The sequence below is a fragment of the Anopheles gambiae genome, chromosome X (genome assembly GCF_943734735.2).
Source record: "Anopheles gambiae chromosome X, idAnoGambNW_F1_1, whole genome shotgun sequence".
Classification (NCBI taxonomy): domain Eukaryota; kingdom Metazoa; phylum Arthropoda; class Insecta; order Diptera; family Culicidae; genus Anopheles; species Anopheles gambiae.
Window position 1 is genome coordinate 3,184,674 of NC_064600.1, and position 113,381 is coordinate 3,298,054.

A 113,381-nucleotide genomic window follows, 5' to 3' on the forward strand; every position below is an offset into this window, starting at 1 on the left:
TCCGCGCTGCAATATCCGGAGTCGTTCGGAATCGTACGGAGTCGCCCGGAGTCGCCCGGAGTCTGAGTCATCCGGAGTCGTTCGGAGTCGTCCGGAGTCGTTCGGAGTCGTCCAGAGTCGTCCAGAGTCTCCCGGAGTCGGAGTCGTTCGGAGTCGTTCGGAGTCGTCCGGAGTCGTTCTGAGTCGTTCGGAGTCGTCGACTCCGGACTACTCCGAACGACTCCGACTCCGGGCGGATCTAGTGGTTTCATTTTGCCGGAGTCGGCATCGAACTAACAATAGTCGGAGTCGGATCGGAGCCGTGGGTGCGCTCCATACAGCACATCACTAGTCCAGAGTAGTAGTCATCCGGAGTCTAAGTCATCCGGTTTCTGAGTCGTCCGGATTCTTTCGCTGCGGTAGTTGTCCAGAGTTGGAGTTGTCTGGAATCCTCCGGAATTCCGAACGGCTCCCGATAATGCTGGACGGACCTACCTGGAGATGGTTTCGAAACTTTTCGGAGCCGGATCGGAGTCGTCTCCGAAGTTTTATCAACTTTTCTCAATACTAGTGCTATACTTCGTAGTGCTTACGTACGTTTGTATTGCTACAAAGAGGCTTAAAAGGGGGAAATCTTTACAGGGACATTCCTAATCTCCAGAGATTCATGATGTTTTATAGAATTGTGAATCTTCAGGAAAACATAACGCAATTAATTAATGAATCTGAATGAATAATCCAGCTCTACAACTAAAGCAAATAGAAAAAAGGAATGTAAGGGTAAAAAAGAGGAAAAAGCACAAAATGAAATAGACGACAAAATAAATTCTTCGAAAAGAAGAAAAAGAAGAACAAATTTCTATGTGTTATGCTATAAACACACATCATGCACTTAACCGCATTTTGAGGGAAACTAAAACTGACTCTCTTGCTGGTTGAGCAACAGTATAATTGTTTGAGATGGATTCCTTCACACTCGATGCCACTACCCAGTAGCCATAGAAGAGAAAATTTGTCTCAAACCAACGCGCCAATACGCACGGCGGCGCAAGCCTTTTAAAGCTCTTTCTAATCAAGGCTTCAACACCTCGATGCACCGTAATGTGTGGAATGTTTAGATACAACAGCACGTGTGCGTCCGCTGCGTTGTACCGTTCAGGCCAGCGCCGAACCTCCAGCGCCACGGAAACCACGAACGCACAAACACGACGCTCGGTGTGCTAGAGCACAAGCCGCATTATTAATGTTTGTTTGAAATAATTTGGAAAATTATGTTGGCTTCCAGGGCTGCTGCTGTTGCAGCTGCTGAGTCATTTCGGCACATTGTTTCGCGCCTTGGCTGCTCTCCATTCCGCCCGAACACGAGCTGCAGAACGAGCGAGGAAAATTGAGAAGTGATGATCTTTTAATTGTAAGCCACCAAGACCGAGCGACCTTGCGATTACAGATAGATTTTTATATATCCATGTAGTGAAATCTTGACCGATCGAGCGCCTGGGTAATCCGTTTGCCGCCCCGGTCCCAAAGCCAGTGCCATATTTACATTGACCTTTGCGTTTCGTACTGGCCTGCTTCCATTTCGGAAGCTTTCCTGGCCTAGGCGAACACAAACTAAGTTCGGCAAATCCAGTGCTCCGGATGCCAGAGCGAAAAGGAAGGACAACAAACCGAACCCCCCCCCCCCCCCCCTTCGACAAATGCACCCGTCTCGTGCCGCTCGTGAATTGAGGAGAAAAATTAATTAAAAACCAATCAATCGGAGTGGAGTGGAGCGAGCTACGGTGTCTCCGCTGGTACAGAAAGAAAATGAGAAAAACGGCAGCACAGCACACGGGAGACTGGGCGCGAGGTGGCGACGCTTGAACGAATGGATTTGGTGCCCGCGCAGGCCGTAGAAGCATGCGAGTTGTCAGCGGAGTTACCGCGTCGATCGAGTAGCAGGAGGAAACAACGAGATTAATAATCAGGCCCGTGAGGGGTTCCCTCGTGTCGTCACGGCTAGTTTGTTCACTTTGCCGCTAGCTGTGTGTTCGCACGGTCTCCTTTTGACCCTTGATCCAAACCAAATCGAGCTTACAACCCTTGTGCCAGGGAGGAAGGGCAGAGAACACAATCGACACGCTCCAACTGCCGTAGGAGCCAGCTAGCAGTATTCGAAAACAAATTAATAGCGTCCATTTAAACTACGGCTAACATTAGCAAAACTATAAAAAAAATAAGATTGACGTAGAAAATAACAAGTCATTATGTTTTTTTTTTTTTGTTATTTTACAGTTGTATGGCCAGGGACAGTTTTGAAGCAGATGTTTGTTTTTTGTATTTCATTTTTTTCTTCTTAAATTATAGTTTTGCAAGACGTACGCTGAGTGACAATAACATGGCAGCAGTACTAACTTTAATCTGAATGTTGACGTCTTGGAGCTTGACGCAATTTGGACGCAATCATGTATCATATGCCGAGAGAATGTTCCAATCCTTGCCCTAAGCTAGACCGTCCATATTGCCTCGAATAAAGCATGTACAGCTTTGCAAGTTATCTTGAAAATAGCTCGCAAATCCGCTACCGCTGAGTTACTTTAACAGATGCACTAATGCTGATCATGTACGAGATTTTGCCTGATGTTCACGTAATGTTGGTAAGTACTATGAACTCCTTTTTTGTCTAAAGAAATTCTTCCTGGTTTCTTCTTCGTTTGCTACAGGCAGCGTAAATAGCAAAATCGTCCCTGAGACCTCATGCTAAAGTATGTTTATCGTTATAATTCCCCTTTTTTAATGCCAAAGTGGTGTGTCCTTGTTCAACACAATTGATACTAATCAACAGATATGCAAACACGTTCTACCTTACGCTTGAACAAACAAACAAAAAAGATTGTTGCTGATTGTTTGCTGTTATAGAGTCTTTGGGTCGTTTCGCTTCATTTGTTTCCAAAATTATAAAAAAAAAACAGGTATTGAATAAAACATCCTGCCCTGCGGGGAGATATTTATGCCAAAACCATTATGTCTAGACCCCGCATCAGAAGATACCATCTTTCACTATGATAATTCATGCGAAATGCTTCTCAGCCCCAGCTGAACAGTTCATTGGCACCCAAGCACAAGGACAACGCACCAAACGATATTCTGATTAGATTACGTGAAGGTGATTCTGACTAGATTCCGTACGTGAAGGTTACTTTTTAGAACAACCATTGGATGTTAAAAGTGTGCTGACACTTAGATTCAAATAGAAAACTGAATCATAACTCCAGTGTTGGTCGCACACTGTGCATTAGAAAAAGAAGCTTAATTCAAAACAAATATTAACATTGGTGTCTTACAGCTTCAGGCTGTACCGAAACATGCTAAAAACAAATATGCTTAAACGCGGTGTAGCATTTCGGAAGGAAAACAAACAAAACGGAAGCGTCGGTGAACAATCAAGTCGAGCAATGCTCCGTCCTAATTAAGATGTTTTTGAAACAGCAACAGTAACACATCACACGAAACACAAATCATCAGTCGTGGAAAAAAGTATAAATACCTTCATATCCAGTTTATCATTCGGCAGTCTATAAATGGGGATTTCGCTAATAGCTCGCCTGCTTAAAAGTGATACCTTTTTACACGCATTCAAAGTCCCCCCCCCCCCCCACGCCGCCTGAGCGGCAACACACAAACACGGCAAACAATCAATTATTTGTCGATCATCCAACGAGGCGAGAAAAATTATCAACACAATCGGTTCCTCGGATCCCCCACAATATACGCGGACGCATCGGCCCCAGTCAGCAGAGGTGTTTATGGACACGCGCGTTTGACGCTCTTTCTCCGGCCAATTATACATACACCTCTTCCCCCCTGTCCCCCCCCCCCCCCGCACACTGCCCGCGCTGACTGACGGTCGCTGTTCCGCGGGCCGCACACAAATCGTCACCCTTGAAGCCAGCGAAGAAGCGGTACCCACAGCGCTGCGTCGTTTATCTGGAGGTGGAGAGGAGGGCCGGGAGGGGGGGGGGACGCCTTCGAGCTGGCCAGCTGCCCGAATTTTTCCTCGCCTAGAGGTCACCGATCGGGCCCCGGTTTTTGGTGTGGTGTGTGAGTTTTTTTTTTTTTTTGTTATTTCGGTTATGCTCCGGGCCGATCGAAACCAAAATTTTATAAATATGAGGCCCGGTGCGTTCGACGCGCCCAGATCGTCACCATACTTTGCGCCGTCAGCGCGCGCGCGCCTGTTGCCTGGTTTGGTGTGTTTGGTGCTTAAAATTGTAAGCGAAACGAAAAAAAAAAAACAAGAGTGAAACAAAGCTGCACAGTGTGCATTTTCATGCAAAGATAAAAAAGGAACAAAACAAAGGCCAAAAAAGACGTTGCTGAAAAAGGTTGCAGTTTTTGTTGTTGTTGTTGGTCAAATTGACACTACAATACCCGAACACGTGGAACGCGTTTGACCGTTGCGGTTTAAATTTTAGAGCCGTCCAGTGACCATCCTGACAGCAGTATTTAAAACCGTGAAAACATCTAAGCATTTTTTTGGACTTTGAGAATAGTGAAAACGGATTGTTTTTTTATTATTTTGGTTTGTGATTTTGTTGTAAATTTCGGGGACGTATAATCACCTGCGCACTGCAACCCCGCGGCATGGAAAACTCGTTCGCTTCCGATCGGATCGGGACGGTGCGGCGCGGGACGGCCGCGCTGGTGGCCGTCTTTTCCCCGCCAACGTTGGCCATGCTGCTGCTGCTGGCGCTTGTGCTCGTGGTGTTTAAGGCGCGCCGAGCCAAGATGGTGAAGCTGATCGATCAAATACCGGGCCCGGTCTGCATGCCGCTCGTTGGCAACGGGCTGCAAATAAACGTCGGCTGCAAGGACGGTAAGTGCAATGGGAGGCGAGCGTTTTGAAATCGCGCGGGACGTTGTGTTTATCAGCAATCAACCAAGGCGGCCACGTGTCTCGCCAGCAGCAGATGCAGCAATCAATTTAAACACACATCATGAAAGGCGATTTGTAATGTGTGGAAAATTAAAAGAAAGGAAAAAGACAGAATCGACAAATTCTTCCACTCATTTTGAGCGGACGTTTCACTGGCACGGAACGAAGCTTTCTGCGGAGACGCAAGCAAATTAGGTGATTGATTAAAACCGAGAGCGCTTTTCTAATGCCTCCGCCCTGTGCGTTATGTCAGCCAAATTAATGCAACCGCAGTTGTCCGGAAACGTCACTCACTCGTCCAGCGTGTAGTGCGTCGTTGGCACATGGTTTGCAACGAGACCGCGACGATCATTGTTGCCTCATAGTTTTGGGCGCTTTGGCGAAAACGCTAGATTGCTGCCACCCAAAACATCTCCCAAACACACTGATGTGCCTTCGTCACCTTGCCTCCCTGCCTGGGCCTTGCCTATGTTAATTGCTGTCGCGAGAGATTTTGAGTTCGCCTCCAGCAGCAGATCCACGCACCGGTGGCCACTTATCTGCCAAGGTGGCTCGCGTAACGCCCGGGACGGATGAAATCGGTATTTCCTCTCGCCGGCCACAACGGTTGCGGCAGCATGCTCACCCCCCGGGGGGGCGAGAGAGTATGTTGTGACGGTTTCGAATTAATTTTATTCCAAACATTGCATTTCTTGGTGGGCCTATCAACACACACTCACGCACACACACACATCCAGAAATGGTCAAAACCAGATAGATGCGGATGGGAATTAGGAGCTGGAAAAACCTTCCGCATTGGTAGCTCTCTCGCTCTCTCTCTCACTTTGACACACACGCATAGTAGCAGCTTTGAAAAGTGAAACACGCTCTCCGATTACATGTGTCCCACAGCGATAGGGATATTTAAATATATGTTAGATAGTCACACACACGACGCACTCGGGGTAACATTTTACCCAGTGAAGAAGCGATGAGATAACTGACGCATGCAAAATGTGAAACTAGGTTATCAGCTATGAATAAAACAACCGCGTGAAGCTAGGATTGCTTGTCGTGTGTCTCCACTTTCGGACGATTCATCGCGAATGTATCTAGCAACACTATATTGCCCTTTCGTGGAAAACGGTACGGTGTTTCCTAAGCTGCCCCAGCCAGCCTCGGCCGACCTTGACTTTCTTTTTGCGCCAGCGATGGAAGATAATGCTAATTTGCTGATTTAAATTTTAACATCCCTCCGTACGGGGACGCTTTTCAAAATCGCCCGAAACGCGCTGTGCGTTGCACAACGCAGCCGTCACTTTGAAAGGGTGGGCACATTATTTTCGACACGAATTAGAATTAGATAAACCAAACATCCTAAACGACTTCCCAACTGTTTCTTTGCTTGCCCTCGACAGAGCTGTTCGATCGTATTATCGCGTCGAGAAAGATGTTTGGCCGGCGACAGGGCATCAGCCGCGTGTGGAACGGTCCCATACCGTACGTGCTCATTTCCAAAGCTGCTGCGGTCGAGGTAAGTTTGGGGTTTTACTTTATTTTGCTAGCGGTGGCGAGAACACAAAAAGGTAAACTGTTTTGCGTTAAACGTGAGCGGTAGAGCAGACCAGCGAATAAGCATAGCAAGCAGCAATTTCCCGGTATTGAATTTATGCAGCTAAGCAGGTGCTGCAAAAGCTGCTTGCGCGAAACAATCGAACGCAGCTCAGCAACAGGCTGGAATGCAAAATCAGGCATTTATTTACTGTTGATAGCTTAATTTTATGTTTTTGTTTTCGTGAGAAACATTCTGCACTCGCCAGCTCGTGCTCTTGTACGGGTTTTGGCGCTTCGTTAAGAGAGCTGCTTCTGTAGGGTAATTGGTAAGCGCACGTGTAGCCGACAGACATCACAACGCCCTCTTCCGTTCGAATCTTGAGCGCTTTGACTTTGCTTTACCCCCCCATATGCGCCGTTTTAAGCACTTTACAGCCAAATTTCACCATTTTTGCATTTTCATCTCTTAATGGCACACAAAACGGTATATTAAAACAGACATGTGTAATCAAAGAGTTGCAAGTGTGTTGTGCGTCATAACCACGTTTTCTCGTACCCGTGCAGTGCTACAATTAATAACACACCAAACGATCAACAAAAATACCGCGGCCAATCTTTTCTTTTTTTTTTTTTTGGGGTGCGATTTTCTCTGCCGAAGGTGAAATGTGACTTTTCGTGGCCGGAATTGAGTCCCCAATAGTCCATTCTATGCACACACACACACGCGCGCACACACACACACGCGCGCACACACACACACACATTGATCGCAGCACCAGCTCGCACCCATTGCACGCTGCAGACTTTCTGACATTGAACTTTTCCTATCCTTGAATTTGTTACATTTTCGAGACATTTAAACAAGAATAACAGTTGGTCGGCCGCTTTGGGCCTTCGCTGGTGGAAAATAAAAACGAAAACCCCTAGCATGCATCGGACGGCATGAGAGCGTTGGTAACTGCGTAGCATACTTTCTAGCCCGGTGTCGGCAGCGGTATCGAAGCGCTACATTTATGCTGAACTGTCAAAATGCTTGCCATCCGCAGCCCATACTGAGCAATCCGAAGCTGGTGGAGAAGAGCAACGACTACGAGTACATGAAGGCCTGGCTGGGCAATGGTTTGCTCACCTCGCCCGGCTACATCTGGCATCCGCGCCGCAAATCGCTCACGCCCGCGTTCCACTTCAAGATACTGTCCGACTTTGTGACGATCTTCCAGAACCAGGCGGACGTGCTGATCGACAAGCTGGCGGAGCACACGGTACAAGGGGAACCGTTCAACATAGTGCCGTACGTGACGCTCTGTGCGCTGGACATTTTCTGCGGTAAGTACTCAGATGGGTCCATTGCAGAATGGTGACCGAAGAGCTCGAGAGTGCTGATTGCTAATGATGCTGATTTGGACCTTTTTCCCCCCCCCTCAGAAACTGCCATGGGATGTCCGGTGTATGCGCAAAAGAACTCCAACTCCGAATACGTCCGTGCACACAAACAGTTAAGTTTGGCTAACGCCTGTTCCCTACGCACTAACGTCTTGTTTATTCTGAAAAAATGCTCTTCTTCTATTTCGGCACACAGAATCGGCAAGGTGATACGCAACCGGCTGCAGAAGATATGGCTCCATCCGGACTTTGTCTTCAAGCGCACGAAAGAGTTCCAGAAGCACCAGGAATGTCTCAAGGTGCTGCACAACTTCTCCGACCGCGTCGTGCGCGAACGGAAGGAGGAGTTGCGCAAGCGCAAGGAACAGCTTGACCAGAACAACAACAACGGCAATGGAGAGAGCGACTACAGCGTGCTGGAAGATGGCATCTACCGCAAGAAGCAGCTCGCTTTTCTGGACCTGCTGCTCGAGGGTTCCGGCCTGTCGGACCTCGCCATCCGGGAGGAGGTGGATACGTTCATCATCGGCGGCCACGACACGACCGCCGCCGCCATGGCCTGGATACTGTACCTGCTGGGCGCTGCGCCCGACATACAGGAGCGCGTCATCCAGGAGATCGACGCGGTGATGGGCAAGGATCGGGACCGTCGCCCAACGATGGCGGAGCTGAACGAGATGCGCTACCTGGAGTGCTGCATCAAGGAGGGTCTGCGGCTGTACCCCAGCATACCAGTGATTGGCCGGCGGCTGACGGAGGATGTGCGGGTCGACAACTACACCATACCGGCGGGCACGACCGCCATGATCGTGGTGTACGAGCTGCACCGCGACACGTCCGTGTTCTCCAACCCGGACAAGTTCAACCCGGACAACTTCCTGCCGGAGAACTGCCACGGGCGCCACCCGTACGCGTACATCCCGTTCAGTGCCGGGCCGCGGAACTGCATCGGCCAGAAGTTCGCGATACTGGAGGAGAAGTCCGTCATCTCGGCCATCCTGCGCAAGTACCGCATCGAGGCGGTGAACCGGCGCGAGGACGTGCAGCTGCTGTGTGATCTCGTGCTGCGACCAAAGGATGGGCTGATAGTGCGGCTGCACAAGCGCGAGTAGAAGGGAGGGGCGTGTGAGCGATGAACGCTACCAGACAGCATGTCGCAGTAGTAGCAGTAGCTCTCTCTCTCTCTTTCTATTCTTCTCTCGTCGCTCTCGGTACTCAGTATTACTTGTGCTGCCCATCGCACGTAGTGCACACGCTTTGATTTCGGCTCTGGTTGCTGAAACCACCGGAAGAAAGGCAGTACAAAACTCAGATTTTAATGTGTACTTCGCTCGCTTGCTGCTGTTTCTGTCTCCCCTGTGCACTTCCCAGGTTGCTCTGCTGCTTCTACGGGTATTTTACTTTAGACGCTTGTGTTATCCATGCTCTTGCGGGTTGTAAGAAACAATGGTATAAGTCGCTTGTGTACCATGCTTGTCCGCTCGCATGGTTGGCACATTCGTACGTGCTTGCCGCTGGTGGCGTGCGGTGTCTACAGGACCGTTCTATTTCTCTCTAGCCATAGAGACAGCAAGATCGAGACGACCATGCCAGTATTTTACGACGCGATGCGGTGGATACGTGTTCTAGTGAACGTTACTGTCGGGGGCGTTATTGCAGGGTTTGCGAAACTTCGCTGACGGCTCAGGACAATAAGACTTTATAAATGTAGATTTTAATTTTTACTAGTATAAATAAAACTTATGCGGAAAATCGGTATCGGTGTTTTGCATGTACCAAAGCACATGACATAACATATTATTCAGCTGTTTTAGGAATGCCATCCCGTTTAAGACAACGTTTTCATTTGATATCACACGTGCTTGTGTTCAATGATGATGTTTTTATTCACTTGAGAAATTATATCACAAGCATGACAAGTTGCGTTGTAGCATGTAGCTTATTACAACCTGTTTCTTTCAAACGCCATCTATTAGACTGGATCGTTTTAAGACACGTTTGCAGTATCTTCAATGAATATTCTGAGCATGGTTGCAGTTGGGGAGTTGTTGTAACATGTTGAATGGATAATAATAATAATAATAATAATAATAAAAATAGTAATAATAATAATAATAAAAATATTATTAATAATAATAAAAATAATAATAATAACAATAATAATGATAATAATAATTATATTACCAATAATAATAATAATAATAATAATAATAATAATAAAAATAATAATAATAATAATAATAATAATAATAATAATAATAATAATAATAATAATAATAATAATAATAATAATAATAATAATAATAATAATAATAATAATAATAATAATTATAACAATAATAATAATAATAATAATAATAATAATAATAATAATAATAATAATAATAATAATAATAATAATAATAATAATAATAATAATAATAATAATAATAATAATAATAATAATAATAATCATAATAATAATAATAATAATCATAATAATAATAATAATAATAATCATAATAATACTAATAATAATAATAATATAAATATGAACAAGAAATAAGAAAAGGAAAAAAAGGAGACAAATGAGTGAAAGAAAAATATATAAGAACATCAAGAAGGAGAAGACATATTATTATAAATGTATAATTACTGTATAATTATCACTTAAGTATCGGTGGTACCTGTCATGTAAAAGTTCGGATCTCATCTTTATAAATAATATCCAAATATTTGTTTTTACAAACACTTCACACTTACATGTCAAATTTGTCTAAATACAATCATAACTGCAATAAAGTGGAAAACAAGCGATCCCAATAGTAATATTTATATATATACATCCCACTCCTGGTTTAAAATACAAAACAAACCATTAAGATTCGTTTATAAAAGTAAATAAAATGGTGAAAAACAAACAAACCAAAAATCAGCGACACGTTTCAATTGCGAAAACCGCCGACACCGTTTTACAATAAAAACCCACCCACCCGGAACGGTGGAAAACACTAACGAACTATAATCAGCGCCCGCAGAGGCCCGTAGATAAGGAATTTGGATTTTTCCTACATATTGTTCGCGTCAATTTCCACACCGTTGTATCACACCGACACATCAGGCGCTTGCCGCGCTCGATACCTATCGACGCGGACGACTGCGACACCGACCACGGCGTCACCTTCACACCTCACAGCGGCACACGTTTGCCTATCTGCCACGATGGTGTGCTGCAACGCTTGGCGGTGCAGCCCATTAATTGATTACCCGTCCGCCCGGTTGCGATTAGCATTTAGCATGCATGAAGAAAGTGTGAAAAATTGCATCTGTGCTATCGGACTACCAGCCCCGAAAATTGCCTAATTGATGTGACTTTAATTAACGAGGTGAGTCTGATACGCATACGCTTAAGCAGATGTGGAATGGCCATTTCTTGGTGGCAGTTTGCAGAGCTGTGATTTTCCCTCGCCCAGGTGCATGAGATGCTAATGGCCATTATAATTTTTCACTCGAATGAGCTCTGTGGTGTGTGGCGGGACCTCGGGCGGGAGGCGCATAAGTGAAGCTTGTTTGTATATAAGTTCGCAACGGTACCGTCTTCCCGTTTTAGTCGACCCGTAGTAGCAAGTGTGGTGCCACCCCCGTTTGGGACGAAACACTCATTGCGTTTAGGTTGCTGGTACAACGTCATGGCTTACGGTGATTCTGTGCTGCTTGCCTCCAGCATCGGAGCAGGGTCCAACAGCTGGACCAGGCAGCAGTTTATCGAGAGTGTGCCCAAAACTAGCGTGCTGCTGCTGCTGAGCTTCATCTTTATCGTGTGCTGCTTGGCAGCGTACCTGGAGCGCTATCGGCGCTTGGTGCGACACATCAACTGCATCCCCGGCCCGGCCACGCTGCCAATCATCGGCAATGCCCTGCTTATCAACGCTGACCGCGAAGGTACAATCAATTACAATCAAACGGTGCTGCTACGAACATGTGTTAGCTGAGAAAGAACGTAATTTAGCTCAGACGAGGAATCGAAATGTCTGATAGTGAGTCCTTTACAAGTGCTTTGAAGTGTTTCAAAATAGTGACCATTGCAAAATCTGAAAAAAATCTAATAATTTGTATGCCTCTGCGTACTGGGAGCATAAATGCCCTTGTGAAACGCTTCGCCAACTTACATTGCATACCTTTAGGCGCCAAAAGTGAATAAAGCGTTTTACATCAAATTGATTGTGTTATACTGTATAACAGCCGATATTACAGCGATATAGAAGGCAGGAATGATACGTTGTTGATTAAATTTTTAAATGACTAACAGTGCTTTGAACTGATGAATGTTAATTGTGTGGTACAATAGAAGCGTTTGTGCGCTGGAAATACTTCATCCTCTTACCCCTTCCCAGTTTTATAACGATATTTCATGATTTTAGAACTGTTCAATCGCATCATCGCATCCCGAAAGCTGTATGGACGCCGCCAGGGTATAACGCGCATCTGGAACGGGATGACGCCTTACGTGCTGATCTCCCAGGCGCAAGCAGTTGAGGTAGGGCTCGCTCGAATGGGCTGTACGCTCCCAGCCACCAGCTAACCAGCTAAATTGCCATACCTTCCAGAAAATACTGAGCAGCACGAAAAACATTGAAAAGGGCCGTGACTACGAGTTTCTCCAGCCCTGGCTCGGGACCGGGCTGCTGACGAGCCCGGCCAGCAAGTGGCAGCACCGGCGCAAGATCCTGACGCCCACGTTTCACTTCCGCATACTGGCCGACTTTGTGGAGGTGTTCAACAAGCAGGCAACGGTGCTGGTCGAGAAGCTGGCAAAGGAGCTGGACAATGAGGCAGGCTTCGACTGCGTGCGCTACATCACGCTCTGCTCGCTGGACATTATCTGCGGTAGGGATGGAGTGTGCATCACAAAAGCACGCTACTAATGATTGCCGTTTGTCATGTGTGTGTTCTTTTCTCTCGCCCTTTCCTCCAGAAACTGCCATGGGATGTCCCGTGTACGCACAGCGCCAGTCCGACTCAGAGTACGTGCGGGCACACGAGAAGTAAGTTTCCGGCCGAGTCCGAGTTTGTCAGCGCATCATTAACCCGGCACGCGCTTATCGCTTATTTGCAGAATCGGCGAGATAATGCTGAACCGGCTGCAAAAGCTCTGGCTCCATCCGGACATCATCTTCCGCTGTACGCGGCAGTACCGGGAGCAGCAGAAGTGTCTCGACATCCTGCACCGGTTCTCCTACCGCATGATCACGGAGCGGCGTTCCATTATTCAAACTGGCAGCATGGTGAAGCAGGCCACCACAGAGGACGGGCTAGATGCAAACAACAACAACTGCGAGGGCACCGGGCGTAAGCAGCTCGCCTTTCTCGATCTGCTGATCGAGGCGTCCGACGGTGGTCGGATACTGTCCGACACGGACATACGCGAGGAGGTGGACACGTTCATTCTCGGCGGGCACGATACGACCGCGACCTCCATCTCCTGGACCCTGTTCCTGCTCGGCACGGACCCGACCGTCCAGGAGCGGGTAGTACAGGAGATCGAGTGCGTGATGGGCGACGGTGGCGAACGGTGGCCAACGATGCGCGAGCTGAACGAGATGCGTTATCTGGAGGCGTGCATTAAGGAAGGGTTGCGGCTGTACCCGAGCATTCCGATCATTGGCCGACGGCTGACGGAGGACGTGCGGCTGGCCGACCATGTGCTGCCGGCGGGCACGAACGCCGTCATCGTCGTGTACCAGCTGCACCGCGATCCGGCCGTCTTTCCCAATCCGGATCGCTTCAATCCGGACCACTTTATGGTGGATGCGTCGTCGTCCCAAGAGCCGCGCCATCCGTTCGCCTACATTCCGTTCAGTGCGGGACCGAGGAACTGTATCGGGCAGAAGTTCGGGGCGCTCGAGGCGAAGGCAGTGCTGGTGGCCGTGCTGCGGCAGTACCGGGTCGAGGCGGTCGATCGGCGCGAAAATCTTACGCTGTACGGTGAGCTGGTGCTCCGGTCGAAGGATGGACTGCGGATACGCATAACGAAGCGGAAGTAATGTATACGATGTGTGCTGTGTGATGCCTTACGAATAGTAAGGTTTCTATGTCGGACAGCAATGAGAGGGTCAAGAAAGAATAATGAAGGTCTATAGATTACGGAATCTCATAACATGGACATACCTGAGGGTAGTCTGAGCTGTTTCAATGCAAGACAGGCGATCGATATCGTATCTTCATGTAGGTATTAAATTAAGAGCTGACTAAAAACACACAACAAATTTACAAAAATGTTTTGATATAGAATAAAGTTGAATCTCTAATATGAAATATAACCTAGAAAATCCGTTGAAGTATTCTTTCCGTAAGTTGTTGTAATGAACAACCTTGTACGGTTTCCCATCTTCGTTGATTGTTCTATCTAGGATCCCCCCATATTGCCTGTCTGTACCACCAGTCATCAACTCGTGCGACTTAACAACATGCCCGTCATGGGCTCGAGCCCCGATTGGACCGTGCCCCCGTATGTAGGACTTGACTATCTTGCTATGTGTAATCAGTAAGTCACTGAAAGCCAAACCCCAATTGTGGTTCAGGCAGGCCTTGACCTACAACGGTTGTTATGCCCAAAAAAGATCCCCCAATATTATATTGAGGATATACTATGAGGCAAGCCTATAGGTCCTTGTCAAACTTCAGAAGATCTGTTCATGATGTCGATATAATTGTCTTGAAATTAATAACAAATCACTTTTACTATTTCTGCTAAATACTCTCCACGGCTTAATCTCCTCCAAAATATAAAATTGTCGTAATAATAATTTACCAATAATCTAGTCCACTTTGAAATATTTCTCGTACACTTTCTAGGGCCATATGCACATGGTTATGTGGCAAGAATGAGTTAGTATTTGTCTCTAGTGGTTTATAGATTTGGTAGATCTTTATATAACAACTAGAAGATTTTCAAACCTGTTGGGTAAGTATCCAATTGACCTATTTCTTGCTCATCGGCGCTACATTCTACCAATCATACTTAAACTGAATGACTCTGAAATCAGTCTATGATAAGTTTAAATTCCTCCTAAATTGAATATATAGACACTCTCTTCAATACCTAGATCCCGTTCTAGGTTGTATTCTTAAGCTAAGCTTAACTTTTACTAACATGAAGAAACTCCTCATGATTTGAAATGCCTCAGGATGGATAGATGAAATGCCTCAGGGTATCCCTTGGTGGTTGTTAATGAGAGACACGTTAGGCCACACGTATACTCGTTTCATAATGAATATTATTTGTGTTTTTTGTTCAACTCCCTTGAAGCCGATGAATCGCAATGTTAGATCGACTCTGCGTGCCTCTTCCCCTATCATTACAGCTGGGCTTGTTTGTCTTGCTCAATCAATTACTAGTTACGAACATTTTCGCTCGTACCTGCAAATAAGCGCGATCCTTTCGAGGATTCTTTCTACAAGATAACAGCTCAGTGGTCATCAAACTGATTGCGTGGTAAAACGAACCTCAGTGCTGCATAAATATCGCCTCCGGAAACTTCCGCACAGCGTACAGGGATGCACCCTGTGCGTGAGATAAGCGCTCTAAATCATGGCAATCCATGTTTGGAGGCCGCCAACCGTTTGCCAACCACTGCGGCAGGCCAGGCACCAGAACGCATTCTTCCGAACTGATAAACACACATACAGCACTTCGACCTGCCCTAGCATCGAAGCACCGGATTGCTAACCTCGACCGCTTATTAAATCATCGACCGCTAATGACCAACCGATCGCGGGAGAGACATTCGCAGAAGTAAAAGTTTGATTGGGCCGGGCGGCCGCAAAGACCCGCACGGGAAGCGCACGGACCACGGGGGCAGAAGCCTTGATGGCAGAAATCGTGTCGCTGGCAAATACTCGAATGCAGCCGACGCAAAGGGCAAACCCCTTGCGCGTAGAGAGGTGAAGTGATTGTCTTCCCTCTAATTGATCGACATCCGCCATATACACACACACGCGAACACACACACACACAGGTGCTTGCCATATCTGTCAGAGTGGCTCGCTAAGGGAGCGATTTGGGTTCAGCCCCGTGAAAGGGTGGACACACGCTTCAATCACACAGCGCGCTTGCCTTCTCGCGGGTTGACCTGCTGCCGGGACGGGAACCTCGGCGAGAGTTAACTGTTATGGCCGGTTGCGTTCCTTCATTAAACCGTCCACCGCTGCACTGGTGCAAGGTGCAGCCGTTGCGGTTTTCGGGCTGTTCACCCTTTTGCAGAGCTCGCAGCCCTCTCGAACCCTTTTTTTGTACCTTTCGCGAGGGATGGATGGGTCCGCATAATCTTTATGCAGCCCTCCACACACACACACGCGCCGCTCTAAAAGCACCACGATTGATTCTGACAGGTTCAAGGGCACGGTAAAACATTTTCAATTCCGCCATGCCGCCCCGCGGCGAATGCCGGAACATTGGAGTTTGACGACTGCGACTGGCGGCGTGAACTCCACCGTACTGCGATGTGAAAGGTTGCCGCAGTCCGTTCGTGCCAATGAATTGGAAAACTCACATGTTTCTGGCTCTGCAAATACCCACAAGCCGGACAGACGATTGACGGATATGGACAGCAACCGCAAACAAAACCAAACCGAGCGCGGCATTAAATCGTGCAGGATGAAGTTCACCCCGGGGCGTCGGGGGAGATGAGATGCTGCGGCTTCCGCCGGGAGTCTATTATCGTGATTAAGGGCGAAACAAATCAGTTCCCTCCGACCGGCACACTGCCTCGCGCGTACATGGCGGAGATACTGGGAGGAGCGGGGAAAGCATGTAAGTAAGGGTGAGCGCGCGCGACTTTTGCGTTCCTTGCCGGTGGCCTCGGAGGTGCGAAGTACACTCATTATTAATGATCATATTAGCACGCCCGTGTGCAGCCGCTATGTGCACGATGACAGATGTAATAAGCTTTTAAAAGCTTGTCGAAGAAAAATGTGCGTGTTACCACCATCATTCCTCCCCATTCCCTTCAGCCGAGCTGGTGGAATTGGTGGAAGCTGCCTTAAGCGAGAGCGCGCACCTCGTCGTGATCTGCAGCTTGACAAATGCTCCCGCGCCACCCAAACGCCACAAATGCAATCGGCACTCAGCCGAGCGTCCCAAAAACGCCAACGCCCATCGGAAGATTGTACCTTTTCCTGCGAGCTGCGGCTATCGGCCAGCAAGAGTGCCGCGGCAGCTCACTTGCACTTCCGCCATCATCGCGCACTATCGGTCATCTCGTTGGGGGCTGAGCTCTGGACATCCACTTCAAGACTTTGCTGTTCAAAGGCCAATCAGGCTTTGTTGATGAACTTCCACATCGGTTCCGCTTAGAAAAGGATCGTTTGTCTTTACCCTCTTTTCTTCCTTTTTCATTGCTTTCGCGCAAGCGACCGTTGCGACCGTGGCCAGCCAGTGTGTTTGTTGATGGTATAAAAATTTCACGCACGATCCTGGGCTACAAGGGTACTGCAGCCCGCAGAAGAAACGGAAGAAATAAAACTAGCCCCAACCCATTGCCTCCACCTCTTCCTCCTCCGCCGTGGATGCATCGATCATCGGACGGTGCGTAAGCGTAAGCGCGCTGCGATGGTCAAAGGTAACGAAAGCAATTTTCATGCGCGTGCGCGCGCTCGGTCCGTGACGCGGCCGCGCCCTTGTTCGCTGAATGAGGTCTTAATTCCAGGCATATTAAGGGGACTAGTAATCGATTTATGCAATTAGCTTTAATAATAAATACACCGATAGTAATGATAACGCTAATAATAGCTTCCTCATCGAGCCCTGATTGTTGACATTAAAATGACAGTGGCCATTCTGCGGTGGTTTATTTTTTGCTGCAGCAGGAGACGCTTGTTGTTTTTTTTTTGGGTCGTCATAGCTTTTACTTCCAGCAAGGAGTGCACGCATTTTAAAGAGGAGATGTCGTTGTTTACAGAAGAAAGTAAATTAAGGTATTGGAACTTTGACATACAGGTGTAGGACCTTGAAGTCATCTGGAAGAATGATCTGCAGTGACCATGTAACATTAAATTTTGAAGAAAAAGTTAGAAGTTAGGAAAGTTTCAATCCTCGAACGTATTCCAGCAATAAAGTTACAGCCAACTGACCTGGTATTCTGCCCATCGACCGTAGTGTTCTGCTTCATGAATCTTTCGTTGAGATTAAATTATACTATGCTAAAGCAATGAGTGATTGAAACCTAGAATCGAATCTCTAAACATTTACGAATCTTCAAAGATATATTATTCCAACAAAATACATAAATCTCTAAAGATTCATGTATTTCTGAAGATTCGTAAATTTCTGGATATTCAGGAATCTCTGGAAATGCATGAATGTTTAGACATTAATGACTATCAAGGGCTAACCTACGGCCCGTGATACAGTCGTCAACCCACTATAAGTTCAAGGACGTAACGCCAAGAACAGAAAGAAGAAGAAGAGGAAGAACCTCAAGATATATGAATATTTTGACATTCATGAACCTTTTGAGATTTATCAAGCTTTAGAGATTCATCAAGCCTTTAATCCGAGATTCAGATTTATTAAATTATTTAAAAGATTCTATCACATTCATACAGAGAAATATCCTCGAAGATACCCGATCGACAAATACAATGAAGAATAATGTATGTACAATGTATTAGAATCGCTTGATTCCATGTAGCATCATAAAAAGGACCTCGGCTCGAATTGTTTGTCCATGTCGTCGTGTATAGTCTCTCGTGGTATAACAGACTCAGAAATAAGAGACAGTGTGATGATCATTTGGCCACAAGCTGCTCCATAATCATTTGAAACAGAACACAACGTGTGAAATCAGACATGCCGTCTATTCTTCTTTGACACACCTTTAACCCGGTAGAGTTATAATACTTAGTAATTTAATGTGTTGTCGATTAGCTGAAGAATACAATACACACATTTTAGGTCTCAAAACAACTCTACCCCACCAACGAAAACACTTGAATGATTTTTAATGGTAAATTAATCCTTTTTTTTTTGGTTAGCTCTAGATACGTCTTGAACTTCCGATCTTTACCGTGACAGGCGAAGTACGTTGCCACAGCGCTATAGGACTTGTTGCATTCAGCTGTGTTAGAATGCACATATAAAGTAATGATGGTTCACTGTCCGCTTCGTGCAGCCCAGCCAACTTCTTTTGAAACGCAAATAGCTGTAAAAGAACATGCAAAATACATGCGGAAGTACAGCATTGTTTATACCATTTCAAAAACGATTGACACGCTTTATAGAGAAAAAGAACAAATACACAACAAAAATATCGTTATGACCTGTCACATTCTGTCATTTTCCAGAGTATGCCAGTCAATAAATTCTGCCCGGCTGTCACCGCGCATGAGATGGAAGCTAAAAAGGTAACCCCAAAAAAAAAAGCACATCCTTTCCAATCAAAGCAACAAAGAAACCTCCATGCGATCGTGACATTCAGCCAACGGCCGGCGAGTCCTAGAGTGTGTGCCGGCCGGATGACGACTGTACCCGCGCTCCCGCTTGCACTAAGCAATAAATGCACTAAGTACCCTATCAATAAATACCGAGCAAAGGCGGCTTCACGCCCAGCTTCTAGGTTAGAGATGCAGTCGGGCGGCAAGGCCTCACCTTAACATTGTCTGTGCAGGCATCCCCTTTGAAGCCCTTGACAGTTATTGTCAGGTGCGAGTGAAATGACCGAAATAAACAACAACAACGCACCGAAAGTCTGAAACGTCAGCCGGTGAAGCCGATTTTTCGTTCGGGTCACACGCGCGCGCGCGCGCCCGCGTTGCTCTCCGAACGGGCGTTCGGGCGTTGCACGATCTTCTCCGCTAATCCGCGCTCCCGCTTTGCACGCTCGTTCGCAGCATTCGTCATCTCGCCGAAAAGGGAAGGTGAGGTGGAGCTTATAAATATTGGACTATCGGAAATGAGGCAAGTCAGTGTGCGGTGACCACTGCTGGACAGCTGACATCAGGTGTGCGCGCGCGCGTTTCGTGAGACTGACCCTCCACTAGCGCGGCTTCGAAGGGAAAGGAAAGCTACAAAAAAGAACCTTAGGGCGTGCGAATAACTTTGTGTGTGTGTGTTTGTGTGTGTCTGTGTATGTACTGTGACTGTGACACGAGCTCGTCTCGTGGTTTTGTGACAAACTAGTGATTTTGATGCTTCATTGTTCGGAGGTTTTGCAGTGCAGTGGCGGACAGACTTCTCGAGCGTGATCTCGACTGCTCGAAAAATACATCTGCACCATTCTCACTCAACCACCGGTGCGGATTGCTCAGGCGACCGGCCAAACCACCAACCAAAACAAACGCTCCCTAGCACCTATCAAAACGTACGTGCCCGCGCACGTTAAGGACCCACGCCCGCGGCCGCGTGCTTGCAATATTCAAACGGAGCGTTTGCACGACCGCAGCAAAGCATGGAGAGCCTTCTCGGCGGCAGCCTGCTACTGAGCAAGCTGTCCAAGGTGTTCACACTGTTCTCGCCCGTCACGCTGCTGCTGCTGACCACCGTGTCCTGCGCGATCTACGTGTACAACCGGCGGCGGGCCCATATCGTGCGCCACATTGACAAAATTCCCGGCCCGGCCGGTCTGCCCATCCTCGGCAACACGCTGCACATCAACGTGGACCACGATGGTGAGTGATGGATGCATTTCGAGGGCGGAAAAGAGACCCAGCAAGCAACAGTTCATTCTATTCCGAGCACGTCCTTGGCGCACGTCCTACACCACCGTGCCTCGTGTCTAACGAGTCAGGTAGCCAGGCAAGCGAAAAGAACCTTCGCAGACCACACCATCCACTTCTACTTCCTTGTTACCGGAGTCTGGGCAGCCCGCCGCCGCGGTTCACTTCCTGCTTCGCCCGGGCCAAACGGCACCCCAAAATCTCTCTAATCGGCAGCGCAAACAACAGCGCGGAGCGAACGCAACCTTCCGCGAGGAGTTCGTACAAACGCTCGCGCAAAGGTTATCCAAAGGCAATCGCATCCTCCAGTTGCTATCATACGAGGCGTCAGTGACATCTTCCCACCCTTAGTATTGGGGTTCGTCGCTTGACCGACCGGGGCTGATGGTTTATCTACGCTGTAGCATCTTCTTTGTTTTTTTTTTTGCTGCGACGAACCAAAACCGACACACGCAGACACCATTTGCATTTCAAATTGTACCAATCGAACGAGATGAAGAACACGGACTGGCTGGCTTTTTTTTTTTTTTTGTTTGGTTGACCCGTTGTGTATTTCGAAGGGGGTTTCTTTTCGTAAGCTTATGCTGCTACGTGACATAATGCAATTCATGTGTGGAAAAATTGTCTACTAAAACAGAACACAATTTGTACACGTTGTGCCACCAAGAATTTAATGGCCAATAATGACTTCTTTTATTTTTGTTAATTAATTAAACAGTACAAGAAAAAAAAACACACACACAACCTCCCATGCTAATGATCACGGCAATCGCTCGTTAAATCGAAAGATTTCAACAGCGATAAGCGACGAACCTTTACTTTCCCGCGCACTTGATGCGTTTGTTTGTTTTTTTGTTTGCCCCCTCCCCCCCCACCCTCCCCTCCTCCTCTCGGATTTATTGTCGTAATCTTCCGGTTGTGTGAATGGGGCTCACCGCATGCAGTGCAAACGCTGTTCACCGTAACAACCCGGTCCGCGCGTGGTGGTCAAGGTGAGCGCAATTACCAACTGGCGCGCCGACCGCAAGTGAGTGTGTGTACTTGAAGCGATGGTGCACTCGCTTGCACGTGCTCGCAAAACATTTCAAGTTGAATGGTTTTGGGGCTTTTCACTGTCACGGGTAAATCGATCCAAAGCAGGTTTGAGCAAGTGCGCTACTGCTGTACATGCACAAGGGATGGGGTTCAATACCGCCAGTTCACGGTGTTACATAGCAGAGGCACATTTTATTCCGCCCTCGTTCGCATGTGTATGTGCGTGTGTGTGTGTGTTTGCATTTGGAACGGTTAAACGAGCCGTTGGGTCGGGAAAGGACGGTTGTATAATCGGCTTGCATGCTGCTAGTGGGGAAGCTAATCATGTATCTTTCCTAGTCGCAGACTAAACTGGCCCCCCCCTTACACACCCGGTCACAAAACGGGCCGACCATTGAAATTCGTGTTCCACCCAATTTTTGTGTGTTTTTTTTTCTCTTGAGCGACAAGAAAAAGATCTTTCGTAAGCTCTTGCGCGTCCAGCGACCGAACCGATACGCAACCCACACTGTGCAACGCATTCCCTTCCGTCTGTCTGCTCGCCACCGAGTGTGGCAACCGAATAGTTCGAACAAATGAAACAAGCTTGTTTAAGGAAAGATACACGTTTTCAAAGCCGCTCAACTTCATGCTGTATTACGGGTTTGCCTTTCGTGGCGCGTAAAAATCAAATGGGAGAGCGTGGAACGCTACTTTCTGTCAGTCTTCTTCGTCGCTTGATTTTTCGATCAATCATCCGCCGAACGAAACACGCTCTGACCCCATGGGTCTCGGCTCATTTGGCCCCGTTGCATCCCGGCACCCATGTTTTACAGTCACGCTGCCCTCCTAACGCCTTTCGGTGGTCCGCCGAAGACCTTGGGATCGGTGACATAATGCCCCGTACGATGGAGGTTGCTTTTGTTTGACGGTTTGACAAAAAAAAAAATTGGCACCTAAACCGGATAAAACACTCCACTAGATCTGTCCTGTAAAGCGATAAGAATATATGCCAACTACGAGCGAACCAACTACGTGTTGGAGACAAATAGCGTTTGTAAGATTTTCCTTTTGAAAGACCACTTTCACTATTTAAGCTCCCTTTCTACGAGCTTTCTCTCTTGCAATCTCCAATGCCAGAGACAACATGTTTGCTCAAAAGTATCCACCAAAAATGATTTAGAAATAGAAACAGATTATTACATATTAAAGATGTGTTACATCTCAGTAACCATCCTCGCGCACCAATACCAATGGCGTATAAATGTGTTTCAACTAATTCATTCTGCAGGTGCCGCATTTTAAAACATTGCCTCTCTAATCCAACGAACGAAAAGAAACAGTCGCCGTGAGGCTTTGCTTTTTGTAAAATGCTACACGACGAAACGGTGACTGACCACTGCCACTACTGTGACACAGAGCCGGTTGACTCACTGGTCCGCCGTGAAATTGTGAAGCTATTGTGCGTCTCGGCATGCAACCATTTTTCCCAGCATTTTCTTTTCTCATGCTACGTTTGTTCGATGCTTGTTGCACAATCCACAAAGGTTACACTAGCCCAAGAAAGAAGCATAAATGCGATAAAGGATGCATCGCATTCAGCACGAGATTCGTCGCAATGCAACGACAGTGGCTTTACGAGCAACAGTTTTATCGTTGGGCTCATCCCCCCTATAAAGGGTGCTGTCGCGTAGTATAGTGTCGATGCGCATTAACCTTCACGTAGATTTTTTTTATTATACACACTGTTGTAAAATTATACAGATCAGTGGGCTGTAGAATCGTGAGCAATCATGATTTGTGAAGAAAACAAAACGAAACATGGGAAGGATTAAAAAAAAAAACATTAATATCGTATCGTAAACGAAGAACTTGTGCGATGGAAAAGCGACGAACAGAAAATAGAATGAAAAGTATAAAATTAAGCGGAAATGAGGAAACATTTTCCAATCAAGCCGAAACCGTAACAAATTACCTGCATCGAAACGTTCCTGCTTCCCCTTCCTTCCTTTCCCCCTTCCCTCCTTTTTAAGTGTAACATCGTCTCCTAGGGTCTTCTTTTGCGTCATTTGTCAGATGAGTTGGCAGTTTTCGGTTTTCCCGTGGTTTTGCACAAAGCACAAAACTTACCACATTTTTTTTCTGTGTCGGTGTATTTGCAGAAATTTTCAACCGCATCATCGCCATTCGGAAGCTGTACGGGCGCATCCAAGGGTTCAGCAGGGCGTGGAACGGCCCGCTGCCGTACGTGATGATCTCCAAAGCGAGCGCCGTCGAGGTAAGTTGTGGAATGTATGGTGCGCGAAGCATGCCAGAGCGCGTCCGGCACTGCCTTTTCGCCCGAAACGTTATCTCATCGCGGTGATAAAAGTTACAGTGATTAGAGCCGTAAAGGTGGCGGTTGTAAAACGAGGAAGTAAATAAGCGGGAACCTTCAGCGCGGCGCGCATCCTTCCACGGTCCCGATCATGACCTCGGCATTGTCTCTGCGCTGATGCGCGGCTTTGTGTTGATTAAACAGACACGACGGCGCTAACACGCTCGGCCCACCTCGGCTCGGTGTCAATAAAGCGGGGCAGGGGTGGAGGTCACCCCCAAAATCGTAAAAGGCGACCAAAACCACCGGCGGGTTAAATGGGAAAACAATCGACCGCACGATGACAATCAATCGATCGCACTGCCATAAAAAGGATGGATTTTGCTACAATTGCCCACGATCAGGTCACACATAACAAAAAAAAAAGCTTAGTAGCAAGCTTCGCTCCATATTTTCCGCTTGTAAACTATCGCAAGGGCGCCCGTGTGTGTGTGTGTGTGTGTGTTTGTGTGTCGGGCAAACAATAGACGAGCTGTTTAAAATCATAAAAAGCCATTAGAAGCAATGTGCGCGTGCGATCGAGCTAGAGCATCTACCACCGGAAGCGGTCGGCTTTTATGGATCACCCCTTTTATCGTAAGATCAGTCGATTGTGCAAGACATAACAGGAACTTCTTTTTTTTTTTTTTAAAAAAAAGCAACATAGAAAAAGTATGATAGACGCAAGCATTTGTGCATTTTGAAAAGGTAAAAGTGAACGTGAACCTGTTTTTCGTTTTCCTAAGGCATCCGGGAGAGTTTGTTTATGGCGCAAAGCGAAATCGAAACGTCGCAAACGGGGCACACAGCAACGCTTCGATTAGGCTTCTCGAACGTTCTTTATTCCAACGCAGTGGTCGTCGACTGTCGTCAAAGAGTGAAAAGGGAGACAAAGAGCGAGACTAACACAGCTACTAACGCACATGGTGAGACAGACGATTGATGAAAAGAAGAAGAAAAATAAGATAAACACGACGCACATCGACGAGAAAGCAGACGCACCCAGATAACTGTACCGTTTCGCTGTTGGATGGTAGGGACATTTCTTCTAGAACAAAAAGCGAACGCTCGATAACAGTAAGAGACGCAAATCGATCACCGAGAGCATAAACAAGTATAAGATCGGTCCAAAACACCTCCCGGAAGGAGCCCTTCGTAGAATTAATAAAAAAAAAACACACTTTATGCAGTAATAACTAAGCAAATTATCTGCTTACAGAAGATACTAGCAGCGCCTAGCGCAATATGTAATTCAAGTCTTTTTTGATGTTGCTGCCTACTCATATTTTGTAGATTTTTTTTCGCCCAAAATCTTTTCCTTAGTGTGCTATACATTCTTCTTTGCAAAGGCATTTCTTCTATGCAGTTGCCTTATTCTGAGCACCTACGTTAGATTCTAGTTTGAATAACCGGTTTTTAATTCTCATAAGAAAAAAAAAAAACATCATCAAAACACCATTTGATTGGCAAAAAAGATAAATAAGCAAACAAACAAACAATCAAACGTAAACTTTCGATCGACACTGCTTAAGAGCTCCCTGAATTCTTGTACGTTGCAACCGAAGAATTGTCTTTCGCCTGGTCACACCAATCCATACAGCATCTGTGAGTGTGCTCCGGCCAAGCTGAAGCTTCCCACTCCGCTCATTTCTTCAATGCGCAGTTCTAAACCATTTCTTTCAGCGCAAATATTTCGAGAATTAATATTCGAGCACTAGGTTTCTCGCCTACTGAGACGCAGGTCTCCATCCTTTACTGTTGATATGTAGTTGCTTAAAGCGTTTCTTTGCTTATCGACTAAAACTCACTTCTAATGCGAGGTGATGCCAAGGATGCTAAGGTCAACACATTCCGGCTCTTGCCTCTTGCCCTGTTGCCTTGCGGGCATCTGTTTGCTGCGGTCGCTTCTGGCCGGATCGATTCGCTTCCGCCGACGTGGTACTGTGATCTTGTGCAAAGAATTAAAATTTGACTATCGAACATATGCAGCGTTCGATTTGGTTACGCTTAAACCGGTTAGCGCATATTCAACCTCCTTCCTCCCTGCTGCTTCAGGTACGCCAGCAATGGGGCAACTTTATATGAGCGAGAGACACAAAAGTTTCATAAACAAATAGAGGGAGCTAATGCTGTCCACACTGCTATGTTGGTATGTTCCGGTTTTGTTCGGTCTCGGCAGGCAAAGGACTGACCTTCGGACGGCTAGGAATCAAAATTAGGTTGTCTCGAAGTTACAAAACTATTTGTTGATTTAAATGCACCCAGCAGGCGTACATCCCGAGCCCGTCACATTTCCCATGCGTGCCGACACTCGCCAACGGCCAGCACGGCCGTTTGCGATCTGGTAAAACAAAACACGCCTAATGATATTCCATTAGGCAGCATTGCAACAGATCGTTGCTCCGGCAAGTTTGCGCAAAGATAAAGGGTAGAAGCAAATTAAAACAAAACCTTCGCAGCGACGAAGAAACAAAAAAAAACAGCATGTTCGACAAAGATTCGACGTTGATGGGCATTAGACGTCTTTGTCCACCCCGCCGGAAACCGTTTTCGTTAGGCATCGTTGAGTGAACTCATTATACAACATAGTTATCTCGCAGGTTTGTGCTGGTTTCGCCTCACCGAAGCGCTAGCCCAAAAAGTAACATTCATTCATTTCATTTTGTTTAACTTAATCTGTACCAATGGTGGCCGATTAAAGTGATCGTTTCTGATTACGCATTTACGAGTTGCTGATTTTACATCTTCACTTGGCGGTGCTCTGCGCCAAACGATACAGTAAAACCAGCGTGGCAACTGCTGCTTTACACAGATCAGCAACACGCAAGCCCGTTAAAGAAATCAATCTCTTCGCTTTAATCAAAACCGAGTGAAACTAGGCGATGCACTACGTAATCACACATCGTTCGGCAGCGGTGGCTGAAATTTGGAATACAGCAAACCCGAACACTGTGCCAGTGTTTGGTGTTTTGAACCGCAGGCAAACAACCTTCAACAGTCGACACAGAAAATATCGTTGTTAAAAAAAAGGGAAAAATCAAACACGTGTATAGCCTTTCGATTTAGTGGCAGAGGAAGAAACGGCCACAGCAAACGGTGGAGAAACAGACGAAACAGATAACTACGTCCTCGATCTATAGCCCGTGCGCCCGTCTCTTTTTATTGCCAATCTTTCCTCTCCCCCGCCCTCACTCCCGTGTCTTCCACACACCATTGTCCAACGGTTAACAGATAAAGTCCGATAGAGCCACCTGACGCCCTAAAAGCCCAAACAGTACGGTTCTCCCACTTCTCGGATAGGAATGGCCGAAAAATGAGCGTCTTTGCCGATACGCTAGACCTACACAAGGTTCGCTTTTCGGATGAGATCTGCGGATGAGCGGTCGTTTCTGTAGTTTGCTTTGTTTGATGATTAACTACACTCCACAGCAAGCAGGCAGCAACTCCGCAGTCGCAGTCGGAATTTTAAGGATGAGCTTAAAAGCTTTTACTATACATAGGCTGCAGTGTAGAGTTGTTTTGTCCGTCTGCCACAGCAATCCCAACTGACGACCTTGACGATTTCAAGAGCAGGCGTTGGCCTACGGTTGAGCAATACCTGGGGAATGAACCATTTCCCACGATCTACGTACAGTGCATTGCGCTTGCTTCATCGTATTCAAGGTATTTTCGAATATCTTGTACAGTAACGAACGGCGAGATGTTCTTCAGTAGTTGAACAAACATCCAATACCACTCCGGACGACTCCAAAAACCTCTAAACCGGATCTCGATAAGATGTGCAACTAAACTCCAAACACAGGATGACCCTGTTGGCACTCTTCGTCCACGCCTTGCATTCTTGGAGGTTATGATTCTTCGCTGAACGAGCGATGGTCTCTCTTGTGGAGTAGAACTGCTAAGAAATTGAGGTTGAAAACGAACTTCAATCTTTATCTCCAAAACGCCTACCAAAACCGGCTTGTCCTAATATATCCCGCGACAGAATGAACGATGTGAAGAGGTCGTTACTCTCTCTCTCTTTCGGTGTTTTTTTCCAGAATTTGCAGAAGAAACCACAATTGCTCCGCAAACACAGCCGTCCTAACAACCTAATCAAAAAAGTGTTAAATAGATGTACCAAGCTGGGAGCACATTGCGCGATGGCGTAAATTTGCGCGACAACATGTGTGGTGCAACGATCTCCTGGCGCAGTTTTGTTTTGTTCTATAGGCAGCTCTATAGCGCAACCAGAACTCTAAGTGAGCATACATCATGCTCGAGTCCGGCGCATTTTTTTCAGCAGCGAATGCCAATCGAAACGGCAAACAAGCGAAAATCACCACAAACGGAGATGTGTTTGATTCTACGTTTGTTGGAGTAGCGTGTGACGTCCGTGCTGTTAGAGTCTGATGCGCAGTTGTCCAAAATGTTTTTGTTTGATGCGGATTTAATAGTTGCCTTTGCAAGTCGCTGCCCCAAAGTCCAGACACACAAATGTCACGCACTGTATCATCCGAAACCGAAATTAACCTTGGAAATTTTTAATATACGATCCCTTTCACGGCGTCTTGGGCGTGCGTCGACCAAGCCAACAACAGCGCTGCTGATGAAGCTTTTGTTAGGTGATAGGATTGGCATCTTTAGATGCTCCAGTAAGTCCGCACTAAATTGAGTTCATCTCTCTCTCTCTCTCTCTTTGCATCCCCCGACAGCGCATCCTTGGCAGCCAGAAGCACATCGAGAAGAGCCACGACTACGAGTTCCTGAAGCCATGGCTCGGTACCGGCCTGCTGACCAGCGCCGGCAAGAAGTGGCACCCGCGGCGCAAGATCCTCACGCCGGCGTTCCATTTCAAGATCCTGGACGACTTCGTCGACATCTTCCAGGAGCAGAGCGCCGTGCTGGTGAAGCGCCTCGAGGCGGAGCTGGGCAACGAGCAGGGTTTCAACTGTTTCCCGTACGTGACGCTGTGCGCACTGGACGTGGTGTGTGGTAAGTAGGGCCTGCCTGAGCATTGGCAGGGTTCAGCCGGGCGGCATCAGTTATCGTATTTAATTATGTTTTCGCCTCCTTCACGACAGAAACGGCCATGGGCAGGCAGGTGAATGCGCAGTGCAATTCCGACTCCGACTACGTGAAAGCTGTGTACCAGTAAGTGCGACAGGGTCAGGTCCACCTCCTCCGGTGGTGGCTTGATTGTAATCTTTGTGCTTCGTCTCTTCTCCATTGTTTCAATCTCTCTTTCGCTCTATCTCGCTCCAAAAAACCTCACAGAATTGGAAGTATCGTCCAGAACCGGCAGCAAAAGATTTGGCTACAACCAGATTTCATCTTCAAGCTCACGCAGGACTACAAGAACCATCAGAAGTGTCTCGCCATCCTGCACGAATTCTCCAACCGCGTCATCCACGAGCGGAAGGAGGAGATCCGACGCCAGAAGCAGCAGCTGGGCGACAAAAACAACAACAACAACAACAATGGCGGAGGTGGTGCTGCTGGTACGGATCAGGACGGCAACAACAACAAGGACGACTATCTGTCGCACGAGGAGCTGGGGCGCAAGAAGCGGCTCGCCTTTCTCGATCTGCTGATCGAGGCGTCCCAGGACGGTGCCGTCCTGTCGCACGAGGACATCCGCGAGGAGGTGGACACGTTCATGTTCGAGGGGCACGACACGACCTCGGCCGCCATCTCCTGGATACTGCTGCTGCTCGGCACCGAGCCGACCATCCAGGACCGGATCGTGGAGGAGATCGACCAGATCATGGGCGGCGACCGGGAGCGCTTCCCCACGATGCAGGAGCTGAACGAGATGAAGTACCTGGAGGCGTGCATCAAGGAGGGGCTGCGGCTGTACCCGAGCGTGCCGCTCATCGCCCGCCGCCTCACCGAGGACGTCGACATCGACGGGTACGTGCTGCCGGCCGGCACGACCGCCATGATCGTGGTGTACCAGCTGCACCGCAATCCGGAGGTGTTCCCCAACCCGGACAAGTTCAATCCGGACCACTTCCTGCCGGAGAACTGCCGCGGCCGGCACCCGTACGCGTACATCCCGTTCAGTGCCGGGCCGCGCAACTGCATCGGCCAGAAGTTTGCCGTGCTGGAGGAGAAATCGATCATCTCGGCCGTGCTGCGCCGGTACCGGGTGGAGGCGGTCGATCGGCGCGAAAACCTTACGCTGCTCGGCGAGCTCATCCTGCGCCCGAAGAACGGGCTGCGCATACGAATTGCGCGGCGAACGTAGGGGGCCTCTCTTCAGAGCAGCAGATAGCGGCAGGGAGCGTTATGACAATTATAAATACTACCAGGTCGCATGACTCCAGGGCAAGGGAAAGGCGTGTTTTGAGCTGATGTATTTTTCTCCTCCCCCCATCCCCCCCTTTTTTTTGTTGTTGTTTGTTTGCGTGTTTGCTGAACCGAGCTGTCAGCGTTCTGCGTTCAGTTATGAATAGATTGGTTGCGTTTATTCATAATTTGAATCGTTGCGGCCGTACTCTCAGTCTGCTGTCAGCCCGAAAGAGCTTTTCTGTTTTTGATCTTGGGACTTTTTTTTTCTTTCCCTTTCTTTTCTTCGGGTGTAGCTACTAAGTAAGAATGTATTGAACTTTTGTGTTAGATTTTAGTGATGCGTAACATGTAAGAAACGTACGACAAAAATGCTTACTGGAAAATCGGTACAGCTAACGAAAAATCTAGCTGCAAAACAGTTGCACGTGTCACGGTCCCATACGAAAAACGCGAAACAAAAAGCGAAAAAAGAGCCAAAGCATTCAGAAACCAGCGCGGCAGAGTAACAACGCGATCTAAATGATCCTCCCAAAACGATCGCGATGCAAGTGTATAGCGCGTAATGGAAAGCAACGATAGATGGTAATAAGTTGTAATAAAAACTAACACATATCAACACACCCACAAACACACACAACACCGGTCTGGCTAATGCATATATCGATAAATTGTATTATGAAACGTTTACATGCTTGGTACAATTATTATTACGTCTAAAGCACTAGCTTAACAGTAGGCCCCGACAGTTACGCTCCGCCGTGTAATATTTTGTTGTTTTTCTCTCCCTCTCTCTCTCTCTCTCTCTCGCTCTGTCTCCCCCTTTCGGCGTTGCAACGCCCAGTGAATGTGAAGCATGAAATTTGGCCATTTCATTTGTGTATGGAAGCGCCTACCGACGGCCGTGTTTAGCGAACGCATCCTTCTCCTTCCTCCTTCGCCGTTACGTTACGTTTTATTTTGTGTTAATTTATGTTTGCGATGTAATTCCCTTCGCCTATCCCGTCGGACTTGCTTTCCAGCGGGTGAACGTGGGGAAGGATTTGGTGTCTTTCCTTTCCTTTCTTCTACCTCCTCTATTTGGCGTAACCGTCCTACGCGAACATGCCGGCGGGCAGGACTGTACCACCGGACCGCCCCCTCCGTAATTCCTTTCCTTTTTTACCTTCACTTAATCGCTAGCAGTGCCTTAACCTACTTAACACAAAAAAAGAGCTGATTCGGTGAACAAATCCTAAGCAAAGGAACTGCTGTTGCGGGTGCAACCAGCGCAGCCTCCATGGAGAGAGAGATAAAATGCTAAACATAAGATGAATTAAAAATGAAAACAAACACCGCGCGTAAGCGCTCTAAATCGAACTGAAACTCTGCGCGCTAGAAGTTTCAGCGAGCCTTAATGTTGTATTTTCTTGTTCATTTACCCATTTGTGTGTTTAATTCCGATACGTATAGGTTTTCTATTTCTTTGTGTAATTATAATATTACCGGCGCATTATATATATATAAATATGAATCGTACACGGATAGCTGACGTTGATGGTGCTGTTCCCATCAACGTACAAACAATATAAAAGTATGTATATTAAACTAGCGTAATTGAATTAACACGTGTGAGCGATTGCACGCACAACGAGAGGCGTATGAATGGATGTAAATGCGTAATAAAGCAAAAACTACAATCTCAGTTGGAAAAATAAACGGCCAGCCAAACGGGGGAAGGGAATGCAAAGTACAAACCGGGAAACTTCCTTCACCCTACACGTGCGCTTCCGCTGTTTCCCCCTCGCGGCTTAGTCGATGTTACACCATTCCGTCTAATGCAAAGTTGGCATCTAGCAAAGCGTGGCCCGCGACTTACTGCGCCCGCAGCTTGTTCGGATCGTGGTAGTGCGAGGGTGCCACGCTCGGGTGGGGCGGGGGCGGGAAGCATCGCACGTGCTCCACGTTCGAGCCCTCGATGTCGTTGCTCTTCAGATACTTGTTCAGCACGGCAAAGATCTGGGAGTTGAGCACCTGGAAGCGGCGGATGCGATCGACCATGCGCTTCAGATTCTGGTTTGGAGAAAGTAAAATTAGATGATGCGGTACGTTCACTTCCGTTTGCGGCATGGGATACTTACGATTCCCTTTACCGTGTCGTCCTTGCCGTCGACGCGCTGCACGCGCAGAATGTGGTAGCAGAAGTCGAGCGCCTCAAACTTGCGCTGCTGGTTGAGCAGCACGATAATGGTGCAGCCGGCCCAGTGAAGCCCTTCGCCGAACAGCTCTCTGCAAAAAGAGGCAAGGATAAATAAATAAGTATTAAAATGAGTTCGGAACCAGAACTACCCGATTCCGTGTTTGGAATCAATTCCGGAGCCGATTCCGATGCTGGAATCGATTCTGATTCCGGAGTCGATTCCGAAGTCGATTCCGGAGCCGATTCCAGAAGCAATTCCGGAGCCGATTCCGGAGTCGATTCATTAGTGGATTCCGGAGTGAATTCCGGAGCCGATTCAGGATCCGATCCAGAACCAATTTTGAAACCGATTCCGGAATCGATTCCAGACAACTTCGGAGCTAGCCGGAATCGATTCCAGACAAAAACTTCATTTTTCCCATCACTAGAAAGCACAATGGCCGGAACTTTGTAACAAGAAATATACTCACTCAACCATGTATTCCGTGCCCGCCACCGGAATGCAGTAGACGAACTGTAGCGCCGACCAGAGGCGATGAAACTCGGAACACTCGTCAATGTTCATCACGCCATTGATCGGTGGCGGTCCCATCCAGATCGGATCGTCCAGGAATGATTTCACCCGCCCGAGAATGACCTCGAAAATGCTCAACCCGCAGCACAGCCGTTCGCGGGTCAGCAGGTCCCCTTCGCGGGCAATCATCGCTTGCTGCAAATGCAAATGCAAAGGTTAGCTGCGACTACAAAACAACAAAAAAAAAACCCCACTCTCGCTCGCCCATTACCTTTGCCGTGCCGAGCTTTTCCACGTTCGGCACGATCTGCAGCGAGGCGTACTTCGCCTCCAGCCGCTTCTGCTTGCTCTCCGGCTTCTCGCCATCCTTGCAGAACGGCCGGGGCAGAATGTTCTGGAAGGGGGCGGCGTGCAGCAGATCGCACACCTCCTCCTGCGACAGCGCCTGCTCGATCAGCAGACAGAACAGCAGCGAGTTGCCCATCTCGCGGAACGACTGGAACAGCTCCGTCTTCGCGTCCGGGTACTGCACGATGTCGACCAGGTGGGCCTGATAGTAGCTCAGCACGCCGGGCGAACCGTAGTCGCACAGCGGCAGCTTGCAGCACTTCGGCATCGCCGACATGAGCGTCTTGGTGAACTGGAGCAGATTGCCCTGCACCAGCGGCTTCACGATGTCCTTCAGTATGATCTCCATCACCACCGCGATGCCCTGGTAGCCGAGCAGGCGGCAGATCGCGTGGAAGTGGGGCGCCCCGACGAACCCGTTGTACTGGCTGTACTGCGTCGAGTAGGCCGCGTTCAGCGGCTTCGACCCCCACAGGTAGTAGTGCGACATGACCGGGGCCTTTTCGCGCGTGATCGGCCCCGAGAACGCGATCTGCAGCTTGTTGCGCACGAACCGGTTCGTGGCCGCGTTGTAGCAGTAGTTGGCGAGAAAGTCGTAGTTCAGCTCGACAAACACGTGCAGCGTGATGCGCCCGTACGGTGCGAGCACGTTGTGGTTCGCCTCCTTCAGCATCGCGTCGAAGTCGTCCAGCGCGAGCCACTTGGACAGCAGCTTGTGGCACAGCTTGTTCACCGACAGCAGTGCCTCCAGCTCGACCACGCCGGTAATGTCGCTCGCCTCGAACCGGCAGATCGCCAGCTCGAGGCTCTTCTGCATGTCCGCGTTGATGCGCTGCGTGATCAGCTTGTTCAGATCGATCGAGCGGCCGAGCAGCTGGACGTGCCGCTGCTTCAGCAGCGTCTCGTAACGGTTGTTGCGCGGGTAGGACTGGAAGTTGAACCCGAGCACCTCGCACTCGACGCGGAACCGCTTGTCCAGGTAGATGCTGCCCGCCAGCTGCTTGTAGTGCGCAAACACCTGCTCGCTCAGCTTGTACACGAACTGGTCGAAGCAGAGGTTCACCTCCGCCTCCACCTCGTCGTACAGGAACTGCTTGCGGAAGATGGTGAGCGCGTACAGGGCGGAATCGTTGTACAGGTCGAGCGGGTAGAGGACGTACTCCATCATCGACGGCTCCTTCGTGCGCAGTATGTGGTCGGTCAGGATCCAGGGCATCGACATTTCGATCGGGAACTGGATGCGCTTCTCCATCGTGATCAGATCGCTACACTCTTCGTTGTGCTGGTGGCGAACGGTACATTTCTGGAATATGGAGGGGCGGGGAACGAACGGTTCGGTTAGTTTTGGGAAGGTAAATCTTTTCAAATTTAAAATCAAAATTACATTATAATTTTTTTAAACACGTATAAATTTGACCGAATGTGTAGACATATATAGCTCATGATTTAAAGCCCATTTGTTCATTATTTTAAGTGATGCCATCAACATGATTATGTTTCAAATTAGAATTAGTGTTGAAATTCCAATCAATATTCAGATTCATTGAATCATTCCAAAGATTCATTCGGATTCATGAATCTGAATCAGATTTACCAAACACTAATTAGAACTACTGTTGCAACAGGATTCTTAACGATCTCTTGTTGATGGAAAATCATCTACAAGAGTTGGTCTGGAGATTTGAGGTCTACTGCGATTTCGCCTGCTCGTTACGATAGATTCTCTCTACTAGACTTTTAACACAACTTTCAAGAAGCAGCCAAGCTAAATTTTTCGACTCAAAGAGGGTTTCTCGCTATACTTACGTTTACTTTTCTGCCCATCGTCATCTCGAGGTAGAACTCCCGGTACCACAGCTGCGACAGATCGCAACACTTTTGCAGCGTCTCGCTGAAGCTCAGCAGGTACGTCCAGTAGAAGGACGCCTTGTGGAACGCGTCGATCTGCGACAGGCACGACCCGTCGATGTCCTTCCGCAGCGTGCGCTTCCCGCCCGACTTGTCCGCTATCAGCGATTCCAGCATCGTGCGCACCATGTACAGCTGCGTCGAGGACGGGCCCACGTTCAGCCGCGGCACGTTGATCGCAAACCCACTGTCCGGGTCCTTCTTCCCCTTGAGCGCCGGATCCTGCGACGGTTCCGTGCCCTTCTGCCAGTCCGCGCACGTTTCCCGCACCGACATCACGATCGACCGGATCAGGTCCTTCTTGTTCTTGACCGCCTTGCGCAGCGGCTCGCGCAGCACCAGCTGCACAAAGTCCTGCAGCTCGGCGTAGATGCTGCGCCGGATCGCCTCGCACAGCACCGTCTCGATGCGGGCCATCAGCACCTGCAGCCCCTTGATCATCGCGATCACCTCGATCAGCGCAAACTTCTCGTCCTCGGTGTAGTTGTACCGGGTCGCCCGCTCGTACTCTTCCGCCTCGGCCGGGCACTCCTTGTTCTGGTGGTGGTCGGTCGGGTGCAGCAGCTTCCACGAGTACAGCTCGGTCACGACCGAGGTCCACTCGGACAGGAGCTGCAGGCCGCGCAGCGCCAGATCGGCCGTCGACTTGTTCTCCCCGTCGGTCGCATTGTCCTTGTACGTCGTCGTCACCTCGTTGCTGTACCGGGACAGCTCCGAGATGTACTTCACGTGGTCCTCCCGGATCGTCGGCAGGTGCACCATCAGGTCCGCCTGCGGACTGATCGCGGTCGAGCTGGACAGGGGCCACTTGCTCGGATCGAAGTGCTTGCTACGCTTGATGTAGTTGAACGGTGCGATCTGCATGTCGCCGAACAGCGGCACCACCTCCAGATTCTTGAAGATCCGATCGATCCGGTCGAGCCGCAGCTTCTTCTTCTGGTCGAGCTTGTTGATGTTGCAAATCTCCGAATCCATCAGAAACAGCCCGAACCCCATCACCTTCACCAGCATGTGCTTCTCCTCCGGCGTCATGTACATCTTCGAGTCGTACATGTGCACGCAGATGTTCACCACCTCCGACAGCAGATCCTCGTACCCGACGATCTTCTCCAGCGTGTCCTTCACCGTGTCGCGGATTTTGTTCTGCGTCGCGAGAAACATCGACAGATTCTGGGACTCCTGCAGGCTGTGCGAGTCCGTCATCACCTTGAGAAACTGGGCCGCCCGCCGGTACGTGCTGTAGTCGTTCTTCACGCTCGACTTCATGTTCTTCAGCTCGTCCAGCACGGCAAACATGTTGATGAACTTGCCGAGCGTCAGCAGGTACGCCTCGGACACGAAGTCTTTCCGCTTTTCCGCGTGGCACAGCCGCTTCACCTCGCCGGAGAATGCCTCTATCGCTTTCCGCTAAAACAAAAACAAAAAAAACAGAATAGCGCAACAGAGCCAACCGTTTCATTAGCGAGGTAGTTGGTAGCAATTTCTATTGACAGTGGTTTAGAATGTATAATGGCTAACAATCAAGCTTATTCGATTCTTGCAATCGAGATCACTCGACGTCGAGTTGGATATTGTTAAGAAAATCAGGCCCTACTTTGCTACAAAACTATCCGTCGTTGCTTGAGCACGTCTTCATGTTCTTTCGATTCAAGCCTGTCGTTCTCGACATCAAAGCCCTAGCGGGAAATGGATCGATTTCGATGTTTTGGCAGTTTTAAAATAAAACATTTCAGTTTTTTGCTATAAGCAACTGAGTACTGTAATGTGTATAAATAATTAAAGCAAATCATTTATACGCCAGAGCTTTTTTAGACAAAATTTGATGGACCAACATGAGAACAGCCTGAATTATTAAAAAAACTGATATTATAACAAATCAATAAATTATTTATAAGAAAATTCTTCATTTTTTGGCTAACATTCTAATTTTGTAAAATTATTTTAAAGCTTTCTCTGGGAGGTGGTCTGCCTAATTGTTTTCTACTGCGATGTATTTTCCCTATCAGACTTTATAACAACTAGAAAATTTCATAGAGCACTCGAAATCAAATTTCGCGACTCAAATCCACTAAAAGAGTAGAATAGGCTCCAGTGTTTAAATTTCCAATTATGGCCTGCTTTTTTTGGGGGTTTTTTATGTTTAAAATCAATATTTCTATTATAGTTAGTCAATGTTTTTGCCAGTCATAAACCCTGCAGTAGCATCAGTCTATCTACTTCAAAGCAATAAATCATCACGGAATTCATCTACGGTAGTACTTATTTTTAACATTGTTCTTTACAACATCCAACGCCTGACTCATGGTAAGCGATGGTTTACGCGCTGAATGAGGGAAAATAAATTCCAACATCATACGTTTCTCGCCCTAACTGCCAGCCAGTTGCTGCGTGTCTGCGATTCCAACCCTTTTACAAACAGACGTGCATTTGGCCATTTACTCAATTTAATTCCAATTTTTTGAGCTAAACGGCCCGTTTGATTGTTGTAGTGCGTTGATTGTAGCATGCCAAATGGCGGGTAGGGCGGCGCCTCTGCGAATGCTTACTTGAAAGTACATGAAGTTAAGCAGCTTGTTCACTTCCGGGCTGAGCACCTCGACCGTTTTCTCGTAGATTTCCACCCGGTTCGGCTGCTCGTTCGATTTCGGCTGCGGTATGGCGCGCGAGCAGCACCGCCAGGTGTAGAGCATAACCGCATGCTTCTGTCCCTCGTCGAGCAGTTGGTTCTGGAAAGCAGAAGCAAAGGGAGGGGGAGGAGGAGGAAAGCAAACGTTCGTTAGTACGGTGTGTCCACAATCATAAATGCAATCACCCCCCGGAGGAAGGGGGAGACTGCGTGGCATACTGAGCATACCGCGTTTATGCTCTACCATGCACATCCCCGTCTAATGTATGTAGGGCAACGATTGTGTGAGTGTGTATGTGGGGTGGGACATCAATGTTTACATGCAAGCGAGCTGTCTGAGTGTGTGCATGTATGTGTGTTGGGGGGTGTGGATGGGTGCATTACAAACAAGCGCTTTAAAAGCTACTGACCAGATTCGCATGGGTGGTCGCCTCCTCGATGTATTTGGCGATCCCGGTCACGAAACCGTTCCGATCCTCGAAGTTGGTATCGAAGTTGGCCTGGTAGACGACGGAGCAGGGCTGCGCCTCGATGCAGGGCTGCTCGTCCGGCAGCGGCAGCTCGTCCAGCACCTCCACGTTCGACAGCGCGTCCGCGAGCGTGATCTTCTCCTGGGCCATCGCGGTCCGGGGTGTGATGCTGTGCTGGAAGACGCCCACAGTAACGCGGTGCACAACGGAAGCGATTCGTTTACTTTGTTAACTGCCCGCACCGTTATTTACTTGGGAGCAACGCGCCCCGCGATGCGCATCCGGCGGGCGAGTTTAATGCACGTGGCTGGTGCTAGCCAACCTATCGCACTGGCAAACACCGTCCGGGTTGGGCACGGTTCTGTGATGAAATGGATCTTCTCATTCACCGCACTATACTCACCGTTCAGGAAGGTGTAAATATGACTAATGCTTTGGTTGATGTTGCTGTTGCTGCTGCTGTTTGCTTACGACGATGATGCTGAAGTTGATGACGATGATGATGATGCTGATGGCGATAAGTATTGATTGGTGCTAATGCTACGGCAGAAGGCGAGCTGCGTACGAAAATGCACACATCTGCACACTTTGCGCTACGAGCTAGAGCTATCTTCACTCGCTGGATGCACTTTCTGTGACGATACGTGGATTTTTCCTATCGGTTTTACTGGAATGTCCGATAAAACACTCCTTCCTCAGCGGTTTCTTCTTTTTTCTTTTCTGCTCTTCCCCCTTCTGTACACAATCACCCTGCGCGAGAGTGTGTACGTGTGGGTGTGTATGTGTGTGAATGACTGTTTGTACTGTTTTCTTTTCGAGCGTGCCCCTTCAGAAACGGCTCGTCACAGCCCGGCAAACATGTAGTGGTGTGCTCGTCCCAGGACAGACGTCAACGCACCGCAAGCGGCCCTGCCCAATTAGCAGAACGAGACCGACATCGAAAGAAGCTAGGTGTCACTTTTGCGAACAAAAAGTGTCACTTTTGCTTTGTTGTGTGTTTGTTTGCACTCTAACTTCCATTTTATATTTCTACTTTTTTTTAATGCGAAATTATAAACGAATGTTTTTTCAGCTATTACAAAATGCATGTGCTTTCTCGCTCTTTCCGATTTGATGATAGCGAAAAAGTAAAGTTAGTCCCCGAGATACGTGGGTTTCCAATTTTCAAAGATTTTTATTTTTAATTTAATTGTTTTTAACATGCTATTTTACCGAACGTGCTGTGAAAATTTTGCAAGGAGTTTGACAGCAAACGTCGCACGTCAAAATCGTTGCCATCAAATGCAGTACAAACCATTGATGTGCTCTTTGGACCGCACCCACAACTCCGATACGACTCTGGCTATTGTTAGGCAAATCCGACTCCGGCAAAATCCGAAAAACTCGGAGTCATCCGGAGTCGCCCAGAGTTGTTTGGAGTCGGAGTCGTCCGGAGTCGAACGGATTCGGAGTAATTCGGAGTCGTCTAGAGTCGATCGGAGTCAACCGAAAATGGAGCTGGTTGGAGTCAACAGGAGCTGTCCGGTTCAACTTGCTTGAGATCAGGCATTTCATTTCGTTGTGGTTTTTCACTTTGCACGTGCATTTCGTATACTAGCCCATGTGTTGAAGGCCGACTTCGGCTGACTCCGGTTGACTCCGACTCCAACCGATTCCAGACGACTCCTAGCAACTGCGACAACTATGAACAATTCCGAATGACTTCGGACGACTCCGGACAACTCCTACGATACCGAACAATTCCGAACGACTCCAGGAATCTCCGGACGACTTTGGACGACTCCGGACGATTCTGAGCGACTCCCGGTAATGCTGAGCGAATCTACCTTATATATCTAAAGAACTGTTAAATGTCAAAAGCGGAGCGCCGTTTATCCAGCGTCATCGGGGCCAAGGTGTTATAAATGACAAGGTGAAGTTGTTCAGAGCAAAATGACATTTCTCCCCAGATGTCCCCCACAATGTCGCCCAGCAAAAGCGATAAAAATTAACCTTCTAAATACATTATCCTTGATCGGGGCACAACCCGGATAATCGAATAGCACGGATAATGAGTAAAAGAATAAATGTTATCACAAATTCCGACGTTATCTGTCAAATACCATAAAAAATTTGACAGGCCGACCGATAAAATCGCAGGCGAAAAAGCGTTGCCACCAAGGTGTTATAATTGACAAGGTGAAGTTGTTCAGACCAAAATGACATTTCTCGACTTGACATTTCTCTTCCGGGGGCTCCGGTATAAAAATCGGGGAGGGCTGGTGCGGGGTATTGCAATTTGTATGCAGAGAGTGACAGATGTCCCCCACAATGTCGCCCAGCAAAAGCGATAAAAATCAACCTTCTAAATACATTATCCTTGGTTGCCACCAAGGTGGAATGTATAATGAGGTGTAGTTATAGCGGTTTTGGCGATCCTCCCCCTGGGCTCCGATTTTGACAGATGGTTTTCCGCTTGTATATGTATTGATGGATTGTTTACGTTTTGCATGGTCAATATTTGGTGGAGATCAATTTGGGTGAATATTTTAGTTTATTAGAACACTGCCCGTGATTTAAAATGGATATTTTCCTTTGAGAACTTGAAGCGTTCGCCAAACGCGGAAAACTAACTGTCAGTTTTCTTCGTCGATTCTTCTTCCACCTAGCTGTCAAAACGGGCTTATAACTTGACCTGATATCTTTACGGTCCTTGGTTGCCACGGTCCTTAGTTTTAGGTCCCATACAAGGATAATGTATTTAGAAGGTTGATTTTTATCGCTTTTGCTGGGCGACATTGTGGGGGACATCTGTCACTCTCTGCATACAAATTTCATTATCCCGCACCACCCCTTCCCGATTTTTATACCGGAGCCACCGGAAGAGAAATGTCAAGTCGAGAAATGTCATTTTGCTCTGAACAACTTCACCTTGTCATTTATAACACCTTGGTCCCATAGCCCAAACCAATTGTGTGCAGCTGTAAACATACGGCTGTCAAGCGAAAAAGCAACATGGCGCGTGTGCTTTGTTTTGATCCAGTGGTGCACCAACCTTGATGGTTAGCAGAGTTGTGCGCAAACCGTGAACATCGTGCAAGGAGACTAAAACCAAACCTGACAAAACCTTGCTTCAGACTCAATTGAATTCAGTTTAAAATGCAATAAGGCAAAGAGCGGAAAAGTGCAAACTACCCACAATGAGTAATATGTAGCGTGCCGATAGAAGAGAGTGTTGCATCCTACCGAACAGTCCGTTGTCGTTGGTTAAAATGGACACCGGAAGAGTGGAGCCTGAGCCGGTTAGCTGCGATCAATGCCTGCTGTGTCAGTTAAACAGTACCGATCGAAATTTGGTAACCGAGCGACTCGACTCCGGCCAAGGCACCGTGGCGGATGTTATCTGTAAACATTTTTGGCTTTCGGTATGCATTTCCAAAACCTGCAATTTTATGTATTTGCTTCTTGTTTATGGTTTAACATCGTTATTTTAGGCAGCGACATGCACAGGCCGATACATCTGCACCACCTGCTGGGATGTGACGTATTCGTTTCACAAATTCTATCTCGAAGTGGAACGGTTGCATTCACCACTAGATCCGGCCGCGGTTAAGCAAGAGCCACCAGCTGCACCAACCCAAACAAAGCAGCAAGCGGACACAACGAAAGCCGACCAGCTCGTCTGGCTGAACGAGGGCAGCACGCTCATCACGAACGTGAACGAAGTTTTCGTGAAGGAGAGCTTACCAGAAAGCGACGATGAACCGGCCGAAGAGGACGAAGATTCCGACGAGGATGCAAACATTCCTTTGGCAACGCTCAAGCAGGCAGCCAAACCGCCCGCCACGAAAACGCTCGTACCTCTGCAGCAGGATGACGACGGCACGGCAGGAAACGCTCCATTCCCCGGGGTAGGTTTGTCCTTGTGCCGCATTAGCGGCAGTTCGCTGGAGCTGCTTTGCCACGATTGCTACCGGAAGTCGAACAATGCGAACAGCAGCGAGCGAAGCAAGGAGGGAGCGCGCTTTACCTTTGCCGCACTGCTGAAACACTACCGGCAGGTACACGGCAAGCCGGGGTACGCGGTGTGCTGCAATCGAAAGTACACGCGGCGACGGTCGCTCAAGATGCACCTGCAGACGCACGGCCGGAAGTTGGTGTACCGGTGCGTGCCGTGCGGCATCAAGTTCCGCAAGCAGGAGTCGCTGGACGAGCACAACCTGCTGATCCACACGTCGGAGGAGGAGAAGCGGTACCGGTGCGACAAGTGCGACAAAGCGTTCGCCACGGAGCATCTGCTCAACTCGCACGGCCTGTGGCATGAGAATGTGGCCAGAAAGAACATCACCTGCAGCGTGTGCAACATATTGTGAGTATATGCTCAGCTCAATGACCCTTTCTTTTTCGGTTCTGTGAAAAACATTCTCTCTATATATTGTGTATCATGCCGAGATTAAAACCCTTGAAGTACAATCTCTTGTTTCTCCTGTTTTTAGCTTCACCAGCCAACCGTCGCTGAAAAAGCATCGCGCACTGCACCACCCTTCGATGGAGAGCAGCGATGTGAGCGTACCCTCCACCAACGGCAGCACTGCAGAGGCGGTCGACGATGAAAAATTAGTCGCCTCGCAGTATCGCACCCGCATTTCGGCCACGGAAATCGGCGAACAGGAGAAGCTGATCCGGCGCCACTGTCTGCTGCACTGCAGCCGGTGCGCCTTCTTCGGCGAAAGCTTCACCCAGCTCAAGGAGCACGCGGCCGAGGCGCACGGGCTGCGCAGCTGCGACGTCGTGTGCTGCGAGCGCACGTACAGCAAGCGGCAGTCGCTGTACGAGCACTGTCTGGTGCACGAGAATCCCGACTGCTTCCGGTGCGACGTGTGCGGCAAGAGCTACTCCAGCAGCCGGAGCCTGCAAAACCACAAGTGGCGGATACACACGCCCGCGGCCGAGCGCCCGTTTCGCTGCGACGTCTGCGGCGAAACGTTCGTGAAGGATTACCTGCTCAAGCAGCATCTCGTGCATCATTTGGCGAAGCACAAAAAGCTAAACCACTGCGACGTGTGCGAGCGCTCGTTCACGACCGCGACGGTGCTCAAGTGCCACCAGCAGACGTACCATGGTGGCGGCTTCGCCCTGATCTGTGATATCTGCGCGAAGGGTTTCAACAGCCGGGCGTTGTTCGAAAACCATCGCCTGACGCACTCGGTCGAAGGCAAGTCGCAGCTGAAGCATCAGTGCGAACAGTGCAAGAAATGGTACGCATCAACATTGGAAACAGCGGAGGGAGAGCGTGTGTGTGTGTTTTCTACTATTCTAACAACCCCTTTTCAAACCCGATTCCGTTCAGGTTGCGCAACAAGAAATCCTACCAGCAGCATCGCATCCGCTGCCACACGAACGACGGTCCGGTGACGTGCAAGTTCTGCGGCAAGGAGTCGGTGAACGCGAGCGCCCTCAAGTCGCACGTGCATCTGCATCACGCGGCCCGGCCCGAATACCCCTGCACGCTGTGCGACAAACGGTTCAAGACGGCACTGCGGTTGCGGGAGCACGAGGCGACGCACACGGGCACGGCACTGTACCGGTGTCCCTGGTGTCCGCGCACGTTCGCCTGCGGCTCGAACATGTACAAGCACAAAAAGGCGGGCCACCCGCTCGAGTGGGCTGCCTCGGTGAAGCAACGGTTCGGCGAGCGATGAGTGCAGCGGCTCTAAAGGTTGGACTAAGCAAAGGCTGGACAACTCGCGATTGCAATGGGTTGCCGGTGAGCTTTTGGAGCGTTTCTACGAGTCGGACGGGAACAGAGTATTGGTTAGATTGTAATAGGTCTGCAGGAAAAGGAGGGCAATAATGCAATTTTTAGATTACATTAGTTAAATTATTAAATACTGCAATGATTGAATTCCGGTGTTAGTGGTAAGTATCGTCTATTTAGGATTTATAGGAATTTGGTTGGTTAGCAAATCCTAATTGAACAAAAAAACGATCAAAATGTACAAAAAGCGATCAAAATTGCAAATATTTGAAAAAAATCCAAATTTTTCTTACATAAGAAAGAAATATCAAGCCGTATTATTATAGCTACGTTATTTTTAGATTATAAATTTTAATATTTTTATTTGTTTTATGATATTTTGAACTTGGATTATAAGGGATTTCAAACTCGTTCCCAAAGGGGGTTGTTTTTCAAAACTGTTTCATCAAAGCTTTTGCAAAGTTTATACTCAATTGGAAATGTGGAAAATTTTAACATGTTTTTGGCGCTCAACCCTCAAAACTATAAACAAGTTCGTGCGGTTTTCAAGCGAAAATGGAAGTTTTATTGTGACAATTTGGCAATACATTAAATGGTCAAAGGCAATACATGAAATGGTCAAAGTATTTTCCTTCGCGAAAAAAAAACTGTTTTCCTTTCTTTTTGGTAATCTACGATTTTCATCGTGAAACTTAGGCTACTCAGTGAACCCTGGATGGTACAAATCATCCATTTTCAGTGTTTCTTAAAACTCTTTTCGTCGCTTGTGTAAAACGGGGTTCGTCGCTTGCTGCCCAATTCCCATATAAAACGCAGTTCTCTACCTTTTGGACCGTTTTGCTTGTTTTTAATCGATGGGAAATTACTGGCTAATATACTTGAAGTGTGTCAAATAGGGCGCTTCTATATATTTCTCCATAGTTTCAATGGTGAAGCAGTGTTCCCTGTCAAAACACACTTTTTGTTACCAAAGTTACCTTGTGAGGAGCTTACAATAAAGATGTTACATTAACTGTAGCGATATTACTAGCAATGAAAAGGAATGCCTAATGATGACGCTTTAAAATGGCTTAATGAAACAATGACCTACGCTAAATCCGCACGAACGCATCGATTGTCCTGATACTTCTCCTGCTTGATCGTTTGACACCCCCCTCTGCCACCGGTCAGCCTAGCTCCTCGATGTTTACGTGTATAACCAACCTCCTCCCCATACGCTTCGGCAAAATGCGAAGGAAAAGGCTTTCGTGTTGCCATTGTTGGTTTGTTTGACAATTGTGTTTGATTTGTTCAATTCATTCATTGGAGGTAAATTTGCCAACATTAGTCACCGTTACTGTCACTGCACATTCGGTGAGGGGGGAAGGTATAATAATTTCGCAAATCCTCGTAGTCCTCTTAAACAAACTCACCCTCATTTCCATCGTACCGATTGCATAGGATTTCACAATCACATACCTAACAAATCACTTATGTTTTAACACCGCAATATTATTCGATTACCTATTTGCATAGCAGTGGTTCGATGCAAATTTTACCTTTTGGACAGCTTGATGACGTGTGTCCAGTTATTTCATAAATGTCTGCAATTTTCACTGTTTGCATTCATTAAAGATGCATCTTCAATATCACATTTTTCCTTTATAGTGAAGATTTTCAAGTTATTCGTTAAGTTCAATGAAATCCTCTTGGCTGCATTTAATTGCACAGAAAACTTAACAAAAATAAAATCCTAATTGTACGCAAGCAACCATTGCATCAACTCTGTATAAACAAATCAACTATGCAGCTTATGTAATGCATATAATGTGAATTCACTCTAGAGAGGGCAGTAATGCATTAAAATTTGACTAACTCTTCAACATTGGCAATTCAAATTGTTCAATCTGCAAGCGTATTTTACTATCAGTTCATGTTTTTTTTTACACGCGCTGTTTACTGTCACACAAATCGGTGTTGTCCTAGTTTTGTTTTCCTTTTTTTTCCAATGATTTTGTATCATTTATGAACGATACGCCCAACACGTTAACGTGTGTCCTAGTTTCGATCGATGAGATGTAAATTTCTGTTGCTGATTCCCCCTATCTTCGATGCCAGTATACTGGTTGGATGATTTGTGTCGTCGGTGTTGACGGTGTTGAAATTATTATGTTATCATCTTCAAAGCAAATAACACAGTTTTTTTTCTATTTCATTATTAGAAAATGTATAAAAAAAAATGTAAATGTGTAAATGTAAAGTAACGACTCTAGCGAATGCTTGATTCACATCGAACTATGTAAATTGAGCATATTGTTTGTTGAATTTGTTAACTACATGTTTAACTGGACGTTCTGGGATCGTTGTCAGCATGGTCCTAAAGGTTGAAACAAACTCACTATATGTGTACAAAATCATAGCTGAGCATTTGGTGGAACCTAGTACAGCGTTGCATCCTTTGTGAGATCTCCTATTGCAGAGAAGAAGAACTAGAAAAACTATCTTTGAATCTATTGGACTACATTAAGTTCTCTCCGTTTGTTTTTACCATTTCCTTATAAGCTATAAGCGGAAGAGGAGTTTTCTTATTGGAATAAATTGGAAGGAATCAAACGACGGAGAAACACACAAATCAGTCAATCCTGGTCCTCATAATCATGCACATAAAAAAAAAAAAACAAAAGATGCCCCACGGGGACACTGTTGAGTGTTAGTTTGTGCGGTGTGTTATTTGACTATTTATAATATTATTATTCGTCAATCGATTTTCGTTTATTGTTTGAACAATAACCAAGCGCAATGAACCTGTCACACACGCATACCTAAACATTCTCTTTCCCCCTTTTTGTTTTTGGTGACTATTTTTTCCAGGTAAGAAAAACAAACACAGCTCGAAATGCAAATACGTGGCCTAGAGAAAGTATGTAAACATTCCTGGGCGTGTAAAGCGGCAGCTTTTTTTTTTTTGTTAGAGCCCGTCCGCGACCATATTATGTCAAAGCCTGTACGAGGTTCGGTACGGGGAGCAGCATGGGGAATGCAAGGGAAGAGGGGGGGGGGAGGGAGATGCCTTGTTGTCTCCTGCTGGATTTTATAACACTGATTATGCTACATCGTTTTTTTTTCTTCTTTTCTCTTCTTTTACCAATCAAATGACCATCGAGGGGGCTGCATTTAGGCCACACATAACACAACATTGACATCGATCCAGAAGAGATGGAGGAGGGGGGGGGGGGTGGGGGCGCCCAAAATTAAAATATTCATTCCGACCCCTTGGGTGGAGCATTACGAGGGGAGGCAGAAGGGGGAGGAAGGTGTAGTGAATAACCACACGGGACGCGAATGAATGGAATCCGGCGTAAAACAATAAAATTGATCCACCGAAAGCTTCCTCCTTGCTCGGTGGCGTTCGGTGGCTTGGGAAAGCGGCGCGAGCGGCACATAGGGCGGCAGGCGAGGCGAGGTGCAGCAGAAGATGTTACGCGCCACACCACGCGACGCGGCGCTGGCAAATAGAAAGAGAAAAGCTAATCTTTAAATTAACACCCAGCGGGCGGGCGCGCGCGCGCATCCCCCCTTTGCGCCAAAGCAGTGCAGCGGCAGGAAAACTGATAACAACCGAACGCTCCACGTGTGTGCGTACGCAGGTCGAAGCAATTGGCAGTGGTGGCGCAGTAGGAAAAGAATAGACTTCAGCAAATAGTGAAAAATCAACCCCTACTGCCCCTAGAAGAGCACTGGGGGGGGGGGGGGGGGGACCTGGGGATCGGCGGGGTAGGAAAAACATGTTGCGTGCGAAGATGCACACAAAAACGCCAGCTGGGTAGGGAACGGTGTTGCACACCAACAACAGCAACAACAAAACAAAAAGGCTAAAGAGCGAAGAGCGAAACGGAGCGAACAAAAAACACGGCAATGCGAAACGGTATGGAAGTGGCCAGGAGGGGGTGGAGGGGGAGGGGAGGGGTAGGAGGAAGCGGACGACACACAGAGACACCACCGTGAGTGTGCGCGCGCCTCCAAGATGAGACCGATCAGCCAGATCAAAATGGTAAGGCGGGAGGGGGGGGGGGGGTGGGGAGGGTGCGGGCCAAGACCCAAGACTCCCCGCGGACGACGCTCCGGCGCGCGTATATTGAAAGTGAAACGCTAATGGTACCTACTCACCAGCAACAACATCTTCGGCGTGGAGAGAGAGAGAGAGAGAGAAAGAGAGAGGGGACGACGAATGAGATCGTTGTCTCCGCACGGCTCCACGAGCTTCGGGAGCTCAACGTCGTCTCCCGCGTCTTCAAGCTCCAATCAACCCTCTCCATCGCCTTCCCCCACGCCCCCACCACCCTCTCCACACGGTGGGTTTTCGCTGGCGGTACCGGTTTTTCGGAATGCATTCACCACCTCCACCAAGCAGCCCGGGCACCAATAGGGCCTAGAGCGCGCGCGCGCGCCCAAGATCTGGCGGCGGCGGCGGCGGTGGCAGCGGTGGCAGGTGCTGAAGGCAGGCACTACCAGCCCGCCCGTGTGTGTGTGTGTGTGCGTTTTTTTCTCTCTCCTTTCCTTCTTTGCCGTTTGTGCCGATCGACGTTTTGGCTCTGGGCCGCGCGCGCTACCATACCATACCGGTGGACGCGCAACGTTCAGTAAGCCGCCGACTGCGCACAAGAGTAGTTGCCGTCTCCTCTCTATCGAAGCAGCCTCCTCGAAGCGTCTCGAACGGGTGCCGTCCGTACACGTTCGAGCCCCACCCTCCCCCGCGAAGAAACAGTTTTGCGACATTCTCTGCAGCGGGTTGGTTTTTGATTTGTTTGTTTGTTTGCTGCACAGTTTCCTCGCTTGCCTGCCCGCTTAAGTCGCCTGCGCATACGGTAAGCATACGACACGGACGATCCGCCGGGGAAGGGTCGTACACAGTGGGGGAGCCAGCGGGTTGCAAAAAAAAAAGCCATCGGTGACGAGTTAGCTACGGGGGTCCAGCGTATTGAGCAAAAGTCAAAGTCTAGAAACAAAGCTCCCTTTTCACCAGCCTTCCATCTTCATCTCGCCTCCCACCTCACCCTTTCAACACGGTTACAAAACCTCCCGTGCCATGTTTGGTGTCTCAGAAACGAGATCTCTAGTCTCCAGGTCGCCTATTAGTGTCTAGCACCGTCGTCGCCGTTCAAGTGTGATCTCCTCTCCCCGGCCACCCTTCCCCCCTCCCCTCCTCCTCAGCCTCCGCCAACCGAACTGCATGTGCACGTGTCTGTGTATTTGTGCTCGTTAGTATTTGTGTCTGTGTGTGTGTGTGTGTGGTGTGTGTGTGTTCGTATACTAAATTTGAACCCGAACGAAGTTGGCGCTATTAGAGAGCACCCCGCCTTACCCTCCTCCGTGCACGACAACACAGCATCACAATCAACAAGAAGAAGAAAAAGACAAACTACCCGCGAAAAGCGCAAATGGAATTGGAATGCTGCGTAAGACACAGATCGCGAATGCGTGTGTGGGGGACTGGGGCGGAAGGGAGGGAGGCTAACTTTGCCCCGGCCGAAGGGAGCACAGAGAGACGGGGGGACGGGGGGGTCCCTTAAGGCATTCACAGACTGTCATGGCAGTGATGGCGCGAGCGGGTGAGAGAGTGTTTTGGTCTGTTCGCGTAATTGTCTTTGACTTGGTGGCCTAGATAATACTGACCAGCGGTGGGGTGGGGCGGTTTCCACACGCAATCTTTTAAGAAAAACAAAACAGTCACCTCCCCGCGGGCGCCGACGCATTTAGTTTTTTGTTGTTGTTGTTGTGTGTTTTTTGGTCCACCCCCAAATTTGCCCTTTTGCGTAGGTCACTGTCCCCAATTTGGTATCTTTAGGGGAGAGGAGGATGGGGGATGGAATTGCGGAGGGGTAGATTTTTCCAAAAGCAAACCTTTCTTTACCACTAAGGCAAACAAAAATCATTGCGCAAGAATTGCCAAAGGCGGAAGGCTTCCACAGGTTCGTTTCCTAAGTTGGACGCCAAGTCACCCGAGAGACTTCAACGGGAGAGAGTGTCGGGAACCTTATCCCTGACAGTAGTTTTGTTTTTTTTTACACTTCACCATGCGCTATACCTGCAGCACCAGTTATTATCGGGTACCGTATCTCGCGCGCCCCGTCACCCGCCTCGTGTGCCCGTCGCAAGGATAAGTGAATGGCTCGGGACCGTTTTCTTTTCGAAATTCGCTCGCCTTCTAAACTTGCGAAGCGTGATCAGCGTCTCCAGTCCGTGGTGTGTTTCTGTTAACGCTAGTGTGTGTGTGTGTGTGCATGTGTTTGTGTTACTGTATGCTGTCTATCGCGAAGCACAAGGTAAGCCTAGTTAGGGGTTGCGCGGCCCGGAATCTTGCGCCCCGCCTCATAGACAAAACGCCGAAAGCCCCAAAAAGACGGGAAGGCGCTCCTCTTCGGCCGGTTGTGCAGGCCGATTCACCCCGTCCGCGACCAATCTCTCTTCAATCAACTAAACCGACGGGCTGCCGATGTGGCGACAAGGAAGCGACCGATCAAAAAAATGCGCTCTCACTCCGGGGCGGCGGGGCGAGGCAGTCTAAATTCCTGAGTGTGCGGTTCTAGTTCGTCGGTTTGCAACGAGCGTGTGACGCCCGCTACCACTGCGAAGCTTCCTGGTGGTGCGTTCGCAGCACACAGGTGAAGCGAAAACCACGCACCACTAGCAGGTTGGCTAGTCTGATAGCACGGGCCAGTTGTGGTGTAACCTTCACTTTGCCTGGCCTACTGTTGCCACCGCTGCCGCCGTTGCCGCCGCCTGCCGTCGGTCGTGATCATCGATCCGATCCGGTGTCTTGTACATAGATCTATATAAATCGGTGTCCTTCACATTTTGTCGCTATGCCTAGGCATAGTTGCAGCAGCGGCAACACCACCGCCACCAGATTGTATATAAAGCGGCAGTTTTCCCTTTCTTTTCAGGCTGAACTGCACTCTAGCAGTGCCGGTCGCTGCGTAGGGGGGTTTATAGGTAACCGGTAATCGAGGTGGCAACCTCTGCTGCAACTCTACGCCACTCTACGCAGCAGCAACAACAACAACAACAACGACAAAAAACTAGTCTAGAAAGAGAGAAAGGAAACTCCGGTATCCGTTCGACGAGTGCGTTGCGCGAGAGCTGTCCGCGAGAGGAAGCCGTACCCATCCGCGTTCGAGCCTACTAGCAGCAGGCTGCTGCTTCCCTTTTGCAATTGTTGCACCATCTCGTGTCGATTTCGCTCCCCAGGTGTGTGTGTGTGTGTGTGTGTGTTGAGCCGGAATTAAGCCTACCAAATTTTGGTATTTTGTGCTCGGTCAGAGAAGGGCTGTGAAAATGGAAAGTGTGTGCGTGTGTGGCCACAGTTGCTGTAAGCTGACACACGTAATGTGTAATAAGATCACACACCGGATCACACTGGATCCACGGCCAGAGTGTGGCGACGAAATGGGTCGTCTTTCATGCGGAAGAAGCGTTAAGGGTGCGCGCACTCATCCTCTTCGAGATGTCACCCAGCAAGTCGCCCCATAACCAAGGGAGAAAGGGACAAAAAGGGAGAGTGTTTGTGGCATGCACAGCCTCCCTGGCATTCCTGACCGATGGATCGGCGAGCGTCGTCTCCTCAATTATCTCATCTGTCATGTGGTATGGTCAGGTTATATAAGTAATTTATTATGTAATTATCATACTGACCGAAGATGGTTGTGCTTGTGGGGAAGGGACACTCACTGACTCTCTCTCTCTCTCTCTCTGTCTCTGATACCAAGCGTGCGCGTGTTTTCGTGTATGTGTCAACATGAGTCAACTTTGGCTGCGTTGACTAAGTAGTCAACTGGTCTCCCAGGGGGTAGCGCGTGCTTTGGAATGCGGCGCGCTTGTAGTAACACCGTACGGCAGCCGCAGCCGTCCAAACGGTCATCAGCTAACACCTCCGACCATTAGACCACAGCGCACGCTGCCAGCCTCGCGATGAAGCAATCCGCCGTAATGCGAATGCATTTGGCCGTTTGTTTCTAGCAGTTTGGCGCCCGTGTGTGTCTGTGTGTGTGTGCCTTCTTTCCATCAAATTTCCAGCAAAACCCGCGCGGCGATTGCGCACTCTTGCGCATTTCTCCATCTCCTGGGAAAGAAACCAACCGAGCACACTCGCTCCCCCAAGAGATTGGGTGGCAAGTTCCTATTGTCTCGTGTGCTGCTGGGCGGTATTTTGTAGCCTGGCTCTGTGTGTGTGTGTATATTTGGTAGCGCAGGCGCCACCAGGTCACAATGGTCCGCAACTACCCTTCAACTGGGTGAAACAAAACCATCAAAATGACGACACATGCATTGTCCATTATGTTCGGAACTGAGACATTTGAGGTTAGGAGAGGGTTGAGACGAAAGAATGTGTGTGTGTGTGTGTGTGAAGGCGATCGGACGGATCGGAACGATCAATTTTTGCAGCACGCAGTTGTAGGCGTAGCTGGCAGCTGGCACACTGCACACCGGGGTAAGCATTCCAGACGAAACGTCTGTGCCCGACTTGGTAAAGGTTGGGAAATTAGGCCTCACTGCATGTATCAATAACGGCCTAATAGGCATTCTTGGTCCTAGGCACGGCATCGGGATGTTTAGCAACTCCCGAGACCTTTGAGGCTTTGGTCTCAGGAATTCAACAACACCAGTAACTGTTGAAGTTGTACGGTTGTAGCATGAATGTTTGCTTACATTTCCTGAGAATAGTGTAACAATAGCGCTACTAATTGATGGAAGGGAATGGATGAATCATTTCCTACTTTTAGTATCTCTGTAACAAACTCCCTGGTCACAGATCTAGCAACTAGAGCAGGATCTTGAGCAATCCAATGTCTTCCAGACCTGTAAGTCCGGAATTCCTCAACATCCGTAGCCATGCGAGTTTGCAGAGATTGTATGGTAATTGTTAGAATACGTCTCGATCTCCTACATCCTGATACTTCATATACCGGTAGTGAATTGCGATTCAAAACCTGTCCTCCGTGCTCCGGAACCACTCACCAGCTACCCAAGCCAATGAATTAGTCGACCCGAAACTAACAATGGCGTTCGAAGTGGGTTGTAATGGAATGGGAATTGGACGACCCAGGCCGTACCTTGGGTGCCTAAGCTATTCTAAGACCTCTACACAGACAGAAACAGAGCAGCTCGTAGGAACTAGTTCAGGCTTTTCAGCAAATTATTCCTTCCCGATCAGCGCGTTGTTTGGAATTCAAAAACGTCAGCAACCCTAGAAGCTTGCAAGGCATTGTATGAAGATTTGTTAGAAAACAGTTTCCTAGATACTGGCAGCTGTATATACAAACCGGTAGTGAATCGAGAATAGTGATTCAATGCTAGACCTTCAGCACAGACAGGAACAACAGGGGGGGAGGGGGGGGTCAAGGAAATGACAATTCCAACTCGTTGAAAGGAAATGGAAATGGAAGACATATTTCATACAGCTTGAGTGTTGGCTGATTCTAAACCGTGATCTTCCGACCAGAGCAACATATAAATCGTGGCCGGTGCCGTGCCGCCGCGAGAATCGTGCCCCCCGGAATGGTTTCGGTTTTCAGTTTCATCCCAGTTTAGGGGCAAACAATGGGCAATGTGGTGTGGTGGGTTGCGTCTTGCCATTACATCGCCACCGCAATGGAAGTTCACAGGCTCCACTAACTGTGCAATAGGGCAAAAGGTTCTTGTAACAGAAAAAAAAAACAACAAAACTGCAGCTCTTAGCCAGCGTGGCATAAGTGGAGCTCTCCGGGCCATCACAATGTGTCGGTTTTGTATGTAATGCACATTCCCGAGAGTGAACGCTCGTGCTCGTTTGTTCGTGGGTTATTGTTTTCACAACCGGTTCCGGTATGCTGTATGTGTGTGTGTGCGATCTATCGTTATAGTTAGCTAAGCCAAACAAGCCCTTTTTAGCTAGGCGGCTTTCTTAATCCACATTACCGCGTAGTGCGCTCGCCTGCCGTAAATCGAACATGCCGCTAACCATGCTTGTAACCTAGTGGTTCCGGGTGATTTCAAACAGAAGAGCAGGCAAAAAAAACACACCGACACACACACACACACACACACGATGGCAAGCGTTTTATTTTCCCCACGTTTTCTTGCAGCTACTTTCATTGAATTTGCGAACAGGAAACGGCGACTCCGCGAGCTGTCGGCGCAGTAGTAGTAACGGAGGGGGAGACGCAACGCAAACTACAAAAAAAAACGCATTACAAAGTGTGCACTGCCGTCAAACAATCGCGGATTTGTGCACACCCGCGCGATCAGCTTTTCTCTTTGGCGTCCAACCACGGGATTTGCCTGTTCCGAGACGAGCCTGGCCGAGGGTAGAATCGGCAAATCGGTAGTTTTGCGCCTGCGTGTAAACTGCATGCGCTACCGTACGTGCGCACGCACAATATCAGTTGCCGCGGCACAAACCACCGATCGTTTTCGCTTCCGGCGGTAATGCGCCTTCCCTTGTGTTTCGAGTGTTGTTTTTTTTTTTCGCTGAATTATCGATACCTTTTCTCCGGTGTGCAATCCGCCGGTCTCGCTGGTAAAACGCCGTGCACGATCGCGTGTGCCCTGGTGCATTTTGAAACGTCTATGTTAATTGCATCATTTCGCGCTTTCTTCCACCGTCTCGTGGTTTGGTGCCACGTTTTCCTTTTTTAGCAGCAGTGAGAAGGAGAAAGACAGACCGGTATTTAGCTAGTTTTGCGAGCCCGGACCTGAGCCCGGTGCAGGTGCGTTTTCCCGATAGCCCGATATGTTCAGCAAACACAAGCGATTCGATTTGATGGATGTGTAGCGCTGCTCTGCACCTCCGCACGAAACCGCATCTTCTTGTCGGGGAAACGAGTTGGCTGCATGCCATCTAATGAGAACGGTAAGGGCTAAAAACGGCTGTCCAAACCGCACGTACATGTCCCTACGGTGTGTTCTATGGAGCGTAATAAGTAGAGCAAGCGGGGGCCTACTACTGCGGTACTGCGCCACAAGTGGAGCAGCAATGCGAGGAGGTGGAGGAACCCTTGTTCCTCATACCAGTCCTTTCGGACTAGGTCAGTCTCGTAGCTGAAAAGCCTGGGGAAGCTGGCTGGTTGATGTACTACGCCAACACAGCCGATATCTCTAGAAATCTCCAACGGATTTGCAAATATCTCCGCGGCTCTGTAGCTGCTAGTGAACGGATCTGAGATCTGTGTACCCCTGTGTATTGGCTACTAGCTTGCTGTTACTTTCACAACTGCTTTGCTTATTTATGTTATCCCCCTTTAGCCAATGCTTTATATTACAATCGGTCGAAGACACTATCTTAATGCAGGTAGCGTTCGGCGAAACTCTGCAATACGCTCGACGTGGAAAGTTACCTGCCGGGAGGGGAGGTCAGCTAGTGGTCACGGCACTGTCACGCACCTGTCTCTTGCCTTCAATGGACTTTGGAGTTGAGCCTTTTGCTCCAAAAAAACATCAGATCGCCACCTAATTTTAGTTATCTTTGCTATGATTTATCGGATCAACCTTAACCCTCTTCTACCTTGCTTTAACCTTACATCACTGACTCATGTCTTCTTTGTATCTCTTACTCTAAAGATCTTTTCCAACTGTCAAACAGGTTATTAATTCCACACATTTGCTGTAAAAACCCCGTGGACATCTATCCAACTATAAATAATCTTTGCAATGCTTTTGGGATCATCTTTGACCTCTTCTTGGCACGTCCAATTCTCGCAAAAATTGTAAATCAATTTAGCTCCAAGATATCCTAAATCTTCGCCTGATTTCGATACACTTTGCAATGATTGTTGAGACCAACTTAAGCATCCTTTCTCTGGTATATCTGATCCGCATCTTCTTCGTGCCTCCCCGAATTCTCGCACAGCTTGTCAATCACATTCGTTCCAAATTGCCCCAAGTTCTTTGTCCACTTCTTCAGCGATATTCAGTATCAATAAGCAGTGATTTGTTGGGATCATCTAAAACCTCTTTCACCATACCTTGAACTTGCATCTCTGACCCGCTCGTCTTGTTCGCCCTTCCAACCTTCCGCACAGATTGTTAACCACCCACAAAGGATGAAGGTGATGCACCAACCCGCATAGGGACAGGAAATAGTTGACCGAAACGCTACCCCCGTGCCTTGAAGGCATACCCGAAGGCGACCAGTACACGGTACGGACAAATTGTGCACTTCAGACCCACTTCCCCCTTGATGCCGAATACCTACCAACACTGCCTGCAATCCAACAGCTAACTCACCTTTTGTATTCTTCTTTCTTCCAAATCGATCGAGCAGCCTTTTCGGGGAGTTCACCGTAACAGCAACTGCCAGGAGATCGGGAGTTGGTCGAGGGTCATACACGTCGCCACGCAGAGTCAGCAGAGAGCGGCAGGAGGAGACCGAGTCCGCGCACCGAACCCCGAAAGGACGGCCCACACCCCGGGGGAAGGTGTGGTGTGTTTCTTTTTTTACGGCCGTCCCGTGCCGCTAGTGTACGAGGCAAGCAGTGGCTGAAAAAATCGGAGGGTGAACGAGCCACGCCACAATGTTTCCGGTAAGTCGTCAAACCCAAACCTCAACCCCTACCGAACATCACCACCGCCTTGTTGTCATTTACCATCTACATCTACCGCTTTCCTTATTATGCATTGTTTTGTTGGCACTGGTTCGGGAGCACTGCAACTCCTGCTTCTGCCGGGTCCCGTTAGGCAGTGGTAGAGGTGTGTGCGACTCCCATTATTGGTAATGCGCTGCTTGTGCATGCGCGCCAGGCACATCCTAAATGGGTTGTTGCTTTCCGCAGGACGTAGTGTAGCGTTTCGTAGCGTTTATTTTTGGACATTGTTGTCGGTAGGCCACCGTTCTGGCTGTCCGTGACTCATTAATCCGGGATCCGGCCCGGGGGCTCTTGGAAGGTGTAAAAGTCACCAGAAACCCCCCGTAGAACACCCGCTGTTGCAATAGGGCAACCCCCAACTCCGCTAGAACCTCCTGCCACGCGGTGAAGTCACGTTTCTGTGCGTGATCATCATGCCGATCGGTTGCGCCGGAGCTCGCTTGCTGCGCGGAGTCGGGCAAACCACAGGCCAGACCGGGCACCATTTAGATTCCATGCTGTGACCACACACGGCCCAAGTAATGGCCTTTCGCAGCCCAACCAACGCAGCTTGTCCCCCTCTGTGCACCAAATTTCGTCACAGCCATGTTTCCTCCTCCGTGTGTGTGTGTGTGTGTGCTTTAACCTTTTGCAGCTTACCCTTGGATGATTGTTCATGTCAAAAAATATTTATTCGGCAAATGATGCATAGTGTTTGTCTTTGGTTATTCCTCCCGCCATGGATTGCTTCGGCCAACAGAGCGCAAGCGTGCGCTCGCGCGCAGATCAGTTAAATATTTATTCACCCCGCGAGCAGCAAAAGCAAATCGAGAGGCTTAGCAAATGTATGGGATCGTGGGGCAACATGGAAACAGATAGAGCCCCTGGATAGCTACTACATGAATAAATCAAACACAAACACCATACTGAAAACTTGTTCAACTCAGGGGATTATCTTTTTTTTCAGAAGCATCCTTTTTTGGAGTCCGATATTCGATACAACCTTAAAAGATGAGATTTAAGATTACGTTGTTATTATTGAAATGTTGTGCAAATTATGTTTTGCAGTATCTTTAAATGTGCTTGGAATTTTGGGAGCATGTTTTCATCAATTTGTTTAAATTCATGTTGATTGAAGTGATACTCTTTGATGTACTTGTAGTATTTTCACAACTAAAATTGGCGCTTAGGCACCACGGGAGCATTGAAATGTTTTTTTTTTTTTTTTACATTTCAATACCTGTTTGGCGTACAAAATATACCAATACTGTGTGCATTACAATGTTTTAATGTTTATTGTGTGTTTATTCAATGCTAAAGTAAAGCCACACACACTTTTGTTTTACACACACTTTTTGTTCAAAGATTTTAAATTACGATGCCAAGCATGCCCACAGTCGCCCCATGCTTCCCATGCTGCCCCATGTTACTTGCTGTACAGCATCATCTTCATCGAGGGTACGCACGGCGCACTCGCAGCATCGCATAAAAAGCCTCTGCCGCGCTTAATAACGATAATAATAATGTAATTAAAAGCAGCAACATTGGACAAATGTTATCCATCGCCTATTACAGACTGATTTCATCGCGCCTTGGCGGTAGAAGTAAGAAGTGAAAAACAACGCAGTTTCTCACAACGCAGTAATTAGACTACAATCGAATGGCGGCGGTGCTCGTGACGTGTGAAGTTAGCGCCGCGCGCGCACAAGCAGATCTGTGTGTTGTCTTCGGATCAGCCATGCGTGTTACAGCTCTGCTGCAGATAATGAAGCCTCTTTAAAGGCTCGGGTGGCCTCGTAACCCAGTCATTCAAGTCAAGAGTTTCTCATATAGATTGCCATTTTTTTGTGTGGTTGTTGTTGCTTTCTGCTGCTGTTGTTTGGCCCATGTCTTGTTGAGCTTTTCTCGTTACTGCCGCTCACGTGTGTACGCGAAGATACGTTTCCTCTTCCTACCCGAAACGTATTACGTATTATTACAATTGCATGACTGTGCATACAGCAGCCCACCACCACAAGTTGCGGGGTGAGGTTGATCGATTATGGTTAACACTGCGGTGATATGTTAATCGCGCCCGTGTGTGTGTGTCTTGGGTCTGGCATTCCATTTGCAAGCGGAATTGGTTAGGCGGTTACAAAAGAGCGGGTTTGTTTATTTTTATTAGTCATCGGTGGGGTGTGTGAAAGTGAACCGTGTCACGATTATGTATCAATCCGCTGTAACAGGTGTCATTAGCGGGGAGTGATCGGTGAAGACTTCACTGGTTCAAGCCAACGCAGCATGACGGACGTTCGGCGAAACTCCGTTCCGAAATACAGGGCAGTAGGTTTGTCTTAGTTTTCAATGCATCCTGAAAACAATAGTTTTGAGTGCTTAGCTCATGTTGGTGCTCTAACCTAGTCATATGATGATCATGAATATATTCAAAGATGCTCCATTTAGAGATTGCCGTAAGATAGGGAGATATTGCTGGAAGATGTTCAGGATACTTGGACATCCTTTCCCTTGGAGTTACTGCTTGCGTCAGTTGTGACATCAAGATCTTAAGATGATTGAGTGACCAGGATTCAGGTCTTGCCGCTTTTGTCATCGTCTAGAAATAGGAAGATGTTTCTAATGACGGATTGATCGTGTCTTGAGATCACGAAGTCGTCTGGCAAGATATTCAATCCGGTACTAGGATTTCGATATTCGGAATTCCAAGAAGATCTTCGACAAAACAAGAATGTCATCAAAAATATGCCAATATATGACTCACAACGACATCCAAGGAGAAGCAACATTCAAACAAACACTAATTCACTACAAATCTGCCACTCGAATGCTCCAAAGTTTTCTTCCAAAAAGCTGGAAGAACAACTTTGAAAACTGGAGAGAAACAAAAAAAAAGTGTGAAATCAAGCTCTCGCCATGGACGGAATTTCGTCGCCTTATCCGTCCTGCTGCTAAGGAGACCCTGCCATGAACGGCGGTTCACTTTGCACGTATCGGCAGCACTCCGTCGCCCAGTGGTCCGCAACAAGAATTCACCCCACAGCGAGTTGACCTCGACGTTCCAACGCCGCCTTCTTGTGCTTGTTTTTCTGTGCCATTTTGGTGCCAGCATCACGCACAGGTGACAGGTATCGGGTGCCTCGGCGGCCGATACGCTTCACTGCGCACTCGTCGAACACCCTCCCTTGAGACGAGGAGGCCGGTCCACACTAAATACTTGCTTTCAATTAAAAAAGCGTTCGTCGGTCGCCCAAGGTTTCGACTCGTACCGCCGGGCGCTTTTCCAGGCACAAATTAGCGAGCTGGCTTTGGACAAACAAATTCACGCCCGGCCCTGCTACCGTGTACAGTGGCAACACGCTGCCTGGCACGAGAGGGTATCAAACAATTTCACTTTTCTATGTACACATTCCATTTGCATAGGATGGCAATGCGGTAAGAAGTGTCACTTTCGCCAGTTTCGTCGGATAACACCCCGCCCAGGAGCGTGAGGTTGCAAACAGCAGAACTCACCGAATGCTGCTAATTGGTAAAGCTAACACCGAGGGGTCGAAACGGATGATGATTTAATAGCATTATAATCGTAGTGGAAAGTACGGCGAGGTATTCCAACAACAACAAAAACGTGAGAGATATTCCACTGAAGCTGTGTGTGTGTGTCTGACGCGTTAGGGTGCAATCTTGTGAAATTTGGGTGACAAGCGGTGTGATGTCATCTAACCTGACCTGGGGTGACAAACGGTCGCGCAAGGTCTTTTCAAGACAAGGGGGGCCGGATACCACATCCGGTTTCGGTTTCGACTATCGCCAGCGCTGGTCATGCGCGAAGACACAGACACTGTTCGGGGCAATATGTGACATTCTTATCCGATTTTGGGGCTGGTTCTGACGGGTTTTGTTGCTGCCCGGGCGTAGCTTACGTAACAGCTAGCGGGTCCCCCATTTTGGGCGTGGAATCCCCAACAAAGCGAGTGTCCCCAATAGTCCCGCCGATTAAAAAACAAATCACCACCGGGAGGAGACCGAGGGATTATGGCGCATCGCTGTGTGTTTTTTGGTGTCGGTTGAAAGGAAAATCACCACCACACCACCGACTTCGATCGATTTCTTGTTATGGTTTGGGTCCGGGAGGGAGCGGGGTGATGATGGACATTATGTTTGGTGTCCGCATTTTTTGGAAAACATTACGCTATTAGCCAACACGCAAACGCACGCGCGCACAAACACGCAGACACACCAGAAACATCCTGCACATCACAGTAGTTTGGATGGAACAGGTTTTCTTTTTTCGTTTTCGGTCGATGCGGTGCGGTGTGCTTCTTTCTTTTCTTTCCTCTTTCTACCTGCTGTGCGCAGTGGCACTCAAAAACAAATGGGTGGAGGTAGGGGGAGGGGAGCCTCATTACGCAATGCTGTTTGAGCAATATCACCTTTAGCGCGGGGTACCGGTTTCGTTCGGCTTCTAGAGGCGATATGGAGGGCCCACCAACATTAAGCAACCTGATTGCAAGACCGGGCGATGATTAACCTGATACCGACACACACACAGACACATAAAAACTGATAACTCCCTGCCCCCTCCCCCGGTGGCGGCGATTTGCAAAAACCGAGCAGAACAGGTTGCCATTTTGGGAAGGCCATTTTGGAGCTTGGGAGCGCGCGTCGCACTCACTGCTGGTGCGGTTTTCTGCAGGCGTAAGCGTGGTGCACTTTTACTTTACACAATCTTTTCGGGAATGTGGTGCTCTCCATTCGATTATCGATGGGGTTTTTTTGTTTTAAATATTGTATCATCGCCCCAAAATCGTTTCAAGATGGAGAAAACGTGAAGCCGGCACTGATGCCATTTGCCGGGAACAAAGATGGCGGTGGAATGTCGCATTTGTCGCACTACCGCTATACTAAAACGCGCCCGCGTGACGTGTTAATGCCCGCCCGAATATCGAAACGTTACCGTACAGAATTCCCAACTGACCAACCAAAAAAAAAAAAAAAAACGCAACCTGATCGTGCACACGAAAGGAAAAGGAAAGTTTACAACAGCATCATCATCATCATCATCATCATCATCGTCAAGAAAGTAAAAAGCACCACCCAGCCCCAAACCGGCTCCAGCAAACGGTGGGCTAGGCGGTGGTGATAAATTTAACCTCCGTGGCATCTCCTCCCTCCCTTTCCCCCCCCCCCCCCCCCCCCCCGGTTATCCTCTTCCACCTCTTCCCCGAAATGGAATTTCCGGATGACACACCTTAGCACCGACCCACCGGGCAAGATGGGTCGTCGTCCACTCTCGGAAACCAATCAGTTTCACCAGTTGGCCAGCACGAAATTGTGTGTGTGTGTGTGTGAATCGATTTTTGTCCACCATGATCTTTCTCTTCTGGCTCTTCCTCCCCCCATCAGATCCCGCCATACGGTGGCTTTCGGGATTTGGGGGCCTTTGCTCAGCCTTGCCCCTCCTCTCACACACACACACGCTTACCAACCCTATCACCATATCAACCACCCTGGTGGGGGGGATTGGGACGGGCTTGGTGTGTGCGCGCCGTTACGAAGATTCGACTACAACTTTCACTTAGCGGGCTTTGCCGCCTCCCTTGCGCGCTGCAACGGTTTGTTGTTGCTTTCGTAATGGCAATCAAAACAACACACTACCACAGCACACCCGACCACTGCCGCCGCCACCACCGCCGCACAATGGCTTAAGCCGTTTAGTTTCCCACATACGAGGGAGAGGTCGCTGCAGCAATTTGGATCCGGGAAAGGATATTGGAGAAGGGCAGCGATTTTTCTTTCTTCTTGGGTGCTGCTGCTTTTTTTTTTTTTTGGTCGATGGGCTCACCTTTCTTTCTTCTCGCTCGTTTCGTAATATAACCTGTTGCGCGCCGGGTTGTTGTAAGAAATGCCTTTGCTTCTAGCCGAAAGCTTGAGAACGTGCCAGAAGGGAGGAGTGTGGTTCAAAACAGCAAACAAAAAAAAAACGCTACCGGCAACACATCACATGAGCTTTTAATTATTGCGTGTGCAATGAGGGGGAGATTTTACGACCAGGCTGTGTTGAGACTTGATTTCTTTCTGTTTCCTTTACGGCTTTTTTTACATCACCTATAAAAGGCTGATTTTTGTTGTCGTTGCCGTTGTCCGCGTGCTGCTCTTTCAGTTGCTTGCCTGGGGCGCAATATCTTCCGGTTTTGCGAATCTAGCCTACCTCAGATTCTAGTCTAGACTTCCGCATGGGAACAGAAATACCTACTGGAGATATGTGATATAGGATATCCGAATATCTTTCTAGTAGTATCCAATACATTCTTTCAGTTGCTTGCCTGGGGCGCAATATCTTCCGATTTTGCGAATCTAGCCTACCTCAGATTCTAGTCTAGACTTCCGCATGGTAACAGAAATACCTACTGGAGATATGTGATATAGGATATCCGAATATCTTTCTAGTAGTATCCAATACATTGGGAACCAATATGAATCCACTTGGACAATCGTGTCCTTGGATTTTCAATCATTTTCACGCATTATGCCACGTTCTTCGTCGCAATGCGCATTAGGGCACTGCTGAACGCTCACAACTACCGAGAAGAAATTAGTAGGCGACGGGATGATCTCATGTCTCAGGGCAAAACTGGCCCGCGGGCAGTGTGGACTGCCAACGCAATTTGAAAACTATGACGCCTGCGGTTTCTTTTTAGACGGAAATGAAGACTTCACAACATTGTACGAGTGGATTTCAGATGCAGTAAATTACTTTGATTGTGTGTTGATCAATAATGAATTAAGCTCACGTAATTTTATTGAAAAGATCTTAGGCAACGCCATTGCATACTCATCGAGCTTGATGTAATGTTTTAGCAGAGGGGTCAAATTAAACTAAGAATAGGAAAGAAGAATAATAAATTTTCTTTTCAAACAAATAGACTACAAGACATTTTGGTTGATTTTACTTTGGTGAGGTCAATTTGCTAACCAATCTTCACTCGATTAACGCAACAACAACGTTCGGTGTATCTACCTGCTAGTCGCTAATTTGTAACTTATTAGGATAACACAGTTCGTTGAATAGTGCGTATGGGGAACATGCCCTATTTTATCCGGGGATAGCCATTCCTGGCCAACATAAATCATGATATACAGGTGCTAAGTCTGTGCTAACGTCCAAAGGAAGGTGAAAATTATCAATTCGTTTGAAACAGAGGTCTTCAAACTATGGACTGGCCTCTAAATGCGACTTACGGGATCCCGAAGACTTAGACACTCGACTTTGCAGTATTCAAACATTATTTCGTTAATTTGACAAGAACATACATGTTAGATTACAAAGTATTGAATCTTGCTGTTGTTTATATGCAAAGCCATATAAAGCCTAAAAAATACATATACTTGTATACATCCACATCTATCGTTGCCTCAAATCTGGCCAAAAACCCCCGTACAACTACCCTTCTATTGGTGAGCCAATTAGGCATTGAACGCCAAGCCCAGTACATGCCCGACCACGATTGTTGCGCAAAACGCAACAAGAAGATGCCACAAGTTTGTGACTGAAAAGAACAGCAGCACTGTTTTGGAGACGATGTGGGAGATCTTGGCATTATTCTGCTTCACGATTTCCCCTTGAGTTACACATTCAAACCTCAGGATCTTCACCAACCTTCGCTGCTCCGCTGTAGCCATGCTCAAGAACGCAACTTTAGATATTATTTATAGGCTATGGTCTGGAGGGGTTTTTTTTTCTAAATCTTTGAAAGCTTTCGGGCTGTCGTTAGGCCGAACCTATGACGACGGGAGAACCTACACGATAGAAGATATTTAAATTTCCAAATCTTATCAGATCGTATAGGTGGCTGCGTAGACGTGTAGAAGAGTTTTGATACATTAAGCATGACACGATATCGCGCTCGCTTTATCTCAGGAAACATTATTCTTCGCCGTTCTTCGCTTCGCACACGATACAAAACAAGACCATCTGACGTGCGCCCATTTTTATGTTGATCACGTGCCATTAACTGCGAGCCCGACCGCGTCAATCTCTTAGCTCATTCCTCATTCGAAGCAAAAAAGCAAGCCCTTTGTTCTGCCAACGCTCCTCTACCAATATCATACCATGATTCTCCTCTTCACAGCTTCACAAAGGAGCGGAGCTATTCTTAGCAATAGCGATTCTAGCCTTATGGAGCGGCAATGAATCAGCCGCCGCCGACAACAACCAGCGCGTCGTGTGCTACTACACAAACTGGTCCGTCTACCGACCGGGCACGGCCAAGTTTACGCCACAGAACATCAACCCTTACCTCTGCACCCATCTGATCTACTCGTTCGGCGGGTTTACGAAAGAGAACACGCTCAAACCGTACGACAAGTATCAGGACATCGAGCAAGGTAAGTGCTGCGGTTAGGTGCAAGAGCCTCGAATTTTGCGCCACTAACATGCATCTGCTTGTCACATGTCAGGTGGATTTGCTAAATTTACCGGCCTGAAGACGTACAACAAGAATCTGAAAACGCTGCTAGCAATCGGTGGGTGGAACGAGGGTTCGTCCCGCTTCTCGCCGCTGGTGGCGGACGCCGAGCGGCGCAACCAGTTCGTCAAGAACACGATCAAATTCCTGCGCCAGAACCATTTCGACGGGCTCGATCTCGACTGGGAGTATCCGGCGTTCCGCGATGGCTCGAAGCCGAAGGATCGGGAAAACTACGCCCAGCTGGTGCAGGAGCTGCGGGAGGAGTTTGAGCGCGAGTCGTCCAAAACGGGACGACCGCGCCTGCTGCTAACCATGGCAGTGCCGGCCGGTATCGAGTACGTCGAGAAGGGTTACGATGTGCCGAAGCTGAACAAGTACCTGGACTGGTTCAATCTGCTCTCCTACGACTACCACAGCGCGTACGAGCCGGCGGTCAATCACCATTCGCCGCTGTTCTCGCTCGAGGAAGCGTCCGAGTACAACTTCGACTCTGAGCTCAACATTGTAAGTAGCCGTCTGGGGAAGAAGACCCAGCCAGTCGCCTGACCGTGTAGGGGATCAATTTACATTCACATTCTTCCACTTTCAAACTTTGCAGGACTACAGCGTAAAGTTCTACCTGAAGGCGGGTGCCGACCGGGAAAAGCTGGTACTGGGCATACCGACGTACGGCCGGTCCTACACGCTGTACAACCCGGACGCGACCGACATCGGTGCGCCGGCCGACGGCCCCGGTGAGCAGGGCGATGCGACACGCGAAAAGGGCTACCTGGCGTACTACGAGATCTGCTCCAGCCTGAAGGACAGCAACGACTGGACGGTGGTGCAGCCCAACCCGAAAGCGATGGGCCCGTACGCGTACAAGGGCAACCAGTGGGTCGGCTACGACGACGAGGCGATCGCACGGCGCAAGGCCAAGTACGTCGCGGAGAACGGGCTCGGCGGCATCATGTTCTGGTCGATCGATAACGACGACTTCCGGGGCACCTGTCACGGCAAACCGTACCCGATCATCGAAGCAGCCAAGGAGGCACTGCTGGCCAGCACAGAGTGAGTCTTCGATTTTGGCGACGTTCTATCCAACTGGGGAAGCGTGGCACTTGAATTGAAACCTTTGGGTCTCTTTCCTTCGCTTGCAGAGTGGGCATAAACGACGTTGCTTCATCGGGCAGACCGCGCAAGCCGAGCCGTTCGCGCAGCCGGCCAGGTTCGGCCACGCGCAACCGTGTCAACACCGACAACAACAACGAAATTAAGGCATCGTTCAAAACTTCCCAGGGACGCAAGGTGGCACGGCCGGTGCGCGTCACCACGACCAGCACCACCACCACGACCACGACGGAGGACTCGCTGTACATTGGCGGAAGAACTACGACACCGCAGCCACCGACCACTCCCGATCCGGGAGCAGGTAAGTGACGACCGGCACTGTCCTGGTCAGCATCTTGGGAATGTCCCGCTCTCTAATTCTTCTTCTTACATCCACGTCCGGTATTGCAAACACTTTAGACTTTAAATGCGAAGACGAAGGTTTCTTCCCGCATCCGCGCGATTGCAAAAAGTACTTCTGGTGTCTGGACAGCCCGAGCCTCGGCCTGGTAGCGCATCAGTTCACCTGCCCGTCCGGGCTGGTGTTCAACAAGCTGGCCGACTCGTGCGACTACGCCCGCAACGTGATCTGCTCCAAGACGGCACCCTCGACCACCTCCTCGACGACCAGCACGACCACCTCGACGACGACCACGGCAGCAGCGCCGACGACCTCAACGACGGCCCGGCCACGCATTACGGTCGCCACCAACCGGAACAACTTCTTCAACCGGGGCATCTTCACGACCACGACGACCACCACCACGACGGAACCGACGGTCGAGGCGGACTACTCGGACGAGGACAACGCCGAGACGCAGCCGGAAGAGGACCCGAAGGTGATCAAGGAGCTGATCGCGCTGATCAAGAAGGTGGGCGGCATCGAGGAGCTGGAGAAGCAGCTGCAGGCCCAGGAGGACGGTTCGATCCTGCTGAAGGATGCGGAAGCCGATCCAGTGTCGACGACCGCGCCAACCATCAGCAAGTCGCTGTACGAGCGGGTGCTGAGCCGCACCGGCAACGTCGGCCAGAAGTTCCGACCGGCCATCACGTTCACGCAGCAGCAGGACCGGACCGGCTCGCTGCCGGAGAACAAGTACTCGTCGGTGGTGCGCAACTCGTACACGAACAGCCGCGTGGGACCGCAGAACGAGGGCCTGGACCAGCTGCCCGAGTTCGAGGGCGTGTTCCGGGAGAAGCCGAAGTATGTGACGCTGCAGCGCACCCGCCCGACGAAGGCCGCCTCGATCGAGGACCGGTACGACGACGACGAGGACATCGACGAGGAGGAAAACCAACCGTCCACGTTTACGACCGGCCGGCCGACGGCCGTGCCGAAGTACGTCAGCATTAGGCGGCAGCGACCGACGACGGTCGCGGAGCAGCCGCAGCCGGAGGTGGACGGTGAGGAACCAGCGGAGGACGAGCAGGAGGAGGAGGAGGAGGAGGAGGAGCCGCAGACAGTGAATCGTAACTGGTACCGCAAACCGACCGAAGCGTCCCAGCCGACAGAGAGTGAGCCGGAGCGTTCGTCTCCTAATCGGTAGGTTGCAGCATACTGTCTCTCTCTCTCTCTCTCTTTTCTCTCAACCACACATCTTCAGACCTATCGTGTACGTCGAACGACACTCGAACCCTGTTGGACGATCTCGAATCGAACAGAAGTATATATGTTATCGCGCTCGAGTCGTTCGGGTCGATGAAAGGCTTTGCCAAACCTTTTTATTCTTGTTGCTGCGTGCTTGACAGTGGATAGAGTAAATGCGCACAGGAACCAATTCGGTGCTTTTTTAACACCTTAATCGTCGGTCTGTATCCCTGCGAGAGCAGGGACAACCACTTTATCCGGATCTATATGACGGATTTTGTCCACGCCTTGTACCTTTTACTCTGTGACTTACTGTAGAAGGATAACGCAATATCAAACCGTCGGTTAAAGTATTCCAAAAAGTTTGGGGGAGTCTAACTTCCAAACAACTTGGTCTCTAAGTCACCAAGTTTTCCTTTTACAGGGTGTCCTACGATTTATTGGTCAATTCCCATGATTTTTTGGTACGTTCCCACGATTTTTTGGTCGTATCCCATAGATTTTTGGTTCGGTCCCATAATTTATTGGTATTTTCCGATTGGATATCAATACAATTGGACCAAAAAATTCTGGGAACGACCAAAAAATCGTGGGAACGCACCAAAAAAATATGGGAACCCACCAAAAATTGATGGGAACCAACCAATAAATCATGGGAAACCCTGTAATGCACCAATTTTTGAACGTGTAGTTCAACTTGTTCCTCTAAGTCAGGAGTCTCCATACTTTCGAGTTCGCGGGCGCATTGCTTCGCAGATATCGTCGTTGAGGATCACTTTGGCGTTACTCTCAGCTATCTAATGACTGAACGTTTCATTCACTTTTTGACATGGGTGCTACAAATCAAACATTATTGGTAAAAATTGCAGCAATAATTAAAATCATAGACAGCAATTTAAATAATGCGCACGGTTCAAGTTCGCTAGCTAGCTCAAAGTCCCGATTCAACTCTGTCAACTATTTGTTCGATGCAGGTTCCAACTACCAATGACAGATCACGCGAGTTAGCATTGTTGAAATGTATTTCAAGGTATTCAAACATTTGCTTATAGCGTTGAGCTCGCTTGAGAACCCCGAATGAGCTTCGAATCGGTTCGAATCTGCCGACGGGTTTCTTGTCCAACGATGCAAACGCGAACAAAATGAACGTTCGAGTGAATTGTCTCCCTTGCGATCGACGCTATACGATAGGTCGCTTCCCGTTTTGTTTCCGCCATCTCACTCTATCATCCTTTACCGTTCTGCTACTCTCTCACTTCCCCCCTCCCCCCTTTACCACACGGTGCTGCAGCTACAACACGATCGATCGCAGACGGACGACCAGCGTACCGTACACCAGCAGCCGACTGCAGGATACCGAACGCGATGATGTAGGCACAGATTCTTCTCTATTGGTACCATCTACAGACTTCCAAACCATATACACTACAGCTTCCACCACCACCACCACGCTCGAACCATCACCACAATCCTCCGAACCAAACTTGATACCTTACAGCACACGACAGTACAGTAGCGTTGAGCGGGTCAGCGGCAACACGATTAGCGACGATGGCGACGACGACGATCGCAGCGGCAACCCTAGCGAGCGTAGCGGTAGTAGTAGTAGTAGCGATAGTAGTAACGATAGCGATAGTAGCACTAGCGCGGGCCCGAAACCGACCACCGCCGGTTTGGACAGCGATCGGGCGTCGGACGCGGAGGTGACCGACACCACCGTGCCGATCGGGCCGACGCTGCACCGGGCGGACGACACTGGCAGTAGTAGTGACGGTAGTAGCGCGTCCGGCTGGCCGGCCGACACGACGCTCGAGGTAACCACCGCCGTGCCTAACACCGGTGAAAGCGTTACGGGTAGTAGTGTACTGGACGCAGGTTTGGTGGGTGGTAGTGACACGTTTGCTAATCCCGACAGGCGGTTCGGCTCCCCGTACGAGGGGCCCGAGGACGACGAGACGGCGGCACCCAGCGTCACCACTACCGCCAGCAGCAGCAGCAGCCGGGCGACGGCGACGACGACGGCGACGACGACGCCGTCCGTACCGTCGACCACGGTGGCTACTAGTCCCCCCACTAACGATGCTACCTCTAACTCCGTTTTCAAATTCACAAGAACTAGGAAGCCAGCGACTACCACCACCACTGCCACTACCGACACCCCACTAGAACCTGTCACTAACCCTAGCCGGCGAGTCGGTGGCGCTGCACCCGTGCGGGCAGCGCCCCGTCCGTTCGTGGCGGGCGCCCGTCGCACGCGGCCGACGCGCGTGCCCGACGCGGCGACCACCACTGCCGCGGCCGCCGTCCCCGACCCGACGACACTGCGCACGGTCAAGGTGAGTTTTTCCAATGCCCAGAGATTTGATCTTTCAGCGAGCCGGCAGCGCCGGGTCGGCAGTGCCGACAGTGCCGAACAGCAGCCGCCACAGGAGGGTCCGGCGGGTGAGCAGCCGGCAGCGAGGGCACCGGCCGCACGCGGCAACCGTGGCCGGGTGCGGTTCCGGACTGCGCCCGAACCGGCGCCGGCCGCTCGCTCGACGCCCCTATCGTACGACGAGCCCAGTAGGCCGCCGGTACCGTTTGCAGGCAGCAGCAGTAGCACCACCGACATCAGCACCACCACCACCACGCAAACTGTAAGCCGCCGGCGCACGAGACCAACAGCCGCCAGCGAGCAGCTTGCCGCCAATCGGTTCGCGCTCGGTCGCACGACCACGCTCGAGCCGCTCACGACCGTCACCGAGCGGGGCTCGCTGCGGCGCGTCAACTTCAGCCTGTACAGTGGGCGCCGCTCGAGCGAAAGCCCCAGCCCGAGCCCCACCACCTCCACCGAGGAGCCGCGCATCGAGACGGAACCGGTGACGCCGGAGATCCGCTCCTACACGCGCATCGCGGACGATCCGTTGATGACGCAGGAGCGCATACTGCTCACGCTCGGCACGGCCCTGCGGTACGGGTTCAGCAGCCGCAACGAGCTCACGACGGGGGGCACTACGGCCGCCCAAGCGTTCACCACCGTGCAGGACAGCTTCCGCACGGAGGCACCGGCCCCAGCACGCTCCACCTTCCGCGGGCGGCCGTTCGGGCGGTCGGAAAGCGTGGACAGCACGGTGAACAGCCTGCTGGCGGAAAGCCTCAACGACATGTCGACCGAGCTGCCGAGCCAGGCGGAGGACGCCACCGACAGCCGACTGCTGAACGAAATCACCACCCTGTACAATGTGAACGCGGCCGAGGTCGACACGACCACACCGCAGCCGCGCAAGCTCGCCTCGGTGCGGTACAGCCCGCCCAGCACGACCGAAGCCGTCGACACGACGCTCAACGTGGTCGTGTCCGAGGTCAACACGAACAAAACGTTCATACCGGGCCGCACGCGCCCAACCAGACCGGCCCGACTGCGCACGACGGCGGCTGACACGAGCGCCCAAGCGCCCGACAGCACAGACGCGACCACACGGGGCCCCTCGCGCCGACCATTCGCCCCACGCAGACCAACGCAGGACGGTTCGCTCGCGGCCCGACTCACGCCGACGGAGCAACCGCTCGGCAACGATGTGACCGAGCGAGCGACCGGCATTTCCACCACCAAGCGCCAGCGGGCGAACCGACGCCGTACGACCACTGCGACGCCTTCAACGACGACCCCGGCAGCCGCCTCCACGGTGGAAGACAGGTCGCCCTTGCCGAGATCGCGCGCCTCCTTCAACACGGAACAGCGCCGGCAGCGCTTGCCAGGCAATCGGCTGCTGAAGCCGGCCTCCACCACACCGACCACCACGACGGAGTCGTTCACGGCGGAGCCGACCTTCCCGGACAGCAATGTGGCCAACTCGGACTTTACCACCGTCATTACGGACACGTCGAACGAGATTGCGCCGGGCGGGTACGACCTACTGAACAGCGACAACCTGCTCAGCCTGCCGAACCTGCGCACCGGCGAGCAGGCGGACGAGGAAGAGGACAGCGCCACGGAGACACTCTCCACGCTGACCGCGTCCGTGACCGAGCCGAACCCGAGCTCGAATCTCGTCGCGGGCGGACCGGCGAAGCCCGAGCCGCCGCGCCCCAACGACAGCCAACAGATCGAGTCGGAATCGATCCCGGCCCGTGCCTCGACGCGCGGTTTCGGCGCGACGCGCCGCAAGTTTACCGGTAAGTTTGTCACGACCGAGGCGCCGGAACCGACCGAGCCGATCAAGAAGTTTGTGCCGACCCGGCGCAACCGACCCTCGTTCTCGCTCGCCCGCAGTGGCCGCCTGTCGACCACGACGGAGGAGCCCGCGTCGGTCGGTAGCGCCGATGGCGACGGTTCCGCTCCGCCCGCAGGGCCGTCGCCGTTTGTGCCGTCGCGCAAGCGCAAACCGCTGCCCCTGGGCGGCAGAGCGTCGTCCACCACGGAGCGGTCCAGCGGGGAGAGTGGGGCCGGCGACGATACGGTCCCGCCGGCCGCGCGTCCCACGCGGCGCAGGCCGGCGTACTCGCTGAACCGGCCGGCACGGCCGCAAGCGTTCGAAAACTCGTTCGATAAGGCGACGGTCGCGGCGAAGCCGGTCGAGCAGAAGTCGATCAACCGCACCTCGGTGCTGCTGCCCAAGCGGCCGAACCTGTTCGTGCGCACTACCACCACGACCACGACCAGCACGACCGCAGCGCCCCCGACGGCGTACGGTGGCGACGCCACGGACCGCACGACGCTCGCCGACCGGTTCAGCTCGTCGGAGGAGCAGCGGTACAGCGGGGAAGAGAACGAGGGCGACAACGAGATCCAGCGGCAGGGCAAGCGACTGTTCGGGCAGCTCGGCAGTGACGCCAGCAACAGCCTGCTGCTACCGGGCGAGGCGGAAACGGAACGGCCCCGTCCCGAGCCGACGTTCGGTGGGGTGCGCCGACCGGGCGGGCGTGTCGGAGGTATAACGCCTACCCGGCCGCCGCCCAGCTCCGGCAGCAATCGGTTCATCTTCAAGAACAACCAGCCGGCCACGGCGAGCGGCAACGAAGGGTCGGCCGGGTCCTCCACCACGCAGCGCACCTTTACCACACGCACGCGCCGCCCCTTCGGCAACGTGGGCGGCTACAAACCGACCGCCCAGAACGTAACCGGGGTGGCGAGCGGTGATGGGGCGGGCCCGGTGGCGGGTAGCGTCACGACGCCCCGCGCACGCTTCACGCCGACGACGCGCACGCGGCCCACGTTCGGCCGGCTCCGCTCGACGACGGCCGCCCTGGGCAGCCGCCTGAACGTGGAGGACGAGCGGGCCGCCCCGACGCTGAACGAGCTGACCGGGGAGCAGGGCGGTGGGTTCGCAACGCGCCGCTACCAGCCCCGCAAGCCGACCGGTGGGCGGCGCAACTTTACCGCGCCAGCGGCGGGCGGTCGCAACGTGACGCTGCCGGGCGTGCTGCTACTAACCACCAGGGAGCCGGCAGAGGGCGCTGCACAGACGACGCCGGACGCGAACGGCGAAACGACGCCGCCGGCGACGGTCGAGTACGCCACGGACGATACGAAGCAGTCGTCGGCGACCGAGTCGGATGCGCTCGCACCAACGACGACGCCAACCGCTACCGACACTATCACCACCAACTCCATCACCACCACCACTACAACCACCACCACCACCAAGACCACCACCAACAACAACAATGAGGCCGAAAACACTACCTCGTACGAGGATACAACGCCCAACACATTCAGAACCACCACCGAATACTACACCGCGTCCGACGAGACGCACTACACGACACTGAATACGGCCGACACGATCTACACGATTAATGATAATATCGATATTGATGATGTCAATGTATTGCAGGACCGTGGTCGCACGTCGACGACCACGGTGAAGCCGACCACGCTCTACCACGTGTTCTCGATCGACAAGGAGAACGAGTCGGTGCCGTCCTCGACCGAGATCTACCGGACGGAGGAGCAGGAGATCGAGCTGCCGGCGGCGAACCGCACGGACAAGCTGGTCAAGATACACCGCGTGGTCGAGATCTACACGAAGAACGCGAGCAACCCGGACGAGCTGCCGGTGATGCAGAAGCTGGGCGAGATCAACCGGAAGATCATCATCCGGCTGGTCGAGCCGAACCGGGCGAACCGCACGGCCGGCGGGCACGGTAGCACCAGCAGCAGCTACACGACGACGACGCTCGGTGGCACCGCGGGAGGGGCAGCGGCACCGGTGACCGAGCGCGTCGAGGAGGACGAGTCGGAGGATGGGCGCGGCCGGCCGATGGTGCTGTCCTCGAACAGCGTGTTTACGGTGGAAACGTCCACCATACCGCTCGAGGGGCTGTTTGACCCCGAGAAGGGGGCCGGCTTCCCGACGACCGAGCTGCCACAGGGCGCCGGCGAGGAAAGCCAAACCGTCGCACCGTACCCGGAGATCGAGCGCATTGCGAGCGCAGACTTCAGTGCCGATCGGCCGCGCGACCAAGACGACGAACCCTCCGCCGTGACGCAGCAGCAGCAGCAGCAGCCGGCGGTCGAACAGGTAACTAGCTTGCGGCCGGTGGACTTTAGCGACGGGACGGACGGCGACAGCGCCCCACCACACACGACCAACTACTACGGTGCGGTGGAGGTGGAGGAGGAGGAGGAGCAAACGACGCGCGTGACGCTCGAGGCGGACGATACGACGCTGCGCAGCAGCAGCAGCAGCACTGCGCGAACCACGCCGGTCGTGTCGTCCTCGACGCAGCGCGAGATCGTGCACAAGTACACGCTGCCGGCCGAGTTCTCGTTCCAGGAGCCGTCGAGCGAAACGACCACGCTCAAGACGACGACGACAACAACGACCACGACAACGACGATGACGCCCGATACAACCACCACCACCTCCACCACCGCCCCGACCACCACGACGGCCGCGCCGGAGCTACTAACGACGACGGTGGACGACGTGCCGGACCTGCCGACGGTACCCGACCGCGTCCAGTCGTCGCTGGTGCTGCCGAGCCGGGAGAGCAAGAAAAAGTACACCAAGCGCCCGGACGGGCCGGCGGTGCGCGTCCCGTCCGACTTTGCGTACAGCAGGGACAGCTCGGCCGAGGCGGACGGCGAGCGGGCGACCGAGCCTTCGTACCAGACCGAACCGCCGGTCCAGACGACGACCAAGGCCACCCGGCACTACACGAACAATCGCAAGTACGTCTCGTCGCTGTCGCTCCGCCCGAACCTGAACGGACCGGAGCCGGCCCAGGCGGCGCCCTCGTACCGCAAGTCCAAGGACATACCGGTCGTACCGCTGCCGCGCACGGTCAGCTCGAAATCCTCCACCCAGCGGGCCCAGAGCGACACAGCGACTAGCACGACGGCAGCCGCCAGCAGCAGCACTAGCACCACCACCACCACCACCACGACAACAACGACCACGCCCGCACCGATCACCAAGATCGACTTCAACATCAAGTACGTGCTGCCGGTCAGCCTGCCGGACGCGGCCGCCCACGAGCTCAAGATCGAGAGCAAGAACGACAAGTACAGCGTGCCGCTGTCGCCGATCCTGCGGCCCGACTTTGTGACGCGCGAAATTTCGGGCGAGCGGCAGGACCGCCAGTTCTCGCCCGTCTACCGGCCCGAGCTGGACAACGACGAGCTGACGCGCCAGCTGACCAGCGACGCCGATCCGGTCGCGCTCGAGGCGGAACATCTCGACCGGGAGATACTGGGCGGTGGCGAGGACGGTGCCGACGCGGGTCAGCTGTCGGAGGAGCGTGTCGGACCAGTGTCGGAGCGGCTCGTCGGTGGCGGCGTGCTGCCGTCGTCGGCGGCCTACTTCCTGCGCCGCACGGCCGAGGTTAGTTAGAGGAGGAGTTTCGACAGGGGGTCGCCGCACCACAAACACTTGGACATGGAGAGCATGGAGAGAGGCCCCGTTGAATGGAAGTGGGCTAAACAGACAGCGGATAGTCAAAGACGGTCATAAAGCGGTCGCGCGCGAAACGGCGAGCATTACAGTTTGGCAGTGTGTGTGTGTGTGGAGATGAGAAAAAACGGTGGTGCAACAGTCTAAACAAAAAATCCGTTGGGAATATACTTATATATCTCTTTAGCATATATACCTACACAGTTTTCGTTCGGTGTAGCACTGTATCTGTATATGTGGTGTATGTTTTGCGCGTGTGTATGTATGTGTGAATGTTTGTGTGTGTATGTGTGTGTGCGCGAATATCTTGAGCAGTTATCAGTAGCGATAAGTCCAACAAATTAACCTCAACAATCCCAGAAGGTGACACTCCAAATCCAGCATCAGGCTACGGAAAGGGCAAGATGGCGTGCATTTGGGACCTTCGAACCGGATTGTTGTTTTGCGCGCGGCGTTACGTCAGCTCCAACTGAACTCTCACACTCTGTTCTAATCAATTCTGCACCTTACTTCTTTGGATTTTGTTTTTTTTTTTTCTGTGTGTGTGTGTTATGTTTCACTTTTCGTTTTGTTTCAATACTCCTCTACTAATCAATACTCATACTACTCATGCCACCCATGCCCTATTCAATCGATCGCCATTTGCTGCGTGCAGTTAATTAATGAATGATGCCATAGGAATCACCCCACCCTGCTCATCCCCAGCTCATTGATCCATTATTCCAATGTTGGTGTGTGTGTGTGTGTGTGTCATATGGGCGGGCGGCTTATCCGCGCAGTGACTGTTTTAATTTTGTGCGTGTTTGTGTTTGGGTTGTGTTTTCTTTTTACCACTATATTTACTAACCCGCTAGGACTTGTTGCGGCACTCCAACAAGCTAATTCCGGGCGGTCGGTTTGGTTTAACTTGCATATCGTTTTTGACAGCTACCGGCAAAGAAGAATCGTCTGCTCTTACCCAGCATCACTATTGCCAACCACTACTACTAGCAAACTGTCAGTGTCCCCGCCGGATGCGAGCATTACATTCGATAGTAAACTCGGTAACAGCTACCCAGGGAAAATCTGAATGCCTGCGATGCATGTTTGGACATGTTAGGTTCCCTTTTTCTTTTTGTATTTCACGCATGCATCTTCTCGCATGAATGGACCCGACGCGTGAGCAACCAGCAACCAGAAAAAAACACACATGTTACCTGCCTGAGCATTTTTTTTTCTATATATCATAATTGTCTCTAATACTGATATTTTAAGCAACACGAAGGCAATTTTTCTGATGCCAGGATTGCATCACTCCCTTATGTCTGCAATCTGGTTTTAGCTTCTGGTCAAACGAAAGACAAAGAGGGAGAGAGAGAACTATTGCGTTCCCTTTATTATTTATTGCCCACAGTTTCATTGTTTTTTTTTTCTCAACTTCAACTTTTGTGTTGAGCTGATGAGCGGAAGGATCAATCACGCTAGTCTTCATACGCCACCTTCCAGCTTCCCAAAAATACTATTTTGATGGCAACACTGGACTGCCAATTGCTGAAGTTGGCGTACGCCTATGAAGCTAAAGGACATGCATCTTTTTCGCTTTCGTTGCCTGACAGAGGTGGCGTGTCTTTGGGTTGCTTGTTTTTTTCTTCTCCTGTTTATTTAAACTGCTGCTTGTATTTTATGCAAACTCAGAGTGACCACTGAACGGTACAATTAGCTCATCTAAATTAGCTTGCTTTAGTGGCAACACTATTTTAATGTGAATAGTTGTTTTTTTTTTGTTCATTTTTATTTTGTTTTATTTTAACTAGCCGTAACCAGTTTGATACTTTGATTTTTTTTAACTCCAGTTGTAAGTTGCAGAGTAAGTTTTAAGTACAACTTTTAATCGCCGTTCCGTTGCAGTGTGCAAAACCGATTTTAACTAAAACTTTTCTAAGAGGGGTTTCGTAAACGATTTGACGTGTTTGTCAAAGGGGTACCGTTAAGAGTGACGCCAAGAGCAACCAGATGGACTTACACGTGTATGTACTGGGATGCTTGAGAGAGCCTACCGAAAGGCTCCTTTTGATAGTATAAGGCCAAGTTTTATTTTAATACGAGCAGTTTGGGTCCAGTGTGACAGCGACAGTGCGGGAATCGCAGAATGGTGGATCGGACAAGTAACGCACACGTGGTAGGCGCACACTAAGCTCTGTGAGGTTAACAGCTAGGGATTTTAAAGGTTCCACCACTATCACCACCACCACCACCATCATCAGAAGACAAAATACACAAAGTGCTAGAGAAAACCCCCATAGTCAGCAAAGCCACCTTAGCGTAACGAAGGAATAGTCGAGAAGGAAGCAATCCGAAAACAGAGAAAAACCAAACACAAACAGTACAGTGTAAAACTAGCAGTTATAAACGTGTTACTCCAATAGGAATAGTGCAGACGCAAATTACTACAGAAATCAAAAAGGATGACGCACCTTTATACCTTCTACTAATGGACAGCCATTTTAGTTCACACATTTCACTTCAAAAACCAAACGTTACACTCTGTTACAACGCAGGGACCGAGGTACACATCAGGCTACTGAACACTCAGCCGGGTGTTGTTGCAAAACAGCACCGGCAACAACAACAACCACAACAACCACGGCAAAACCCCCCGCGTAATGAGTAGTAACTGTCATTATAAATTCTACCAACACGATTAAGCAGTTTTGATTGACACTTCAGCTGTGAAGAGAGAGGAAGGGTAGAGTGTAGGTGGGGTGGTGGGGGGGGGGGGGTGGCTAAAGGCCAAGCTCTCGCAGCAGGACAGGAATGTGGCGCAGCGGACAGGAATGCGCACCCATTTGATATTACACACATTATAATCTTGCGCATGTGTAAATGCCGACAAGACATCGGCCGGTCGGTGGTGCGCGCAGTGGCAGCGGAAAGTGAATGTAAAATAGTTTATTTTAGGTAGTAGTACTTAGCAGTAGGCAGACACTAACGTTAGTGTGACCATTGTGCATTTAGTGCGCCGTCACGACCTAGAAGTATTATTCCTCCCCTTCCTCCACCCTCCTCAACCCCTATCACCATCCCCACGACCCACAGTCTCCAACACTAAGACTCGAACTAATCACGAAAGTTAGCGAAACAAAAATATATATACATTACCTTTGTACACTTACCATTCTTGCCTCTTGCTTTGGTTTGAGACACAACAACAACACCATACAACGACTAAGAGGAATTATTAAGTGGAGTTACTACTAAGAGTGAAGAGAAGAGTACATTACATTTATTTACCCGTACACCAACAAAGAAATAGGGCGGTAGAACCCGGTATCATAACGCACGAGTTCGACGGCACATTTGAAACAAACACTCCTACAATGCAGCGCTAGCGCATGTTTCGTTTCTTTCAGTCTATAGTCTTCCCCGAATTGATTACTAAGTTAGGTTAGGTTGTTTTTTGTTTGCGCACCAGATGGCGCAACAGTGTGGGGGTTGCTTTATTGTTTAAATTTCTTTTGATCCCGTGTCCCACTTTTGGCGCACGTTACAAATATTCAACAACAGCAGCAAACAAAAAAAAAAACTAGCTCACTCCTCCCATTATGCTTTGTTTGGTCCACAATTTATGGGACACACCGTGTGGACGACCGTGTGTGCCGTAACGTTTGGGCACCTTTGCCGTGATGTAAGCGCGATGGAAGAGGAGGGTTTTTGTTTTGCGTCCGAAAACTCTCGCGATGCTACTCACTGCTCGAACGGGTCGAAAGCCATTCATTCGTGGCGCGAAGAATCATTCTACTATGACGCCGGCTAATTAATCGGCAGCGAAGCATGGTCAAACCGTTTTGCGCAACTCGTGGACGGCAAACGGCGCACCGAAAACAATCAATAGTTTGCAACTGTTTTGTTTGTTTTATTTTTCCGTCACTCAGTAACGCGGCGCATTCGTTTTGCTTGGGGCTTGTGCTTGTGCGATCGATCCGCCATACCAAATGCAAATGCAATTATGAATTCAGGGCCAGGAGGGGACGCCATTAAAACACCTTGGATTTGGTACAATGCGCCAAACGAATACACACGTTTTGTTTATTACGAGGGAGCACATTTACATCATCAGCCATCGCCATTTTGAGTGGCGTCCACGCGGTAGGAATGGTATCAGCGGGACAGTGCGATCCATCGAGCAGGTACTTGTGTTGTGATATCGATAACGCGTTAAGATAGAAATGAGCTTCGAGCGACGATTTCGAGTACGGTGATGAACCGGTTTTTGTTTTTTTTTTTTAAATCTATTTTCGGACACGCCATATTTAAACCTACCACTAGCTGTCATTCCGCTGTTGCGTGCGTTGCGTGTGCGTTTACAATACAAGCGTTGCGTGTGTCTTTATTTAGGTGACCACTACTGCCGCCGGACGGTTCGAACTAGTTTTTAAATATTACGCAAACACTACCGCCTGTCGGAATTGCGACGCGGCGTGTTGAGCGTCATTTTTTTTTTTTTTTTTTTTTGTTGGTCCCAAAACGGCGTTGCCTTTCGCGCGCAAATTATGTACGTGGCCTTTTTGAAAGCAGGAAATTAAGTTCCTGCCTTTTTTTTTTCGCTGCATCGCTCGTACCCAGCACAGCATCACATCACTCGCGAGAGGAAGATAATTGCCGCAAGCCCTTTTTTTCAGCATCTTGGCCCTTTCTTTCGCGTCGAAAAGCCTTTTCCGATTCCAACTTTCGAAAGGCACCTTCCAAAGATGATAATGAAAGGAAACCATCGCGTAACAGGAAGAAACGAAATTTAGCACCTTCTGTTTTCATCCCCTCTACCCCCCGCACTTTCATCTCAAATCGCCTCCCATGCAGAGAGGTATAGAGAGAGAGACAGGGTTCGCCTTTCACCTTAGCTCTGCTGACCAATCTCTGCTTGCGGGCGAAAGGGATGGCCGCGTACACACGCGGTTACGTAAACAAACGCGATGACAATAATATCTGTGGCCTGGTGAGATGCACAAGCAATGGCAGAGATTTCAACCACAACAACACAAAAGGCAAATCACAATTCGACCGTTAGTAAGCGTTAGGAGAAAGGAATGTTTAGCCAGCCCGACAGGGAGACGTAGGGGGTACCAACATTCCCAACAATAATGCCCCTGCGCCAACGTCGTCACCGTCACTCGTGGCACTGTTTGTCAATGTAAATGAGTGCCACGACAACACGACGATCTAATCGCGCCAAATGATCAGCCGAGGGCAGGCATGATTGGTTTGCGCGGAGAAAACTTTCAATTTCAAGCGGAATGATCTCGCCATAGGGAGGGTGCCCGCCGCGTACCTCGTCGTCAACATTGAGTGTAGTAAAGATCCGAGAGCAAACAAGAGAGATAGAGAGAAAGAGAGAGAGAGAGAGAGAGAGAGAGAGAGAGAGAGAGAGGCAAAAAATAAAACCAATTTACGTGAACACATCCACGATACAGCACACGTAACTTTCTCCCGTTCGGAGTCTCTAAGGGTGGTCGTGCGCACCCTTTTTTTTTGCTGAACAAAAGTAAAATTGGAAATAGCAGCTCCTTACCACCGTCCCACCCGTTCGATTGCCAACTTTCACCCGTTGAGGGGAGCCAAGGAATGCTGGAAACCGGTTTGATTGTAAAATCAATCAATCCCGGATGACAACAACGCAGATCAGGAAAAAAAAAGGTGTCGGCGAGTGTGTGACGTTATGTAAGGATTTGTTGAGTATCGTGTTCAACGAACAAACAGGAAAACGTTGGACACCTGTATGGAAGCAGGATATGACGATATCTGTGTCGGTGTGCCATTTCTTCAGGTATCTGTAGGCTACTGCCGTATGGATCCGGTTACTGAGGTCCACAGGCGGTGATGATGTGCGACTTCCTGAGATTTGGACTTGGAGTGAAGAGTTTGATTGAAGAGCTGTAGAGTCGAGTGTCGAGTCGACCTGCCAAGGCCTTCAAATGCTCCGAACCAAGTGCACACTCTGGTTATTAAAAGCTGATTGCTGATGCAATATACCACACTACAGTTGCTAGAACCAACCCCCCTCCTGCGTGCTCCGTGCGCAGGATACAACTCTTCGGGGGAGGCGTTGCGTTGACTCATGGAAATGAAACATGAAATGAATCATAGAAAACCTTGGCAGTAGAAGCAACCCCCCGTGCCGTAGCCGCTCATTTGCAATGAACAGAAGGTCATACGCCATTAGCGTTGGCCTCCTCCTGCTGCCCCTGTTAACGCGGTCTCGCAATCAATAATGTTAAAACATTAGCCCCCCCCCTCACACACGGTTTGCCCACATGGTACAGCGGGTCTTTTAGCTGCGAAAACGAGCAAACTATACCCCAGTCTTGTTTGTGGAGACAGCAACAGTATAATCGTGTCTGTGTCTGTCGGCAATTAACTAAAACCACGTGTGGGTGTGACAAATTCAAACTCACTCTTCCTTCAAGTGTAGGCTGTTTTGCAAGACGCGCCAACGCACTACTGCACGGTTCTACTGCCGCTACTGGTTTGAGTGGATGTGGACAAACCCCCTTCACCTGATTAGCCGCAACCTGATTAGCTATTCTGAAATCTAGCACATGTGCAGCACCGCAGTGATCCTAACACGCAACACGCGCCACTGGACTCTCCGGAGCACATGGCGGAATGTTGTTTCTACAATGGTAACCACTATCAAGCACTCTCGTTTGTTGTTGTTTTTTTTCTTTCGTTATTTCTTTCGCCAACCCTTCGTGAGTAGTTAGTAGAGTTGGAGGATAGGAGTGTGGTGCGATTCCTACCATCTGTCTTGATATCTGCTGTTTATGGCTATTCGCGTACCAATTCGTGTTGTCCTCTAGAAGCCTACCCAAGTGGAGCCTAGAGCAAAATAGGACGCCGCGGGGTTTTGTCGCAATACTGAAACACAACTGCAAAAGAGCAACACACTCTCAGCACACAATACACACACTCATACTTCCAAACAGCAGGAATTGGAACACCGTCGCAACTACCTAAATAAACTACCAATTCAAACAGCCCCAAAGCAGAACCACACTTTGCACACCTGAACGGACCCTGCACAAAACGGCCTGCTCTGCTTCGGCGGGCAGAACAGGCACTACTCTTGTTTGTCAACCTTACATCTCACTAAATGATACCTATACCTATACAATGTAGTACAATACCTCTGTTGCGTCGTCTTGACTAATCGCCCTCCTCGTTACCTCTCTTTCTCTCTTTCGCTTTGTCTGTTTACCTATCTCGTGTGCCTGATTTTTGGGAACAACCGACCCCATCCAGGTGAGGCCCCAATACCGTCCGAGCCTGCGACGCCCGTCCGGCAGCGGGAAGCCAAGCGGGCTGCTGCAAGCGTCCAGAGAGCAGCTAGACACCACGACCGAACGCACTAAGAGCACGCGACGCTCTGAAGTGCCCTCAGCGAGCGGCGAGCAGGCGACCTCCGATCCGGCGACGACGACAACGGCGACGACGCCACCGTCGCTGCTCACACGGCGCCGCCGTCCCACCACCGCCTCGAACTACCTGGCCAAAATTGCGAACCGACAGCGGCCGGCTGCTGCTACTGCTGTGATGTCATCGACGGAGGAAACCACCACCACCACCAGCAGGCCGGACGGGTCGCCAAGCCGAGGCAGCCGTCCGAACCTCACCAGCAATGGCAGGCGCAAATATGGACCCGCTAATAGAACCGGTTATACGGGCAGCAGCCCAACGGCCGGGAGCGAGAGCAGCACCACGGCATCGATCCCCAGCGCTAGCAGCGAAACGAGCCCAGGTAAGAGATGAGGCAACCGGGCCTTTGTGTGTGCGCGCGCGCGCGTATGTGTTGTGTCGTCGGTGCGGAGCAGATGAAAGCGAAACGCGTGCTGTCACACGGACGGTGCTGGCTCTCTGGAGGGGGTTCTCGCTCGCACTACTGCTACTGCGCTGCCGCAGCATCCAATAGATGCGATCTCCTTCCAGAGCAGTGACGGCGGCGGTTGCGAAGGTCGAGTGGGACGCTCGCACACTCGCCCGATAGATGATCACTGTTTGGCCCGGCCGGACTTATACAACTCAGCCACTCATCGCCATGCAAAGCTCATCGTTCCAAAGGGGGCACACACGGTTCCCCTCCCAGCGCTTTCCTAAGCAGCCAGCCAAATTTTGGTTGTTTTTTCTCACTTCGTCGGGAATGATGCCCGAACTCCCCGAGATTAAATCTCGCCCCAGCAAAAGCGTGCGTGCCTTTTTGGAGCCGGGTGGGGCGAGCAGCGAGATGGCTCCGATTCGTTCGGTCGTGATGGAAAGTTTAGGTGTTCTTTTAGCATGTCCGTCTCAAATTACGATCCCGGACGACGTTTACGACGCGAACGTAAAATCGTTGACATGCCGTTTAGAGTGTTTCGAGTCAGCGGTTCCCAACCCTCTCTGTTCAGCACTCAGTTTTGGGGTCATTTTGTGTTTATACAGATCATGTTTTGTTTTAATCTTTTTTTTTCATGCTAAAGCTTTCCCGCAATGACAAAAACATTGGAATGGATATTATACCAAATCATGCATTTGGATGTGTGTGTGTACGTGTTGGCGCAGTAAATAAGTGAAACTAAAGCTAGCACTTCCAAAACGACCTACTTGGATTATTGATTAGGTCACATAGTTTGCCAGAAGACAGTGGGCAGCAGTATTTGTTTTGATTAACCTGATTTTGACCTTTTTTATTATTATTTTTATTTATATTAATGTAGCAAAGTCTTTTCCAATCAGCACAGATTTAATGGTATGTAAAAACCTATTCCATGCCGTCAATGAAGATATTTTGATTTAAAGATGATGAATTTTAGTTTTCTTTAGGATTGATATTGTTAAGTAGAATGTCTCTAAAACGCATTCGTTATCATTTGGCCTTATTCAAAACATCTAATAACGGCAAAAGACATTAAATAATAGCCATAAATTGAGCTTAACTTTCCACAAGTGCGTACCTTCATGCCGAATAATTTTGGGAACTACTGTCCAGGAGAATTGGAGGAGAGAGATTTGTCTATATTGTCTCTATTGTGAGATTGTCTATTTAAAATTTGGACTGATCGAAAGTCCTATACACTTTAGACAGCAAGCAGACATGATTGCGACGGTGATGTTAATCTTGAATCTATTGCTAAACACAGTACCGAAACAAATCAACCGACAAAGCCCAACAAACGCTCCTACACTTAAAAGGACCCATTAGTCAGGTTTTGTTGTACAAAACCACTGCCGAACACATTCCACAACAGTGGTCATGTTATGTGGCCTGGCGACGCATTTCGACAAAAGCATTTACTCCCACCACCCACCCACCCACCATACGAGCCGGATTTCCAAACGTGATTTTCAAGGTGATCGAGACGACAATTTCGATTTTTTTTTCAAACGTGCTGTTAGAGCCTGCATACTTGCATAGTATTTGAGTTTTAAGCATCCCCCCCCCCCTCTTCTCAACGGACGGTGGTAAGACGTTGGCCGTTGGGTTTGCATGATTAACGCTGCAGCAAACAGGGGTTTGCCGCTTCCCTCTCCAAAGACATCTTCGGCAGAGTGTGTTTACGAAAAGAGGCGGATCTCGTGCAAACGGTGGTGGAGCGCGCATCTGCAGCTGGAATGTGACTAACTGCGTAGGGGCCACGGTTGCCGATAATTTGTTCACATGATGAAATTCGATGTTGCCCCGCCAGTGCCGAACAAACCAGATATGTAAATCCCCACGGGCGGGATCTCACCTTTGAAAGCCTTTTGGGGAATTCAGGCAGAGCGTTGCCAGGTCGGAAAATGTCTGGAATGAGGTCGTGCGATGAGAGCTTACAGACCGCGAACTTCAAACGCGTCTGTCTGCATATACTTCTCGATGTTTCAAGAAATGTAGATTTGGCAACTTCCAATGACTTGCAGCGGATCGATTATTCTTTATAGCTAAAAGAGTTGTTTTCCCTTCCGCTTCTTGCCTCCCTTTGTATCTTCCAATGTACCACCAATGATGATGCAGAGGTATCCACTCGACCGGTAAACTCATTGTTCAAGCGCCGAAACAATGGGTCCCCACTGACGCGCACCACGACGCCGACGCCACTGGAATCGATCCCCTCGTCCAGCGCGGCCCCGGTGAGCAGCAAATTTTTCAAGAAGAACAAGTACCGCACCGGTGCGCTCAGTACCGGACCGGGCGCAGAACGTAACGAGCAGCCGGTGCCGCCAGCCAGCCAGTCACTCGATGCCGGACCGGGTGTCGATCAGAACATTGAGCCGAGCATACGGCAGAACAGCAAGCTGTACAATGCGAAGAACCGCTACCAGCAGATAGGCGAACCGGAGGAGGACGGTGCCGAGCCGATCGAGCAGGAGTTGCTGGACGCGCTCACTACGCTGTCCCGGGCGCCGCTGCCAGTCGTCAGCACCACCACCGTGCGCAACAATGGGTACGAGTCGGTCGTGGACAAGGAGTGGGTCCGGCAGCAGCAAAAGCAGCCACCACAGCAGCAGTATGCGGCCGAGGTGAACGGACGTGCGACCACGCACAGGTACAACGTAACGCACGACTATCCTAATGCGGTCGGGTACGGCAGCGTTCCCGCGCAGGCGACGTCGACGCACCGATTGCGTAAGTAGTTGACAACTCTGTGACCTAACACGTGTCGGATCGGCTCTCGGGACCTCTTAGGTTGTGACGAACGGGGAACATCGTACTTAAATTTCACTTTCAATGTTTGCTAGATCTGAGCTTTACGGATCTTTTGAGAGCAGGAACCTTCTATGAAGATTGATGCGAATGTTGAATCTTTAATCATTGGTAGCTTGTATGGTTGATGAATCTGAATGTTTTTTTCTCATAAATACCAAAACATATCTTGGAAAATAACAGCTTTTAGTACATCTATCTCAGAAAGTTGAATCTTGATGATGTACTTGGATATTCTGAGTTCTCGATGGTACCAAAATTCCAGGAGTTTTCATATGTTCTGATAAAGTTGGCATACTTTCTGAACTCTGTGGGATGTTAAGTGATACGTTCGTGACTTGTATGTGATTTTGACATAACGTGTCATAAAATCCCCATAAAGTGTAAAAGTAGTGGAATCACTAGAAAAGCATGCAATCATATTCCGATGTTTTCTTTCTTTTTTCAAATTCATCAGAAACTAGACTAGTTTCAGATTGAGCTGATGATTCCTCAGTATCATTACCGGACATCTAACGTACTTTGATCAGTCAGGTTAAGAATAGTTGTTGATGTGGTTGTATGTCTTATAGAAGTTATGAATCCATAGTGGGTCTCTTTCGCCACTTGTAGGTGAAGAATTGAATTTTAAATAAGGTATGACATCTCAGTGACCTGTTTCAGAAGAGAATCGTAGCTACTAGCGTGATTAGGATCTTAAAAAATAATCCGTATTCTTATACTAAGAAGTCTAAGAAGACCTAAGAGCACATACTGGCAACTCCTCGCTAATCGATGGCTTATTCCAGCGCCACCGGTTCAGCGGCCCCGCATCGCTACCCACTCCGAGTACTATTACCAGCAAACGACGCCCGGCCTCATCTACACCTCACCCATCGCCACGGCAACGATCAGCCCACGGCAGGACACGACCGTGCTGTCGCAGCAGTTCCCCCGCAACCATCAACCGGCGCACTACGAACGGCAGAGCGCTAGCAGTGGCAGACGAAAGCAGAAGGACGACGTGACCGGGCGCACCTACCGGCCGTCGCCGCTCGATTACGACTACTACGACGATGGAGACACGCGCAAAGTGGGCAAATCCAGCTCGCAGGTATGTAACATATCGCGAACACGACCAGCCAATGCATTACATCTTCCCATACTCTTCCCATATACCCTCCCGCCCCCCGAAACAGGTTAAGGTGATCATGCACGGGCCGGGCATCATCGAGTGTCTCGACCAGGGCAACTTCCCGCACCCGCTGTCCTGCAAAAAGTTCATCTCGTGTGCCAAAATGGAGATCGGAGGCGTCATCGGCTGGGAGTACACGTGCCCGAAGGGTCTCAGCTACGATCCGGTCGGGGGCATCTGCAACTGGTCCGCCGGGCTGGGCTGCAATGAGTGACGACCCTCTCACGTCGTCTTGGAACGTCTTGGTGTGTAAGCGCTCCCAATTCCCTGCCCTGCCCGTCCCAAGGATCCGGGGAGGGTCCTAGAATACGTCCTACTGTTTCGATAGTTAGCTGAAGGGATATCAACCGCCTATGATCAAGACTGGTGTCTGCTCTCTTTACATTTTTTTGGGGCTAGCATTTTTGTTTGTTTGTTTGTTTTGTCACTGAAATCGTAATCGTACCCTTCCGGGGGTAGCTTCATTCCTTCTCCGTCCGCTAGCGAGAGCGGGCAGCGAGCGCCCGGCGGAGGAGACGGCTCGAGTGATCGGATGTGTGACCAAAGCCAGACGATCATACGTTTAGAAGTTAGTCAATATTCCAATCAGCGGGACGGCACAAACCGCCCGTCTTAGCATTAAGCTTTTTTTTTTCTTCTCTTGTAAGTTTACAAACTTTTGCTCTCTTTCCAGTTGTCCAGTTGAGAAACGCTAGACTGTTTCTATTTGCTACTTTCTATACAACAATCACGATATCCTTGTTTTGAGGTAAAGTTTGCAAAGATTTCTCCAAAAAAGGAACTTATAAAAAAAAGAGACCAGTGGCCTTGGGCAATGATTCTTTCGAACTAGAAAAAGAACATGCAATCCCCATTATTAATGCATAATGCAAACATTACAAATAATCGGCCCACTCTTCTGATACATGCTTTGAGTGATATGTGTTCTGTTTGAACGATTCGTGTAGCGTCGCACACCTTTCAAATTATAATTTAATTTTTAACGTAAAGTATTTCATTCTATCGCCTTTCTCCCCTGTCTCTTTTAAACATGAGACATCTTCACAGGCTGGCTCTATCTTACGCCATTTGTTTGCTTCGATAGGAACTGATGAGAATGCAAGTGTGGGGTGTTGTATGCCGACAAACTCATTACTTCATGCATGAGGATCATTGAAATTACGTGCAAATGCAGACGACGTTTTGCAAGCGAACTAGCAATACGAACCACGACATTGTTAATGTTAACATACTCAGTTTTGTAATAAAATAGACATACGACGATAAAACCATCTTAAAACACAACCACATGCCTTTTTGATTCTTTTGCCAGCCGAAACATTGCACATGCGATCAATTTTCTACTCAATTTTTAAATCTAACTACTTTCTACGGCACTGTTAGTCGGTGAGATAGGAAAACATATCTGAATTGCTACACGGTTTAATGATAGTGATATGTAATTTATTACAAAATAGAATTAGCTACTTAAAACGAGCATTTTTTTTCGATCAGTACACGTTGACTAGAAGGGAAAGAGAAACCAAACGCCTAGTCTACTTTAATTTGGAAAAATATACTCCATAACACGCGAACGCACACAGCACTTTTAGTTTGAGCATAAATTGCGCTTACGATACACCATCGAACGGTTAAATCTTTAATTTGCTATCCTTAGCTTGATGTTGTTTTACAAAAATTGTAGCCTAGATTTGAAAAAAAAAGAATCGAGAAAACGTCACTGTCAATAATCGATTTTCACTAACCACGAGCAGCGCTGCATTTCGCTTCAAGGCACTTTGAAACACGTGTCCAATGCGTCACCTAAAACGGTACATACGTAGCGGTAGAGTGTATGCGAGGCGTAGACACAGCGAACGAGCGAAGGCAGACAACGTGTGTGCAGCGACGTTCGAGTCCTACCAGAGCAAGCCTGTGCCATAGCAAAGAGCGAAAGAAAAACGCCTCCGCTGGTAAAGATTTTAAAATCCGATTTGAGCACCGTGACCACGCGGGGCACACACACACACACCGAGCAACCGCCGTCTTCCTAGCTTAAGCGCACCGCATACTTGCTATTCCAGTCGCGCTCGAACACGGACTGCAGCTCCTGGATGATCGTGCCGTTGGTGTCGAACGACGAGATGACCAGGCCGATGCCGGCCGTATCGATGAAATAATCGCCCGACCAGTTGGAGGTGCCGATGTACGCCGTGTTGTCCGTCACCATGTACTTGTTGTGGTTGACCCGCCCGAACGGTATCTTCTTCTGGTCGTCCGACGCCGGCACGATGAACCGGCGGATCTGGATGTCCACCCCGGTCAGCGCGTTCGACAGCGCCTCGAGCGAGTGCAGAAAGTATTCCTCCGACGGTCGGGAGTGGTCCCAGAGCGAGATGAGCAGCCGGAGCGATACCTTGCGCTCGATCGCCGCCTTGCGCAGTGCGTCGTCGATGTACGGCCAGTACCTGAGAGCCAGAGAGAGAGAGAGAGAGTGAAGGAGATCGGTGAAAGAACCGAACTGCCGTATAGCACATATCTGCCACACATTCTTCAGTACTTACTGCGTTATGCGCGTGTAAAGCGTTAGCGGAAAGTAATCCATCACGGAAATGTGCACGAAGCGGTTTGCCTTGCTGATAACGTCTAGGATTGCGAACAGGTCGTCCGTGCGCCACGCCGGCGACATCATCGGCGGAGAGCTCTGCAATATACCAACCAATGCACAACAAGTTAATGCTTGAAGCGTGTTTTGAATGACTAATGGGTTGCTTGATTCCCTCTTTGAAACATTTACATTTAACCCATTCGTTTGCGCAGGTGATCACCAAAAACAACAAATAGAAGGAAGAGTAATAGATAATACTCTCATGTGCCTCTCGATGCCCCTTCAGCATCAGCTGATCGTGAAAGTCTTGGAGCAGGAGGAACTACCAGAGGAGTGGAAGCTGGGTGTTATTCCCAGCTAGAACCCTACGCATCACCTGTTCATCGACTTCAAGGCGGCCTACGACATCATAGACCGGAATGAGCTATGGAACATCATGCAGAGGTAACACTTCCCTGGGAAGTTGATCCGGCTGTTAGAGGCCTCCATGAATAGGGTGCAGTGTAAGGTGCGAGTATCGAACTTGACGTCGGAATCGTTCGAATCGCACAGGGGTCTGAGGCAAGGACTCTCCTGTCTGCTCTTCAACATCGCTCTGGAAGGTGTTATTCGAAGCGCGTGGCTAGACAACGAGGATCCGCTCCACGATCCTCAACTGGTCTCTCCAATTTCTTGGCTTCGCGGATGACATCGACTTCATCGAAAATGAAGCGAAGATGTGTAAGGCGTACACCCGACGCAAGCGCGAAGCAGCAAGAATTGGATTTAGAATCAATGCGACGCAGACTAAGTACCTGCTTGCCGGAGACTCAGACCATCTGGGAAGCAGTGTATTAGTTGACGGCGACAAGCTCGAGGTAGTAAAGGAGTTCTGCCATCTCGGGACGGTCGTTACTTCGGACAACATCAGCAGCGAAATCCGGAGAGCAAGAAGATGTTCGATAGCGATCCCCAGTTTGACATAAGGCGCAGGGGAGCACAGCAAACTCGATGGCTGTGCCAGGTGGAGCGAAACCTGATTGAAGATCGGGTGTCTGCATGGATGGGAGGTTGCAGCCACGAACCGATCATCCTGGAGAATGGTTTTTGACATCATGTCACATCGACGGGCTCTATCGTGAACAGACCAACAAGAGAGAGAGAGAGAGAGACTAAGAGACTCTGAAGTGCATATTGTTCGTTGCATGATCTTATACGTCCTTCTACTCTTTTTTATTTTAACAGTTTTACAGTACACCAATGGTTGTCCGTCAGGCATCAGTCTCTTTTACAGCGTGTCACAATTGTTGTCTCTAAGGCATTAATGATTACCTGTTTGTCAAACGATTTGTTTGCAAATTTTGAAATAGTTCGTTCCAAAATTAGTTAGCTTTAGACACATTAATAAATGAATGAATTCATTTCCCAAATCCTTTCATATACATTGTGATTTTTTCATGATTTTCACAAGAGTAAAAAGTGTTGACAAACAGACAAAAATTGTTGTGTAAAGCAACATTTGGTGCACACTGTCAAGAGACATTTGGCAGCAACTACTGTATTTTAAAAAGAGTATTAAAAATCACAATAAAACATTTAAATTTTCTGCGCTATTCACGTTGAAACGAAGCCACGTGTGATAGTTTTAGTAATGAAGTAGATAGTGTTAAAAAAAAAAACAAGTCGATGACTAGCATTACGCACCAGATCGGAAACACTGATTTAACCCTGACTAATGAAATTGCTTCGAAAATTGCTTTTTGTGGTTTGCAACTTAATGAGCTACGGCAATAATTTGTATCACTATCGCCGCACAGTCATGTCCCTTCACAATTCAATTTCAGTTGCAAACTGTTCACGATACCATTTTCGAGCCGAGCTGTTTGTGTAGCTATTTTAAATGCAAGCTGAATCCAACGGTCGTGACAAAGCACGCGAAAAAGTACGTGTAGCGCAAAAAAAAGCAAAATGACAAGGAACGACCGATAGAGATTTGCTTGTATGTAAAACGTAGACCCCTCTGGGGACAACTCACTGGCAATGTAAGTTCCAATGGATATACAAAATTTGGTGAGATTGCCTTAAACATAACAACTAAAAAGCCGAATACCAGACACAAAGAAACAGGCTCTTAATGTTTAAAACAAAAATCGCAATCAACTCTTGTCAAATTGCGCTTGATGATAACCCTGAACTGTTTCATTCCTGTTAGCCAGCTTATCACTGCTGCTCTTGCACGAAGAATGTACCGTTTGGGCAAAGCCGAAACGAATGGAATCGTGCACGACAGCCTACAAAATGCAAACAAAGGGCGCACAAGGCAAACGAGCAAAAGGAGAAACCAAACTCACCGAAAAGTACGCATCCATCGCGTTCCTCCCGTTAAACTCTACGTGGGCCGGTGCGGAGTAGTTGAAGCTGGCGGCGTACGCTTTCGGCCACTTGGGCGGTATGCGGGCGTCCGGTGCGCCCATATCCCAGTACACGTCGAATATCTTCGCCAGATCCTGCACCAGGCAGGAGCAGTTCGTGCCGAGCACGCCCAGCTCCTTCACCTGCGTCAGCGACCGCCAGTCCATGTTGGCGCTGCCCAGATAGAAGTGGTTCCGGTCGATCAGCCACACCTTCGTGTGCAGCACGCCGCCCCCGACCAGCCGCGGAAAGTCGACCGACCGGACCAGGGCGGCCCCCTGCTTCGCCAGCAGATCCGTGTCCAGGTTGGGCGACGCCGACGTCGGTGCGCTCTGGGCAATTTTCACCTGCAGCTTGCGCACCGTGCCCGCCTCGTACAGCTTGCGAAAGATCGTCTCACCCTCCCGGGCGGACGAGTGGTTGTACACGTCCGCACCCTTGAGCGTCCAGTAGAACGAGCCAATCTCGACCGTCGCCTGGGCCAGCTCGAGCAGCGCCGACCACGCCTGGAAGGTGGTGCGGAAGGTGGGGCTGCCGTCCGGGTACGCCATACCCTCCGGGATGCTTTCGACCAGCTCGAGCGAGCACGTCTCCGGGCAGGCGATCGGGTGCCCCAGCCGGCCCACACCGGCCCGGGCCGGCTCGCCGGTCTCGCCCGCCCGCTCACTGTGGTCCATCAGTGGCAGCAGCACCACCAGCACTATCAGCACCAGTATGATCGTGATCGGAATGCACGAGCTCCAGCCGTTCTGGCTCCAGCGATTGTCCCGGTACTCCGACCGCAGCGCCTTGCTCTGGTCCCACAGCTCGAAGTCGTCCTCCGGCCCGCTCACGGACGCGGCCTCGTACGCGCCGCCGGCCCCTTTCGCCACCTCCGAATCCTTGTCCATCGCCGGACTCTGACTGCGGCCCATGGTCAGCTGCAGTTTCATGCTGCCCCCGGTGTTGCCAAACCAAGCGCCAGCACCACAACGAATAAGCCCGCTGGTGCTACTGGTGCGACGTCAACCGGAGTCGGGATCTGCCACGAACCTGGAGGGACATACACACACACACAAGCCATGCACGGTAGGCAGGCAGGCAGAAGAAAAGAGAAGGCAATAATAATTTAGAAAAAAAAGGTTAAAGAACAGTGTAATGGTTGATTGGCTGAATGTTGACATGCTGGACGGACTTTGCACAGCTGGCAGGGGTTTTAACTTATTCAGCATAAAGCAAAGGACTCACGCGTTCACACAAACGCACACACACACACACATACAGGTAGAGAACCGCACTGAAACGCTAATGCGAGACCTTGACGAAAACGAAATCCTTCCTCACCTACACGTACACATACATGAACATACACTATTGCTGCATTAGATTGCCGTTTGTTTGCAAGTAAAGCGTGTACCTTTTCAACATATGGCGCACTTGCTGGTGGTAATGTTGCGTGTATTTATATGCTTTGGATGTAAAGACAACAGCCCCGATAGTGAGTGGAGATAAAACCGCAAAATTTAGCCTACTTTTTTTCTTTCCACGGGCCGCTTTGTTTTGGGCCGACGAGCCCGACGTGAGCAAAGGAGCAAACTGTCAACGTGCGGCCCGCGCTTGCCGTCACTGCGTTCGCCCAGGGAGGTACGTCAAAGCAGGCATTGACGGAAGCCATATTTGAACCACCGAGCACAGCGCGCTCACACACATCCAAAATGTAAACGTTTTGCAAAACAAAAAAAAAAATAAATAAATAAGCATTCGTTTTTGTGTGGATGTACGGTAATACGATCAATTCACAGAGTTACGCACCCCGAGGGTTGTAAAAAATGTGAGTTCTTCATGTAGCAGGGTACAAAGTAGTGATGGGTCATACGAATCGGAATCGTGGGTGCAACGAGTTCAGCTAAACAAAGAGCTCCGTGTGGTGATATACCTACGGATTGGAGAATTACATAGAGTAATGGACTCTACGAATCGCACGCACGTCGTTACCGAATCCGCTTGGAACCATCGGAGCCGTTGAAGTCAATCTGAGTAGTAATGGGTAGATTAATAAAACAGGGATTGACTCCGCCAAAATCGCAAGTGGCTCTGGTGCAACACTGCATGATCGGAGCCATCAGATAGTCGGACTAGTTGAAAGTAGTGATGTGCTCTCTGGAGCGCACCTATGACTCTGATCCGACTCCGGCTATTAATAGTCCGATTCCGACTCCGGCGAAATGGGAACCACTAATTTCTCCCGGAATTGAAGTCGTCCGGAATGGTCCGGAGTCACCTGGAGTCGGTGTCGACCGGAATCGGAGTCTATCGGAGTCAACCGGAGCCGTCCGGTGCAATGTGCTTGTGACCTGTTTGTTTCGAAAGCCGACTCCAGCCTACTCTGGACGACTCCGGACGACTTCGAACGATTCCTGGTGACTGCGAGCGATTCCGAACGACTTCGACTCCACGCGATTCCGAACGACACCTTGACGGATGCTTGGCGGAGTCGGATCGGAGTCGACGCCGGTTTTTTTCCAACTAAACCCATCACAATCAGGACGCTTAGGGACAGCTCCGGACGGAACCATCGGTTTGATTTAGCCGTAGTAGGAATCGGCGTAGCAATGCTCGGAAGCAGCTCGGAGCCGTAATGCCAATGCGGAATTGGAATATTGTTGCTACCGTTCGAAACACTCACTCTCAAAGTATACCGAAGTAGATTCGGAGTCGTATGCACCTGTTTTGTATATCAATCGACCCGTGATTACTAACCGTCTTTCTATCCTGGTCAATCTTTAGTCACTAAGCCATGAAACTCCAATAGCATGGAATTGACGATTCGATGGGTTCGATGGATTAGTTGGTCATCGTTTGCAGGTTCGGAAGGTGGTTCGAAAGAGTGAATTCATATTCGACACAGCATTTAAGAGCAGAGTATCCTAAGCCTAAGGTTGGCTATTTGTGACTAATGATACCCACTGCTGGAGGCACAGTTTCAAACGAGACCTAAAGATGGAAAGGCATGCATTTAGGGGCGATTCTAGAGAGCTAAATTCCAATAATTTGTATACTAGAAAATAATCTAGCTTCACTTACAGCACACGGAATGTGTTGGCTACTATTTTTCTATGTTCCTGAGGCTTCCTCTTCAAATTTTAATTCCACAGCATCATAGCTACTTCAGGTTAGAAAGCTTAACAGATTACCATGATGCTGATCCTCAATAATCCTGCGACGGCTATTAGATGTTGGAAACGCTGTAATAAAGCTGGTGAGCTCATGATCGATGATGGATGTATTCTTCAGCATCTTGAAACTGCTGCATTTAGCGGAGCTTCAAGCCTATGCGCACGAACACAGAACTCCCTTCGTTGGTGTTTGTTTTTTGTACATTGGTTGTTTTTTTCCACGATTTATTTTTCATTTTCCCAAACCCTCGCTCCTACCTTCCCCCCTTCCCTTCTCCCACTGTGTTCTTCTCGTATACTTCAGTTCAGTACCGGCGCTCCCCAAGCGCTTAACGGTCAAAGGCACAGCCCCTAGCTTAACACTGGCAGATTCCAGACCACGTTCCCGAGCAGACACCCGGTCACGAGCAGCGGAAACCGGGGACTGAACTGGCTGCTGATGACCACGTGCGGATAGCACGGCTTGTACCTGAGCTCCCGCAGCGGTGCCGGTTCGCTGCCGCTCGCCAGGCACTGGCGCGCGTACCGCATCTCGTTGCACTGCTCGTTGAACGCCAGCAACCGCACGCCGTAGTCATCGTGCGGCGAACAGATGACCCGCCCGTCCGGCGAGAAGCACGCCTCCCGCATGTAGCCCTCCACCTTGTTCGACTCCTGGATGTAGTAGAGCAGCCGGGTGCCGGTCCCGTCCGTACTGTGCCCGGCGGTCCGCTTGCTCGCTACCGGTTCCGACCACGCGGACCCGGCCCGACCTCCCTTGGCGGGCGGCGACAGTCTTATGGTGGGTTGCAACGGGACTTCAGCAAGTCTGGGGCACGGAGCACCGGAGTGACTGGGAAAGGCACTAGGGTTTGGAGAAAAGAAAGACACTCTCTGTTAGCATTTGCTGCAGGTGTAAGCGCAAACACGGTATCATACTGACTTGTTGATCACATTCCGCTCGGTAGCTCCGTTGCACCATGTCGCTTCCGTTAGTACCGTTTCGCTTGGTTCTCGCTTAGGATCTCGCCCGAAACCCTCCATCGATCGGGTGCAGTTGCTTCGCTCCTGTTGGGGCACATCTTCCTGCTCGGGCTCTTGGCTATCCTCCGTGTTCAGTTCATCCGGTTCCTGCTTCTCCGTGTCCGATTCATCCTCATTCTCGCTCCAGCTTTGTATATCGTGCACTACAGACCACTGCAAAGAGATAGGAGCATCGAAGCATTGTGCATAGCTTTGTTAGAATGTGTCCGCTGTATCGTCCATTTGCCGAAAAGCAAACAAAAACTAAAACGTCCCCTACAAATGTGTGGCCACCGTAGCGTGGGAATGGGCCGAAATTATTGACAGGCTGCGTTTCCATGCACGATTGCGTTCCATTCACTTTGCCACTGTGTTGTGGTTTGCGAATGTTTTGCTTTGTTATGGCAACAGTAACATTCCAAACCCAATCGTATTATGCTGGAGAGGGTTTATTATTTTATCAGGTTTGAATTTTGTTTTTTTTTTTTGGGTTTCGGCATTTATTCGCTTTATGCGATTGTGGTCCTGAGACGTTCCAACTTACCTCTGTCTTCTCGTCGTATGAAATATTTCTACTAAGAGCACACCAACCTTGAGGATGTAGCTAAAAGTGGGCATATCAGAAAAACGAATCATTAAAAACAAATAAAAAATAATGCAATTTGCTATGCAGTGTGGTCTAACTGATGCATCCAAGCACATAACATGCAGGAGATTGTAGCCTAGTAGTTGCGTCGTCGACATCACTTTGTGCTGGCGAGTGTGAAACTTTGAGCATTTGTTGCAGTATTTATAAGTCGTTGACGGGGAAATATACCAATAAGGATGTAATAATGCTTGTGCGTATGTGTATATAAGAAAAAAAACACTAAAAGGTGCAGTCAGCATTACATTCTGGCATCCACAACGGGGAGAGACAAGGTTTCTATTTCTTCTATTCTACATTTATATTGACCCGTCTTTCTATATTACGAGTGAAGGTATTCATCACATTTCAATGTTTTTTTTTAAATACTCATGCAGACAAATCAAGCGTAACTGATAAAAGAAGCAGCATTGACCGTATGGGATGAAGTAATCAGGAGTAACTATTACGCACTTGCTACCGTGAATTGTTTTGCTGTGTGAAGACCCGTTGCAGTCCCGTTGGGACTGAGTCCCCCATATACAGGACTGACGTATCTGCAATAGGTAAATCAATTAGGTCCTTGCTTAGATCTACTGTTGCTATTGCGACAACTAAGAAGTAGAAGAGAACTATACTAGATAGTTTTAGCTACACAATCTGTTGATATTCACCCTCTTAAGACCTCCTGAAATCAATCAGAGAGAAATCCTGAAAAATCTAGCCAAACCATTTAGATAATTATTTGGAAACGGTTTCCGTAGCAACACTAATGACTAAAAGCTATCACTGATCAATTTCAGCACCATGCTGACCAACTTTGCCAAGTTACGTAGCGATTTTGAAACGAAATCTGGGAATTTTCTGGACTTCAATGAATCGCATATACTATGCGCCTTTCTTTTTCATCTATTATAATCTATTCTATTATAATATCCAAAACGATGCATGACGTCAGTTTTTTTCATAAGGAACTATCAAGGCAGTCGCAAAGTCAGAGGAAATAAGAGGTTGAGTTGAAAATAAGAGGAGGCCGGAAAATATCATCACAATTAAAAAGTGTGGTTTTATAATGAGCCCAGATTCTTGGCTTCCAAAAGTAAGTTATGATGCAATTGTAGTAACTACAACGATTAGTTTGATAATAATTTTCTCCCGAAAAGGCAACAGTTCTCCGAATTATTAGCAATCATACGTAATACGGTGCATAAACCTTGTTTGTTGCGCAACGCACTGCGGTCATTAAGTAACGATTCCGCTCGAAACTCCCGATGTTGCTGGTGCTGAAGTTGTTTTCTCGTTTTCTCTGCACTGTACAACAACCCGAAAGAAACCCCATCTCCCCATGGTACATACCGTCAAGCCGCTAATCATTTCCGCATCGTCGCCGGGTGGAAAGTCGCTCACAAACTCGATACGATTTCTCTTTCTTCTGTGGGAGACCGCGGGAGTCTTGCGTGCGCCCAGCGGGACCCGTTGCTTGCGCATCAGGTTCAGTCGTTGTATGTTTGGCTGGGGAATTTGGGGGGAAACAAAGGGCCGAAATAAGTGGGTGGGTTGTGGGGCGATTGGTTTTTAGCAACATTTTTGTTACACTTACGCGAAAGTCGACGAGATCACCGGCCAGGCTGGCCAGGTCGAGGTCGTGCACCAGCATCAGGTAGCCGGTGCCGGTGCAGAGCACTAGCCGCGACTCGTCCGGCGCGAGCCGGCACCGCATCAGCCCGGGCATGTACAGCAGCCGCTGGTAAGTGCAGCCCTGCTCGGTGCTGTTGTTCAGCTCCCAGGCGTACACCAGCCCGTCCAGCCCGGAGGAGAGCAGCACGCCGGCACCCTTCGCGTACTCGATGTTCTTCACCCAGCCGCTGTGGCCGTGCAGCGTGCGCAGCTTGGTCGAGAGGTTGCGCGCGTCCCACAGCGCAACCGTGGTGTCGTCCGAGCAGGACGCAAAGGTACGGCTGTCGACGAATCTGCAACATAGGCAGATTGGTGAAAGATTGGTGATTGCACTGTTGGAGGTTGGGGGTTTCGAAACCCAAAGACCGCCGAACAATTCGAACTTACTTGATGCAGTTGACGCTGCCATCGTGGGCATTGCTGACGGCGCTCACCTGCTTTTCCGCGAGCGGATCGAACAGCACGATCGATTTATATTCACAGGCAGCGGCCAGCAGCGTCCTACGCGAATGAAGCGAATGATAGAGTGAACGGGAGAGAGAGAGAAAGAGCGAGAGAAAATGGTTAATTGGAAAGAGCAAAAAAAAAAACACCGAGAAAATATAATAAAAATAGCATAAATGCAATAAAAGTCCAAGCAACAGATCTACGCGCGCAGCATACAGATATTGCGCAAATCGACGCCACACCACACTTTGTGCGCCAATAAATCAGCCACTTTCGTGACGGATAGGGGGGGGGGGGGGGGGTGAGACGAGTTAAAGGTGGGTGCGGAAAACTCGGAAGTGCAGCGCCGGAGTGCAGTCCGCAGCAGCTGCAAGCGCCGCTCGTCTGGAGGTCCGCGCGCAGCCGCCGGCGCCGCGTGTGGGTTATGGTCACGGTCAAAGTGATGCATGAAGAAGCACACCTTGAAGCTGGGGGTCTCTGCCGGCCATGCCACACAAAGCGGTTTGCCGACGCAGCGGCAGCGGCCGATTCTTCACGCGTGATGGCTTCAGACGGCCGATAGACGGACGGCGCGCGCATTGCAATGCCAGAGATCGGCTCCTGCACTATCATTTACATGTTCGTCCCGGGAGACCCTGGCGCGCTCAACAGCATGCACCTGATCGATTGCCGTGCTGTGATAGTAGACGGAAGAAGGTTAGATCGTTTGAATTTGAATGTTAGATTGGCCGCCAATGCGATATGGCATAACCGTTTAGCCCCAGCAGTTCGGCCGTTTCAAGCAGGCAACGAACTGGACTGGGAAGGTTCCTTTGCCTTTCCATGTGTGTCACGTTATCTTCCTCAACGTACACCACACGCGGGAGGCAGCAATCGACCAAGGTGGATTACTTGACACCTTTTTTTCTCTTGTTTCTTTTATTTATTCTCTGAAATAAAAACCAAACTTGTTTGGCTGTTCCCCCGGCTCCAAGGCCAACGCAATGCTACAACGCGCTCTCTGCCCAGGGTCGGGGGCAGTAATAAATCCCAGGAAATTCACCAACCCGGCCTAAGGTCGCACCAGATGGGAGCCAGACGACAGTCGAAATCAACTTTTTCAGGCGGACAGAACAACGCTGACAGCGCACCGGTTTTAGTAGTTCCGGAGCAGCGAGCCTCGCAAAGGTGGAAGGCACCTAAAGGAAGGCTCAAAAGTAGAGATGGGACTTTTTTGCAAACACTGTAGGTTGTTTTGTTCGTTTAAGAGTTCGTGCCGAAGCTTGATTCCTAACATTGGTAATACATCTTTGGCTTTACCTGTTTGCAGATACATTACCCCGAGCATACTTGGTTAGGTACTCTCGCGAATTATTCACATCTGTTAGCTGCCGCAGACAAAACTCACTAGTCACAAGTAACTGATCAACAATGTTATAAAATGTTTAAACCCAACATGTGTTTTAAAGTCCTCGTGACGAAGAGTTAAAAACATCCCGTCTGGTCTCTGTCTGTCCGTAGCAGAACCAGGTAGGATTTGTTGGATTGCAGAGCCTTTCAGCGTGTGGGGCTTCAATCCATCGCTTTGTAGCAGTTAGAAAGTACGGTTCAGCACACAAAGAAGGCTCAGCAGATACGGGGCTTGAACACGTGGCGGCAAAGACATCCTTTTAAAGTCGTACAGCTTGACGCGTACCACCACAGTGAGCGTCGTCCAGTTAACCAGTTACTTTTGCATGGATTTGCTTCGTTATTGGCCCATCTCTAGGCAGGCATGAAATAAATGTGTTTATTATTATTATTTTTTGTTTTGTTTAATATCTCAAAAGCGCGTGTTCGGGAAGTGTTTTGTGGTGTTTGGTTTACAACCTTTCATTTTCAGTTTTATTAGATTGGCAAGATCACATTTGCGCTTTTTTTTTCGTCTTCCACCAAGAGCAGGCTGAGTTCCTGCCTACAAACCGGTTACGAAATGGGGGGAAACATTGGGGTTTTGGATTTCAAATTAACCGCTTTAACCTCATTTAGAGTTAAAAAAATGTTCTTTTTTGGTGTCGACCACCAGCGGTTTGATTCGTTGGGAGAACATTTTTATTTCACTTCCGTTAGCTTTGGATGCTTAACATCTCCGACCTCCTTTCACCAAGAACACGCGTTGGGAACACATTGGTTGACCGTTGTTAGGCAACGGCTCATTGAGGCAACCGTACAACCAGTTCGATTCCTAGATTTGTAGCTTATTCGGTAAGTGGAACCTGGCTGACACTATTACATCCCCTCGCCATTGTTCATTTTACATGTTATTGTGAAATCATTTCGACAATACGTTGTATTGGACCAAGTCTGCTGCACTCACTGGAGGACCTAGCTTGCTTGTTCGTAACAAAACAGATCTGAGCACTTTGAACCCTATAAAAAAGATATTCAGAGCATTTGGACTGCAGGATCCGTGGTTGTAGCGGTTAACCCGAACAGATGAAGGTCGACTGACTGACTGGAATTTGTCTGTCGGCTAGGAATAACGCTCTCGGAGAAACAAAGATACAATAAACATGCGAGGAACTACTTTCACAAATTTGTTTTGTTTTTGGTTTTCTTCTTTTAAACGCGAAACGATTTTACTTCTGGTGGCACGACACATTTTGCTCGCATAAACCATGGCTTGTTGGCTAACAACTATACTTTAAAAGCACTTTAAGCTGTTTTATGTTGGTAAAATAAGCTCCAACAGCTTTATCCAAAGCAATAGTAAAGCAAAACAAGTTCGAATGTTTGCCGGGTCAGCAGGTGCGCCACCGGACAAGATTATCTCGCTCGGGCGGTGGTTTATGGGCCCGCATTTAAGCGGCTTCTGGAATGGTTCCTTCTCGCACAGGTAGGTCAAAAACGCTTCCGCCAGCAAAGTAAGGCACGCGGCAGAGAGCAAGCGACGAACCCTCCACCAGCGCGGTTACGACTCCGGAACTAGAGGGCGACACATCTTCTGATTTGGTTCCGTTTCGGCAAGTCGATTACCGTCGATTGGAGGTAAATCGTAGGCAATCAGCAGGCTGATTTACAGCACTAGTTGGTAACTGTGCGCTTTATTGCTGGCCGCCGCAGTGAGCAGGAAGAGAACGAAAACAACAAAAAAAAAAAACGGAACCGAAACACTCCCTCGTAAAAGAACGTGCGACACACACAGACACACACACACACATTAACAAATGATCTCCCCCAAACCCCCGTACTCCACGCCACCCGTGCTAATGTGTTTCCCTTTCCCGTTCCTAATAGTTTCAATTCTGCGATTTTTTGCTTTTTTTTTGTTGTTGTTTCAAATGTTTGGTTAGTTTTGCCGTTTTATTTGCTTGAGCGCGCCTATGCGGATACGGCAGACCGAGCGAGATTATTGTCTCTCGGCAGCTAATAATTCGCCACAATTCGCCAACCACCAACCCACCCCACCCGTGTCGCACGATCGCGCTCACCGCGATATCACAACCGGCAGTGGTGGTGGTAGCAGTGGAGAAAACGCGGAAGCCGGATATTATGGTTGGATCTGCCACCGGAACGGAACAACGGTCGACTAACCTCGGCTTCCTAGCTCCCCACCCACAAAACCCACCCGCAAAAAGAACGGCCGTAAACGGCGCTTCCTCGAACCCTTCTTCCACCCACGGCAAACACGACGACAAACGCTTAAAGAGATTATGGCAAACGCAGGCTAAGCGCGAATGACAACTACGAGAGCAGCAGAGCACTACCTGATCCGGGGCCGACGTCACCGTCACCGTAGCATAAACGGCTACACTAATGCAGCCAATCAATCAGCACCCAGCGCCAGCTAGGAAGTGGTGTGTACCCTTCCCTCCGGTGCGAAGAAAATCGGACCCAAAACAACTGAATATTTCACACCACATTCCCGCCGAGGCCCTTCCGTACGTACAGCAAACAAAAAAAAAACGCAGCACCCCCAGAGGTGTGTCGGCTTAAGCACTGGAGCTTCGAGAAACTTTGGAGGACGTCAGTTGGGAGAGTTCAATACGCTTTTTTCGATGCTCTATTTTTTTGTTTTGCTTTTGCTTTTGAATCATTGTCCATTAGAGTCGTTTGTTTGTACCAGGAGTTAGAATTTAGAAGTATCTTATGACGACCAAAACCAGAAGTAATTCTTTGGAGGACACACACTGGAAGAGTTCAATACGCTTTTTCTACGGTCTGTTTTTTTGCATTGCGTTTGAAGGGTTACTGTACCATTACAAGCACTTGAGGACATTAGTCTGTATGAGGCGTTAGAACTTAGGAGTATGTATATTGCGATCGACCAGATCAAACCAGAAGTAATTGAAGGACACATGTTGGAGGAGTTAAATAAGCTTTTTTTGACGTCTTTCTTTTTTTCTTCATCTGAACGAAGCTTTGGAAGCTTTGGAGATATTTGGAGACAATTGTTCGCCTAGGCGTTAGAGCATAGAAATAACCTGTGTCCACTAAACCACACCGAAGGTGATTCTTTGGAGGATATAGATTGGGAGAGTTCCAAAAGCTTGTTGGGACGTCCTGTGTTACCTTTGAAGGATTATTGGGATTGAGGATGGGGAGTTGGAGACAATATTTTACATCTAAAATAAACTTCAGGGTCATTGGAGAAGTTTGGAGATAATGGCTTGGTTTGGCGTTAGAGCTTAGACACATCTTATGGTCACCAAAACACATCCGATATGATTCTTCAGAACGTCTTGCTTTTTTTCAATCTATGAAGGATTATTGGGATCCGAGATGGAGATTTGGAGACATCTGTTTGACTCGGAGTTGTAATTTCAAAACAAAATGTTCCTTTGATCACTAGCTCCGAACCAGACATAACCCTTTGGAGGGCAAAAGATGTAAAAACCTGATGTTTTGCTATTGAAGGATTCAATCTTGGAGTATTTTGGAATTTTATGGTGCGTGTATATTGCTGTTGTCTCTTAATGATTGTTGGGACTACATTCAAATCGCTTGATAGCCCTAGACCATAGGACCAATGCGCCCTATGTTGGGAGTTTGTACAGTAGACAGCCCCACCACCACACAGAGCCCTTACTTACCCATCGGGCGAAAACTCCAGATTGCAGATGGCCCCACTGTCCTGCCCGCACCGGTACGGGTGCGACAGCTCGGCCGACAGTGCCCTCGGCTGCAGCGACCGGAAGATGGTGCGGTAGATCATATCGGTGTCGCCGATGCGTGCCGGCAGTCCCCGCTCCCGCCTGCGATACCATTCGTGCAGAGACATCCTTCTTTTTCTAAATCGTCGTCGTAGTCGTCTACCGGGAAAGGAGGAATCGTCGCTCACACGTAAGTGTGGCACCGCATTTGGCGTTTTGCGCGGCACAACGCAAAGTGACTGAGATATCCAAGGATTTCACAAAATACACACAAAACTAGATTGATTGGTGGCAGGGTGTTCGTTTCGTCCTGACGTTAATGATGCAGCCGGTGTGAGGCAAAAGCAAGGGACAATTGGCCGTGAACCAATGTATGCTAATGTGTTGGGAGATGGAGTTGGGTGGAAAAAGAAGGTAATATTGTAAATTAGAGCATCCTCGAAGGTGCGCCTCGCCGTTGTCGTTGATTGATGGCTGGATTGATGGACGTGAACGTGTTGACCCGAGGTTCCCTTTTTTCGGGGTCAAACACATACACACACACACAGACATACACACTGTAAAGAGTAGTTGGTGCTCCGATTTTGGGGCCAGCAAGCCCTTAGCCCCCCCCCCTCTTCTTTCCCCGTACAGCTAACCCCGGATACCTGATCGACCAACTCACCATGAACTTGAAATAACCTGATCGTCGCAAGGTGGTAGGCGTAATTAATCACCAACACATGCTGCTGCTGCTGCTACCTAGATCTGACAACGGAGAGTGTGCACAGCAAGGGAGAGGAGAAACAAATTCATTTGACCCAAATTCCTTCGAAACGTGATCGGCAAGGGCAAATCGCACTATATCACAGCAGAACACACAGTCACACACACATAGGCAAACATACGCACACAGGTTCAAACTTACGCAAAACACACGCACGTCTGGACGTTGGAGATCTCTTGACTAAGATTTGAAATAATAAAAAAACACACAAAAACAAACAAAGCACACATTCAGAAACGGAAAACTACACATACAGAAAGACACGTCCACAGAACCACTTATTAGATCGCACTTAATCCACCGAAGGCTAGAACACCCTTCGCGTCCCCACCATTACACATCTCCACCAAAAAAAAAAGGGGGCACAAACGCAGCAGTTGATGGACCACGCGGCAACTACCAACCCGGCATGCCCAAACGAAACAGTGCGCCCCCGGGGAAGGGGGGGGGGGGGAGGGAGGGGGAGGTGAGGGTTTTACCACCATTCACTTTACAACAAACTTTACATACGTTAAGGGGCGCGCAGAGCCCGCGCGGTTTGCTTCTTAAAACAACCACTACTGGGCAAGGGAGCAAGAGCAAGACAACCGACGCGGCCCGACAATTGCACCCGTGGGCCACCTTTTTTTTTCGGTGGTACGCGGAACTACCTTCGACCTTTACCGGAACTAACATCCACCGCCGTCCAAAAACCGCTGGAGGTACGTCACCGCTGCGCGCGAGCGTCCGGCAGTTTGGCTGGCTGCGGAACGCGCGGCTGCTGCTCACGCAGGAAAGATGGACCGCGCCGCGCACGGTACACCCACAGCAAGCAACAAAAAAAAATGAAAACAGAAACAAACAACAACAACAAAAACCCGCAAAAAGATGACGCAGATCCGAAAACACCGGAACACCTGTTGCGTTGCTTCCCTTGCGCACCGCGCAAAGCTAATCAGTGTCACGCGCGCAGACAAAAGCTCTCAAAAGCGCCCGCAAAGATTGGGGTTCGCGCAAAACACGTCCGGCCAGTAGCGCCGCTCACTAAGCTATGGCCGAGCAGGCAGACGGGCAGCCGCAGCGAGACTGGTACAAGCAGGCAAACACACACACACACACACACACACAGCCATACACGGCAGGGCTTTTGGTCGGAGGCGTTACGCACCGTCGGGTTTCGCCGTTGCGCACAGCACGCCACTGATACGCGCAAAGGGAAGAAGGGCGGCGTGTGGGGCTTTGGATCGAATGGTGGGTAAAACCCGCCGAAGAGTCTCTTGAGAGTCTTGCGGCAAAGCTGTCTTGCAGAGAGAGAGAGAGCGAGAGAAACACGCTAAACCGGTGCGCCGCTTGAACCAACACACCGGTGGCACACTTGCGGTCACTTGCGGGAGGGGGGTGGTTGAAAATGGGTGGGGTTCGTGCGCAGCAGACGATGCCGGAGAGGAGCGAGCACAGCGTGCTGAACGTTTGCGAGCCACTATTTATTTTATGTTTTTTTAAGGGATGGAGTTTGTTCCGTGTACTAGGAATTTACCCTTACATGGGGCGGCATAGTCGCATAGACATCAAGCGGACAGAATGGTTGAGTAGGCATCCGGGACCTAGCCCTATACCCTTAGCAGTGACCGCGTACAGGTTGGGTCGTCCTAATCCCATCAAACGGGCACTATCAGCTCGTCGGAGCCTTACCGAAGTAGGTCAACGCCATTACTGGGGTTTTCAGGGGGTTTCATAGCTGTGGGACACTTTCTTGACTCTTTCCTATGGGAAGTAAACTTCATATGTTGGAAATTAGACTTTTTGGACAGGCTCATTGGAAATTCCTATTACATTTGTCCAACAAGGGTGCCATAGAGTCAAATTCCCATTACATAAAGTTCATTTCCCGTAAGAAGGAGTTAATAAAGTGCCCCACAGCTATGAGAACTCCTGAAAACCCCTTAAGTGTTGGAATTCATGAATCTTCAGTGATCTTAAATGATTGATGAATTTCGAAAGAATCATATATCTCCAAGAATTAATGAATCATTAGAGATGTATGATTTTCAAAATATTGAATTTGCCCAATGCCACCTAAAACATGCCCGATGTGGGTTCAAGCCTCGCATGGACCGTCTTCCCATGCCAAACCAAACCATCCAGTTGCGTGATACTTTCCAATAGGTCTCGAAAGCTCTTTGAAGATGCATGAATCTTTACCGTTGTTTCAGATTCATTGAATCATTTCAAAGATTCATTCCTATTCATGAATCTGAATCAGATTTACCGAACACTAAACGCCATATCTACGCTCTACGCGATCTTTCATGCCACATTCTTCCTAAAAGGTTTTGCAATCAAAATCTTCACAGGATTCAAGCAACAGGAATTTTACCTTTCGGATACTCCACTCAAACTCCTAAGAAGTACAAATTACAACATTTTTTTTTATTCTAAGCTAACTAGATAAAACACATATTGCATTACTAGAAAAAAAAACAGGACTGCCTGGAAATGTTTGCCTCAATTTTACCCAAATGAGCTTTTCTCTTCCACTATCGCTCTGCTTCCATGTGTTCAAGTTGGGGCAATCACGTCGTCAACTTGAATGACTCAATAACATGCCCGTCATGGGATCATGGGTTCAAATCTCAGATGGACCGTCCCGCCGTAGCAAGGACCTGACTATATCCGGCTGTGTGTGGTAATGATTAAAGTCTCGAAAGCCTGTATAGAGCCGGCGTGTCCTCGTAGGACGTTACGCCAAATATAAGGAGGGGGAAAGTTGGCAAAAATCCAAAGTCGACTCCGATCCGACTCCGGAATCGATCGGAGTTGTGTGAGTGCGTTACAGAGAGCACACCACTAGTATGTAGCTTCTCTTATACTGTTTATTCCAAAAAGAGTCTTCAATTTCGTACGGTTTTTTGATTGATTTTGCCATAATGAAATAAAAAAAGGCCAAGCAATTGGATATGATCGTTTTATCGAAATTAAAACATAATGATAAAAGGGCTTCCTGTGTAAGGGATTCCATAGAGCGAGGATGTCGGATATATTTTTCGCTTGTGATCACGCAAACGCAAACGAATTTGGAAAAGAAATTGAACAGTACACAGTATAACGTCTGGTAACCTGTACATTAATTTTAGATTACAGCAAATTTTAATATATTTTTTAAAAGTAAAACAAAAAACGTTACAAACCGACACCACATGAATAGCTACCACATGACTCACCAAGAGCAAAAGTGCCAAAAAGATAAACCAAGGCCGGGCCTAGCTTATTGGGTTATGTAAAAAAAAAGAAACTGGTTCTTTGTAATTAAAACAGATAGATTTGAAACATTTGTAGCAAGAAGTGATTATTAAACTCGCATAGGTAAAAAACAGGAAAGCTCGTGATGTTGGTCACTTGATTTGGTGAAGATGAAAAAAGAAAAATAAACACATAATAGGTTTTTACCGAATTAATGTTAATGCTCTTCACCATTAAATTTTCTGTCATGCAACAATTTTTACGCTAAACCTACTTCATCCATCAATTACGAACCTTCAAATCATCGCTTCTAACGCAGTTTGATCTGCAAACACCAATACGCAGCCAAATGGCTGCTAGAATGAGTTTCTGTCTGCCTTACTTGTGATTAATTTGTGGCATCTACCGGTAGCTGAACATAATTTCCACTTCCTACAGCATTCCTTGTCTCAGTTCTTTGCGCTAATTGTTTAGTTCCCTATCGTATCGACTGAAATCGAAAGCTGTCCGTTGGATCGTGTGTCACAAAGTGTCGAAAAGATTCAACAAAACGGGTCTCACCTAAACACGGGCAACTAGCGTGGTTTCATGAAAATTCCCAACCGGCTGCCGCTAGTCAGGTCCAGCTCGATGGTCGCCACCTGGCCGGATGTCGCTTTGCGTACCACCAGGTGAAGCTTTCTGCCCTGCATATTAGCAATCACGGACTGTACCTGGTTCATCGTCTTGAAGTTACGGGCAGTGACCGTTCCAACCTGCACAATCTGATCCCCGACGGCAATGCCCTAAAAAGAGATACAATTAGAATTTTGAGTATTGTACTAAACACAGTCATACACCACCCACGAAAGAATTCAATTTAATTCCTACAATTAATCCAAAGATTACCATACGATCTGCAAGCTGTCCGGGTACGACCGATTCCACCACCGCGAATGGTTCCGGCGCGCTGCTGGCCGTTCTGTCACCGTCCACCTCCATCGGTTCATTCGGCAGGTTCTGGTGGTGGTGCTGCTGCTGCTGCCCGTTTGCCGGCGCGCTTTGTTCCGCTTCAAACACCTGAGCAATGCCCTTTTCGATCTGCTGCATAATTTTTTTCCTATCATTCTGCAGGCAAATGATTGTGTGGCGCGCTTTGCGCACCGATAACACGTCTACGTTGCTGAGCGGGTAGCCCTCGCCGTCCACCAGTGGCTCGTTCATCCCGATCCGGTTCTGTAAGGATGAATGATCGTGCAGCATCATGTCGACATCGACTTGAAAGGGTGAAAATTCCGATCGGATCGCCCAATACTAACCGCACTCAGGATCAGTCCTTGCTGTTCAATCTGTGCCTCCAGCTCTTGTTTGCGCTCCATGAGCGAGAGCACCGCCTCGCGGGACAATTTGGTGATCATTTTGTGAACACACACACACACAAAATCAGGAGCGGTTGGATGCTTTCCCAGGTATTTTAGACGAGAAGAGCGTTTTTAAGCAGAATTTTCCGGTCTCACGAACGGTCGCGGTGCTTTGTTTTCGTCGTATGAAATAGCACAAAACCGCTCTCCCCGCGTTGACGTTTTGTTGTTGACATCCTCGTCGACGAACTCAAGGTGTATGGATATTAGGAGGTGACCGTATTAATACACGATGCGCAATCTCAGATTGCGCATATATTCGTTTTATCAAAACATAAGTCATTTCGCGTAGCCAACCCTGAGCTATAAACGTCATTTCCATACAATTTCAGATGGCGCCAAGATTGCTCATAAATTTTCAAGATTATATGTCCGAGATATATAAATATTTTTTGACAGATAAATATATCAAACCGATCCGTTTGACAGATAAATATATGCGCAATCTGAGATTGCGCATCGTCTATTGCTACGGTAACAATACTGGGGGCTCCGGTATTAAAATCGGGGAAGGCTGGAGAGGGGTATAGAAAATTGTATGCGATTTGACATAACAATAGTCAATGATGGCGCCCGGAAAACGCGCTAACAATTCACCTCCTTAATAAACACACCTTGGACGAACTCAAGGTGGATTAAAAATATCAGGTGGTCAAGGACCGTAAAAATATCAGGTCAAGTTATAAGCCCGTTTTGACAGCTAGGTGGAAAAAGAATCGACGAAGAAAACTGACAGTTAGTTTTCCGCTTTTGGCGAACGCTTCAAGTTCTCGAAGAAAAATTTCCATTTTAAATTACGAACTGTGTTCTAATAAACTAAAATATTCACCCAAATTGATCTCCACCAAATATTGACCATGCAAAACGTAAACAATCCATCAATACATATACAAGCGGCAAACCATCTGTCAAAATCGGAGCCCAGGGGGGGGATCGCCAAAAGCGCTATAACTACACCTCATTATACATTCCACCTTGCAGGTGGTGGACTCTTGTGCATTTTGACAATTCGTCACTTGACGTAAGGTCCCCAGGATTCAAACTTTGTTTACAATTATAAAATTTGTTCATATACAGGATTTCACACTTTATCTCAAGACCGCGGGACCCCTTCCCGAATCTGTCTTAGCCAAAGCCAAGACTGCGGTATGATGCTTGAAAACGTTGATGATACCTGAATTCATCGGATTCAATGCTGAATCTGCGGCACATTTCTCGAAACACACTGGTCCGCGCCGAGGACATGCGGTCGAATATTTTTTTACACGGATAGCCTTTGTGTGCATCAGTGTACTGAAAACAGTGAATTATTTTTTCGTGTTTTCACCAGAACAGATTATTTAAACAGTTCAAACTACTTTCTTAACACTTGTAAATATTTTAATTAAACAAATATGCATTAACTCATTTTATTACCCAAGTGCCACAAATCCACTAAACGACCACTAAACGGCTTCTAAACGACTCAAGTTCTCTACCTAAACGGAATATAGAAAGACTTCGTTTAGCAGACGGCAAACGACTCATGCATTCTAAAAATAGCGAAAAAGCTGGTGGCGCTCTCTGTTGTGGGATACCCCAACCAGTTGAGCTTCATCGCTTGGAGAAGAGCTTACTCATTTCCTCTGTACTGTTGTATGGTTTCGCATTGCAGTTATGCATCGCTAGAACTAGAACGGCGATACGATTGTTTAAATACTAAACTCCAACGGAAACCACCAGCACTGAAGCAAGTGAGATTTGAGTAATGGTCGTTGGTGTTGATACCCACGTATCTGACCACACGACCATTCATATAGATTTTTGCTCAGAAAGTTAGAAGACTATATAGGTCATGATAAGATGAAACTTGTCGAAACACATTGCAAGAAAAGGATAGCAATATAATAATCAGTTTTAATACGCCATCTATTGATCAAACCAATGAAGCTGTGGAGTTTTCATTTTTTTTCTATGGATATTCAATTTTCCAGTCGTTTAAGCTTACAGGGTTTCACACTTTATCTCAAGACCGCGGGACACCTTCCCGAATCTGTCTTAGCCAATGCCAAGACTGCGGTATGATGCTTGAAAACGTTGATGATACCTGAATTCATCGGATTCAATGCTGAATCTGCGGCACATTTCTCGAAACACACTGGTCCGCGCCGAGGACATGCGGTCGAATATTTTCTTACACAGATAGCCTTTGTGTGCATCAGTGTACTGAAAACAGTGAATTATTTTTTCGTGTTTTCACCAGAAAAGATTATTTAAACAGTTCAAACTACTTTCTTAACACTTGTAAATATTTTAATTAAACAAATATGCATTAACTCATTTTATTACCCAAGTGCCACAAATCCACTAAACGACCACTAAACGGCTTCTAAACGACTCAAGTTCTCTACCTAAACGGAATATAGAAAGACTTCGTTTAGCAGACGGCAAACGACTCATGCATTCTAAAAATAGCGAAAAAGCTGGTGGCGCTCTCTGTTGTGGGATACCCCAACCAGTTGAGCTTCATCGCTTGGAGAAGAGCTTACTCATTTCCTCTGTACTGTTGTATGGTTTCGCATTGCAGTTATGCATCGCTAGAACTAGAACGGCGATACGATTGTTTAAATACTAAACTCCAACGGAAACCACCAGCACTGAAGCAAGTGAGATTTGAGTAATGGTCGTTGGTGTTGATACCCACGTATCTGACCACACGACCATTCATATAGATTTTTGCTCAGAAAGTTAGAAGACTATATAGGTCATGATAAGATGAAACTTGTCGAAACACATTGCAAGAAAAGGATAGCAATATAATAATCAGTTTTAATACGCCATCTATTGATCAAACCAATGAAGCTGTGGAGTTTTCATTTTTTTTCTATGGATATTCAATTTTCCAGTCGTTTAAGCTTACAGGGTTTCACACTTTATCTCAAGACCGCGGGACACCTTCCCGAATCTGTCTTAGCCAATGCCAAGACTGCGGTATGATGCTTGAAAACGTTGATGATACCTGAATTCATCGGATTCAATGCTGAATCTGCGGCACATTTCTCGAAACACACTGGTCCGCGCCGAGGACATGCGGTCGAATATTTTCTTACACAGATAACCTTTGTGTGAAAACACAGAAAACCAATGAAGCTGTCCCAAACACCACAGATTAAGCTTAAACGACTGGAAAATTGAATATCCATAGAAAAAAAAATGAAAGCTCCACAGCTTCATTGGTTTGATCAATAGATGGCGTATTACAACTCATCATTATATTGCTATCCTGTTCTTGCAATGTGTTTCGACAAGTTTCATCTTATCATGACCTATATAGCCTTATAACTTTCTGAGCAAAAATCTATATGAATGGTCGTGTGGTCAGATACGTGGGTATCAACACCAACGACCATTACTCAAATCTCACTTGCTTCAGTGCTGGTGGTTACCATTGGAGTTTAGTATTTAAACAATCGTATCGCCGTTCTAGTTCTAGCGATGCATAACTTCAATGCGAAACCATACAACAGTACAGAGGAAATGAGAAAGCTCTCCTCCAAGCGATGAAGCTCAGCTGGTTGGGGTATCCCACCAACAGATAGCGCCACCAGCTTTTTTGCTATTTTTAGAATGCATGAGTCG

At 49.0% G+C, this 113,381-nt stretch overlaps 10 protein-coding genes across 30 annotated transcripts; 6 read left to right on the plus strand and 4 right to left on the minus strand.

Annotated features, from left to right (window-relative positions):
- The first annotated feature begins 4,133 nt into the window (after positions 1-4,133).
- LOC4576168 (cytochrome P450 4c3) lies at positions 4,134-9,610 on the plus strand. 2 transcript variants are annotated; one of them, XM_061653680.1, is made up of 5 exons: positions 4,134-4,834; positions 6,292-6,407; positions 7,474-7,753; positions 7,853-7,922; positions 8,007-9,610. In XM_061653680.1, exons 1-5 carry the CDS (start codon positions 4,603-4,605, stop codon positions 8,920-8,922), a joined length of 1,614 nt encoding a protein of 537 aa, XP_061509664.1. In that variant the 5' UTR covers positions 4,134-4,602; the 3' UTR covers positions 8,923-9,610. The 2 variants fall into 2 exon arrangements, with proteins under 2 accessions (XP_061509664.1, XP_061509656.1); XM_061653672.1 differs by having other exon boundaries at positions 7,853-9,610.
- Positions 9,611-11,400: 1,790 nt separating this feature from the next.
- Positions 11,401-14,108, plus strand: LOC1272071 (cytochrome P450 4c3). The gene is made up of 5 exons (XM_310941.6): positions 11,401-11,731; positions 12,211-12,326; positions 12,397-12,676; positions 12,765-12,834; positions 12,906-14,108. The coding sequence occupies exons 1-5, from the start codon at positions 11,479-11,481 to the stop codon at positions 13,831-13,833; spliced, it is 1,647 nt and encodes a 548-aa protein (XP_310941.6). The 5' UTR covers positions 11,401-11,478; the 3' UTR covers positions 13,834-14,108.
- A 5,617-nt stretch (positions 14,109-19,725) lies between these two features.
- On the plus strand, positions 19,726-31,841 carry LOC1272070 (cytochrome P450 4c3). The gene is made up of 5 exons (XM_310940.6): positions 19,726-20,455; positions 23,680-23,795; positions 28,568-28,847; positions 28,937-29,006; positions 29,130-31,841. The coding sequence occupies exons 1-5, from the start codon at positions 20,236-20,238 to the stop codon at positions 30,100-30,102; spliced, it is 1,659 nt and encodes a 552-aa protein (XP_310940.6). The 5' UTR covers positions 19,726-20,235; the 3' UTR covers positions 30,103-31,841.
- On the minus strand, positions 30,933-40,020 carry LOC1272069 (cytoplasmic FMR1-interacting protein). 2 transcript variants are annotated; one of them, XM_061644380.1, is made up of 8 exons: positions 38,592-40,020; positions 38,129-38,357; positions 37,639-37,818; positions 34,991-36,499; positions 33,108-34,487; positions 32,793-33,031; positions 32,264-32,411; positions 30,933-32,195 (listed from the first exon to the last, which is right to left on the minus strand). In XM_061644380.1, exons 2-8 carry the CDS (start codon positions 38,336-38,338, stop codon positions 31,998-32,000), a joined length of 3,864 nt encoding a protein of 1,287 aa, XP_061500364.1. In that variant the 5' UTR covers positions 38,339-38,357; positions 38,592-40,020; the 3' UTR covers positions 30,933-31,997. The 2 variants fall into 2 exon arrangements, with proteins under 2 accessions (XP_061500364.1, XP_061500355.1); XM_061644371.1 differs by having other exon boundaries at positions 38,129-38,362.
- A 1,135-nt stretch (positions 40,021-41,155) lies between these two features.
- On the plus strand, positions 41,156-44,189 carry LOC1272068 (zinc finger protein 845). Its single transcript, XM_310938.6, has 4 exons — positions 41,156-41,592; positions 41,662-42,536; positions 42,664-43,425; positions 43,518-44,189. The coding sequence occupies exons 1-4, from the start codon at positions 41,440-41,442 to the stop codon at positions 43,867-43,869; spliced, it is 2,142 nt and encodes a 713-aa protein (XP_310938.6). The 5' UTR covers positions 41,156-41,439; the 3' UTR covers positions 43,870-44,189.
- Positions 44,190-48,528: 4,339 nt separating this feature from the next.
- LOC5666829 (mucin-2) lies at positions 48,529-78,670 on the plus strand. Of its 2 annotated transcripts, XM_061663820.1 has the most exons (9): positions 48,529-48,769; positions 55,961-56,078; positions 56,203-56,461; positions 64,627-64,882; positions 64,955-65,469; positions 65,564-66,015; positions 66,105-66,376; positions 66,475-67,597; positions 68,934-78,670. In XM_061663820.1, the coding sequence occupies exons 3-9, from the start codon at positions 56,453-56,455 to the stop codon at positions 75,457-75,459; spliced, it is 9,153 nt and encodes a 3,050-aa protein (XP_061519804.1). In that variant the 5' UTR covers positions 48,529-48,769; positions 55,961-56,078; positions 56,203-56,452; the 3' UTR covers positions 75,460-78,670. The 2 variants fall into 2 exon arrangements, with proteins under 2 accessions (XP_061519804.1, XP_061519807.1); XM_061663823.1 differs by lacking the exon at positions 55,961-56,078.
- A 3,547-nt stretch (positions 78,671-82,217) lies between these two features.
- LOC133395142 (uncharacterized) lies at positions 82,218-88,667 on the plus strand. The gene is made up of 4 exons (XM_061663851.1): positions 82,218-83,290; positions 85,520-86,131; positions 86,998-87,302; positions 87,388-88,667. The coding sequence occupies exons 1-4, from the start codon at positions 83,086-83,088 to the stop codon at positions 87,595-87,597; spliced, it is 1,332 nt and encodes a 443-aa protein (XP_061519835.1). The 5' UTR covers positions 82,218-83,085; the 3' UTR covers positions 87,598-88,667.
- A 137-nt stretch (positions 88,668-88,804) lies between these two features.
- LOC1272066 (5'-3' exonuclease PLD3) lies at positions 88,805-93,974 on the minus strand. 3 transcript variants are annotated; one of them, XM_003436888.2, is made up of 4 exons: positions 93,685-93,974; positions 92,301-93,393; positions 89,927-90,066; positions 88,805-89,830 (listed from the first exon to the last, which is right to left on the minus strand). In XM_003436888.2, exons 2-4 carry the CDS (start codon positions 93,291-93,293, stop codon positions 89,413-89,415), a joined length of 1,551 nt encoding a protein of 516 aa, XP_003436936.1. In that variant the 5' UTR covers positions 93,294-93,393; positions 93,685-93,974; the 3' UTR covers positions 88,805-89,412. The 3 variants fall into 3 exon arrangements, with proteins under 3 accessions (XP_003436936.1, XP_310936.5, XP_061519821.1); XM_310936.6 differs by having other exon boundaries at positions 93,758-93,973; XM_061663837.1 differs by having other exon boundaries at positions 93,589-93,950.
- A 1,731-nt stretch (positions 93,975-95,705) lies between these two features.
- Positions 95,706-107,422, minus strand: LOC1272065 (DDB1- and CUL4-associated factor 10). Of its 11 annotated transcripts, none has more exons than XM_061648426.1 (10): positions 106,041-107,422; positions 105,286-105,324; positions 105,043-105,125; positions 104,319-104,754; positions 99,208-99,321; positions 98,744-99,113; positions 98,500-98,655; positions 97,063-97,122; positions 96,439-96,692; positions 95,706-96,360 (listed from the first exon to the last, which is right to left on the minus strand). In XM_061648426.1, the coding sequence occupies exons 4-10, from the start codon at positions 104,504-104,506 to the stop codon at positions 95,868-95,870; spliced, it is 1,635 nt and encodes a 544-aa protein (XP_061504410.1). In that variant the 5' UTR covers positions 104,507-104,754; positions 105,043-105,125; positions 105,286-105,324; positions 106,041-107,422; the 3' UTR covers positions 95,706-95,867. The 11 variants fall into 11 exon arrangements, with proteins under 11 accessions (XP_061504410.1, XP_061504390.1, XP_061504378.1 ...); XM_061648406.1 differs by having other exon boundaries at positions 105,808-107,422; XM_061648394.1 differs by having other exon boundaries at positions 105,795-107,422.
- Positions 107,423-107,532: 110 nt separating this feature from the next.
- Positions 107,533-110,007, minus strand: LOC1272064 (26S proteasome non-ATPase regulatory subunit 9). Of its 6 annotated transcripts, none has more exons than XM_061648469.1 (4): positions 109,662-109,936; positions 109,252-109,578; positions 108,925-109,148; positions 107,533-108,853 (listed from the first exon to the last, which is right to left on the minus strand). In XM_061648469.1, exons 1-3 carry the CDS (start codon positions 109,758-109,760, stop codon positions 108,939-108,941), a joined length of 636 nt encoding a protein of 211 aa, XP_061504453.1. In that variant the 5' UTR covers positions 109,761-109,936; the 3' UTR covers positions 107,533-108,853; positions 108,925-108,938. The 6 variants fall into 6 exon arrangements, with proteins under 6 accessions (XP_061504453.1, XP_061504422.1, XP_061504432.1 ...); XM_061648438.1 differs by having other exon boundaries at positions 109,234-109,578; positions 109,662-109,933; XM_061648448.1 differs by having other exon boundaries at positions 107,533-108,866; positions 109,234-109,578; positions 109,662-109,933.
- Between the last annotated feature and the right edge of the window lie 3,374 nt (positions 110,008-113,381).

Bases quoted from the DNA above. Each gene is read 5' to 3' on its own strand.
- LOC4576168 (XM_061653672.1), top strand. From the start codon at position 4,603: ATGGAAAACTCGTTCGCTTCCGATCGGATCGGGACGGTGCGGCGCGGG. The intron at 4,835-6,291 runs GTAAGTGCAATG...TGCCCTCGACAG, and splicing joins AAACGTCGGCTGCAAGGACG to AGCTGTTCGATCGTATTATC. The intron at 7,754-7,852 runs GTAAGTACTCAG...CCCCCCCCTCAG, and splicing joins TGCGCTGGACATTTTCTGCG to AAACTGCCATGGGATGTCCG.
- LOC1272071 (XM_310941.6), top strand. From the start codon at position 11,479: ATGGCTTACGGTGATTCTGTGCTGCTTGCCTCCAGCATCGGAGCAGGG. The intron at 11,732-12,210 runs GTACAATCAATT...TCATGATTTTAG, and splicing joins TATCAACGCTGACCGCGAAG to AACTGTTCAATCGCATCATC. The intron at 12,835-12,905 runs GTAAGTTTCCGG...GCTTATTTGCAG, and splicing joins TACGTGCGGGCACACGAGAA to AATCGGCGAGATAATGCTGA.
- LOC1272070 (XM_310940.6), top strand. From the start codon at position 20,236: ATGGAGAGCCTTCTCGGCGGCAGCCTGCTACTGAGCAAGCTGTCCAAG. The intron at 28,848-28,936 runs GTAAGTAGGGCC...CCTTCACGACAG, and splicing joins CGCACTGGACGTGGTGTGTG to AAACGGCCATGGGCAGGCAG. The intron at 29,007-29,129 runs GTAAGTGCGACA...AAAACCTCACAG, and splicing joins TACGTGAAAGCTGTGTACCA to AATTGGAAGTATCGTCCAGA.
- LOC1272069 (XM_061644380.1), bottom strand. From the start codon at position 38,338: ATGGCCCAGGAGAAGATCACGCTCGCGGACGCGCTGTCGAACGTGGAG. The intron at 36,500-37,638 runs GTAAGCATTCGC...TTTTTGTTTTAG, and splicing joins TTAACTTCATGTACTTTCAA to CGGAAAGCGATAGAGGCATT. The intron at 34,488-34,990 runs GTAAGTATAGCG...TCCATATTCCAG, and splicing joins CGATGGGCAGAAAAGTAAAC to AAATGTACCGTTCGCCACCA.
- LOC1272068 (XM_310938.6), top strand. From the start codon at position 41,440: ATGGACACCGGAAGAGTGGAGCCTGAGCCGGTTAGCTGCGATCAATGC. The intron at 41,593-41,661 runs GTATGCATTTCC...TCGTTATTTTAG, and splicing joins GTAAACATTTTTGGCTTTCG to GCAGCGACATGCACAGGCCG. The intron at 43,426-43,517 runs GTACGCATCAAC...GATTCCGTTCAG, and splicing joins TGCGAACAGTGCAAGAAATG to GTTGCGCAACAAGAAATCCT.
- LOC5666829 (XM_061663820.1), top strand. The intron at 65,470-65,563 runs GTAAGTAGCCGT...CAAACTTTGCAG, and splicing joins TCGACTCTGAGCTCAACATT to GACTACAGCGTAAAGTTCTA. The intron at 66,377-66,474 runs GTAAGTGACGAC...CAAACACTTTAG, and splicing joins CACTCCCGATCCGGGAGCAG to ACTTTAAATGCGAAGACGAA.
- LOC133395142 (XM_061663851.1), top strand. From the start codon at position 83,086: ATGTCATCGACGGAGGAAACCACCACCACCACCAGCAGGCCGGACGGG. The intron at 83,291-85,519 runs GTAAGAGATGAG...ATGATGATGCAG, and splicing joins TAGCAGCGAAACGAGCCCAG to AGGTATCCACTCGACCGGTA. The intron at 87,303-87,387 runs GTATGTAACATA...CCCCCGAAACAG, and splicing joins TGGGCAAATCCAGCTCGCAG to GTTAAGGTGATCATGCACGG.
- LOC1272066 (XM_003436888.2), bottom strand. From the start codon at position 93,293: ATGAAACTGCAGCTGACCATGGGCCGCAGTCAGAGTCCGGCGATGGAC. The intron at 90,067-92,300 runs GTGAGTTTGGTT...GGTATATTGCAG, and splicing joins CGATGGATGCGTACTTTTCG to AGCTCTCCGCCGATGATGTC. The intron at 89,831-89,926 runs GTAAGTACTGAA...TCTGGCTCTCAG, and splicing joins CTTTACACGCGCATAACGCA to GTACTGGCCGTACATCGACG.
- LOC1272065 (XM_061648427.1), bottom strand. From the start codon at position 104,506: ATGTCTCTGCACGAATGGTATCGCAGGCGGGAGCGGGGACTGCCGGCA. The intron at 97,123-98,499 runs GTATGTACCATG...GCCCACTTTTAG, and splicing joins AAATGATTAGCGGCTTGACG to CTACATCCTCAAGGTTGGTG. The intron at 96,693-97,062 runs GTAAGTTGGAAC...ATCTCTTTGCAG, and splicing joins CATACGACGAGAAGACAGAG to TGGTCTGTAGTGCACGATAT.
- LOC1272064 (XM_061648438.1), bottom strand. From the start codon at position 109,760: ATGATCACCAAATTGTCCCGCGAGGCGGTGCTCTCGCTCATGGAGCGC. The intron at 109,579-109,661 runs GTTAGTATTGGG...TCATCCTTACAG, and splicing joins AAGGACTGATCCTGAGTGCG to AACCGGATCGGGATGAACGA. The intron at 109,149-109,233 runs GTAGGAATTAAA...ATCTCTTTTTAG, and splicing joins TGGTAATCTTTGGATTAATT to GGCATTGCCGTCGGGGATCA.